The sequence below is a fragment of the Rosa chinensis genome, chromosome 5 (genome assembly GCF_002994745.2).
Source record: "Rosa chinensis cultivar Old Blush chromosome 5, RchiOBHm-V2, whole genome shotgun sequence".
Lineage (NCBI taxonomy): Eukaryota > Viridiplantae > Streptophyta > Magnoliopsida > Rosales > Rosaceae > Rosa > Rosa chinensis.
The window spans coordinates 27382162-27526340 of record NC_037092.1 but is presented as its reverse complement, the minus strand read 5'-3'; the positions used below and the strand labels follow the sequence as shown (position 1 = coordinate 27526340).

General features: G+C 38.0%; 8 protein-coding genes and 2 pseudogenes across 18 annotated transcripts; 6 read left to right on the top strand and 4 right to left on the bottom strand.

Moving 5' to 3' along the window:
* Positions 1–9481: 9481 nt before the first annotated feature.
* On the bottom strand, positions 9482–10975 carry LOC112165887. Its single transcript, XM_024302583.2, has one exon. The coding sequence runs from the start codon at positions 10210–10212 to the stop codon at positions 9778–9780; it is 435 nt and encodes a 144-aa protein (XP_024158351.1). The 5' UTR covers positions 10213–10975; the 3' UTR covers positions 9482–9777.
* Positions 10976–12255: 1280 nt separating this feature from the next.
* LOC112167830 (probable hexosyltransferase MUCI70) lies at positions 12256–18135 on the bottom strand. 3 transcript variants are annotated; one of them, XM_040507216.1, is made up of 10 exons: positions 17946–18135; positions 17216–17536; positions 16556–16771; positions 16217–16430; positions 15983–16092; positions 15699–15898; positions 14893–14996; positions 13497–13684; positions 13152–13351; positions 12256–12646 (listed from the first exon to the last, which is right to left on the bottom strand). In XM_040507216.1, exons 2-10 carry the CDS (start codon positions 17478–17480, stop codon positions 12458–12460), a joined length of 1686 nt encoding a protein of 561 aa, XP_040363150.1. In that variant the 5' UTR covers positions 17481–17536; positions 17946–18135; the 3' UTR covers positions 12256–12457. The 3 variants fall into 3 exon arrangements, with proteins under 3 accessions (XP_040363150.1, XP_024160683.1, XP_024160684.1); XM_024304915.2 differs by having other exon boundaries at positions 17216–17656; positions 17946–18134; XM_024304916.2 differs by lacking the exon at positions 17946–18135 and having other exon boundaries at positions 16556–16730; positions 17216–17352.
* A 15607-nt stretch (positions 18136–33742) lies between these two features.
* On the top strand, positions 33743–42202 carry LOC112203312 (probable serine/threonine-protein kinase At1g54610). Of its 3 annotated transcripts, none has more exons than XM_024344301.2 (9): positions 33743–34047; positions 34499–34937; positions 36775–37059; positions 37340–37657; positions 38435–38662; positions 39180–39280; positions 40048–40159; positions 40977–41435; positions 41587–42202. In XM_024344301.2, the coding sequence occupies exons 2-9, from the start codon at positions 34530–34532 to the stop codon at positions 41791–41793; spliced, it is 2118 nt and encodes a 705-aa protein (XP_024200069.1). In that variant the 5' UTR covers positions 33743–34047; positions 34499–34529; the 3' UTR covers positions 41794–42202. The 3 variants fall into 3 exon arrangements, with proteins under 3 accessions (XP_024200069.1, XP_024200067.1, XP_024200068.1); XM_024344299.2 differs by having other exon boundaries at positions 34290–34937; XM_024344300.2 differs by having other exon boundaries at positions 34198–34937.
* A 320-nt stretch (positions 42203–42522) lies between these two features.
* On the top strand, positions 42523–56531 carry LOC112203555 (lectin-like protein At3g16530). The gene is made up of 2 exons (XM_024344506.1): positions 42523–43284; positions 56202–56531. The coding sequence occupies exons 1-2, from the start codon at positions 42523–42525 to the stop codon at positions 56529–56531; spliced, it is 1092 nt and encodes a 363-aa protein (XP_024200274.1).
* Positions 56532–67445: 10914 nt separating this feature from the next.
* LOC112164557 (protein SPA1-RELATED 4) lies at positions 67446–73382 on the top strand. 3 transcript variants are annotated; one of them, XM_024300782.2, is made up of 8 exons: positions 67449–67800; positions 68095–69087; positions 69257–69414; positions 70124–71084; positions 71162–71308; positions 71439–71750; positions 72342–72401; positions 72921–73382. In XM_024300782.2, exons 2-8 carry the CDS (start codon positions 68200–68202, stop codon positions 73107–73109), a joined length of 2715 nt encoding a protein of 904 aa, XP_024156550.1. In that variant the 5' UTR covers positions 67449–67800; positions 68095–68199; the 3' UTR covers positions 73110–73382. The 3 variants fall into 3 exon arrangements, with proteins under 3 accessions (XP_024156553.1, XP_024156550.1, XP_024156551.1); XM_024300783.2 differs by having other exon boundaries at positions 68092–69087; XM_024300785.2 differs by lacking the exons at positions 72342–72401; positions 72921–73382 and having other exon boundaries at positions 67446–67800; positions 71162–71354; positions 71439–71643.
* Positions 73383–83563: 10181 nt separating this feature from the next.
* On the bottom strand, positions 83564–87387 carry LOC112165034 (beta-glucuronosyltransferase GlcAT14A). 3 transcript variants are annotated; one of them, XM_024301411.2, is made up of 5 exons: positions 87127–87387; positions 85499–86203; positions 85312–85387; positions 85084–85199; positions 83564–84368 (listed from the first exon to the last, which is right to left on the bottom strand). In XM_024301411.2, exons 2-5 carry the CDS (start codon positions 86064–86066, stop codon positions 83869–83871), a joined length of 1260 nt encoding a protein of 419 aa, XP_024157179.1. In that variant the 5' UTR covers positions 86067–86203; positions 87127–87387; the 3' UTR covers positions 83564–83868. The 3 variants fall into 3 exon arrangements, with proteins under 3 accessions (XP_024157179.1, XP_024157181.1, XP_024157180.1); XM_024301413.2 differs by lacking the exon at positions 87127–87387 and adding an exon at positions 86964–87093; XM_024301412.2 differs by lacking the exon at positions 87127–87387 and adding an exon at positions 86815–86957.
* Positions 87388–102536: 15149 nt separating this feature from the next.
* Positions 102537–103120, bottom strand: LOC112167644 (60S acidic ribosomal protein P2). Its single transcript, XM_024304690.2, has one exon. It carries the CDS (start codon positions 103064–103066, stop codon positions 102716–102718), a length of 351 nt encoding a protein of 116 aa, XP_024160458.1. The 5' UTR covers positions 103067–103120; the 3' UTR covers positions 102537–102715.
* A 12036-nt stretch (positions 103121–115156) lies between these two features.
* On the top strand, positions 115157–121479 carry LOC112165077 (proton pump-interactor 1). 3 transcript variants are annotated; one of them, XM_024301490.2, is made up of 8 exons: positions 115157–115311; positions 116235–116639; positions 117687–117875; positions 117965–118150; positions 118263–118457; positions 120093–120191; positions 120276–120779; positions 120882–121479. In XM_024301490.2, exons 2-8 carry the CDS (start codon positions 116271–116273, stop codon positions 121182–121184), a joined length of 1845 nt encoding a protein of 614 aa, XP_024157258.1. In that variant the 5' UTR covers positions 115157–115311; positions 116235–116270; the 3' UTR covers positions 121185–121479. The 3 variants fall into 3 exon arrangements, with proteins under 3 accessions (XP_024157258.1, XP_024157259.1, XP_024157260.1); XM_024301491.2 differs by lacking the exon at positions 115157–115311 and adding an exon at positions 115367–115562; XM_024301492.2 differs by lacking the exon at positions 115157–115311 and adding an exon at positions 115367–115665.
* Positions 121480–132093: 10614 nt separating this feature from the next.
* On the top strand, positions 132094–133661 carry LOC121048926 (annotated as a pseudogene).
* Positions 133662–134370: 709 nt separating this feature from the next.
* Positions 134371–138421, top strand: LOC112203554 (annotated as a pseudogene).
* Positions 138422–144179: the final 5758 nt, after the last annotated feature.

The following is a 144179-nucleotide window of genomic DNA, read 5'->3' as shown; positions in this document are numbered from 1 at the left end:
CAAATTGGACCAGTAGATGAGTCCCTATACAAACAGTAAGAAATGGAAATGACATTACTGGAGGAGATATACCATTCTATGCAACCCACATTTCAGAGTGAGCAAGACAGAACAGTCGATGCTAACTTTGGCTTTCCAATGGATGGGATTTGAAGCCACATAGCTTAGATAGTAAGACATTTTCTCTCTTATAGATATGCAACATTTTATAAATTGTGTCGAAATTGTTATAAGCATAAGGGCATTAGTTTTTGCTATCTAGAGGATGGGATCATGGGTTCAGTAAATTAATGAGTTTCCAGCGATGAGAGCTTTATCAATACGAAATTGGCAACACAACAGACTTCTTATGCAACAATATAACCAGTCAACCATAGAATTATTCAAGGAGGACTCTAAATTGTAATCAGTATATAGCAATCAATATATGTATATATATATAGCAATTCTAACTCAACGACATACAGCAATTCTAACATTCAAATCAATGAACAACAAAAAGAAAAAAGCCCAGTCATGAAATTGATCAAAATTCTTAACAGATCAAGCTACCCAAATACCAAATCTTTAATCAATCCGTATAATAATCACAACCCATAAACAAATGACAATAGATAATCAATCCATAGTCTTTGATAAAAACAAATCACAGTAGACAGAGAAAGAAGAAGGTAGAGGGGGTTGAAGGGATCACTGAACAATGATCTACGCAAGAGAGAGTGTGAGAAAGGATAGAAATTGAACCTGAACAAGAGCAATCGAAGGAGACTGAAGCGAGAAAAAAAATGAGGGAGAGACGAGGCTGAAGCGAAGAACGATTGAGGAGAGTTTGCGTTGTATAAGACTGGCTTCGAGAGTCCGGTGAATTTTGGCATCGTTGTGTAAGAAGGTGCGGAGGCAAATTCGGGGACTGCATAGTCTCATTTAAGTGAGTCCTTGTTTTAGCCAAACATGGGATAACTCTTATTCTAATAAATAAGACAGCCCAATCTCATCCAATCCCATGTAACAAACACCACCTTAAGTGTGTTAATCATAGTATGGCAATGATTGTAACCCCATAAGTGGTGATAATTACTGGAATAACTACGATATTAATCTTGACTTGCCGCCCAAGTTATCGGCGACTTACCATGAAAGTTTACTTGCAACCCAAGCCGTGATCCACCTATAAATAGGGGGTAAGACGACCAGGTATGACATCAAACTCTACCTTTCTCCACTAACGACTAAAAGGAGTCTCCGCTTCCTCATCAAAACTACGAAACAAAGAGACGTGACAGAGCAGAGGTTACGGAGCGGAGAGAGGTGACGAAGCAAAGAGAGATTACGAAGCGAAGATAGATTACGAAGCAGAGAGAGGTTACGGGGCACAGAGAGGTTACGAAGTGGAGAGAGGTGATGAAGCGAAAAGAGATTACGAAGCGGAGAGAGGTTACGGGGCACAAAGAGGTTACGAAGTGGAGAAAGGTTATGGAGCGTAGACAAATTATGAAGCGTAGAGAGGTCTCCGCTTCATCAACATCAAGTCAACAATGAATACAAGCTTCTCGATTATCCCTGGTTCAGCTCCCACTCTAGTCCACATTAATTGTTGGATCAAATTCCTAATAGGAATTTTTCCTCACCAACAACAGTTGACAATTTAGTAAATGAAATAATTAGCATTTACACCTAAATCTTACTATATTATGACAAATGATTAACAAAATTGCATATATTTCTATCATGATCGTGTTTTTAATAGAGTTCAACCTCATGACCTTAGTGTTTACAACTTTGAAACTCAAGAAATTTCATTGTCGTACAGTAAAACCTCTATAAATGTTAGTCCATGTGGTCTCAATTTAATCAGATGCACCCCTGAACTTTTCAATTTCAGTCAGTCGTGTCCAATTTCACTATGCTCAGTCTAAATTGGACATTAACTCTGATAATGGGTCCACTTTAAGGACTAAAATGGCCATTTCCTCTCTCTTCTCTGAAACCCTCTCTCTAAACCCTCATTTCTCTCTTGCTTAGTCTCTTTCGTCAACACTTTCACACTGTTGTGCTCTCCGAATCCACCCTTAAGCCCCCAAACAAAATTAAAAATCAAATTGAGAGAGATAGAGAGACAGGATCACAAACGACATAACCGTCATGGAGGTTTCAATTTCACCTTAATCCTTTCTCTGCTTTTGAACCAGAGCCAAAACCCTAGCCCTCCAGAAACTCCAACAAGAGCAGCAACAGCCACTGCAATCGCCGAGTTTGGAACCAAACTCCAATTCGTCATCGATGTACTATCTCCAGCTTAGAAGCCGTTGTTGCTAATGACGGTAAGAAGCATGTGGCGGAGGAGGCGTTGAAGCCGACGACATTGTCCAGCTCAGAAGCTGATGTTGCTAACAATGGTAAGAAGCAGGTAGTGGGGGAGGCGTTGAAGCCCACGGCATTGTCCTCATCAAAATCAAGATCGCAGTCGTCCACACAACACTCGCACACCGGAAAAGTATGGCCGAGTTTCTCACTAGAGGCCTTCCTCGCAGTCTTAAACTATGTTGAATTCGATTGCAAAGATGTGTGTGGATGAGTTGCCACCATCACTTTTTTCATTCTCTGGACCCCAGAATCGAATTGTTATGCTAAATTTTGATGGATATTGATTAGTTTTTTATATTTGGTGGGCTTGGTCAAATTCTAGTTTGTAGGTTTTAGGTATTGGTAGAATGCCCGCAAATTTATATGATGAATTTAGAGTTTTGAAGCTGTTGGGTTCTACCGAGTTGCCCATCGGAGCTGAGAGAGAGAGAGAGAGAGACAGAGAAAGAGAAGGGGGGAGAGAAAGTGGTGGATAGATATGGGTTTGTGGAGGATAGAGGAAGACTAGGATGTGACGGGGGCGGTGATTTTGGTAGCCAGAGATCAACATGGTTGTTGGGGAGAGGAGAATCTGAGGAAGAAGAAGAAGATGGGGTTGATTTCTAAGCATGGGGTTACAAGTGTAATTTAGCCCCTAAGCTTGGGTGCAGGTCAGCAATTAACGTCCAATTTAAACGGAACTTGAGAAATTAGACACGACTGACTGAAATTGATAAGCTCAAGAGTGTTGTTGATTAAATTGAGACCACATAGACTAACATAAAGTTAATCCCAAACCTCAGGGGAGTAAACTGAATTTAATCCTTTTTTGAATTATTACAGGTTCATCATCGATTCAAAATTCAAATTGAAATAAATAAATGCTTAAATGCAATTAATTTTTTCTATATATAACTCAAGGGGAAAAATCGGTATGAATATATAATGACAAAAGTTAATGGATCTAGAATGATAATAAAAACATCCATGGGCTCCAACCATTATGATGGAATGAAATTGGACCTATATTCAAAAACCTCTAAAAATTTATATTGCTCCTTAAATATCATTTATCCTATTTATCGGACCATTTCTTTAGGGATCTCAAAAACATGTAGCCAGATGGCCTAGAACAAGGATTAAGACTATACAATCAATTGATTAAAACTAAACTCGTTCAAATTAATCACAGTGATGTTATGCCTATGTATATTCTTGCACTAACACATGTACATTGCATTAGGGAAAAAAGGAATAATGCTAGGTGAATCATATTTTTGGATATCACATGCATTCTACCTTATGTGGCTAATGTGGTAAAAAGTCCAACCTATCACAAAATTTCATTAAATTACATGATTGTACCACATCAGTTGCCACATAAGATGGGATGCATGTGGTACCCAAAAATGTGGTTCACCTAACATTACTCGAGAAAAAATGTATATACAAGAAAATTGATAAGCTAGATGGCTGAAGAGCAATGAGGTGGAGATTTTAATCATTTTACTACGATGGCTTGTGCACCAAGGACTAATGCCTAGAAAGCATCAGATCTTCACCGTACTCTATCCTTCACGGTTCTCTATCGAAACAACAGGTTGAACCACCTAAAATATATCATGATAACGAAAGGCATGTATAGTACTGACAACTAACATGAAGTTTCCTCTTCATTTCCAAATGGCACGAATATACCCGTCTTGCAAGTAACACCAACAAGTTGATGACTAGAGATAGAGTTCCATCGCTTTCGATCTGGGACAGAAATTGTGGCAGATGTATAGTCTAGGTAATTGGCGATCTGACAACAATTGCGGCAACACCTACTTTCCACACCCTTTGCTCATGAAATAGTAGAACACAGAAGTTCAGAAGGGCTTCTATAGGTCAAGTTGAGCAAGTTTAACTTACTATTATGACTTGGTGAAGTTCTGATCATGCCATGATAAATGTTTAATTAAGAAACGCAAAGCCTGATTCGAGTTCAAAGTCAACAGTAATTTTCTAGTAGACCTTTCTTTTTCTTAATGAATTCAACTTTCCCTTTGTGAGTTAATCTTCACAAGGTCAAGTCCACACCTCATCGCTCTTCAGCCATCAAATCACTGTGATATAGATAAGGGTTAAGTATTGGTTACTACCCTGTTGTTTAGGTTCAAAATTAATTTAATCCCTGGACTTCTAATTTCATCAAAAACACCCATGTACTTTCAATTTTGATCTAATAGGTCCAATTTGTTAATATTCTGCTATGGGTTCAACTTATAGTTGGATTATTTGATAAAAAAAACTTTTTATTTGATAGATTTCTAATAGTGAGACCCACTCCTAAATTGACTATTCATGTCACCTCAACACCACATCATAAAACATAGGCCATCTATGAGTCACGTCAACAAGTTAAATGACTAAATTATCAAAAAACTAACAGATTGGACCTATTAGATCAAAATTGAAACTGCGGGGGTGTTTTTGATAAAATTAGAAGTCCAGAGACTGAATCGATTTTGGACCTAAACCACAAGATAGTAACCAGTATTTAGCCCTATAGATAATTGCTTGCTTACCTTAGCAGTTAGCAAAGACAATTAGCTATTTTATTTTATTTTCCTTGTCTTTTTTATTGTATCTTTAGCATACAAATCAATTCTCTAAGCATTCTTGAACTTTCCTCCTCCACTCTTACCCGGTGAGGTTCAGACTTGACAACAAAGCTCACCCGCATTTAGCTATCTATTAAGAGCATCAGCAGTGAGGATTCAATTTTTGGACTCAAATTTAGGCCCAAATTGATTGGAATAGTGATTCGAGTCAACCTGAATAGTGTATAAAATTAATTAAGTATTATTGGCTGCTGCAATGGTGTAGGACTTATTTTTATACTCATATTTTGTACTCATTTTTTGGACTCATATTTGGGTTCAAAACACAAATTCTTCCACTATGGTATGGTCTAATACATGCACAATCAGATTTTTTGCCACATGGTGGGGCCCGTGAAATTTGGGTTCTTCTTTTGATCAAATCTGATCCAACTTTTAAGTCTGAGGTATATATGTCCATTTTTTCCCAACCCACTACAACTCAGTTCTATTGATTTTGGACCCAAATTTGAGTCTCCACTGCTGATGCTCTTACTTCCTCAATCAAAAGAAAGGTTCAATTCCACATTGTTAGCACTGGCTCAAGATAATTAGCAACAGATTAAACTAACCTAAAGCCTCCAAGCCAATACAAAAAACCAACGCATAAGGCAAACTAAAGGCAGACGAAACCAAACAAAATTAGAGAATAATAACATTTAGCAAAAAGTTGGTCGCTACTCCAATTCCATAGTTCTGTATGTAAAAATCCTAGAAGGGGAGTGATAGGCTCACAACCAATTTTTCATTCAATATTTACTTTCTCAGAGATTGGAAATAAATGTTCAATCTTGAGAACTGATATTGATGAGAATGAAAGTAATATCAAACAACACAACTAAACCAGTAAAGAACACAAATTTTGTTCACGCAGTAAAAACCTTATCAAGGGAAAATATGTGTGGCATGGCCTTTAACTCTTGAATGCCAAAAGCAAATTACAAGATTACAAACACTGGGATTGCACTGACCGCAGCAATCTTTTCTAGACCAACTCACTAGATTGTTTATGCTTGCTCCTTGCAGAATATTTACACAAGTGAAACACTTAGAAATTTTAGTAAAGATACAAGCTATGAACGCAACAAATTCTTCTTGGAGATTTCACCTTTGAAGCTTGCAGTACCCAAATGACCTCATGATGCAAGAAATGAATATGATTGAAAGGTTTGTAATCTTCAAAATGTTTTTAACATGGAACAATACAGTACTGAAAAATAAGAAACTAGAGAGAGAAGCTCTTGATGAACAAAGGGATTGAAAACCAAATATTTTCAATGACAGCAAGACGGAATAGACTTTCTCAATATATAGAAGAGGGAGAGAAACAGTTTCCTTAATCGTTAACATGCGTGCCCCTTAATTCCACCTGACAAAGGTAAAGGAAAACCATTTTGAAAGCTAAAAACCTTTAAACCTAGCTGACTTTGATTACAATTGCATTTTGAACATTTTACACACTACCTGCACTGTAGATATATAATACAAATCGTACAAATCACAAGCAATTAAGAAGCCATCAGAAGAAGCACACCATACCTCAGTAAAAACTTTTCGAAAGATATGCAATGCATGAATTAGCGTTCATGAGGTCAAAAGGATTTTTTTAGCCATAAGGCCACCAACTATTTTTTTCCCTCATAAGGCCATTAGAATAAAAAAGGAATTAAATTTTGGATATAAAAATTAATATATTTACATAAATACCACTAGAGTAAAAAGTTAACAATCATCCTTTATACCCTAAACCCTAAACCCAACAAAAATAAAAACCCTAAACCCAACAAAAATAAAAACCCTAAACCCAACAAAAATAAAACCCTAAACCCTACCCTAAACCCAACAAAAATAAAACCCTAAACCCTAAAATAAAACCCTAAACCCTAAACCCAACAAAAATAAAACCCTAAACCCTGTGCTTGGAACGCTGAGACCTCTCGCCGTTCAGGTCGTACCTTAGGTTGATAAAGAAACCTAAGGTAACCCTAAAATAAAACCCTAAACCCAACAAAAATAAAACCCTAAACCCTAAACCTTGTGCTTGGAACGATGAGACCTCTCGCCGTTCAGGTCATACGTTAGGTTGATAAAGAAACCAGGCGGTTAGTTTTCTTAGGTAGAAGGGTAAAATGGACAGAGAAAAAATAATTTAAAGAGGCAAGTGGCCTTATGTGCACAAAACAATTTAGGTGGCCTTATGGCTAATATAAGTCTCAAAGTGACACTTGTTTGTAATTTTATATTCTTTAAATTTGGTCTATTGACAAGGCAGCAAGGCAACACTTTATATTTTGCAGCACTTTATGTTGGAAATTTTAATATTAAATTATTTATTTTCCGTAATTTGTGGATGAATAATATATATAGAGAAAGTGTGTGAAGTTGAATAAATGTAAATGACTATGCAATGAGAAGTCATGGCTAATCACAAAAGATAATTTTTGGTGAAAAGTCATCTCTCCTCTAAAAGTCACCTTACATCTATAAAACACTTGCTACACCATATTCTTAAAAAAATTACTTCTTGAATTCATCTTTCCTCCTCTCCTTCTACATATGAGTATTTCCTAATGTCTTGAAAACCAATTGAGTCTTTTCAAGAGAGAGTTCATACACAATCTAAGTTCGCTGTTCTTGAAATTTGGAGTGCTACTACCGCAAGAAGAATGTCGCTGTATCCTGGGAGACGTTTGCCATTAAAACCTTTAAGCACCGATGAGGAGGCAATTTCGTCTCAAGACATAGAACTAAGTTCTAGACTCGACCAAATTATTTAAAGGTTTTTCTAACTTTTATTGGTTTATTTTGATTTGCTTTCTACCTTTTATTTGATCTGCATAAATGAGTTCTTTATTTTATTATAAATATAGCATTTAGACCAATATTTACCAACACTTTAAATCTTTAATAATTTAGACCAATGGAGTAAGGTTTTGTTAATGAAGGAATGCCAACAATATTTGTACTAACAGTATGGTATAACCAACAAATGCAATACACATATATTGCAGGTCTATTGAGTCAGTCCAGTCCTGAATGGACAACTCTTAGATTCACTCCAGGGTGAATGAGCATATTCACCCTTTATTGTGATTAATGCATTTTAACTTTATAATTTTCTAATCCAACCATTCATGTTGCATAACATCATACAAAGATTAGCTATATAAATAAATAAATAAATAAATAAAAATCAAATTGAAGACCTTTTAGTTATTCATTTCTATGAAATGTATGGACGGTTAATCATAATAATAGTAAATGTTGTTAGAACTATCTATTTGTTTGAATCAATTAGATAATTAAACGATTACTGACGATTGATTCTTTACAGATATAATCTTTAAAGGCTAATTTAATATATGGATAGTTGGATGATAAATTCATTAAGTAAAAGTATGTTAATCGACAATAAAGGTGAACAACCCAGATGATGAACTTAAGAATTGTCCATCCGGAATTATTGTTCTTTAAGCATAAAATCAAACGATTAATCCCATATAAGCAATAGCCCCGGTATCAGACAAAACAGTTCACCAAATGCGGTTCGCTCTTGACTAACCCTTGGATGAAATGGATTTACAGTCATCTCCTTTACTAATCTCCTGTGTCTTCTTTTCTCGAACCTTTCCTTAGCCATCAGCCTGCCTAAGAAGTACAACTAAAATCTCGTGTGCCCATCTCTTTTGTACGCTCTCTGTTCTTCATCCATTTTACTGACACGTGTCCCACACTTCTTCTTACTTTCCTTTTTTTTTTTTTTTCCGTGGCAATTAACTACAAATTTCTGACCATCTAGTAATTGGTATAGTCACAATTAACCACAAGTGGTACTTGGTAAATTATAACTGCATTCTCCATAAATCTCTCATTCATATGTGAAAGATTTTGAGTCTGACTCAATTGGACAATCAGAAGGTGATCATTGTAATAGAAAGAGAAAAAAAAAAATTAAAAACCTTGTTTTATGTAAGATAGAAAGTTCTTAACAATTTTATAATAAACTCTTTGAATGTCACAGTTACCCCATAAAAATCTAACAATTTTCGAATAACCTTTCCGCAAAAAACAGTGAAATAACCATATCTACTTAACAGAGCAATCAAAGTTAAAAAGTCATAAATTGTCATTTTTTTACTGTGGCGAACCGACATCCTACGAAAGTGAGGAAAAAAGAAGAAGAAGAAGAAGAGCATTTTGACCTTAGTGGTGGTCGGCCTGGGGTTCCAAGACCTAGCTGAGTTATAGCTTAGCTTACAATCTCACATGATGTGATGACTTTCTTTTTGGTCTTAACATTATGTGATGATGACTCTTCCAGGAATGCTAGTCAGCACCAAATAAAGGAAGGATAAGAATCAAACAAAACCGCTCTACTGTCTCACTTTCTGTTGTCAAAATACAAAACCATGACCATCATGATGAAGAAAATTCCATCATCCATGTCCCATTGTCCTAAACTCAAATGAAATTAGCTACAAACTAAAACACAATTTGCACCACTTTTTATCATATATCAGGTAAAGAAATTTACAATCAAGATCATTATATGGAGGTATGAAGCCAACAAGGAATGAACACAAGAGTTAAAGTAACTATACTAACGAGGAATGAACTGTTCTCATGTCTCTGTTTTGCAAGAGCTAGCCTCTACTTTGAACCAGAATTTCATACACCAATTCATTCAGCAAAATATGATCAAGAAGCTGAGAAAAGCAATCCACAAATTTTTATCCAAAAATGTGTTGCTCCTATGCATTTTCCCTAGCAAATTTACAGCAATTCATTACTAATCATACTTCTCCCTCCATGAATACATAAGAAGAAAACCCCAGGAAAGCGCCAACGTGATGTCTCCGAGGACCTGCTTAGGCCAATCTCTGGCAAGGTCTTCGAGTTCCCTCCCAAAGTAAACTCTCCAAATAGCCATGGATATGTGAAGCAACACACACCCTTTAGCAAAGAAGCTCTGGAATTTAGAGTCCTTGACAAAAGCCACCATGAACAGAAGGAATCCAATGGCAAACAGAAGCCAACCCGAGAAGGAATTCGAGGTTTGAATCAAGAGTTGATCATGAGGCGTTGACCCTCGAAGCTTGCTTGCTGTCTCAAGGCCATGGTTGAACACAGAGAATTCATTGGAGTAGAACATCATGAAAGCTCCACTTACAAGACATATAGCAGAGTGGAGCATACTAATCAAGAAGAACCCAGATAAGCCCATTGATTAAAACCCCCAAGTATCACCCTAATCTTTCTTCAAATCTGCTCTATTCAGCTATACTTGGTCAACAGAAATCTCTTAGAACCATGATTTCCAATTGATCATCTCAAAACAACAAATGACCACAATACTACTAGCCAAGGCCTATCCTTGGACTGTAAAGCCTATTGCTATTGAAAGATGAAGATCATATAGTCCTAAAAAACCACCCAATTTCCTTTTCTTTCTCTCTTTTTTGTAAATTTGTAGAAATCATAGAAGAGAACCAGAAGAAGTGAATTGATTAGAATCTAACTTTACTTAGCTTTCACTCTACAATTCAAGAAATCCAACTAAACCCACTAATCAAGGATTCAAGATTGTCTCAAAAGAAGCCTTGAAATCAAGAATCAAAACCTCAAAGAAGAAAAACCCATAAAAAAGTTGAAAACCCCTAGAAATGAAACTGAAAAGAAAGATATTTATGGTCAGAGTGGAGAAACAGACAAAGCCTTTGCTTGCTTATTCTTGTGGAAGGGCTACTCTTGTTCTGATCCGAGTGGGGAGCTTCTTTTCTATTCTATATAGTGAACTTTGGGTCTGATTTGATGACCTGTTTGTGATTATTGGTATGCTATAAATGGCATAGAATATATAAAGATAATACAAATTGCTTCCTTCTCCCAAAGTCCAAAGTCCAAACACCATACCTCATGCAAAAAGTGCCATCCTTTTCCTGCTCCCTTGTTTTGCACAGCAATTAGAGCATTTTTGTGGGTCATGAAGCATTGAATTATTTTCATTTCAGTTCATTTTAATCAAATTTTTTGGCTTTGGAATCATTTTGGGCCACCATGCTTATTGGCTGTCCATTTATCAGATTCAAGTCTAGTCGGTCATGATAATTGAACTTCTTGATTTCTTTGATAGCTACAAGTAGGATGGCAATGGGGCGGGTTGGAGATGGGGATCAGAATATCATTCCCATCTCCGGGGTAATTCTTCACCCCCATCCCCACCCCAATCCCCAATAAAAATATATTGGGGATTTCTCGTCCCCATCCCCACTGGGGACGAAGTCTCCAAACCTGCCCCAAATCCCCAATAAGAATTTAAAAAATATTATAATTTTTTCCTCATATTGCCTTTTTTAAAATCAAAATTTACAACAAGTAAAATTAAAACATGATTAAATTCATAAATCATAATTTGGTGAGTGCAAAAGTCAAACACCATTAAAGTAAAGTAGTAAATGTATATATTTGTGATTTATATTATAAAAATAAATAAATAAATATATATATAAATTATATATATATATATATTTAATTTATATATATATATATATATATATATCATTGGGGCGGGTTTGGGGATGGAGATCATAATACCATCCCCGCCCCATCCCTGATCTTAGATAGCGGGGATTGGGGATCCCCATTCCCCATTTGTTCCCGAATTCTCCCCCCATTTGGGGCGGGTATCCAATGGAGCTCCGCCCCGCTGGGGATTTTTGCCATCCCTAGCTACAAGAATTTAATTTGAACAAAATCAATAGTGCTTTCACGTCTTGAACTAAAGTTAAAGACTTGGAAGCATTTGTCAAAAGCTACGAGCCTGCAATATATAAGAAATGGTTGCAAAGCAATAGCTGTATTATTGCTTTGTTTCATATATTAACACAATGACAACAACCTTTCCCTTCCTCCGTATCTCATATTCAATACAAAGACCTTTGGCATTTGCCTTGGGTTGATCAATCCCTCAGATTCATGAGGGGGCAGCCGCACGTTTACCAATGCAGACAACTAATGGCAGGTATAAAATCACATGGAGATCAGAGACTGCCTGTCCTGGTATGAATACTAGTCCATTTGAACCAATGTTGGAATGAAAGCATCAATTCTTACAAAAGCTAAGCTCCTATCCCACTTCAACTTCAACAATCAGTATCACCTCTGTGAATTGAAGTAAATGAAGGAATTGTTAACAAAACTCGCTTAGTTTTGGCCATAGAACTAGATTGAATATGTGTAGAAATTAAGGTGGAAGTACACTTTGGAATGAGTACTTGCAAGAGAAAAAGAAGATTGAATAGATATCAACAATTTCCAAACAAGAATTAGAGTTGTATCTGTCCTTTCCTATCCTACACAGATCTAATCAGATCTTCCTACCCCGTGATGTATAATTTTGTAACAAAGGGGGAGGGGAGATTACATTTTCTTATAGTCAAAAGGGTTATTAATGAAAGAAGAAAGAACAATTAGAATTGTATGTTGTCTCTACTAACAGCAACAACCTTCCGATGGCGCTTCTTATCCCCTCGTCCACGCTTCTTCCCAGGTGGAGTCTTTACAGATATGATAACATGAGGCAAAGCTGGTGTACGACGAATCACAACCCTCGGAGGACGGGGAGGAGGCATCTGCTCCAGCAACTCTCTGTGGTATGCCTGTACAATGCAATCACTATGAGCTGGTATTTTTTTCTTTTTTATATGGAAAAAAGGAAGACAACAAAAGAGAGACAGAACGTTAACACAACTTGGTTAGAAATACATGTAAGTTTGTCATTTTGACCTCCCAATAAACTTACAACTACAATTTGAGTTAGATACAACAGTTCAGACAGCAATATAATTACTACTTGGCAAATGAGTCATTTTGCAAATCAAAGATATTTGACACATAACTCCCAGTCTATCAACAGAAACCTTTAACATACAGGAACCATGCATCTATAAAACCTTCATGATTGAAATATAACAAATGCATGCCTTTGTGGAAACCATTTTTCTACCAAACAGACCTAGTCGTTCAGATGTTCATGTTTAACAAAGCCTCTGACTCATTAACAAGCCTTAGAGCTCTAAGAGAAAAATAAAAAAGAAGATATTCGAACAATATACTCTGAATAATCTTTTAAACCCGATAGACATTATTAAGAAATAGTCATACCTGAATTACAAAGTTGCGCCTTTCACAATCCAAAAACATATTAATGCTCCAATCAACTTTTCCCATGATTTTATCCCTCACTGTGGAAAAGCTTAACTGATCCCTGGAGGTAAAACGATCAACTTCATTGAACCAATTACAGGTGAATAAATTTGTAATGGGAATGTGTTCCTTTATGATCACACAACCTTCAGGAACATCTGCAAAAAGTGGTAGTGCACACACCCAATTGCAATTAAAATAAAGCTGAAACATGCAAACACATTGAGAAAAAAGCATACACAAGTAAACAACCATGTGTACACATAAGCTTACACATAAATGCCCATACATGAAATGACCTACCACTCGTTATTGGAAGCTTAGCCTCAGAATAAGGTTGTAAACCCTCCTTGATATAGAAGTCAACCTGCTCATTAATGGAGGAATTATCGTACTTCCCAGCAGCTCTGTTAGCTTCAGCCTCTTCAAACACATCATACCGTCTATAGTGCTTTGAGATTGCAAAATTTGCATTCTGACGCCACAAGAACCTGAACAAGGTTTAAGTCTAAAAATATCAAGGTTTATGTAAAGATACTCTAGTTCCTTGCTCCAAGCACATGATTCATGAATGCACATCAATGCTAGAATGATTTATATAAGATTAGGAAGATACTAACAGTGTTCCAAAATAATGCATTGCACAGCACAACAGCTGAAGATGCCTAAATAAACTGGATTGGGATAAGAGTTAAGCAAACACCAAGTTTTCATGTGAGGTGGGGTAGTTATAAACTTTTTCTTGGAAGAATATGAACAGCGATTATTTCATAACCACTAGGAACATTTCACATTAAAATGATGAAAGAAAATAAGATTTAATTAAAATTTATTCTCCGACCCCAATAATAATTGGTTTCTTGTTTCTAGTCTCAACTTCCCTCTCTCTCATCATCCGACTTAGAAGTATATCGAAAAGTATAGCTCAGCATACTTTGAACCAAAATATCAGAGAAAAGTGAATAAAGATAAACCCCCACCCACCAACCCAAAAGATATCTACAGTCATTTTCACAACAGAGATCAATTGTTTCCGTCACCAAGGCAACTACAACATACAAGAAACATAACCGCATAAAATCCAAAAGTTTCTGACACTCGTAAGTTTAAATATCCAGTAAATAACATTTTTAAAAAAATGTTGAAAGGGATTGATAACAGCTCAGTTTTCACTAGAAAGAACATGTGAATAATCATGACCGATACAATCATAATGCTGCCCCAAATCTAACCCAACTTTTTCTAAAGCTGCAATATGTTAACAGAAGTGGACCAAAGCAATTAACCATACAACTTCCCAGAGGAGCAAAACTATATTTTGCAAGTATTTCATTATCATATCCACAGCCAATTAGAGTTCTAATGAATAGCAATGAGATGTAGATAATGAGAAGCTAGCAGAACCTTCAGTCTCTAGTGAAATAACATAACAGCATATAAGTTATTGGCACCAGACTCTCAAGTCTCAATTAAACATTACTAACGACTAAGCATACACTGAGTTCTCTTGTGAGATCATGTCAAAACTTTTCTCCATAAAACAAAAACAAACAAACAAAAACTATCACTCATTGTGCCACTAACTTACTAAACATATTTAAAACAGCCTTTCAGACACTTCCTTCAAGCCCTAAATTACTACAGGCATACCCCCCAATACCACAGGACGTAAATAAACAGGATCAGAAAATAATTGTACCTCTCAAGGACCTGATAAGGATCCACAACAAGCTGAAGCTTTCCATCAATCCATATAGAATATCTGACATTGGGGAAAAGCCTGTGCAATAGAAGCTTTGGAATCTGCCAAAAAATCATGGTGTGTAAATAACATTTAGATCGTTGCCCAATATCCATCTTAATCCAGACTTTTTAAGCAATTTCTGGATAGCACACATATAAGTGAACTATACTAAAAAAGCACCACCTGCTATGACATTTGAGATTAAATTTCCCAAAACATCAATACCACTAGATAAATGAATCACGAAAACCATGTTTAGGAGTGTCAATTAACTATGGACCAAACTCCTGTTGCCCAACATCTTCGCTTAAACTACGACTTTCCGAGCCGCACTTGGACCAGAACCAAGACTGGAATTTGAACTGCATGCTGCAGCCAGAACAATCTCTGGCCAATGGCCACTCGACCTTGGCTTTTGTAAAGGGCTGGTACAGTTTGGGTTAAGTCTTATGCTCAAATTATACAAATCAACATATCACCTACTCACATATGCATTCAGTGATTTTCTTCAGAAATTTGGGGCATATGGAAATTGTGAAGATTGTTAGGTGTATGAAATACTTATATCAATTTGAGCGAATCTGAGAAACTAAGTTTATAATTAGCAATGTCCTATCTCCAAATGCTGTTGGAAGAAACTAAACAAACATCTGAGAAAGTCCAAAAATATATATATAATTTACATAAATATGTGTCCACAAAGTCAATTGATCTAACCTTTATAAAGAAAGGACGAACCAAGACACTCGAAATAAACTGACCTTTCCATTGCGTCTTGCATCAGTGTAAGGAACATTACGGACAACAATAACTCTCCATAATCCTACTTTCCTACTGTTTCCCAGGACACTGGAATTTTTCATATAAGCTTCAGTCTCTTCATCAATAAACATGTAGAATGGAACATTTTTCCTCGAAAACCCACTAATGTTTGTTGGCTGCTGTATTATGTCATAGTTTCCTAACAAAGATGCAACGATCAGAAAAGGCAAACCAAAGCATGCAATTAAAAAAATATCATACAATTTCTTAGACTTGGAAATACCAAAGACAGCTGATGCAACAATTATCTCATGGGACGTCTCCAACTCCATAAGGTCAGCTTCATCAACATCAAATCCAGACTGGTCACCAGGTTTATTGCCTTTCACAAATCTGACAAGAAGGCGCCAAGAGAATACAAGAAAGGATGACTGCATTAGCCAAGAAGGATAAAGGAATTGGCAATAGGTACAAGGCACCACAATTAATTAATAAAATTCTTTTGTGGTAAACATACCCACAGTGGACCGTCATGGATTCTTTTATATCATATGAATCATTTCTCTGTCTCAGAGTTGGAAATCCACCAAATTCAGAACCTCCATGTCGTTCAGTTCTAGTGGGATTTTCATCATAAACATATGTCAAATTATGTAGTACAGGTGATTCTGAAGAAGAACTTGGCATACTAGCTATAGCCTGCTCCACAGGGAGATAACATACTGGACACGCTGAAAAAAAAAAAAAAAAGAACAACATCAAAGGTGCAGCAACTAGACATGTATTAACTTGGAGTCAAGATGCCAAATATTAAAAATTGATCACTGAAAGAATGAAGCAAAATCAAAGAACTTACGGCGAGGTCCACTTCGTTTTCGACCAGATGAAGGAGGAGGAGGAGGAAATGCAAAATTTTCACATTGATGGGCCAATGGAGGGGAATTTCCATGAACAGCAGTAAATGACTCAGTATGACGATGGGGAGGAGGAGTAAGTAGGGCTCTATTTGCATCTTTTCCTTTCATGGTATTCTGTGTAGAAGTAATTTTAATGTCATGTTTATCTTCCATTCCTGCGAAAATTACGGAACTACTTGATATCTCCATGCAGTAAGATATGGCATTTCGACTATGTTGAGTAAAAGACATGATTGCTTTAAAGTTGATATTTTTACATTTATATTGTACAGGAAATAGTTCAGAGAAACACTCTACAAAATTAGAATTGGGTCAAACACTGACGAGCATGACTCAATTAGTGACAGTGACAAGATGTTCAAGGTAAACTCAATCAGTGATATCTCATATGAGGACTAAAGTATATAGAATGGCCAGGTTTATCTCAATCCTGTTAACCACATAGACCTTGTACGCCTCAATTGCTTTAAATTTAATCAATGCAAGTTTCTTCAAAGTTAACAAACACAAGGACTCTCCACGGAACTCTTGCAAAGACACTGTACTAAACTGTCAACACAACAATGGATGTATACAAAGCAAGGAAAAACAAAACTAACCTTTATTTACATTGAAGGAATTGGATACGAAAACCAAAAGAGCAAGGACAACCAAAAGAAGCATTATGACCTTTTTTCGGCCCAAAAATCTACAGACAAAGGGCAGAACCCTTTCCTTCTCCCTACTTGCAAGAAGCACCTTGGAAGGCTTTCGCGCAAGAGGAAGAGGGGTTGTCTGCAGAATAGGTGGAAAACCATTCTGTATCTGCTGTAGTTGTAGCGATCCATAGCTTCCAGTACGTAGACCTAATGACCCTCCAGTCATTGTATCTCCAAATCCACAAATTGTTGTTCAAGTTTCATCTCCTTCTTCTTCTACCACTAGAATATCTCATTCAGAAAAAAAGCCAACTTCTTTTTTCAATCCAAAAATAGTACTAGACAAAACAAACCAAACTTCACAGTCTTCCAAATCCAAGTTAATAAAAACCCAGAATCCCTCTGCACAAATTAACACAGAATCAAACTCTATTCCAACAAATCCCACTATCAAAAGCCAAAGCTACGATCTTTAATCCCAATGTGCTTAACCAAAACCAGAAAACCCACATGAATCGCAAAACCCACTTCCTGAAAACACTTTTTCCTTTCAAAAAATCAAATCTTTTATCACAACTCAACCAAAAAGCCCCCAAAATCAAATTGGGAATTCAAAGCCCACTAGAACTGACCCAGATCAATGCCAACACAGGAATCAATGCCAAGTGAGAGTTTTAAAATCAATACGTACCTCTCTGGAAATGGGCTCCAAATTCGAACTGAATTAAAAATGGTGGTAGAGCTCATTCACAATCTCACATCACATCTGTGTGTATCTAGGGTTTCAGTGGCCAATGTTTGGGGGATTGCCATTTGCGCGGTTGTCTTGTTTATCTTTATATTATTTACCTCAAGTAACTATTAGGGAATTTGGCATTGGTCGTCCATCTTATTATGGAGTTTGGACCCAAATCATCATCCATTAAATGCTGATTTATCTTATATATTATTTTCTTTTTTGGGTGTTTTTTTTTTGTGGGGGGGAGATAATCAAGTTTTTGGGTTTTAGAGTTTGCCAACTAGAGTGCCCAACAGTTAGGATTGAAGTTTTAACAATTTTAAAGCTGGGGTGTGTCACCCGCTATTATTCAGGATGTACTAGCGGAAAAGGTATATTTCAAGCTTTAACTTTGTTCACTTCCAACATATATATAGAGAAGCAAATGGTATGGCTCATCGTTTGGAACACCTTGTTAATGTTAGTTGTGTAGATGAAGTATGGTTAGATGAGTCACCCACAATTATTCAGGATGTGCTCTACGAGGATATTATTAATTCTATACGGGGCTTTGGTTTTATGTCATCCTCGGTATATTATAGTTCATCTATTAATAATGTGTACGGGCATAGAGCAAAGTCTCCCAATTAGACTAGGTTCCAAAGTCTCCCAATTAGACTAGGTTCCAAACTCCTATTAAAAAAAAAAACACCTCATCAATTGTCAAAAGACGCTGATGGAAAGTGAGTAGGTTAAGTGCAACATCTCTTTACATATGAGTTCGAGTTGAGTTTAGCCAAAAACACCATGTGCCACATAAGCTGTTAAATTCAAATTTGGCATATCAATCTAACATCTTCATTGGAGATTCTTTTCATATTTTCATGGAATGACAAGTTACATGTGGATTACTGGTTGAGAGGTTGAGCGTGGTGCTTATGTCATCAGTGGAGGTTTGTGTTCGGAGTGATCTACAAGTGTCTAATGTCGTATGGAAGCAATAACAATGGTTAGTTTGGGTTTGAAGCTTTCAGTATGGTGTGTCAGAATTAGTGACTTTGATTAGAGACATTTGGAATCCTACATTAGAAAATGTGAAGAGTTATCCTTGAGTTATAAGGAATGGTACCACGCACTAATGCTCATACATTTTTTATTAAAACCTCATATCAGTTGCACTTCAGGTAGGTGAAGTAGGGGTAATATCAGCGTTATTTGACCCCTGTGTGTGTGTGTGTGTGTGATCTATTTGTCGTTTCAGCACAATACGGTGGAGTTTTAAGCTAAAATTTTCAAAGTTATCCGTGCAACATAGCCAGACTCAATCAAGTGTGTTGAACGTTACCAAGGCTAATCTTTGCCCCAAAAAGTAGGCGTAAGCAAGTCATCGCATAAGGAAAATAATTTTGTACTAGGTCCGAATGTTAACTTTTGACTCGAGCAACTAAGGAATCCACTAGCTGCTGAATAAGAATATCATATATTAACATATTGTAGCATTGTCCTGTAAGCTCTTAACTCATAGTGACTATCTTAAGTGAACGTAGTTTAGTCTCACATTGACTTAGGTGAACTTACTATACATCTCGTCATTATGTGTCTTTGTATGTGATAGTGTCTACTCAATGTTATCTATCAATTCTATCGGGGAAACGTAGAAACAACGCCCATGCCATCAGCGCCTTAGCCATCACATTCATCACAAAACCCTACAACAACCACCCATGCCTGCATGAAACCAAACCTCAGCCGTCAAACTCCAATCACACCAAGCCAATTGCCATAGACACTTAGACAGAACAACTGAGATGTCACCGGGAATCATACAGCTCCAACTCCAAGGGTACATGAACATAACAATGGCAAGGACGAAGCCCTAACAACAACACTCCTAATTCGAGAGAAATCATTAGGCTTCTAATCTACATAACATGATTGTTGCTTGGGATTATAGCAATATAAGTAGGATTAATTTAAACTAATTAAATTTGATGATGACTCTTCATGGTTGGTGAACTATATATGTTGTAGTGATATGCCTGAAAAAAGCTCACTGTCTAATTCTCCTGTCTTCTTGTTTTCCTTGGCTAATCGCTAATTCTCAATAATTACTAATCAGACACACAAGTTAGTTAAAATGTTGCAATCATGTTGATCAAAGGACAGAGGTGTCTCATCTCTAACACAATGAGGTTGCTACATGTCAAATCGAGTTTATACAGTGAAACCAGGTAAAGGCATTATTATTTATTGGTATGGGTGTTCATTATTGGAATATCAAGCCAGAGAAAAAAATGACATTATTGAGATCATGGGACTAAACTGGGCAACACGTTCTTTGTTTAATATCGGTATCCACGTTACCATGCCCCATGACTCATGGCTTTCTCGAGTTACTCTAAACATTCTTAATTAGCATATATAACCAGGTAGACATAATCAATTAATCACCGACTAATTAACATAGATGGTCTTTATCTCACCTTTAAATTTGGTGTGCAGGAATCCATGAAGCTTGATGCAGTACAACTACAACTAATACTATCATCCATGTCGCTCGTCCACAAAGAAAGAACCATAAGAAGCTTATAGAAACATTATAAGCTTGTCATTTTTCGATACATTCCTTGTATTTGACATTCCTGACTGCTAATCAAAATTGGAACACCACCGTGGAAGAGCTCATTAGATGCGACTAAGTCAGTTAACGTAATACATACCACAAGTTCACAATCATGTGCTAGCTGTTGGTGGAAACTAAAGATTATATGCATGAGTCCGATCCAAGGGTCCACTAATGCCAAACTCATCCGGAGGCAAAACCAGAGTTGAAGTTCCCTCCGCATCTCTTTTCTCACGGGTGGCGCATTGACGTCAAACTTTCTCCCCCATTGCCCCCTCTTCTGCCCCTTGACCACCCCGGTGTTTGTACCATATAACTTCATATCATAGGTGTAGTGATGAAAATCAACCGGCAGGAGAAACTAACTATGGAAGAGCTCATTAGGGTATTACTTTCTGGCCACCCTGCTAAAATGATTTTTGATACTTTAGGTGAATTTGTGGGAGATATCACAGTTTCTTATAAGCCTCATCAAAAAGCCCGCGGATCAAGTGGGCCGATGGAGGCCCGCCAGCCCGGCCCGTCAAAAAGCCCGCCTCAGTGAGCCGATGGAGGCCCCCTCCAAAAAGCCTGCAAAAACCCGGCCAGCCAAAAGCCCACTATGCCCGACCCGTAAAAGCCAGTAAACAATTATATTATATATATATATATATATCTATATATGTATGTTGATGTGCTCATATTTTCTTATATTTCTATGCCTCTTTCTCTTGGAGTCTTAGTATATATGTTTAGTTCTCCTTATTTATGATTCATTTATGTTAGTTTAGTGTCTTTGTAGGTGTGTTTCAAAGGAAGAAGAAAAGAAGCTAAGCGGAGCTAATTGACACAGAAAACTGTTCTGCAGAATACCTAACTTTACTGAATTACTGCGAACTGCTCGGATGGAATTAGAAGTTGTACTTTATATGCACGGAAAGCCCTATGTGTCTAGTTTATGAGGAAATTTACGGTTTGTGATTCTGACTTTTCTAGAAGGAGTTATGGCTATTTAAGTGAAGGTAGTTCAGCTTGGACTGGAATCTGCAACATCTTTTACAAGTTCATGTCTAGAACCTAACTTCGCTGAATTACTGGGAACTTCTCAAATGGAAATAGAATCTATACCCTATATGCACGGAAAGCCCCATGTGTCTAGTTTCTGAGGAATTTTACGGTTTGCGATTCTGACTTTTCTAGAAGGAGTTATGGCAATTTAAGTGAATGCAGTTCAGCTTGGACGGGAATCTGCAACATTTTTTACAAGTTCATGTCTAGAAGGCCCAACACATATATTTGGAAATCTTCAATGTGCCGCATCATCATTATTGAAGATTCAGGACTTTTAGACATGTTTATATATGTGTGTGTTTATATATATATATGTGTGTGTGTGTGTGTGTGTGTGTGTGTGTGTGCATATATATTCTGCATGTCATGAATACGGTTGACCGATTTGATTGGATTCGAAAATATGGTGAAATTAGCTAAATTTTTTACCACACTCATAATTTATTATAATAATCTCATCCAACGGTCGGTTTTTTCATTTTATTTGAATTGATAAAGGTTGCCCTTTGGAGTGTATGATATATAAATATAGGTTTATAAGAGTAACTAAGTTTGACCTAGTTGATCGAATTCAAAACGAGACCCAAATTGGCTGGATTTTCTACAACCACCATAAAACATTACAATCTCTCCATCGAGCGGTTGGTTTCTCCGAATTCATTTTCCTGACAAGACCCGCCCCGAATTTCACCTTGAAATCTGAGGTGGCCCTGTGGGGCCCACCTTAGGGATAACTCTACCAAAAATTCGGCAGAATCACCTCTAAAATGGACTACCCAAAACCCTGTAAAACACACAAAAACACTTCAAGCAAACCAACCTTATACTCCTGGAGCCACCCTGCTCCCAATTACCAACAACTCTACTTTCACATAACACAAAACACAAAACTCAACAATACTAATCCCAAAGGTTATCAGAGCAATACTACTATACACAGGGATATAAAAAGAAGAGTAAAGGATCAAGGGATCCTACACTGCGGAAGTAGTGACAATTATGCCTCACATGTCATGTACGCCCGACCTCCACTAATTCGCCTGCAAACTGGGCATTAGAAACCGAAAGGCCCAGGGGAAAGTAGACAAAAAACGTTAGCGTGAGTGGACAAAAAGAAACAATTTAAAAGAAAAAGGATTTCATACTTTCCCACATTTATTTCATTAAAAACCGATGCATGCAACAATTAGAAAAACACATTTAGCTTTAAATCCAAGAATTTCAAAACGATAAATCGACTAGCCTCGCTAGTCACCACATTCGAAAACTATATCGTAAAACCGAAATCTCGTTTCTCAAGAAGATAAGACCAGCCCCGCTGGCTACAGTGAAAATCGGATTAGCCCCGCTAGTCAAGCAACGATAAAATATGGGGAAGAAGTTTCACCATACGAAAGAAGGGAGCCTCCCAGGCTCGAGTCGGAGTGTCCCACACTCTGGAGGATCCCATGCTCTGCTCTTACTCACCCACGAACACATAGTAAGCAGGGAGGAGTACTAATAGGCTAGCTAGCAATAAATATGACGACCCAGGTATGGTGGGTTAAAATCATACGAAAATCGAAAATCAGTAAGGCTTCTCCATAAGTCCCGCGAATAAAACAAAAACACAGGTACGATTCCCAACCGTACCCGAAAATTCTCGTAGAAAGTCACATAAATCGACAGCGTGTCCCACACGCTAAAAGAATAATTAGATCATCATCAAGGCATTCCCAATGCCAAAACCGAAAGTCGATAGATAAATAAGAAATAACTTCATCGAAATCCCATTTCGAAAACCTTTCCAGAAATCTCAAAACATCGAATAGAAATGTAATTAATTCCGGAAATCACCTTGGAAAAATAATTCGTCGAAATTCAACATCAATTATGAATTCGAATCCGAGCATAACAAATTAATATCCGAAATTCACAACCAGTATAAATCATAAATACTTCATGAAAATCAATATTGAAAGCAAATTCACGAGATAAATCGAAATCAAATTCCGAAATCAATTCATATGCTCGGAAAGTAATATGTTAATTAAATAAAGCATTAATTCAAGAAAATAAACGCATGCATCATTATTTAAAACAAAAGTCCACTCACAGTACTATTAGGCGACCACGCAAACGAGTTCCTTCATTTAACCGTAGCTCGCGGCATTGCCCTGTACACAATTATATTTCCGTAAACGGCAATCCGATAAAATAATTACGAACCTAAACGAAACCTGAAAATCCCTATCTCCATTACTTCTCAAATTCAACCCAAATCTCTCCCACAACACCAATTCCTCAATTAACATATTCCACAACGAAAACGAGGGATATCCGACGGCCGGATTTCCAACAATTCAATCACAAACTTCAAACTTCGAAAATTCACAAATAATTCCAAACTCCTCCAAAATTCACCAAACTTCACATACAAGCACTACAACATTTATACAATTTATTGGGCTAAAAACTGGAATTAAAACACTGCCCTACACACCTTCACGCGCCACCAACAGTGGCAGCGCTTGGGCCCCACGCACCAGCGGCCACCACCTCTGATGGCCACCAAATTTTGGTAGCACCACCTACACAACAGACCCAACATTTTTCACAACTACAACAAGTTTCAATTTTACCTTGAAGGGCTCCAATTTGGCCGGTGAAATTTTTCCAGAAAAACCAAGAACCCTAGAAATTGCAAATCGTTAATTCGACCTCCACACTACAAATTGAAATAAAAAACCTTAGGGGAAATGATCATTGACAAAAACCGAACCTTTGACGCCTGTTTGGTGGCCGGAGACGGCCAAAATCGCCGGAAATCGATGAAAACTCCAAACTGCTACAGTAACCTTCACAGCTCAAAATCGAGTTCTTCCGGCCAAATCGCTGTAAAACACCACCACAGACGTGACCAGGGTGAAGAGGTGAGCTAGCTGATGTCCGGATTCCATCGTGGGGTGGCCGGAGGAGGAAGAAATCGGAGGAAGAAGCAATCGGCCGAAGAGGAGAAAGCATCGGGGGAGAGGAGAGAGAAAGCCCGGTAGGTTTCTAAAAATGGAAACTTACCACAGTAACTTGGCTATTTATAGAAACTTACCACATGAATAGTAACTTTAGTATTACGCTTATAACTTTCGCATACGAACTCTGATTTTTATGTACCACATATCCACGCGCTCGGTTTAACGTCCTCTACAACTTCCATGAAGAACATTTTCTCAAATTTTGACCCGAACAAAAAGTCAACTTTTAGGGCCACTAAAAGTGCTAAAATGACAATAAAAGTGAAAGTAAACGTCGTTTATCGTCTTAATGATTAGTAAATCAGTAAATTCTGGTTCGGGACATTACATTTCCACTTCATGGTTGCTTTAGAATGAACCTCAACAATTTAAATGCAATGTATAAGTCATACAACTTTAGGAGGCAAATTGGTATAGGCCAACGTATTTGTAATTAAAATTGAAATTTTTATCTTATGTCCACACACATCCATTGATGGAACATTTACATACTTGATGTGAAAAAATAAGCACGTTTCGCGGTCGTCATGTCATCAGTCAACAAAGAAGACATATAAGTGACAACGGTTGACCAATTCGATCGGATTCGAAAATATGGTGAAATTGACTAAATTTTTTACCACACTCATAATTTATTGTAATAATCACATCCACAGGTCGGTTTTTTCATTTTATTTGAATTTATAGAGGTTGCTCTTTGGAGTGTATGATATATAAATATAGGTTTATAAGAGTAACTAAGTTTAACCTAGTTGATCGAATTCGAAACGAGAACTAAATTGGCTGGATTTTTTACAACCACCATAAAACATTACAATCTCTCCATCGAGCGGTTGGTTTCTCCAAATTCATCTTCCACTTCATGGTTGCTTTAGAATGGACCTCAACAATTAAAATGCAATGTATAAGTCATACAACTTTAGGAGGCAAATTAGTATAGGCTAACGTATTTGTAATTAAAAATTAAAATTTTTATCTTATGTCCACACACATCCATCGATGAAATATTTACAAACGTGATGTAAAAAAATAAGCAAGTTTTGCAGTCATCAGGCCATCGGTCAACCAATAAAATATGCAAGTGACTACGGTTGACTAATCCGATCGGGTTTGAAACTATGGTGAAATTGACTAACTTTTTAACCACACATATAATTTATTGTAATAATCACATCTAACGGTCGGTTTTCCTATTTTCTTTGAATTGCTAGAGGTTGCTCTTTGGAGTGTATGGTATATAAATATAGATTTATAAAAAATTAGTGTCTTTAAAAATTTATTTATAAATAAATTAGTGTCTATATATAAATATAGATTTTTTTTGGTACAATATAGATTTGTTCTGTTTGGTTGTATTTGATCATTGTCCAATGAATTTTCAAAGCTTGATTAAAAAAAAAAAATTAGTGTCTTTAAATATTTATTTATAAATAAAACCCGCAAGGCCCGCTATATATAGACGGGTTTGGATCCTTTGATTTACAATATAACCCGGCCCACCATTATTTAAAAATGTAACAAGACCCGGCCCGGCCCATTGACGAGGCCTAGTTTCTTAAGACAATAGTGGGGAACTGAAAACTATTTGGATTTTGTTATTATAAATAGGCCCAATGGCCGAACCAGTGAAGGGAAGACGAACAGGCCCAGCAACAATTCCAAACTAGATGTCATTTCAATTAGTTTCCTAGTTCATGAGTTTGATATACTGATCCGTCTGGGTGTATGGTCTGTGACTGTTATTGAAGAATAAAAAGGATGACATTTGCTTAGGTCCGGCCAACTGAGTTTCTTAAGCTTGTAACAATATCGATTCAACCATGCAAATCTCTTTATGGAGAATTTCAATGTTATGTTTGGCTAATTCGATGTTATGATTGGCTATTAGAATATGAAAGTTTGGACTCTTGGATTGTAGACTTGTTTTTCTACCTTTTGTAATGTTCATTACCAAAATTTTGTTCGATTTCGCCTAAATGAAAAACGGCACATAACTACCTTAACTTCTCTCATCTTCTATTGCTATTAATGAAATTGTCATTCTTCCTTTGAAAAGAAAAATATTATTGACAGAAGAAGTTGTTTTGGTAATTAAGTAAAACCACTTCTTGATAGTCATTCTTGTTACCAAAATCTTCCGTGTCTAAGAAACATGATTGACGAAAGTTACTACTGCGATTAACTAATTAGTTACCATACGTATTCAATGACAAAAATAAAACTATTACAAGTCCTTAATATCAAGGTTTTCCAACAGTTTATCAAATTTAGAACAATCGAGTTGCTGGTTCGTCTAGGGAAATTTCCATTGCTGAATTAGTCCTCTAATAATTGGAGCTACCAAAAACTGTAAATAAATATTTAGTTTCCATCGATCAAACCAAAGAAGAAACTGTATTCTAACAACCAATTTCCAATTTTCCATGCCATGTTAAATTTTCATTACTAAGGTCGGCCGCTGGTGCAGGCCGCCCGGCCCCTCCCCCACCCTCCTCTCTCTCTCTCGAATGTGCTTGGAATTAATGTCATGCGTCCATGGCTTTCTCTTATAACCACAAATTTCACATGCCAAGCTTTGCATTTGTTTAAGCTAAACCTAGAAGAGTTGGTAACTAAAATACAAACCACAAAATCCAAGGTATATATGGCCGCGAGAGAAGTTTCGCCTTGTGATGGAAAATGTATCAACCATCCTATCATATTATATTACGTGAAGACGTCTAATCCATCGACCATAACCTTTTATTCTTCAAAATGTATTCAAAGCTATTATAACATTGAATATACTTTCACCCACTTATATGATAATGATTGTAGGGCAAATCTGCCCTGTTTGGTGTAAGGTTTTGAATATCTGTATCGGCAACTGCATTGGTAATCGAACATTTTATTTAAAAAATCGAGTGACTTGTAGATTATCAGTGGGTAATGCTACTTATTAGGTAGTAGTTACACATATATTTGTACATCGATCAAAAATTGATAATGTGTGGACTCAAATTTGGATAAAAGTTTTGATCAGTTCAATTTCTGTCCTCAAAATCTGTATCCAAACTGTTAATGTTATTATAACATACAAGCAAGCTATATAATACTATATAGATTATCGGTGAATCAAACATGTCACGTAAAACTGTCACCTCTACTAAATACCGACTAATAGCTCAGCCCAGTTGAACCAGGACTGCATGGAAAATTTGAAAATAGAGATAAGAGAGACACAAAATAGCGAAAATTCATTAAAAGGGTAGGACCCTAGAGGTTGTATGCTTGTCCAGGGGAGAGAAGACAAAGCCGAGTCATAAGTTACATGCATGCATTGATTTACATGGAAAACTGTTGACACAATTTAATTAGATGTGGACATGACTTTGCCTCTTGTTGGGTCCATTATTCATGGCCATTTCATATTTCTAATCTTTTATATGACAACTTCTGTGGACCGCGCCCTATTGTGTTAATATCATGACTGGCATGCATTTTTAACCTTTTCTCCAAAAAAAAAATGAAGCATGCATTTTTAACCTACCGTTTGTTTGCACCCCACGAAATTTTGTATATGATATTATGATCATATGATTCTAATTATTACTGTCACCAAAATTTTGCGTGCTAAAAAGGTAAAAAGCTATAATTGTAGCTTTGGTGACTTTAACCTCAAAGATAATTTTAGTGACGGTAAGTAAAAAGATAATAATATGTTTTTGTTTGAGTGAGTTTTAAACTATGGCGAAATTAGAAATTGAAAAGCTAATAGTTCGACAAAATGGCAAAATTATAAATTGAAAAGCTAATAGTTCGACAAAATTGATCAAATTTTGTGAATATGAACACTCATGATGTAATTTTAGAGGTTAAGATTCACAAGTGAATAATTTGTATTTTACAGTATAACCTGCATCCCACCTTATGCGGTCGTGTTAGTGCAATGTTTAATTGATTGGCATTTCCTAAGCATAACAACTAAGAGTCATGTTTCTTGTAATAGCTTTCTACTCTTGGATCCTTGAAAGAATGGAATGCTTCAAGCTTCATGCACAACTCTCATCAATCAGGTATGTCTTGCATGCATATGCATGCTTGTCAAGTGGTTAGGACTGAACGTGTCTTTGGATGCTATTGTAAGATGTGAACATCTTTTCAATCCTAATATACTGATATGTGATTTTTCAGAAGGTTTTATCCAAAGCATTCAAACTTTCTTAAATTGGTTTATGGGCTTTTCCTTTCAAACGTCTGATTTTAATCCATGGATAAAAACCTGTTTTGAAAAGCCTTTTCCGTAGCAGAAACCCTAAGAGACACTAGTTCATTCATATCTTATATATACGTGTTTTTCACGTTGTTAGGTGGGGCGACACTAGAACAGAAAATATATCACTGCTATGTTTTATAAAGAGCTTTCTGATCTTTCATCCTCAGAAAGTATTGAGCCAAAATTGTTGTTGAGAATTCTTCATGAGCTGTTCCTTGTTTAGCTCTTGAAGGACTATCAAATCCCAAAACTTTTTCTGTCAAAAAGTTTTCTGATTTTATGCTTCATGTGTGTTGGTGGTTCATGCATGATTTGTGCCTTGAGGTAATTGAAACTGAGGTGAGAGTTGTGCCATCTCAAGATTGACAAAGGAGAACAAGTTCACTGATCTGGAAGTAGCAAAGACGAAGAGACACGTTGCCCACTAGATTGGTTATAGTAGATGAGTTGTGTAAGATCTTTATGTACTTTCCTATTCATATAGTGGATTGTTCACCGGCAAAGTGCCCGCAATTGTTTACCTCTTTGGAGGGTTTTACTGCGTCAACAGATCTTGTGTTATGTGTGATGAGTTTACTTTGAATGGTTTGGCTAATTGAGTAAAGTATAACATCGTCAGACTATTGAGATTGATCTGCAGTTTCAATTAGGATTCAAGTTGTGTTGTTATCCTGTATTAGATGCGAACTGGCCTGCACTCCTAAGACTGATTCCTAAGTTGTTGACATATTGATAAGTTCCTTTAGTTGGGAAACACATATCCATTCTGTAATTTCAGGTAGCTGATGTGGCACAACCATGTTACTTGATGAAATTCTTTAATAAGTTGGGCTTTGTGTAATATCTACTATCAAATAAGGTGAAATATATGTCGGTAATATTCAAAAATATTATTCATCTAATTTTATTCTTAAATAATAATAGAATAATTCGTATAGAGATTTTGAAAAATGACGTATTTACCTGCTAATATAAGAACTTGTAGGTTTTTTTTGAGAAAATAAATAATCTATTAATAACCAAACAGGTTACAAATCATCAGATCTAAAGTTCCGGACCGTCAGGGACTTACATGAGCTAAAAAAGCTCAACCCCAACTCAAGTTAACCTATAACCAGACCTATGTATAACAATACCAACCTGCCACCAACATTAAGATGAACTGTTTTCACTCGTTCGGACACCGCGTCCCAAAATAGCCAGACCACGTGTAAGAGTGATTCACCATCACGCTGATAACCAGAAAGCACCGACAAAACACCAGAAACACCAAGACACCAAACAATGACATCGACACTACCCAGAAACACCCAAACCCTCTCTCACAAGAGGAGGGACTTATTCTCAACAAAACAACCACCAAAACCAAACAACACCTAACTAAACAACAGTACACAAAAACCACACTAGAGGCCCAGCCCAAAGACCACCATCCCCAGCAAAGGCCAAGCTAGGCATGCAAACCCTCATGCTACCAGCGAGCCCCAACGACACCATGCCGTCACCACGCATCAAAACTGCACCCCGTCGAATCCCTCCACCGCTGCGCCATCCTGACATGCCATAAGCAGCACTTGTATCAAGCTGACGACCTCAACCAGGTCCAAATTATAGACCGCAACAGATCCTTCTAGAATCGGCATCGCCACGTTCAAATCTGATCAGCCACAGCCCAAAAAGCAGGGACGTTGACGTTAGAATCCACTGCCGGAACTCCGAGTTCGGTCGCTGCACCTCCGCTGTCATCGCCCTCGATCCGATAGAGACAGATCGAAGTCAATCCGCCCATACCGGAAACGACGACCCATCCTTTCTCCCAGAGCCACGCCGCTGCCTTGAGACCCCTCCACTACTCAGAAACACCATCCTCTCGCGGGCCAGAACGCAGCGGTTGAAAAGCCAGTGGCGTTTGGCCAGGAAAGAGCACGCTCGCCGTTTGTTTTTTGTTTTCCTCCTTAGAGTCTAGGGTTTCCGTGTAATATGTGGTTTCTATCCTTCATAAGAACTTGTAGGTTGAGGACACTCTTTGCACAATTTTACAATGTTCTTGACCAGCTATCCAAGTGGGAGCATAGTTTGACCAATGAAAAAGACCTGTCACTACGGAAGGATGTAATGGATATGTTGGAAGGGTGGTAACATGTTCCCTGGACAATTTTCACTATTTCTTGGAACATTCACCTCAAGTATCACTATACATATTTTATAGAGAAGTAAATATGTTAGTAAACAGGTTTGTCGGTTTAAGATACTATTAGAGAATGATATTTTGACACACTTCACAATCATGAGAATCGACAGAGATCTAAGAAGGGGGCTATGTCTCCTGTGCTCGTCAATTTTTTCAAGATAATAAATAAGTGCTCAAAAAGAAAAATTGTATCCCACATCTAAAACTATATACAATAGAGGAAGCTCCCCTACTTGTATAAAGACTCTTGCCCAGTGGAAAAATCAAGGTTCACTATCCGAATGCTGTCTCGCGTGGCCCATAATGGCATAGTGAGCTCACTCCCTCCCATGATAGGGATTGTGAGGGCTGTAAACATTTTATAAAGAGTTGTGGTTAATTACCTATAAATTAACATCAAATACATATATATGGTACTAACCGATTAAAAACTCTATGATGTTTAAGTCAGTAAATAACTTTTATTGTGGAATAGAGTTGGGAAATATAACGACTGAAATAAGTTACATACAGCGCTCTCGCTTCTTCTAACAAGAGTTTTTGTGTAGTCCAACTGTCGGGTTGGATTATTTGTTGCTCAAATAATGAGCGATTTTTAGCTGAGATTCTCATACCTTACCAAGTGTATTGGTTAGCACATGTGTTAGGTTCGCATATCAAATTAGATTCATGAAGTAACCTCAATGGTTGTTCTAAGTTTCTAGACGCATATTATATCGATAAGAATACATTGATGAGAAGAATCAGACTCAATTGTAGCACATGATAAAGTCAATAAACATGCTTGAACCGATACGCAAAGCAATAAGAGATTGTCCTTTAAACACATCAGTAGAGCAACCCATACCATAGCGACTAGCATATAAGTACGTGGTTTGTCGTGGAAGAAATCGTTTACCTAGGGTTTCCATAGGATTCCTCTACCTCTCTTGCATAGCTCATGGTACCAAAATTTGACAGGGACATTTAGAGCTTCCTTATTGATAAAAGAGACCATATATTAGCAAAAGAATCGTACTATTCCAATAATCATACAAATAATCAATCCATTAATTCACTGTTTTGTTTGCTCCTTTGTGTCTGCCTCTTGATTTTTATCCCACTCCAAAAAAGAAAGAAATAAAATAAATAAAAAACTATTTATTCTTTGTGGAGCGAAGTCAACCATATTGTTTTGGGTTGGTCCAATAGAAATGATATAAGATGCCCCCATAATAATAGGGGTGAAAACTGAAAGCAGGGTAGTTTTGTTGGGAGAGCAATTTTGTTAGGTAAACTAATTTTATGAAGAGAAAGAAAGTAAAGAGCAGTGGAAAAGCCAACGACTTGAAATGATTGAAGGAGCAAACGAAACGAAACAGCAGCCTACTTTTCTATACGGATTACGGAGGGATATTTGTACGTGAGAATATCTGCACGCGCTCTTGGAAGCATGTGAGAAGCACCCCCTCTCCGTTCCAATGAAATTAGGTTTGTAAGTTATTACCATTTTCTTTTAATTTAGTTGTCTTTTTTGGGAAATCCTTGAAATATTCTTTTTGTATTATGGTTTCATGTCAAAGAAATAAGATGATGAAATAATTTAAGTCAATGAAGTGCGGTAGTGACACAATGATGACATGTTTATTTACTTGTAACCAGTATGTGAGGAGGAAGAGATCTCATTATAGCTTATGAGTTTCCAGTGTTATTAGTTAAGAAAAAAAATATCTTAGACCAAGTAAATATTACATTTTATCATAATAGGCATTATGTCTCTCTTATTGCATTCAACACTTTTATTGATCAAGGCAAGATGATGACAGGTTACATAATGGAGGTTCGTAATTTTATCCTCATTCATTCAAAATATTTATCCATTATTCTTTCGTTCTACATTTTAAGGAAAAAAAATAAAATAATGAAATTATGAATATACTTTCTAAAATAAGGTTTATACTCTTCCATGCTAATAAGAGCATCTCAAACAGCTTCCCATAATTTCTTTATTATAGGGAAGCAAAAATTAAAAACTCAAAAAAAAAAAAAAAAATTATGGTCCAACTCTAACAGATTCCATAATTATTCCCTAAATCTTACTCTAAAATTTTACAGATTGTTGTAAATATATTTTCTCTCTCATCACTTTCTCTATTTTATCTTTATTAATTAAGCCAATTCTGTAGAGAATGGTTAAATTTTTGAAGTACCTGTAATGCTCATAGTTTATTAATATGAAGAATAACAACATTTTCATCATGAGAGGGTGAAATTGATATTAGCCATAAAACTGAAAATAACTATCCACTATCCATTTATTTTCTTTTTTGTTTTTCAATCTTTATCTATTTTCATAAATTTTCAAAAATAAACGGTCAAATGGCACGCAATGTGTGTCAAGAGGCTAGTGGATAATTATAGAGAATCTGTTTGAGCAAAACAGTCAAATTTTTTCCTAAAATGGAGAAAAATGCTGTTAGAGTGAGTCTAAAGCAATACCAAAAGGACATTGAATAATTTCGTCACCCAATTCTGTTTGGCCACATTTCTAATCCTAATCCATTTTTATTACCAATTCAATAAATTCTAGGGTCATTAAAGAGCCGGCGCGTGGGAAGGTGAAGAAGGTGTAATGTGTTATAGTAAACAGAGAGTCTTTTCTCCTCACTGAAAGCTGCCACTGGTTCTGGTGCTTGGAGACACTGCCCCTTCCCCCACACTCTCTATCAATGTTATGTTATTTTACTCCTACTCCCTTTCTTTTCTCTTTTTATTAAAACAACAAAACCTACATGTTACTTTTTTTTTATTCCTTGAATCTCTTGATCCATGTCCTTGTTCCCCAGAGCCCTAAATGCCTCTCTAGGGCTCCAATCTCTTCCTCTCTCTAGCTTGGTGCTTGGATTTGACAGCTTTTTTCCACAGCAGAGACATAAGGGCCATTTTGGAGGTGCTCTTTGCTGAAGGTAGGCTACCTTTTTTGCAGATTTTGTCTTTGGTTTTCAGAATTTGGGATTTTGTTTCTTGTGGATTAGTGGGGTTTGTTGATACATTGAGACTAGGCATTTTCACTGTGCAAGAAGGGGTCTTTTTGAGGTTTAATGTGTTGGGTTCAGGTTGGTCTGGTGAAAGATTGGTACTTTGCTGCTGGGTCTTTGCAATTTTGGGTTTTGGTTCTTACAAAGACTGTAACTTTGTGTTTGTGAAGGGTGGATTTGCTGTTTGCATTTGGTGAATGGTGGTTTTGTATGTTGGTTGAGTTGAATTCTGGGTTTTAGTTGGATAACTTTTCGTTTCTAGTTTTGAGCTTCTGTGTGTGGGATTTTGAGTATGGCAAATTGGTCACTATTGGCATAAAGGATGAGAATTGTGTTGTAAGAATGCAAGGTTTTTGAGGGTGTGAATTTGGTTGTGAAGGAGGGTCTTGTTGTGGGTGGTTTGGGGCACAATGGGTTGCATGTATTGCAAGCCCTCTGCAATTGAGGATAGCAAGGAGAGCCCCAGAGAGCGATTGTCCAACAAGGCAGCATCAGACTCGCGGGCGGCGAGGGTGGCTTCCTCAAGGAGAGAGGAAGCTTATCGTGCAAAAGATCGAAATGATAGCAATGACGGGAGAGCAATGTTGATTGATAAGCACTCCAATGGGGCCACTCGATCACATGGTGACAATTATCAGCGGAAGAGGGAGAAAATGGAGTATGTTGCTCCTCTACATCCCGGGATGGGCAGCATTCCGAAAGCTGCAGAAGGAGAACAGGTCGCAGCAGGTTGGCCATCCTGGCTAGCTGGAGTGGCTGGAGAGGCCATTAAGGGGTGGATACCACGTCGTGCAGATTCATTTGAGAAGCTAGACAAAGTAAGTTTCGTTCTTTATTAGTTTGGAAGTTAGCTTCATGTTCACCAAGGCAGATATTGTTTTCTTTATTCATTGATCCATGGAATTTAGGTTGTCTTATTTTGCTTATTGAGATTGAAATTTGGTATATGCTAACCCTTGAAATCTCTGTTCTTGTGCTTCAAAGCTCATTGAACATTTTTTTCCTCATCTTTGTAAAAATTTAGTCTATATATTAGTCTTAGTTCAGTATTAATGTTATTACTGATTGCTCTGATTGGAGAGTAATTTCAGGGAGCGAGTAAAGTACTTGAGTTTCAGCCATCTTCATTGATCGTGTTGCTTTATGTATATTTGTGAGTGGGCCCACAAAATTTATATTAGTGTGCAACATCAATGTGGTGCTTTTCTTATAATCTAAATCAAAAATACTAATAAGTATAAGCGAGTGCAAAAAATCTGCACTTAGGGCTATCAAACTCTGGGGCTGAGAGAATCTTATATAACAAGAGTAGAGAATTAAACAACAATATCGACCATCATTTGTCTTTTCTTTCACCAGGATTGGTATTATATGCTTGAAGTTCTTCTCAAGTGAGTGGCTTAGAAGCATCTTCTCCACTCCCATTTATCTAATGCAGATTGCAGAAAATTTGTTCTATTTTAATTTCATTGCCAGTTTGAAAATTTTTCCTGAAGAATCGGAACCATGATTACCATTTGACTTGGTAATCTTTTTCTTACCTACATTGTCGTCAAGATATAAGCTGTGTCTCAAAGCATGTATCAGTTAATATGTTTATTAACTAAAATAAATGAAGAGAATATGTTGGATCTCCTTTTGATTTGTTACTGGTTTAATAACATACTGGATTTGCCGTTGGCTGGTGATTAACTAATTGCTGATCAAATGTGTGCCTGGTTTAGTTCCTTAAAAAACCTTTTGTCTGTAGCACATGATGAATAAAAAAAAAGTCTAGGGTTGATCATGCATTTGTTTTCTTCACTCATACATATAATTTTATGTGAAATTACTATTGACTCTAAGAAATCTACTGGACTTGAGCAAAGATGATGAGTTAAGGCTCTGTTTGGGATTGCTTCGCTTTTTTAAAAATCAGCTTTTGTCTAAAATCTTAGATTTTATTGTGTTTGGTAAATAAATAAAAAGCAGCTTTAATCCAAAATTACAGGTCATTGGCAGCCGATTTTAGAAGCAACCCAAAGGTTGCTTTTAGAAGCTGCTTTCAATTAAAACACGATTTGAAGTTGTTTTATGTTCTGACAACATTTTTAAAAGTATTCTTTACCAAACACGAACCTGTTTTAATTCACAGCTGATTATTCTCACAACACAACATCATCTATTTTTTTCAAAAGTCAAGCAATCCCAAACTAGCCCTAAGTTTGCAACCTATACTTACTAGTATGGATGAAGTCAGTTAACATGGAGATTTTTTTTTTTTTTTTTTCGGTTGATACATTGAGATGGTTTTAAGCATAACATTTTATGTTGCCAGTCCTAAGACTTTTGTGATTATACAAGTTGAGTGCAGAAGTTATATAAGGGGTTGCATAAATTCTAGTAGTGTAGTTGATTTGTAAGTAAGAAGATTGGTCTTTCTTATCCCTACTCTGCTAAGTTATGCTTTGGGTGTTCTATTGGATGTAACTTAGAACCATCTTCTGTTTATTTTCCTTTGTCTAGCTTTTAGATTTGTACAATTTGTGGCTTAACCAATAGATTTGTCATATTTACCATTTAATACATATTATGGTGTTGGCTATTCCTTTTCCCCAAATAGTACTGTCCTCTAGAGATTGCCACTTTTGGTTATTTAACATTTATTTTGTGCAGATTGGTCAGGGAACATATAGCAACGTCTATAGGGCTCGTGATCTTGATCAAAAGAAAATTGTAGCGTTGAAGAAAGTGAGGTTTGATAACTCAGAGCCTGAGAGTGTTCGCTTTATGGCAAGGGAAATTCTCATCTTACGGAGGCTTGATCATCAAAATGTGATAAAACTAGAAGGTCTAGTTACGTCAAGGATGTCTTGCAGCTTGTACCTTGTTTTTGAGTACATGGAGCATGATTTGGCAGGGCTTGCTTTACACCCTGGCCTGAAATTTACAGAAGCACAGGTATGTATTAGTAATTTTTGCATCTCAGTCAAAATATATAAAGCTCTGTTTTTCCTCTTCGACTTTGCTTTCTAGAAATAACACTATGACCTTGCCCTCATCATCACCAACAGTTGATGCTCTGGTGTATTTTGTTTACCATAGCACTTTTATACTTGTGTGCATAGTATCTTGTATTTCAAATTCCTCTTTACATTTTAACATAGAAACTTCAGTATGGTATTATTTAAACTGTTTATTTGGGATGGAAGCATTGAGATCTCAATTCATTTATTGGCAGGTTAAATGTTACATGCAGCAACTATTATGTGGACTTGATCACTGTCACAGTCGTGGGGTTCTGCATCGTGACATTAAAGGTTCCAACCTTTTAATTGACAACAGTGGCATGTTGAAAATTGCTGACTTTGGTCTGGCGAGTATTTTTGATCCCCATCAAAATCAGCCTCTAACTAGCCGTGTTGTAACTCTTTGGTACCGACCGCCTGAGCTTTTACTCGGTGCTACTTACTATGGGACTGCCGTTGATCTGTGGAGTACAGGTTGCATACTTGCTGAACTCTATGCTGGCAAACCGATTATGCCGGGAAGAACTGAGGTATGTATAGTTGTTTCCCTCTTGAGTCTGTCAAGATGATGTGCTTAACCACTTTATATAGTTCGGAATCATTGTGGCACAAATGCATACAATTGTCAAGATGATGGTCTTAACTACTTGATATTGTTCGGAATTGTGGTACAAATGCATAGAAACATGGCAATAGAGGTTAAAATTCCCAGTAGTTCTTGCTCTTGACAGTCCAAACAATATTTGGATTTGCAAATTATAAACTAATATTTGATTTTCCTTGCCACTGGATTTGTGTGTGTTTGTGTGTGTTGGGGGTGGGGTTTAACAAAGTTTCTATGGAATTTTATTTCATTCTTTGGTGGACCATGTCTTGATATCTCATTCAATATGAATGCCATAACTTTTCTTTCATTCTTTTGATCTGTTTTTGTGGGATTTACAACATACCGCAAGGGGTGGCACTGGCATCTCCCATGTCTGTCTTCTGGCTTCTTGAATCAGCTTTTTCTTTGGAAGTACGATATAGAGTCAGAAGTAGTCTGACTGTAGTATGTAAATATTTTTTTTCTCTGTCCGATATGGCATATTACAGAATATGAGATGGAAAAAGACGGTTCCTTAGGATCTGGTTTTGTAACTTCTTCTGGTTGTGAAGATGGTAGGATACATCCCCTATAGTTGTGTGGGTTCTCTTATTGTTGTGATGTCCCTTTCGGGTTTTTGTGTCTTTTGCCTCTCTTAAATGTAAGTGTAACTGAGTAATGTCTGCTGATGATCTTACTTTGTGGTTTTTTCCCCTTGTAGGTGGAGCAGTTGCATAAGATTTTCAAGCTTTGTGGCTCACCTTCTGAGGATTATTGGAGAAAATCAAAGTTGCCTCATGCAACCATATTTAAGCCTCAACAGCCTTATAGACGCTGTGTGGCAGAAACTTTTAAGGATTTCCCTGTACCAGCTCTAGCTCTTATGGACACCCTTCTTTCCATAGACCCTGCGGATCGTGGATCTGCATCTTCTGCTCTCAAGAGTGAGGTTTGGATTCTAAATTTAGTCCTATACCTTTGGACAGTCTTTGTGTTATCTTGAAAGTTACTTTGACACAATTTTAGAGCTCTATGTGTGCCTCTGCATGCTCATATGTGCAGTAGATCCTATTTTTGAGGTTTAAGTCTGTTGACTCTGGTGCTTTGAGAAGTAGAACTTCACTATGTTTTATTGTTTTCTCATGTGTATGGGAGATATCAACCCCTATCAGATATATACTTGCGGCAAGAAAATAATGCACGAAAGTTATTATTTTCCATCACTAATGGTTATCAGCTGTGTATATCATGTTAAGTTGCAACATCTAGATTGCAGCAAGTTCTTTTGTTAGCCTATTCTTGACTAATAAGTTGGAGAAGTACTTGACAAGACAGTTGATACTCTTCTCTTTGCAACTATTTAAATTTTAGATGTCACTATACTTTGGCTAGAAGTAGTTTATTTTGACAAAGCTTCTGACTGTAAGGTTATTTATTTATTTATTTATTTTCATTTTTTCTAACAGTTCTTTACTACAAAACCTCTGCCTTGTGATCCGTCAAGTTTGCCAAAATATCCTCCCAGCAAAGAGTTTGATGTTAAAGTACGGGATGAGGAAGCTAGAAGGTGAATATTGTTACATAAATCAGTAGCTTACTCTTTGGCACAAGTTTACTTGTTTTTATTCTCAATCTTTTCTTGAAAGCATTGCACCCTATATTCTGTTTATACATAGACACATGTTTACTTATATTTGTGGAATTATTGGGACCTATTGGCTCATGCATTGTCAACCTAATGGTCTTGACCTCCTGGGCTCCTTTGATGCATGCTTCCTGTCCTGCGGCCGGATTCATGCTTCTGGGGTAACAAAATAGCCTCTCCATATATGGGAAAATATTGGAACTTGATGATTCTCTGTGCTTAATGTATATCATGGCGTTGGATAAGCTTAGTGATTAACAAGCGGCACCATATGATCCTGGACTCTCCTTTGAAAAGTTAAAGGGTGGACTCTGAAGTTTGCCTAAAGTAACGGTGTTTTGAACACAGGCCTCGTTAAATTTATAGCTATTAAAAGATAATAGGCCGCTATAATGCAACGGTCTCATTTATAAGTGCCATAAGAGTAAAAGTGACACATTATTCCATGGTCTTAAGCTTTATGATAGCATGTTCTTGGGATTAGGCTTGTGTCATTTTAAAGATCTGTGCTTGCTTAACTGAAGATCATCAGTCAAATTCTGTCAACTTCTTTAAACGTTTATTTTGCGATGGGTTTTTCAAACGTAATATTCATAGTTTTCCTATACTTTATTGTGGTGCATCTCTTCTACTCCTAGGAACTTTTACTGATGGTCATCCTTATAATCTGTTTTCATGTGCATTGGTAGACAAGGAGCAGCAGGCAAGGGCCAAAGGCCTGACCCTGAAAGGAGAGGAACAAGAGATTCTCGCGCCATGCCAGCACCTGATGCCAATGCTGAATTAGTCATGTCAATGCAGGTAAACTGATGTTATTCTAGTAAGAGTAATTACCTACTGTCATTGCTGATTCATGTTGTAATTGATATGTGTCATGTGTGTCGATACTTGTCTGAGTGCTTCTTTTCTTTTACACGAGTTTGCATTTCTATGTGATTTTAACTGGGATTTTTTATTTCATGTTATTGTTGGGAAGCTGATGGGAACTTGGAATATATTCTGTATTTTTTAAATCAGTTGTCTCAATGCATGGACCACCATAACAATAATCCAGTGAACAACTATATCCTACCCAGGAGATTCTCTCTCTTAATTTTCTCTTGCTTTTCCCTGCACATAGGCTCACTGATGCTTATGAAGAGAGTAAGCATTTTCAAATCATGACTGAATATGGAAGGCCGGGAAAAGCTTTTTATTTTTATTTTTATTTTTTTATGAGCAAGAAATTCCAATTTTCAACTCAATTAAATGCATGAACCCAACATAATGATTTACGCAAGTTTCAGTTGCCTTTAAGTCTAATCCTTGTTACAGATCCCATTTTGTATTTCATACCGATCCCCAACAATAATATACTTCACATAACATTGACTGTTGTTAACTTGTCTGTTTGTCAACACCATTCTTGCATTTTTTAGTCATTGAGATAATTTGTTTCTTAACAAATTTTGGATGAGCCTTATTGCATGTGACCATTCAGAACATTGCACAGTTGGACTCAAGGTTCTTTTAACTGCCCTCTTTCAGTTTATGAGATGCTATAATTCATATTGTAGTTTATTTGGTATTGTTTGAATCTTACTTCATATGGGATGATACAGTGGCTTTCTTGTTACAGAAAAGACAAGATCAATCTAATTCTAAAAGCCGAAGTGAGAAGTTTAACCCTCATCCAGAAGAAGTTGCTTCTGGCTTTCCAATTGATCCTCCTAGGCCATCACATGCTGTAGAAGCGGGTATAGAATCTCATGGCCATAATCATAAGAGAGCTTCCCATTCAGGGCCACTGTCGCATCGTGCGGCATGGGCAAAGTCTACGAAGAACCCAGATGATGCCCCAAAGATTTCAAATGGGGCTGACTTGTCGGGAATGTCAGGTTTAGTGGCAGCGAGGAGAAGTATGTTGACTGAGGAACGCAGAAAAAGGTCTAATTCTTCCCAAATGGATGTTCCAAAAGCAATAGGCCGGTTTCCAGGTTCATTCAAGGAGGCCTCAGATCCTTTACCACATGACCAAAAACCTGTTGTAGGTTCTAATAGAAAAGATGATGTCAGAAGCAACAAAGATCCAATTATTGTGAGTACTTCCCCTCATGCTGTTTCCGCTATGATTATTGCCTCTTTACTCATGTTCAGCATTTGATTGCTTAGTCTATAGCGACTTTTATTCAATATTCTTATTGGCCAATCAATGATTTATCTATTATTATTTTTCCTGCTTATTTCAGGTTGGTTATGGATCAAAGGGTCACAAAATTCACTACTCAGGTCCGTTGCTAGTCCCCTCTGGCAACATGGATCAGATGCTGAAAGACCATGATCTCCAGGTCCAAGAAGCTGTTAGACGAGCACGAATTGACAAGGCAAAGGTCCGAAAATATCAGGCTGAAGGCAACCAAATATCCACCAATTCGTTATTTGTTTCTGGTCGATGAGCCAGATTTTAGTAGACCCCAAAATCTGAGCATCAGGAAATTCATGGCAGAATAATTGCTGGTTCTCTTGTGACATAGTTATTTATTGGGGGGGGGAGGGGGAGGTTGTTTTTTCTTTTGTATAGGGGGGGGCACTCAGTGGAAGAATAGCCAATATCCATCTAAAATTGAGTTTATAGCTTAGAACTCTCCTGTATCTTTTTTCCACTTTGCTACTCAAGTCAAATATGGCCCATTCTTGTACAGCTTTTTACAAGCCATAAGCTGTGGAATATGTGGGAAATATGAAATGTCTTTCGGGATTAAACTTAAGTTGCCCAGATATGTCCTACTTAGTGATAATTTAATCTTTATTTATTCATTCCGGGAATACAGAGGTGATTGGGTAGGAATCTACTTGCTGTTTTCATTTCACATTTCTTTTCTCACCTTCACATCTAGTTATGATTACCGTGTTTTTTACAGCTTGACTAATGGTATATGCACCAATGAAAGATGCTGCCGATTTCTTTAACCTTGAATTTTCAATATAACTGGGACCTGTGTAAATTGGGTTGGGGTGATTGGCACTATAAGGTTGAAAATCTATGCTAGTCGTGTTGGACCTGTCATATTGAAAAAGTGGTGCAGACAACTATCGAGAAACTTGAATTCATGCTTTATATATTGACAGCTAATGCTGCAGTTGAAACTCACAGATTGCTCCTACTGCCTTTAGAGTTCTAAACAATGCTGTCTCTTCAATTACTTGTGCTATTCCTATCCAAACTTTTTCTGCTTCAATCTACTTTTGCAATTGATTTTGCCTTCAATGGTTTCAATTCTTCTGATATCTTGCTCTATGGCAATGCAACAATAGATTCTGGTGTTCTTTCTCTTACTGAAAATAGCACCTATTCTATTGGTAGAGCTCTCTACACTGCCAAGGTACCCACAAGGTATCCAAACTCCTTAAACCTTCTGCCTTTCACAACCTCTTTCACCTTTTCTATATCTCCAAACAAGGATCTTCTCGGGGGCCATGGATTCGTCCTCATTTTTGTCCCTGCTCCTGGTATCCAAGGTGCCTCTGCAGCGCAGTATCTTGGCTTCTTGAACAATACAAACGATGGTAATCCTAGCAACCATGCTTTTGGTATCGAATTTGATGTGTTCCAAGACAAAAAATACGGCGATATTGACAATAATCATGTTGGTGTTGATGTCAATTCTCTAACTTCTCTGGCTTCTTACAAAGCCGGATACTGGTTTGCCGATGACACGAAGGAGGACAGTAACAACACTAATTGGTCTTTCAAGGAAGTAGAGCTGAACGATGGAGCCAATTACCAGGCATGGATTGAGTTCTGGAACAACCAGCTCAGCATCACATTGGCTCCAGAAAACATAAAAAAGCCAGGGAGACCTTTGATTATGGTTCCTCTTGATCTCTCTGATGTTTTCCTTGATGAAATGTACGTGGGGCTCACTGCATCAACCGGAGCAAACATGGTAAATCATAAAATTTTTAGTTGGAGCTTCAGTAATTGAAATTAATAGTGCTCATTCTGTGGTTCTTAACAATTACTTGTCATGAATTTGGGTCGGAATATTTGTAATAAGCAAGCTGCCATCGTGGAGCTACATGTATGTTGGTTATTTTGCATAGTTACATCATAGAACTCTAATACTTTTTGGTTCAGATTTTCAACTGGGTTATTTATGTTTTATGGTACTGTAATTTGTAAACTATTGTCTTTTCCTAGTTTTCATCTCGGATAATGTTTGAGATCATAAATAGTGTTATCAAATTTAATGTCATGTCATCATTTCTAAATTCTAACAAAATAATTCAACGTAATGATGTATCATTCACCACAGCCGGTATCATGTCATTTGGTATTAAAACTTCGTAAAAAATTTGAGTTTTGTAGCATTCCTCTTCCGTTCATGAAATTCTGGGTGGGTTTATGTTTGCTTTTTGGAGGGCCGCATTTGTTGCTTGGTCCAGAGGGCACAATACAGACGTGAATGTGCCTGGTAGGACATGAGTGTCTACCACACACAAAAAAAACTCAATACTCCTTATGTTCTAATTAAGATCAGAAAATCCTCAATTAATTCGGTTGAGTAGGCCAATGCCTACAGAAACACAGAAGCAGTTTAAGTAATTAAGGTTCTTGTCCTGAGAACTTCTAAAGTTGAAAGACAGAAGAGAAAGTGCCAAGAAATGTTTCTACTAAAAAGAGCAGAAAAATTTAAGGGCCTAAGAAGCAAAGGAATGTTTATACTACCAGACTACATATGATACTATTACAAAGAGAGTGATTGGATTTGCTTCTAAAATTTGGTTTAATGTTCATATACTTGAATTGTTAACTCGATGGCAAAGTAAATTGGAGCATATTATTTTTTGCGAGAAACTAGTTTTATCCTTATCGATCATTGAATTGGTTCTACGTCATATTGTTTTGGTGGAGGTGATGGATGCTCTAGCGGCAAGGGGATCCCCTTCTTTGGTGTCATCTATTACTCCTATTAGGGATGTCGTTCCCCATAAATTTGCATAGACGACAAGTGTATGACGACATTACCTTTTAATTTATTTTTTTAATAGAAAAAACTTCCTAGCCAGTTTCCTCTATCGTAGCACGAAGCCAATTTTCAGAGATCTTTCTCGTTTTATGGCCAAGTCAAATTGTTCTTTTGCTTGATTTTTTTTTTAGGGCTGTGACTCGGTTGGTTCGAATCGGTTATAGGTATTACCAACTTCAAAGTCAAAACTTTCGGTTTCAAAATTGAGCTACCAATTACCAACCAAAATTTTCGGTTTTTAATTATATCTACCAAATTCGGTATTTCAGTTTTCGATATTATTAATATTAAAACAACTAATTCTTTGTAATATAAATTAGAACAAACAATACTAGGTTTTTCAATTTTATAGTCGTAAACTTTGTATTCATCTACTTATCATAGCTCTCTTTTGTACATATGACATCAAGTTTTAGTCATTTTCAATAAAACTAGGTTATTCAACCATCTTTGATCAGGTTACTTAAAATACATGTACTACTAACGTAGTATATGCAATAATGTTCATACTATTATGAAATTTTTTATGTTTATTTCTAAATATGCATGTATATATTTTGAAAACTATAGTATATAAAACTAACATTTAGATAGCAACATAGTTATCAATCCCCGATACCCAGAAAACGTTCATCTTAGCATTTTCATGCAGAGAGAGCCACTGCTGAAGGTTAAACCTAGGCGGTGGTGGTCGAGAAAGAAGTAGCTTCCATCACATTAAACAAATGAGTTATAGTAGTTTTTAGCATATAAGTTAGGGAAATGATGGAAAATATCACATTAGAGAGTGAAGTGATAAAAAGGTCACCTAATTTCCCACTTGATAAAAATGTCCATAATGTTCAAGTAAATCTCTATTTTGTGTTTGGCCCAAACTCTAGGTTACTTGACCTAGTGGTAATAGGGTTTAGAAGGATCTAGATATTCCTATTCAATGAATGATTATCTTTCCTTGTATGGTGATACGTCTAAAATAGGCGCTCAACTTAACCCTGCAAAATGTAGTTGTTAGTATAGAATAAGTAGGGATCATTCAAGCCGGGGATTGAGGGTAACTATATTAATCACACAAAAGAAAACAAAACTAACGCTAAAGAAATCGTCACACACTAGAAAAGAAGAAAGAAAGATGGAGGGTCAGAGAGGGGATAGAAGAGGGCACTGCAATCCTAAAAACGAAACTGATTTGGGGTTTTTGGGTTTAACGAAAATAAACAGAAAATAAAGAAAAGAACACAATTTTGAATTTAGGGTTTTGAAAGATAATGATGAAGATGTTAGGAACTCGGAAATCCACCACCAAAATAAGCTTGAGACAAATTTATCATCCTAGTTTCAATTACTAAGTCGTGAAAGAGGTTTCAATCAAGAACAAACCATGAATGCATGCATAAGTTCTTATTACTTCCCTAGATTACTTAAGCAAGATGAACGCACCATTACTAAGCCTTTAGAATAAACAATCAAGGTATAGAACGCTATCCTATCAACAATTTATTCTAAGCATTAATCACATGTGGAAGTTTGATTGAACAAGTATGCAAAACTAGTGTGGAACGCCTACCTAGCATGCAATCCTTTTTATTTGGTTTCACCTATTGTCCTATAGGTTTTACTACCATTGAAACAAGCATTATTAACCGTTTAGGAGATTAAAATACCTATTTCTAGCCCCACTTACAAGTTCATAATGTTCTATGCACGCGTTCATGAACATAAACAAGTAAGAGTTATCCATAAACCAAAACCAAATAAACAATTTCACAACAAAGCAATCACAGAACTAGGAATCAAAATATTGTCAAAAACATATCTTAGGGGCTTCAAACCTCGCCCCTAACAAAAGTAGATTAGCCACACATTGTTTCAAAATTCACAACTAGAAACTTATAAGTTTGAATTACAAGAAAATAAAAACCGTAAAGGGCAGAAGATGAGAGCCACGAATTCACTTTTAGGCAGCCTTGAACGCAAGAACTCCCTTCAAGATAGTACACGGCAAGGCTTGATGAAGATGGATGATGGGGTGCACGGTTTTTGCTCTTGGAGGACTTGGGAATTTCAAGATTTTGTGTGCTAGGGTTTATGGCAGAAGATGGCGCTGTAGGGTGGTGATTTTAACGTGTTCTGCTTCTCTAAATATATGTGGAGCACCCCCAAGTTTCCTTTTCCAATTCTGCTTTGAAAGCCTCCCCTAGTTGCTTGAGGATTACTCAAATTGGTGCACAATTAAATGATTTTCAAGCCTTAATAATCTTCCCAAAATCTTGAGGAATCATTCTAGGACTCTCCTTCATATTTTCAGCAGCAATTACCTTCCAAAAATGCACCCAAAATTCGTCCACAAAAGATTTCTGCCAAACAGTCCTGTTTCGACTAGGATTCGATTTCTGACTCTGAAGCTTCCTTCTTGGACAAGAGACGACTTCGTCTTGACAAGTTTCTGGATGGTTATTGATTCCCACGTGTTCTATGACATCATATCTTCTAGATTGATCAACAACTTCCTGGAAAAAATCCAATTAAATCGCCGGAAAAGATCTCCCAAAAAGCTTCGTGAAAAGCTGACAGTTTCTGCCTTATCAGGAAGCCTAGTTTGTGCTTGATTTCCTGCTGCCTGGTTGACACTTCTGACCAGTTATTTGGCTCTTGTTGAAGTATAACATCATGTCTTCAAGGATCGCTGTCCCTTTCTGCAAAGGTGCATCTTGAAGGGTGCAAGAATTGCTCCTCAAAACCGTTCTCAGAAAGCTGATTCTGAAACTGCAGTTTTCTGCTTTGCAGCAACTGTTTTGCACAATGAATTTCGTGGACTTCCCCAGTAATTTCTGGCCAAAAGGTTGATCAAACTTGGTCCTTTGCATCAGTACTTCATTATCCATGGTTTCTTTGCTCCCTTTCAGTTCTTATTTCTCTTGAGCTACTTCACGAACTACCTAAAAGAAAAACAAAGTTAAAACAGACTTTTTAAAGGAAATAGCTAAGAAAAGTGTAGAGGATTGCACATTATATTCGTCGCATTTATGCTCCTATCATATGGTTCAGATTCTATACCCTTGTAATCCTCTATATAAAGAGGCCTCTATTATCAATGAGAAAACACAACAATTTTCTCTCAATTTCTGATTCCCTAAAACACGTTATCAGCACGAAGCCCTAACCCTGAAAACCCTAATTTCGTAACCTTCAAAATCCTGCAACCACCGCCCCACATATCGAAGCCCTAGTCCCAAGGAGCCCAGAACTGGCGGCGGAACTACATGAATAGGCCGGAAAACCCCTGAACTGGCCTTCATAAAAATCGGACCGGCCCCTGCCCTCCGCGCATCTACTGAGTTGCTGCAGAGAACTACCAAGCCCTGCGCACTCTTGTGCCTGCATCTGCCGAGACCTGTCGACAGCCCTACACTCATCTGCCGAAACCTGCGCACCCCTGTTCCTGCCCCCGTCGACATCTGCCGAAAGCCCTGCATAGCCCCTGTTGAGCACCTGCCCAGACCCTTGCATAGCCCTGTCGAGACCTGTCGACAGCTGCCTAGCCCCTGCCGACCCCTGCGTAGCACCTGCTGAGCACCTGCCTGCCAAGCTCCGCACTTCCCTGCAGCAGCCCATCCTAGCTCTGGCCACCACCGCCGGCCACTTTTCAAGGCGACCTCCTGCAACCTTCTTCCGGCCACCTCCGTCAACTTTTCTAGTTAGGATTTCCGGCAACTTTTCAAGGTAAATTTTTCAAAAAGTTACCGTTTTTGAAGTTTTTCATTCTTTTCTTCTTTTTTCGGGGACATGCAACCTCCCTTCTTCTACCCCCTTTCTTCTTCATAGGGGAGACCAAATAGCCGAAATGTGGGGGTTCGTGCTCACGCCAAGCTTGGAGCTTGTAAAATCCTCCAAACTTAGAGTTTGTTGAGATAAAACGATCGACCACATACATCATTGTTTCGATCTAATCCAACCCCTCTTGGAATAGAATTTCTTGGAAGCGACTAAACTAAAAAATTTCCAATTTCTTGGAAACGACTACGCTCAGAAATTTTTATTGTTTTCATGGTAGCTAATTTCGCTCCGAAACTAACCCTACTTTCTTGTTGTTTTTCAGGATGAGTAACCAAAACAAGTTGAGCTTCACTCCACTAGAGACAACAGGCGCAGGATACCACAAGAGGGTCCATGATGTGCGCCAGCATCTTAAGGATGATGGGATCCTGAGTACGATCCAAGAGCCTAGTTAGGACGTGCTTACTCCTTAACAAGCTGCTGCTTTTGAAGCAAATAGAGCTACGAGAGAGGTGAATCAAGCTAAAGCCATCATTCTCATGACAAGGGAAATGAACGGCAGGCTCTAGAATGAGCTCCAGAATGATTACCTCAATGAAGAAGACCCAAGAAAACTGTGGGTAGAACTGGAGCAGCGTTTTGGCAACGTCCGTGATTCCCTGCTTCCAGACTTAGAAGTAAGATGACATAGCCTTCGCTTATGTGATTTCAAGTCTGTACTTGACTACAATTCGGAAGCACTTTGTATCAAGTCTTTGATGGAATTATGTGAACAGAAAATCATTGATACGATGTTGATCGAGAAGACTCTCTCTACCTTGCCCATCTCTGCATTGATGATAGCAAAGAACTATCGGATTGATGTCAATGCTAGACGCATCACAAGATTTCATGTGCTCATTGGTGCAATGAACATAGCTGAAAAGCACGATAATATACTTGTGAAGAACTATAACTCTAGACCCGTGGGAGCTAAGTCAATTCCGGAGTCTAATTATAGTCGCGCCTCTAAGAGAGGTCGCAAAGGGCGAAACCCTAAGGATAGGGATAATTCTCGCCCTAAAGAGGATGGAAACCGCCAACATAGGCGTGCACGGAACCGTGGTGGTAAACGTGTGAAGAGAGAGAGAGGCCAAGCCTCCGGTTATGGTGCTGACGCCACCAAGGAAAGAAACAATCCTCATAACGCTTCTAAAGCACCTCGATCATGGGAACCTGACCATAAAGATGCTTGTCTTAGATGTGGACTACCTGGACATTGGACAAGGATGTGTAAAGCATCCCAGAATGTTGCAAACATATACAAGATGTATCGTGAAGCAAGGGAGGCAAATTACATGGAACAAGAAGATCAAGATGGCGATCTCGATCTAAGGGCGAAAGACTTCAAGGATCAAGACTCAGAAACTGACGATTTTGATTAAGTCTTTTTATTTTCCAAGATATGTAGGCAATTGCCATATTATTTTTGTAGTAGATGCCAATGGTTTAATCTTTCTTCAAAGTAGGCGTACTCAGTAAAAATGTGATGTCTAGGAAGGTTTTGAGATTAGTAGTACTTAAGAGAGCCTTGATCCACCAACATCTCTCTACTCACCTGGTCACATTTGCGTTGGAATAACCGAAAGAAGTTAGACGACTACCATTGTTTTGCATTAGCTAGTTTTTGGATTAGATTTCCTCTAATAAAAGAGACAATGATGTAATCCCGTTGGCTTATTAATAAAAGTTGAGCTCTTTTCTTTATGACTCCTTTTTAATTATGAGTTTTTTGGGAATGGATTCTAGAGAACTACAGTGTCTTGCGGATAGTGCGACTACGCACACCATTCTACGTCATAGGTAATTATTTTTAGAGATGTTGCCTACACATTCCTCTGGGACTACGATGGCTGAGCCATCAGGTTTAGATCAAGGACATGGAATAGTCCAATTCTTATTGCCAAATGGCACCTTGATTAAAGTCACAGAAGCTCTCTACGCTCGTATGGAAAACCGTACCTTATTGAGCTTCAAAGATATTAGAGCCAACAGATTCCATGTGGAAACACATACTGAGAACGGAAAAGAGTTCCTTTGCATTACCTCTAATGATTGCGGACGAAAGCACATCTTAGAGAAGTTTATGTGTCAATCTAGTGGACTTTATGTCATTGAAATTCAACCAATTGAATCCAATAATGTAATAAGAGAATCACACGGACATCCATTCTTCAGAGTGAGAAGAAGCAAGAATAGAAAATTGATTCTTGGACTTAGCAAGACTACAACAATTGAAGCATCTAGCGCTGCAGCTGTCTTAGGGTGCCAAAGGGCCGCCCAAGTCCCTTGTGACAACGCCATAAATGGCACTACCCATGGCCAAGGCGCCATGGATGCCACTTTCCATAGTTCCAACACCATGATGGTTCATGTAGTCACACATTTGCTTCTACAAGCGCAACAAACGCTCAGGCCCAACAAAATCCTCATTGGTTGCTTCTAAGGCCCCTCTCTCATTCTGCAAAGCCTGTTCATTAGGGAAATTAGGACCGAGACCGTCCTTACGCAAAGGATCTCAAAATACTCATTCCGTTCTTACAGAGAATCCAAGGAGATATCTGTGAACCAATTCAACCATCATGCTGACCTTTTAAATATTTTATGGTGTTGGTTGATACATCGACACGCTGGTCACATGTCGCGCTGTTGTCCACTAGAAATGCTGCTTATGCTAAACTCTTCGCCCAGATTATCCGTCTACGGGCTCACTACCCTGACCATCCTATTAAGTCAATTCGACTTGATAATGCTGGGGAGTTTACATTGAACATATTCGATGACTATTGCATGTCACTGGGGATTGATGTAGAGCATCCAATTCCCCATGTTCATACCCAAAATGGTCTCGCAGAAGCGGCTATCAAATGACTAAAAATGATATCACGGACATTGATTATGCGCACCAATCTCCCTGTTTCTGCTTAGGGATATGCAATATTTCATGTAGCGACGCTAATTCATCTACGCCCACTGCAACCCAATCTTACTCTGCGTTACAGCTAGTGACTGGATATATACGAGCCTGATGTCTCGCACTTACGCATTTTTGGGTGTGCCATTTATGTGCCTATTACGCCGCAACATCGTACAAAGATGGGTCCACAACGACGAAAGGGTATCTATGCTGGTAATGAATCTCCAACTATCGTCCCCTATCTTGAATCCTTGACAGGCGATTTCTTTACTGCTAGATTTGCGGATTGCCACTTTGATGAGACAGTCTTCTCATCGTTAGGGGGAGATAAGAACACAGATGTTCAACAGGAACGACATGAATTGTCGTGGTCTGTCCCCACTATGTCTCATCTCGATCCCTGTACCGCACAGTCCAAACTTGAAGTGCGAAGAATAATCGAGCTTCAGAACGTAGCAGACACTCTGCCTGATGTATTTTCTAATGTTGCCAAAGTGACGAGATCACACATACCTGCTGCAAACGTGTCTGCAATGATTGATGTCCCGAATACTGGACATAGCGCCACTCCTGTGACACCAGAAGATGGCGCCATTGCCCAGAATGACAATGATGTGGCGTTTATGACCGTAGGTCCCACAAGGAAGCGCGTTAGACCGATTAGTTTGAAGGATACTCAACCTAGAAAGAGAGCGAATGAGGCACAAACAAATCCTTTGATCATCGATACTCAAAATCTGTCCCAAGAGATTGTTCCGGATTATGGTTATGTCCAAGAGACATCATTGGGGGACGCCTCAATGTCAGAACATATCCCTGAGAATGTAGAGATCTCTGTAAATTACACTAGTGTACATGAGACATGGGAAAGAAGCTCCATCTTCATTGATGATGTATTCGCGTATTCAGTGGCGCGTGAGATTATTGAGACCGATGACATCGAACCGCGCTCCATTGATGAATGCCAACGTAGAGCCGATTGCCCAAAATGGAAAGATGCGATCCAGGCAGAACTTGATTCTCTAGCGAAAAGAAAGGTATTTGGACCAGTCGTGTCAATACCGCCCAACACCAAACCAGTTGGTCACAAATGGGTATTTGTTAGAAAGCGTAATGAGAGAAACGAGATTGTAAGATACAAAGCTTGCCTTGTGGCACAAGGCTTCTCACAACGCCCTGAAATGACTACCAGGAGACCTATTCTCCAGTAATGGACGTTATAATGTTCCGCTACTTTGTTAGTTTGGTAGTTTCTGAAAAACTGAACATGCAACTGATAGATGTGGTTACTGCGTATCTATATAGGGATCTAGATAAAGAAATATACATGAAGGTCCCAGATGGACTTAAGTTACCCAAATCAAGTGGCTCTAAACCACGGAGCGCGTTTGCGATTAGATTGAAAGGCTCACTATATGGATTGAAACAATCCGGATGGATGTGGTATAACTGTCTAAGTGACTACTTGATTGGTAAGGGATATGTCAACAATGAACTATGCCCATGTGTGTTCATAAAAAAAGACAAGTTTCGGATTTGCAATAGTAGAGGTTTATGTCGATGACATGAACATAATTGGCACCCTTGAAGAGTTGAGGGAAACCGCTGAACACTTGAAATCCGAGTTTGAGATGAAAGATCTTGGGAAGACACGGTTTTGCATCGGTTTGGAACTTGAGTACTGTAAAGATGGTATCCTGATTCATCAATCAGCTTATACCCAAAAGATGCTAAGGCATTTCAACATTGACAAGATTAAGCCTTCAAGCACCCTAATGGTCGTTCGTAGTCTTGATCTAAAGAAGGATCCATTCCGTCCAAAAGATGACGACGAAGATGTGTTAGAGGTAGAAGTGCCCTACCTAAGTGCAATAGGCACATTATTGTACTTAGCACAATGCATAAGACCGAATATCTCATTCGCTGTGAACTTGTTAGCTAGATATATCTCTGCGCCAACACGACGCCATTGGACTGGTGTTAAGGATATCTTTCGGTACCTAAGTGATACTATTGATATGGGCTTGTTCTATCTCTACAGAGAGAATATGGATTCCAACCCATCAAGTGCTTGGGACGCCATACATGGTGGACTGCGTCCCTTCTCCCTATCCCAAAACGATATAAGTGTTTTGAAAGGTTTTGCTGATGCTGGGTACCTCTCTGACCCACACAAAGGTCGCTCCTAAACTGGCTATGTGTTCACCATGGGAAAGACCACAATATGTTAGAGGTCTACAAAGCAAACCTAAGTCGCTACCTCTTCAAATCATGCAGAGATTATTGCTCTTCACCAATCGGTTCGTGAATGCATGTATATGGCTTCGATCCATAGTTACGCATGTTCGAAACAATTGTGGTTTGAAGTCTACCACAGATGAGCCTACTAGCATTTATGAGGATAATGGTGCTTGCATTGAACAAATGAAGCAAGGCTACATCAAAGGCGACAACATCAAGCATATATCGCCTAAATTCTTCTACAATCAGCAACAACAGAAGCTCCTCAAGATCAAGGTCAACCAAGTTCGATCTGAGGACAATGTGGCAGACTTGTTTACTAAGTCATTGCCCAAATCTACGTTCGAGAAACATGTGGCAAGAATTGGCTTGCTGAAATTATCGGAACTCCTATGATCGTAGTCATCAGGGGGAGGCGCAGACATGAGGGGGAGATGTCTATATGTTCGTCTCGAAGCGTGAAGGGTGTGTTGTGTTCTTTTTCTCCTTCGACCGAGGTTATTTTTTTCTCACTGGGTTTTTGTTACTCGGCAAGGTTTTTAGCTAGGCAACGAGAGAAGCACTGCGTTTGGGCAACACAAGGAGGAGTGTTCAAGTAAATCTCTATTTTGTGTTTGGCCCAAACTCTAGGTTACTTGACCTAGTGGTAATAGGGTTTAGAAGGATCTATATTCCTATTCAATGTATGATTTCCTTTCCTTATATGGTTCGGATTCTATACCTTGTAATCCTCTATATAAAGAGACATTTATTATCAATGAGAAAACACAGCAATTTTCTCTCAATTTCTGATTCCCTAAAACACATAATGAATTATCAGTAATATTAATTTAGAACTTGTGAATAAAAGATGATGTTAAAAAAAGGCCAGTTTTTTTTTTTTTTTTTTTGATTCCCAATCTGCCCTTAAAGCCATCTCTCTCTCTCTCTCTCTCTTTTCTCCTCCTCCTCCAAAGAGACAGAGACTGCACTGGAGCTTACTCCGATCTCTTCGTTTTCATCACTGACGGCGAAGCCGATATCTGCTTCTACGGTAGCAGCTCTGATTTTTTATCTACAATCAGAAGCCGAAGACCGCGAAATGAGCCAGGACGCCAAGAGAAGCATTCCCGAGAGTGTGATGACGAAACCAAATTTCGACAAGCGGAAACCCTCGCTGGCTGTAACCACCTCCACCTGCAAGCGCGTTTATTGTGTTAATCATTGGATTTGATTTGGAAATAGGTTTTTCGCTTACGGAATTAGGGTTTTGTTCAGGCATTTGAGACTCGTAGCGTAGAGAAGAACGTGGTGGAAGGAGTTCGATTCAAGGCGCGGACCTACTTGGCATTGCACCGTCGTTCACAGTTTTTGTAACTCCTTCAATTTTCAGTTTCATTTTCTAGCCTGTTTTTTTCTTTCTTTTTCTTATTGAGGTGTTTTGGTCAAAATTTAGTATGTGATAGAATTGAGTGATAGATTTAGTTTGCATATTTTAATATAATCAGAATTCAAGTGGCATGAATTTGTTGCGGCCCAAATTATGAGTATGTACCGGTGATAGATTTGTGTTATTGGCTCCATCAAGAGCACACATCCCTGTCATTTGGTGCACAAAAAATACGAAAATCCAAGCTCATAAAACTAGGTGCATGTATGGGATCTCTACAACCTATATTGATTTGATTAGTTCTCGATCACAATAAAAAAAAACCTAGATTAATCGATGTATTGATCTTTGATCATATCAAATACTGTATGCTGAGGATTAGTAGTGTTTGTGTTAGGGCTAGAAGTTGGAGCCTGATAGTAAAACAACATAACCCTTAATTTAAGGGGATACCAAGCAACCAATCAAATTCTATTTATAAAATAAAACTTTCTCCAGTGTTCTTATACTATATTATTATTATTTTTTTTTGAAAGGACTATATTATCTTTTATTTTGGGGGGAATTTGAGAACAAGAACATGCGCCAAATATTCATGACATATGGGGTGACTTTTCGAAATATTTATGTATTGTTCTCTCACTTTGCGGATTGTTCGCTTTTTCTTTTAAAAATATATATATATATATATATATATTTTTTTTTTAATTAAGAACCAATAATAATTCGATATAGATTCTTCTGAAAATTGATGATCAAATAAAGTTTTAATTTAGATTATCTTTATTTGTTAGATAATATTGTTTGGAGATGTACAAGTATGAGATTTAATTTGAGTCATTTCTACAATATTTAAGTACTTATGTTGCCTCCACTCATAAGAGATAGAAAACCCTAGGCATGCCGATTCTGTCTCATCGATGGCAGATTCATGGCTTCCTTCGAGTTGAGATCGACATTGTACGTATATTCTCATGTGGCGCCATAAAACAGGCTCATATTGATATATATTGATATGACTATTGTCATCAAAATGAGTTGGATCATGTTAAAATATCTAACTAAACCATAATTTTAAACATAAATTTTTGTAAACATATATATGTAATGTTTGATTGACCACATGTTGATGCGGAAGGCCACTATCAACTCAACCATGGAATTTAAATATTACGAGAAACAAACATTTCTCGTTCAGGTGCTTTTTCTAATTTGTCATGATGTAATGACTCGGTTCAAAAGCATATTTAAATATCTCGCAATTTAGGGGTTTCAAACATATTTGACGTTTTGTCCATAAAATAAAAAATAAAAAAATAAAAACAATATTTTACGTCAAACCACGAGCCTAGAAAACAAAAAATATTAATGAGAAGTGGCGACCTCCAGCCACCTCAGTCAACTTTTCTAGTCAAGATTTCCGACAACTTTTCAAGGTAAATTTTTCAAAAAGTTCCCTTTTTGAAGTTTTTCATTCTTTTCTTCTTTTGTCAGGGACTTGTAACCTCCCTTCTTCTACCCCCCTTTCTTCTTCATATGGGAGACCAAATGGCCGAACTGTGGGGGTTCGTGTTCACTCCAAACTTGATGGTAGCCAAGAACTATCAAATAAATGTCAATGCTAGACGCATCACAAGATTTCATGAGCTCATTGGTGCAATGAACGTAGCTAAAAAGCACGATAATATACTTCTGAAGAACTATAACTCTAGACCCGTGGGAGCTAAGTCAATTCCGGAGTTTAATTATGGTCGTGTCTCTAAGAGAGGTCGCAAGGGGCGAAACCCTAAGGATAGGGATAATTCTCGCCCTAAAGAGGAATGAAACCACCAAGATAGGTGTGCATGGAACCGTGGTGGTAAACGTGTGAAGAGAGAGAGAGAGGCCAATCCTCTGGTTATGGTGGTGACGCCACCAAGGAAAGAAACCGTCCTCATAACGCTTCTAAAGTACCTCAATCATGGGAACCTAACCATAAAGTTGCTTGTCTTAGATGTGGACTACCTGGACATTGGGCAAGGACGTGTAAAGCATCCCAGAATGTTGCAAACGCATACAAGATGTATCGTGAATCAAGGGAGGCAAATGACCTGGAACAAGAAGATCAAGATGGCGATCTCAATCTAAGGTCAGAAGACTTCAAGGATCAAGACCTAGAAACTGGCGATTTTGATTAAGTTTTTTTATTTTCCAAGAGATGTAGGCAATTGCCATATTATTTTCGTAGTAGATGCCAATGGTTTAATCTTTCTTCAAAGTAAGCGTACTCAGTAAAAATGTGATGTCTAGGAAGGTTTTGAGATTAGTAGTACTTAAAAGAGCCTTGCTCCACCGACATCTCTCTACTCACCTAGTCACATTTGCATTGGAATTACCGAAAGAAGTTAGACGACTACCATTGTTTTGCATTAGCTAGTTTTTGGATTAGATTTCCTCTAATAAAAGAGACAATGATGTAATCTCGTTGGCCTATTAATAAAAGTTGAGTTCTTTTCTTTTTGACTCCTTTTTAGTTACGAGTTTTTTTAGGAATGGATTCTAGAGAACTACAGTGTCTTGCGGATAGTGCGACTACGCACACCATTCTACGCCATAGGCAATTATTCTTAGAGATGTTGCCAAATGGGCATTGGTCCAATTACTATTGCCAAATGGCACCTTGATTAAAGTCACATAAACTCTTTACGCTCCTAAGGCAAACCGTACCTTATTGAGCTTAAAAGATATTAGAGCCAACAGATTCCATGCGGAAACGCATACTGAGAACGGAAAAGAGTTCCTTTGCATTACCTCTAATGATTGCGGACGAAAGCGCATCTTAGAGAAGCTTATGTGTCAATCTAGTGGACTTTATATCACTACAATTCGACCAATTGAATCCAATATTGTAATAAGAGAATCACACAGACATCCATTCTTCAGAGTGAGAAGAAGCAAGAATCGAAAATTGATTCCTGGATTTAGCAAGACCGCAACAATTGCAGCATCTGGAGTTGCCACTGTCTTAGGGTGCCAAAGGGCAGCCCAAGTTCCTTGTGACAACGCCATAAATGGCGCTACCCATGGCCATGACGCCATGGATATCCCTCCCCATGGTCATGACGCCATGGATGATTCTCCCCATGGCCAAGGCGCCATGGATGCCACTTTCCACGGTTCCAACACCATGATGGGTGATGCAGTCACACATTTTGCTTCTACAAGCGCTGCAAACGCTCAAGCCCAACAAAATCCTCATTGGTTGCTTCTAAGGCCCCTTGCTCATTCTGCAAAGCCTGTTCATTAGGAAAATTAGGACCGAGACAGTCCTACGCAAATGATCCCAACATACTCATTATGTTCTTACAGAGAATCCAAGGGGATATCTGTGAACCAATTCAACCATCATGCGGACCTTTTAAATATTTTATGGTGTTGGTTGATATATCGACACGCTGGTCACATGTTGTGCTGTTGTCCACTAGAAATGCTGCTTATGCTAAACTCCTCGCCCAGATTATCCGTCTACGGGCTCACTACCTTGACCATCCTATTAAGTCAATTTGACTTGATAATGCTGGGGAGTTTACATCAAAAACATTCGATGACTATTGCATGTCACTGGGGATTGATGTAGAACATCCAGTTCTTCATGTTCATACCCAAAATGGTCTCGCAGAAGCGGCTATCAAATGACTAAAAATGATAGCATAGACATTGGTTATGTGCACCAATCTTCCTGTTTTTGCTTGGGATATGCAATATTTTATGTAGCGACTCTAATTCGTCTACGACCCACTGCAAACCAATCTTACTCTGCATTACAGCTAGTGACTGGGTACGAGCCTGATGTCTCGCACTTTCGCATTTTTGGGTGTGCCATTTATATGCCTATTACGCCGCCACATCGTACGAAGATGGGTCCACCACGACGAATGGGCATCTATGTTGGTTATGAATCTCCAACTATCGTTTGCTATCTTGAACCCTTGACAGGCGATCTCTTTACCGCTAGATTTGCGGATTGTCATTTTGATGAGACAGTCTTCTCATCGTTAGGGGGAGATAAGAACATAGATGTTCAACAGGAACGACATGAATTATCGTGGTCTGTCCCCACTATGTCTCATCTCAATCCCAGTACCGCACTGTCCGAACGTGAAGTGCGAAGAATAATCGAGCTTTAGAACGTAGCAGACACTCTGCCTGATGCGTGTTCTGATGTTGCCAAAGTGACGAGATCACACATACTTGCTGCAAACGTGTTTGCAAGATGTCCCGAATACTGGACATAACGCCACTCCTGTGACACTAGGAGATGGCGCCATTGCCCAGAATGGCAATGATATGGCGTCTATGGCCGTAGGTCCCTCAAGGAAGCGCGTTAGACCGATTAGTTTGAAGGATATTCACCCTAGAAAGAGAGCGAATGAGGCACAAACGAATCCTTTGATCATTGATACTCAAAATCCATCCCAAGAGATTGTTCCAGATTATGGTTATGTCCAAGAGACATCATTGAAGGACGCCTCAATGTCAGAACCTATCCCTGAGAATGTAGAGATCTCTGTAAATTACACTAGTGTACATGAGACGTGGGAAAGAAGCTCCATCGTCATTGATGATGTATTCGCTTATTCAGTGACGCGTGAGATTATTGAAACCGATGACATCGAACCACGCTCCGTTGATGAATGCCAACGTAAAGCCGATTGGCCAAAATGGAAAGATGCGATCCAGGCAGAACTTGATTCTCTAGCGAAAAGAAAGGTATTTGGACCAGTCGTGCCAATATCGCCCAACACCAAACCAGTTGGTCAGAAATGGGTATTCGTTAGAAAGCGTAATGAGAGAAACGAGATTGTAAGATACAAAGCTCTCCTTATGGAGCAAGGCTTCTCACAACGCCCTGGAATGACTATGAGGATACCTATTCTCCTGTAATAGACGTCATAACGTTCCGCTGCCTTGTCAGTTTGGTAGTTTTTGAAAAACTGAGCATGCAGCTTATGGATGTGGTTACTGCGTATCTATATGGGGATCTAGATACAGAAATATACATGAAGGTCCCAGATGGACTTAAGTTACCCAAATCAAGTGGCTCTAAACCTAGGAGAGCGTTTGCGATTAGATTGAAATGCTCACTATATGGATTGAAACAATCCAGACGGATGTGGTATAACTGTCTAAGTGACTACTTGATTGGTAAGGGATATATCAACAATGAACTATGCTCATGTGTGTTCATAAAAAAAGACAAGTTTCGGATATGCAATAGTAGCGGTTTACGTCGATGACATGAACATAATTGGCAACCTTGAAGAGTTTAAGGAAACCACTGAACACTTGAAATCCGAGTTTGAGATGAAAGATCTTGGGAAGACACGGTTTTTCCTCGGTTTGGAACTTGAGTACCGTAAAGATGGTATCCTGATTCATCAATCAGCTTATACCCAAAAGATGCTTAGGCATTTCAACACTGACAAGATTAAGCCTTCAAGCACCCTAATGGTCTTTCGTAGTCTTGATTCAATGAATGATCTATTTCGTCCAAAAGATGACGACGAAGATGTGTTAGAGGTAGAAGTGCACTACCTAAGTGCAATAGGCGCATTATTGTACTTAGCACAATGCACAAGACCGGATATCTCATTCGCTGTGAACTTGTTAGTTAGATATAGCTCTGCGCCAACACGACGCCATTAGACTGGTGTTAAGGATATCTTTCGATATCTAAGTGGTACGATTGATATGGGCTTGTTTTATCCCTACAGAGAGAACATGGATTCGGACCCATCAAGTGCCAGGGAAGCCATACATGGTGGACTGCGTCCCTTATCCCCATCCCAAAACGATATAAGTGTTTTGGAAAGTTTTGCTGATGCTGGGTGCCTCTCTGACCCACACAAATGTCGCTCCCAAACTGGCTATGTGTTCACCATGGGAAAGACCGCAATATGTTAGAGGTCTACAAAGCAGACCAAAGTCGCTACCTCTTCGAATCATGCAGAGATTATTGCTCTTCACCAATCGGTTCATGAATGCATGTATATGGCTTCGATCCATAGTTACGCATGTTCGAAGCAATTTTGGTTTGAAGTCTACCACAGATGAGTCTACTAGCATTTATGAGGATAATGGTGCTTGCATTGAACAAATGAAGCAAAGCTACATCAAAGGCGACAACACCAAGCATATATCGCCTAAATTCTTCTACAATCAGCAACAATAGAAGCTCCTCAAGATCAAGGTTAACCAAATTCTATCTGAGGACAATGTGGCAGAATTGTTTACTAAGTCATTGCCCAAATCCACGTTCAAGAAACATGTGGCAAGAATTGGCTTGCTGAAATTATCCGGACTCGTATGATCGTGGTCATCAGGGGGAGACGCAGACATTAGGGGGAGATGTCTACATGTTCGTCTTGAAGTGTGAAGGGTGTGTTGTGCTCTTTTTCCCCTTTGATAGAGGTTATTTTTGTCTCACTGGGTTTTTGTTACTCAGCAAGGTTTTTAGCGATGCAACGAGAGAAGCACCGCATTTGGGCAACACTTTTTGTTGTGTTTGGCCCAAAGTCTAGGTTACTTGACCTAGTGGTAATAGGGTTTAGAAGGATCTAGATATTCCTATTCAATGTATGATTTCCTTTCCTTGTATGGTTCGGATTCTATACCTTGTAATCCTCTATATAAAGAGAACCTTATTATCAATGAGAAAACACAGCAATTTTCTCTCAATTTCTGATTCCCTAAAACACATAATGAATTATCAGTAATATTAATTTAGAACTTGTGAATAATGAGGTGATGTTAAAAAAAGGCCAGTTTTTAATTTTTTTTTATTCCCAGTCTGCCCTTAAAGCCATCTCTCTCTCTCTCTCTCTCTCTTCTCCTCCTCCTCCTCCACAGAGACAGAGACTGCACTGGAGCTTACTCCGATCTCTTCATTTCATCACTGACGGCGAAGTCGATATCTGCTTCTACCGTAGCACCTCTGATTTTTTATCTACAATCAGAAGCAGGAGACCGCGAAATGAGCCAAGACGCCAAGAGAAGCATTCCCGAGACTGTGCCAAGGAAACCAAATTTCGATGAGCGGAAACCCTCACTGGCTGTAACCACCTCCACCTGCAAGCGCGTTTATTGTGTTAATCACTGGATTTGATTTGGAAATAGGTTTTTCGCTTACAGAATTAGGATTTTGTTCAGGCATTTGAGACTCGTAGTGTAGAGAAGAACGTGGTGGAAGGAGTTCGATTCGAGGCGCGGACCTACTTGGCATTGCACCGTCGTTCACAATTTTTGTAACTCCTTCAATTTTCAGTTCCATTTTCTGGCTTTTTTTTTTTTTCCTATTGAGGTGTTTTGGTCAAAATTTAGTATGTGATAGAATTGAGTGATAGATTTAGTTTGCATATTCTAATATAATCAGAATTCAAGTGGCATGAATTTGTGGCGGCCCAAATTATGAGTATGTACCGGATAGATTTGTGTTATTGGCTCCATCAAGAGCACACATCCCTGTCATTTGGTGCACAAAAAATACGAAAATCCAAGCTCATAAAACTAGGTGCATGTATGGGATCTCTACAACCTATATTGATTTGATTAGTTCTCGATCACAATAAAAAAAAAAACCTAGATTAATCGATGTATTGATTTTTGATCATATCAAATACTGTGTGCTGAGGATTAGTAGTGTACTAGTGTTTGTGTTAGGGCTAGAAGTTGGAGCCTGATGGTAAAACAACATAACCCTTAATTTAAGGGGATACCAAGCAACCAATCAAATTCTATTTATAAACTAAAACTTTCTCCAGCGTTCTTATACTATATTATCTTTTATTTTGGGGGGAATTTGAGAACAAGAACATGTGCCAAATATACATGACATATGGGGTGACTTTTCGAAATATTTATGTATTGATCTCTCATTTTGCGGATCATTCGCCTTTTCTTTTAATAATATATACTTTTTTTCTAATTAAGGACCAATGATAATTCGATATAGATTCTTCTAAAAATTGATAATCAAATAAAGTTCTAATTTAGATTATCTTTATTTGTTATATAATGTTGTTTGGAGATGTACAAATATGAGATTTAATTTGAGTCATTTCTAGTTTTCTACAATATTTAAGTACTTATGTTGCCTCCACTCATAAGAGATAGAAAACCCTAGGCATGCCGATTCTGTCTCATCGATGGCAGATTCATGGCTTCCTTCAAGTTGAGATCGACATTGTACGTATATTCTCATGTGGCGCCATAAAACAGGCTCATATTGATATGACTATTGTCATCAAAATGAGTTGGATCATGTTAAAATATCTAACAAAACCATAATTTTAAACATAAATTTTTGTAAACATATATATGTAATGTTTGATTGACCACATGTTGATGCGGAAGGCCACTATCAACTCAACCATGGAATTTAAATATTACAAGAAACAAACATTTCTCGTTCAGGTGCTTTTTCTAATTTGTCATGATGTAATTCAAAAGCATATTTAAATATCTCGCAATTTAGGGGTTTCAAACATATTTGACGTTTTGTCCATAAAAAAAAAAAAAAACAATATTTTACGTCAAACCACGAGCCTAGAAAACAAAAAATATTAATGAGAAGTGGTAGCTTGGTTGCTACCACCACACAATCTATATCTCATCTTCTACTTCTAACTAGTCGACAATGATCATTTCATCGTCTAGAATGAGGCCACCTGGTCTACAAATCTGCAATGCAACAGAAACACTTAGCAGTAGCATTGAAAATATCTATCTGTTCTTTTAGGTGAAGTGGAGGGCTAAATGCCCTAAACACAGATGCGAATCCTAGACCTAATTTAGAACATCTTGTGGTCTGCGTCGAGCCATGGAGAAGGTCTTCTGTCAAGTCGTTGGATCATCAATTTGTCTAATCATCTAATAGAAAGAATAAGAACATTTAAAATTTTCAGATCAAATACTCGAGTTTCTGTATGTATGTATGTGTATGCTTTTTCTTATTGAGTGGTTGGACCAATTAAATAGTTCGATAGCGTGAAAGAAGGAACCTCATCAATTTGGACTCGTGATTTATGCAAATATAAACTCTAGTCAACTAAGTCAAGCATAAAGACATTGTTCAGTGAACATGGAACATCAATTAGTCTGATCATCCAATATAAAAAAGATCTCTATACAAGGGGCGTGTCGAGTTTGTAATTTTGCTGGTTTTTTTTCAGATATACTTTTTTTATTGGGTGGTCAAGTGAAATATATGGTTCAATAGCGTGGAAAATCTCTTGATCCTTTCTTCTTTTGTTCCACAAAAAAAATATATATATATATATATATAGAAGATTTTTTTCTGAATAATGATGTTATTTAGATAAAAACTTTAGTCAACTAAGTCATGCATAAAGACATTGTTTAGTGAACATGGAATTATTATTTATTGAATGCATTTTAAATAAATATTTACTTGTTGGTAATTGGTGGTTAAGGGCTAGTTTGGGGTTGTTGTGATTTAAAAAAAAAAACTGTTGTTGCTGTGTTGTGAAAATAATCAGCTATAAATTCAAACAGATTCGTGTTTGGTAAATAATATTTTTAAAAGTGTTGTCAGTACATAAAACAACTTCAGAACGTGTTTTGATCCACAATAGCTTCTAAAAGCAATCTCTGGGCTGCTTCTAAAATTTGCTGTTAGTGATCTATAACTTTCAATTAAAGCTGCTTTTTATTTATTTACCAAACATAATAAAATCTAAAATTCTAAACAAAAGCTGATTTTTTTTAAAAAGCGAAGCAATCACAAACGGGACCTAACTAGGCTTAAGTGGTAGTTTGATGTGAGAGTTAGGTGTGCCTTTTAATTCTTTTTCTTTTCTGAGGGAAAAAGAGTTAGGTGTATATTGGTAATTTGGCATGACATTTGGGATACTTCTCTTGAATTTAGTTGAGGAGTTGAGGACCTTCCATTTTGGTGTCTAAATTGGCAAAGCTGAAAAGCAAGGGATAGTTTAAGATTGCTCCGATTTGGCTCTGATTTTTTTTATTACAGATGAGTTTGCATACCTTATAATTAACTATATTAAAGTAATTGATCAAACACTTTATCTTTATAAATTTGATTACATAAATAAACAATGACCTTCATTGGCCCCCAAATTCATCAAGTGTACTCTATCATGAAGTAACTAAATATGTAGCTTAAAAGTATGAGCTAAGGTGTCATTATAGAGAATAAAAGATCATATAGATGATAGGTATCATGCATGTTCCTTTGCTGATTTACCTCTCATTTTAGGGCATCCATCCCTAAACAAAGTTGTCACACTTGATCTGCTCGGAGCTTGGTCCCTAATTAGCTCATGTTAAATGCATTATTGATGGTGTAACCTTATACTTTTAAATTATGCTGCATGCAAGTTGGAAACTATGATTGTTTTGTTTTTATATGATTATTGAGATATCAGACATGCTCACTGAATGAATAGTTTTTAAAGATTGCGAGTGACAAGTGGATCTCAAGTTATGAATAAATACTATAGAGTCTTAAGTTGTTACAATTTTAATTTTTGATTTTAATACATGTGACTAAGTCCTGAGATCCACTTGTCTCTTATAGTTCCTTAAAAACTATCTGAGTAGCTCTAATTGAAATATAGGTAAATGGAAGGTTAATTTTATTTGCTATTCCCTCTAAATAAGTTGTGTAATGAGTTTCTTGTAGAACTAGAATGTACTCCAAGTAGAGCCGAAATCGATAACGTAAGTTGTTCAATGGTTTAAACTTCTTTAAAACTACTAAAATTTGTGTGAAATATTAATTTTCATAATTTGAATTGAAATTTTCATAGTTTTACTTTATCAATATATGAATGATATCTAAAATATCTTTGAAAATAGTTTTTTCGTATCAATATATACCGATATTTATCAAAATTTCTACAAATTGAAAATACTAGAACTTTCGTTGAAACGAAAAATTTCAAACCTTCAATTTACTACAATACCAATATATCGAGAGGCCAATTTCGTTGCAGATCGTTTAGCTTTGGCAGCCCATACGTCTAATAATCATTATGTCTGGTTCTTTTGTTTGCCCTCTTTGGTGTCCCTAGCATTCCAGTTGGATCAGATATAAAGAGGTGTTTGTAGAAATTTTGTTTTTTAGTTGATGTTCGTATTTCTAAACCAGATCAGAAGCGGACATTCGCACAGACGCAAAAGTGCGGATGTCCCTCCTCCAGCCTGATCAGGCAGCGATTTCAGGCGCTGCGATTGCTGGACGAATCATCTAGACATCCCGGACGGCGTCACCATCAAGGAGAAGGCTCAGCTGATCGGAATCGAAGGTGTCTGCGGCGAAACCATGGAAGCCCATCGATGTCGACTTCGAACTCTTCATCGACAACTTCAGGGGCAAGTAGAGGCTCGACATCGAGGCCTAGTTCGGCAACAACAACCACAACGCCGCCATCACCGCCTGATTGAGGCCGGAGGAGGGACGTCAGCACTTTTGCGTCTATGTGGACGTCCTCTTTTGAACGGTTGCGTGTGTGTGTATCGGTATTGTTGTCTTTGGACACCGTCGCACTCCCTAAAAAAAGTGTGTACTACTAAGTTACTAACCTAGTGATCTTCCACAAAAACAAATTCGGAAGCCAACCATTTTTTTATTTTTTGATGAAAAGCCATCCAATTTGTCACATGAACGAAAACGAATATAAAAAGGTCGGTCCATTATCTCCCAATAATCAACTTGGAGTTGTCCCTTGCTTTTTGCTATGGAACTACACAAGTAGGTTGAAGATTGTGTTTGATACCCATTGGATTACACCTAATAGTTTTGGTACTTTATTACTTTGCTTTTGTACGGTAACTAATCAGACTCACGACTTTCTTCTTTGGGAATATCATCTTTCTCCACTTCCATATGATAATAAATAAACATTTATCCCAAAAAGAGGTTTATTACCCTGATTTGGAACCCAATTAAGACTTTCTTCTTCGGGAATGGAAAAGACACTCCCAAATTGTTTATTTGTTATCTCATGATTCACATGCTAAATTATTGCATCTAGGGCTTGCCTCTTTCTACTAATGTAAGTAAAATGACCCATTTTACCCTACCGAAAAATAAAAACTTTTCACCGTCTTCTTCTCCTCTGCATATTTTTATAGAGCCAGAAATTCTCCACCAAAATTCAAAAGTTGTCGGGGGAGACATGGTCTCAGCTCTGCCATTTTTGACCATGGAAGTTGCCTCAGACGTACGATGCTTCGACCACCATTCTCAATAATTTTTACATCGAATATTCTAGAGGAATGAAAAGTACTCAAAAAAGAACAAGTCCAATAAACTACAATATATAAGTGAGCGGTTTCACTATTTACAACATTCTTTCTAAATTTGATATAAAGGTAGACCGACTCCATAAATAAGCAGACTAGCTTGAATTGATCTACTTTTATATCGAAATAGTTTATCTCTATATTGAACTAATCAACCTGATATATAAGTGTATCGTAGACAATCCCGTATAATAAACATACACACCATACCATAGTAGAAAAGACCCAGTTGTTTGTTTTGACTTCTAGTGAAGTTTTTTCATGGTTGGGCCACGTGGGTTTTTATAATGATGATGATACTGTTTTGCCTCTGATCTCATATTAGTTAGAGGCCTTTGTTGATCCACGTTAGTAGTTTGGAATAAAGCGGGAAGATAAAGAAGAGAGTTGAAAGAAGTGGCCTTGCTCGACTCTCTGGCTGCCAAGCAGGCAGTAAAGTAATCACATTGTGATAGACGGTAGACCCAATCAGGATACGAGATTTTGAGCTCCAAATTTATAAGTAAAAAAACAAAGTCTCATACTTTGGGAGAATTCTATTAGTCAATTTATACAAAAATTGTTTTTATTTTTATTTTTTATAAACAGTTGTGTGCTTTAAGTGGGGAGATTTTGTTTGTTTTATTGTTGGAGAAAATATTGGGGAATTTATGAGGCTGGAGAGAGCTTCTAAGAAACTGTAGAGCTTTCTTTTTTAGGAGAGTTCTACTGTTAATTCTGATAGGCCTTTAGCAGGAAACAGTGTACCCTTTTCATGGTGGAATTGGTAACTCTCTCTCTCTCTCTCTCTATCTCTCTCTTACATGCAAGTGATGGTCTTTTCTTCATGTCAGTGCCAAAGACAAGTTTTTTCTTCATGGGTTTTTTGTTTGCTTGGTTTAGATTGATTGTTTGCATTTCTTGTGACTGTGATATGAATTGGTGAATTGGTTCTACTTGTTTTGATCTTTTTGGATCATTCTTTTAAGTGTCATGATGGTGGTCTCTGCTTGTATCTGTTTTTCTTTTGTGCTGAGATTTTGTCAGTGAATGTTCATCAAGTTACTTTTATGCCCAGCAGGAAATCTGTCTGTCGTTGACAAGTTGTTGATGTGCTCTGCTTGGGGGTTTTATCTGAGATGAGGTTTTGATTCAACATGGTGGTGGAAGTGAGAGACTTTCTTGGATGTGTGTGTTATTGCCTTCATGCTGCTATAGGAGGATAATAATGGAAGGCTCATCTGAGTCTGCTTGGCAGAGGTCTAATAGTTCTAGAGATTTGAATACTTCCAGAGTCTCAAACCGGAATCCAAGGCGTAGTCATTCTAGAAGATTCGGCTTCTTGCGTGGTTCATCGCAGGATTCGGATTTAAGGAATGAGAGAGATGGGGTTGTGGTGGCACACACTGATGACCTAGGAAACCAGGGTGGATTGTCTGGGGTGTGTGAGGATGAGGTACCAGTTGAACCTTTTGTTCGGGCCATTGAATGGGGAGATGTTAGCTTGAGGCAATGGTTGGATAGACCGGATCGATCTGTTGATGCATTTGAATGCTTGCATATATTTAGGCAAATAGTGGAAATTGTTAATGTAGCACATTCAGAAGGAATTGTTGTTCATAATGTGCGGCCTTCCTGCTTTGTTATGTCCTCTTTTAATCATGTCTCTTTCATCGAGTCTGCATCTTGCTCAGATTCTGGCACTGATTCTCCCGAGGATGGGTTAAATAGCCCAACCCTGGAAGCAAAGAACTTAACCTCTGCCTTGCATCAGAAACGAAGCAACATGGCAAGAGGAAATTTTCAATTTATGAAAGCTCCAGCAAATGCTTTGTCAGATACAGGTTGCATGCAGTCAAGCTCAATATATGCGGCGCGTGAATCATTAATGCAAGAGAGTGAAGAACATAGAACCAGAGAGAGGAGTGCTCAACTAGAAGATAAGAGACAGCCATTTCCAATGAAACAAATATTGCTCATGGAGAGCAATTGGTATACTAGTCCTGAAGAGGTTGCTGGTGGTCCAAGTCCCTGTGCTTCAGACATTTATCGATTAGGAGTTCTTCTTTTTGAGGTGTGTAAATAATAGCTTCCTATTTCTCTGTTTGCATTATAAGTTTTCTGTGTCTACATTATAAGTAAAATAAGATCTTAAGGTGCATCAATTGTTGATGAAAGTCAATTCTTTTTAGACTTTAGAGCTCTTTTGTTTCTGTTGACTGACATGATGCACATGTGACCAGTTATTCTGCCCATTCAGCTCAAGAGAAGAAAAGAGTAGGACCATGTCTAGTCTGAGACATCGAGTTCTACCTCCGCAATTACTGCTGAGATGGCCAAAAGAAGCTTCATTTTGCTTATGGCTACTGCACCCTGAGCCAAATAGTCGGCCTAAAATGGGGTAAATTACTTCTTACAGATTAACTTCCAATTTGACTCTGATTTTTTTTCTTTCCTAAGCCATATAGTTAGATTGGCAGGACCAATATATCTCAAAGTCTAAGGTGTATTAGTAATAATACATCTAAAATTCTGGCTGCACCTGGAAATTTTTTATTTGAAAAACCAGAGCTTACCTTTCGTGGTGTGCTATCTTAGGCATGATGAGACTCCTGTGGACCATCCAAAAGATAAGTCTCTGAATGAAAAATTTAGATTAGGTCAGTTTCAAGGTTGTTATGGATTCATAACCATCGAAATTGATATAATCCAGTGTATTGGAAAAAAGAGGGTAAGAAGAAAATACGAGAAGGAGCCACTAGCCTAGTGTTGCTTAAAATGGTACTACAGTTTTAAGTTGTATTCTGATGTTCTAGGATTGATTTGGTGTTAAAAGATATTTTTCTTGGCAAATAGAATATTTAGTAATTGCATTTGGTGGATATGTAAACTGCTTGCATTTTTGAAATTGATCAAGTCTAATCTTTTGTTTTCGACTTTGAAAGTGTTTGCAAATACAGGATAATCATTGCTTCAATAATTTGGTGTTACATTTTAGGGATCTCCATGCATCTTCTAGCATTCTGCATCTTGTATTGACTTGTAACAAAATTTCTACTAGTGTTACAAATTTCTACTGATTTGTAAATCCACTTTCCTATCTGTTGCAGTGAATTGCTACAGAGTGAATTTCTTAATGAACCAAGAGATGATTTAGAAGAACGTGAAGCAGCAATAGAGCTTAGAGAGAAAATAGAGGAGCAGGAGTTATTGCTGGAATTTCTCTTGCTTGTAAAACAAAGGAAACAGGAAGCAGCTGATAAGTTGCGGAATACTGTTTCATTTCTGTGTTCTGATATTGAAGAAGTTGTGAAGCACAAAACAAGTTCCAAGGGAAAAGGTGGTTCATGCCCAGAGCTGGTAAAGGAAGATCATTCAACATCAAGTTTCCCATCTATGAATATTACTGATGATGATGATTCGGCTAGTGGATCCAGAAAACGGTTCAGACCAGGCGTCTATATTCACAATGGAGAGGAGTGTGATGATAATTTGGATGGTCAGAAGTCAGAAACTGATAATCAAGAAAGTATTCTTTTGAGAAGTTCCAGATTGATGAACAACTTTAAAAAGCTAGAGTCAGCATATTTTTTGACAAGATGGAGGCCAATCAAGCACTCAGCCAAACCCTTGACTAGACATTCATCAATAAGTAGTGATGGTAGAGGTTCTATTGTTGCAACTGAAAGAAGTTCTGTGAGTAATTTGACATTAAAAGAACAACATAGTGAAGGTAGACGAAGTGGTTGGATAGAACCATTTCTTGAGGGATTATGCAAGTATCTATCTTTCTCAAAATTAAAAGTGAAGGCGGATTTGAAGCAGGCAGATCTTCTGAATTCCTCAAATCTAGTATGCTCACTTAGTTTTGATCGGGATGGAGAATTTTTTGCTACAGCTGGTGTTAATAAGAAAATCAAAATATTTGAATGTGACTCGATCATAAACGAGGATCGTGATATCCATTATCCTGTGGTTGAAATAGCTACCAGATCAAAGCTAAGCAATATATGTTGGAACAGTTATATCAAAAGCCAGATTGCTTCAAGTAACTTTGAAGGTGTAGTGCAGGTAGGTCACGCCTTATTTGTGATTCACTTGTTAGCTCTCTATCACATTGTATTAACTAAATTGCTTAACCTGTTAAGGTGTGGGATGTTACAAGAAGTCAAGTACTAATGGAGATGAAAGAACATGAGAAGCGTGTATGGTCCATTGACTTTTCATCAGCAGACCCAACAATGCTAGCTAGCGGGAGTGATGATGGTTCTGTTAAGCTATGGAGTATCAATCAGGCAATTATATTCTTGCACTTGGTGGATGTCAGCTTTGAAACTAAACGTACTGTAGTCATCTATTTGCATGATGCAAATACTTAATTCTGGATGTATGATAAGCTGATTTCTTCTGTGGTTGCTTCTACAGGGAGAAAGTATTGGTTCAATAAAAACAAAGGCCAATGTTTGCTGTGTACAGTTTCCTTTGGATTCTTGTCGTTCCCTTGCATTCGGTTCAGCGGATCATAAAATTTATTACTATGATCTTCGTAACTCGAAGGTTCCTCTTTGTACATTGATTGGACACAACAAAACTGTGAGTTATGTCAAGTTCATAGATAGGATGAATCTTGTTTCTGCATCCACCGACAACACACTGAAGCTTTGGGATCTGTCAACATGCACATCTCGAGTCATAGACACTCCGGTTATGACATTCACAGGTCACACGAATGTGAAGGTAATTTCACTCATTTATTGTACGAGCAATTCTAGGCAGCAGCCATATTAAAGGTTTTCTTCCTTTTATTTCTATTTGCATCTGCTGTAAGCCTGTAATTAAGAATTTCAAAATTTATTGAAGGTCACTAAATGAGATGAGTAGAAATTAGTATATAATAGTTTGTGTGTTCTACTAGATGTAAATGATTTTCTCTAAATAGTTAGAAGCTGAAATGAATGCTGAATATTTTCTTTTGTGAATCATATACCAATTTTTTCTGCGACGATGTTAGAGGTGGTCTTTTTGACCAATCTGTTAAGTTCAATCTGGTAGTTCAAGTTTTTTGTTTTGTTTTTCTTTTTTTTTCCTACAATGGGTAACTGCAAAAGCCTCTTATTTGATTATATCTTCATGGCTATGGATATTTGCAAACTGAAACCACAAATAAGATTGCATTTAACAAAATGCTGTTGTACAGTTTTCCTGAGTCATTGGAGTCTGTTACACTAATTTTGAGCCCGGATGTATTAATTCCATTCACTCAATGCAAGTCATATATGACCCCATAAGCTTAAAATCTGAAGGTTTTGTATGTTTCCCTTGTTGCAGAACTTTGTGGGTTTGTCAGTTTCTGATGGTTACATTGCTACCGGCTCAGAGACTAATGAGGTATTTTAGTTATTATTTAAAACAAGTATCTTCATGCTTGTCTGGTTGTTCCTCTTGCCTCTATAATGCTGTCACCAGGGAGGGAATGCAAGCTTTCTTTTTTGTATTCTCTTAAAAAAAAATTGCTAATAAGTACAATTTTGGGGGAAAAATTCCCAGTAAGTTTAGACAATTTATGGATTTCCCAATAAGGACAGTTTTCCTTTTTTGCTTTGAAGGAGGCCCAAGGCCTGGGAATAGAGTAAACTCTCACTAGGATTCTGTGGAAAAGACCTAGTGGGTGGCCATTTTCTCTTTTTCTTTTTATGGGAGACTATAGAAGAACGGGATTTACTTTGATATTTTGTTGATCTGAAGAACAATATTTCTCTCTCTTTCCCCCAGCCACAGAAATCATACAATGCATTGTTAATGTTCATATCAATTGGTGTTTATGTTTTCGGTTGAACAGCCTCAGAAATCATACCAATGCATTGTTAATGTTCCTATTAATTGGTGTTTATGTTTTTGGTTGAACAGGTTTTCGTCTACCACAAGGCATTCCCAATGCCGGCGTTGTCGTACAAGTTTCAGGCCACAGACCCGCTTTCTGGCCAGGATACGGATGATGCTGCACAATTTATCTCATCTGTTTGTTGGCGTGGCCAATCCTCCACCTTAATTGCTGCAAATTCCACAGGGAATATCAAAATCCTGGAGATGGTTTGATTTGATTTGAACCTTTTGTTCATGCGAATTCTTGATTCTGGCTGGATGGATATTGAGAATGGGGTAAAGGAATCTTATGCCAGAGAAGCTTGTGTAGCTCATAGACTTTAGAAGGTTGTAGGAATTCAATGATTGCAAGCAACATAACAAATTTTGGTATTAGATTATAGCGGGATGTGGTTAATGTGAAAAGTGAGACTTGATGTTCCAATGCTATATGTAGATAGAAATTTAAAGGGAAAAAGATAGGTAAAAAAAATTGGTGTTTCTGTATAATTATATAATTCAAAATCAATCTATATTATAAGTTTCAAATTCTGAAACACAAATACGTATTCTGTTTGAGGCGGCAAAGACCATACGTTGTTTTGAATGGGACCAAACTCTCCATAGTTAAGACTTATATCATACAACAATTGACTTGATCGCTTATTTGAGATAAATACGAAAATAAAAGAAAAAAAGATCAATATACAGATGTGCAGTCAATAACATACATATGAAAAGAAAGAGCAACTTGATGAGAAAATTTATAAATAGTAACTCAAATAAAGTTGGTTCATTTTTTAGCATCTCCATTTTTAAAACTATAACAATGTATCTCAACATTGAAACCCGACACAATATCAATGCCCTCCGTCAATAACATTGTGAACCTAGATTGTTTCCATGCGCAAAATCGTCTCTTCATATGTTCTACCTGTTGTGCGGAAGCGTAACAAACACAATATTGATTTGGAACTAGATGAGTGGTCAAACAACGAAAAAGAAAACAAACACAATAATTTATAGTGGTTCACTCAATCAATGTGATTGAGCTACGTCCACTTTCGGAGCCGGCGAGAAATTCCACTATAATCAATTGGAGAGAATACAATTAGAATTTTAGAATAAACTCTCTGCCCAAAACTCTAAATACAATTAGGTTAATTGTCTAATCTCTCACACCCAAAAAACCAATCCCTGCGGCAGCAATACCTTGCTATATATATATATATATATTCCCTAATTAACTTAGGGATGCATATATAACCTAATTAACCTAGGCAGCCCATGGGCCCTTCACATTTGATTTTGTCCACCAATCAAATTAAAGTCAATATTCAATAATCTCCACCTTGGCTTTACTAGATATAAATTCTCCAAAGTAGAACTTCAAAACCAATCACTGCTCCGACATCCCCGTAGGGAATTTCAAATTCTACAAATACCAATCAAGTTCAAGCAATGCTTGAACTTGCTCAATGGAACTGACTTTGTCAACATATCAGCAGGATTATCTGCAGTTCCAATTTTGAGGAGTTGAACATCACCATCCTCCACCATCTGACGAATCTTGTGAAATTTGACATTGATATGTTTAGTACGAGCATGAGTAACTTGGTTCTCTGCTAAATGAATAGCACTTTGACTGTCACAAAAAATATCCACATATTCTTGAATAATTCCCAAGTCCTCAAGCAAACCACGAAGCCAAACTGCTTCTTTTGCACCCCTGTTACCGCCATATATTCAGCTTCTGTAGTCGACAAAGCAATTGTAGATTGCAAATTTGACTTCCAACTCACCGGTCCACTAGCAAGAGTAAACACATAAGCTCTAGTAGATCAGCACTTATCCAAATCACCTGCGAAATCAGAGTCCACATATCCAACAACACATTGACTCGTCTTATCCTGCTGAAAAACTAATCCAACATCCACAGTACCAAGAATATACCGTAGAATCCACTTCACTGCTTGCCAATGACCTTTACCTGGGTTATGCATATATCTGCTCACCACACTTAAGGCCTGTGAAATATTCGGTCTAGTACACACCATACAATACATCAAGCTACCAACAACACTAGCATAAGGAACTTTGGCCATATATTTCATATCATCATCTGTGCTAGGAGACATAGTAGATTTAAGCTTAAAGTGAGAGGCAAGAGGTGTACTTACAGGTTTAGATTTATCATTCATGCCAAACTGATGCAGTACCTTTTTCAAATATTGCTTATGTGACAAACAAACTTTGCCTCTTGATTTATCTCTTTCAATTTCCATGCCCAAAACCTTTTTAGCTTCTCCCAAGTCCTTCATCTCAAATTCACCACTCAATTGTGATTTCAATTTATTTATCTCCACCTTGCTCTTAGATGCAATTAACATATCATCAACATATAAGAGCAAATAAATGAAGGTCCCATCTTGTAGCTTGCAAAAATAAACACATGGATCATAAAGACTCTGAGTGTACTTCTGACTGAACATAAATTTATCAAACCGCTTGTACCACTGCCTTGGAGATTGTTTCAAACCATACAATGATTTATGCAGTTTGCAGACCCAATTTTCTTTACTAGCAATTTTAAATCCTTCTGACTGAGTCATATATATCTCTTCTTTTAATTCACCATGTAAGAAAGCAGTTTTTACATCAAGCTGTGCCAACTCTAGATCAAACTGTGCAACCAAGGCCAATAAAATACGAATAGAAGAATGCTTAATAACAGGAGAAAATACATCATTGTAGTCAATTCCTTCTTTTTGTGCGTAGCCTTTAGCTACCAATCTAGCCTTATACCGTGATCATTCCTTTTTAGCAAACACCCACTTGCAACCAATTGCTCTCTTCTCCTGCGGTAACTGAACCAACTCCCATGTTTTATTCTTGTGAAGAGACTTCATCTCCTCACCCATAGCTTTTTCCCATTCTACACAATCTGCATGTATGACAGCTTCTTCATAAGTAGTATGAATTTCTTCTTCAGTAACAGGAAGTGCATAAGTCACCATATCATTAAGCCAAGCTGGCTTTTGAGCATTCATTTTTCCCTTTGTAGTTGCAATTGGTCCATCTTGCTGTGTAGGCTCTTGGGTTGGAGCGTCTACTTCAATACTCATGTCCTCAATATTTAAATCATCTGAATCAACATTAGGACTCACTGGATCAATTTGAGTTTCAACAATTTTTTTCTTTAACTCCACCTGCTGCAAACTCTCTACGGTCATTCTCTGCTCTTCAGAATTTTTCTGCTTGTTCTGATCAACCATAATAGCCTCATCAAAAGTCACATCTCTGCTTACAACAACTTTCTTCACATCTGAACACCAAAGCTTAAACCCCTTAACACCCTCTTTAAATCCCAAGAATATAGCTTTCTTGGCCCTTGGATTAAGCTTGCTTTCCCTGACATGAAAATAAGCAGGACAACCAAAAATATGTAAATAATGATAATCAGTAGCAGGTTTACCAGACCATACCTCCATGGGAGTTTTTCCCTCAAGTGCAGCAGTAGGTAACCTATTAATGAGATGGCTTGCATACACAACTGCCTCAGCCCAAAATTCTTTGCCTAATCCAGAATTAGACAACATACACCAAATTTTCTCCAATAAAGTCCGATTCATGCGCTCTGCTATCCCATTCTGTTGTGGTGTCTCTCTAACTGTGAAGTGTCTCACAATGCCCTCATCTTGACATAGTTTCAAGAACGGATCAGATTTGTATTCACCACCATTATCTGACCTGAGCCTCTTAATTTTTCGACCGGTCTGAGTCTCAATCATCTTCTTCCACTTCACAAATATATCTAAGAGTTCATCTTTATGCTTCATGGTGTACACCCATACTCTTCTAGAGAAGTCATCAACAAAAGAGACATGATAATGCTTACCTCCCAAAGGTACAGTTTTGGTAGGTCCCCATACATCAGTGTGAACATAATCAAGAGTACCTTTAGTCTGATGAACTGCGGTGTCAAATTTAACTCTAGTATGTTTTCCCAAGACACAATGTTCACAAAATTCTAATTTTCCTGTCTTTGCATCTTTCAATAGACCTTGCTTCACTAATCCTTGTATTGGTTTGTCACCAGCATGTCCAAGACGCATATGCCATAATTTTGTATTGTCTGCATCATCATCATCTGTAGTCTCAGATATTGCTGTTTCACCTGTCACTGTGCTCCCTTGTACAAATTTCTAAACCTTTCACCTCTCATCATCACAAGTGAACCAAAGACAACTTTAGCAACTCCACTTTTCAATGTAATTGTGTGCCCTTTTGATTCTAAAGTTCCTAAAGAGATAAGATTTTTCTTCAAATTTGGAACATACCGAACATTTGTTAATTCTCTGACTACTCCATCATGCATCTTGAGACGAATTGTACAAATCCCTCTTGTTCTGCAAGGACTGTTGTCTCCCATCAAAACTATTCCACCACTCAACTCCTTGAAAGTAGAGAACCACTCCCTATTAGGGCACATATGATGTGAACAACCTGAATCCATAATCCACTTGTCAGAATAACCAACTGCAGATGAACTAGCCAAAGCAAACTCAATCTCTTCTTCTTCAAAATCTTCAAAAACTGATGAACAACTCAAAGCAAAATCAAAGTCGTCATCTTCATCATCTCTTACAACATTCACTTCAGAATCCTTCTTGTCTCTATTCTTCAACTTAGGACAATCTTTCTTCTAATGACCTTTGTTGCGACAAAAAGCACACTCATCTTTTGCAGGAAATTTACTTCTTGACTTGAAACGAGATTTACCTCTTTTTCCAGTAGGTTTTCTCTCATCAGATCTGCCCCTTACTACAAGTGCTTCACCTGAAACATTCTGAAGTTGCTTCTCTTTCTTTCTGCACTCATTATTTATCAATGAATTACACACATCATCAAATTTCACGTCATTCTTTCCATGCAACAAAGTTGTAATCAAATGCTCATACTCGTCAGGAAGAGAATTTAGCAAACACAATGCTTTATCCTCATCACTAATTTTCACATCCAAATTAGCCAAATCTGAAGTATCTTATTGAAATCACTGATGTGTTCAGACACAGAAACACCCTGTCGATAATTAAATCGAAAAAGCCGCCTCTTCAGGTGAAACCGATTTTCAGCACTCTTGATCATATATTGGTCTTCTAATTTCTTCCACAACGCTTTTGCAGAAGTTTCTTTCATGACAAAGAATTTCTGATCTTTAGCAAGACACATTCTGATAGAACCACAAGCCCACTTGTTAATTCTCGCCCACTCTACATCATCTATGTCTGCAGGTTTATCTTCCAGAGCTATATCCAATTCTTGTTGACACAAGACATCCATCATCTCACACTGCCACATGCCAAAATTGTTGGTGCCATTAAACTTTTCAACTTCAAATTTGGCATTACTAATTGATGGCCTGGAAGACGACCAACGCGAAGAACCTGAAGACTCAATCCCTTTCTTTTTCTCGTCAACCATGATTTCCAATCAATGAATCAACTCCCAATTCAGAACCAGAGCTCTGATGCCAGTGTGTTGTGCGAAAGCGTAACAAACACAATATTGATTTGGAACTAGATGAGTGGCCAAACAACGAAAAAGAAAACAAACACAATAATTTATAGTGATTCACTCAATCAATGTGATTGAGATACGTCCACTTTCGGAGCCGGCGAGAAATTCCACTATAATCAATTGGAGTGAATACAATTACGGTGCGTTTGGATGAGAAAATTATAAAATCCGTAGGAATTTATAAATGATGAAATCTTTAATTCCATCAATCTAAAATTCCATTAATTGCAATTTCTATTGTTTGGTTGCATCTATTTAGGATTTGAAATGTGTAATAAATTAAGAAAATTTAAAACAAATAAAAAGATAAAATAGAAAAAAGTCTTGTTTTAGAAATAAAAATTGAATACTGCAAAGGAATTCGTAAATGACACCTATTTTGGTGGAAATTGAAGTGAGGAATTTAAATAGCGAATTCCTTTGTTTTTTTCCACAGAGAAATTTAAAATTTCCAATCTGATAATGCCAAACGAGGGAATTGATTTTTAGGAATTATGAAATCCTCACTTTCAATTAAATTCCATCATTTTTTCCCTCATCCAAACACACTCTTAGAGTTTTAGAATAAACTCTCTGCCCAAAACCCTAAATACAATTAGGTTAATTGTCTAATCTCTCACACCCAAAAAACCAATCCCTGCGGCAGCAATACCTTGCTATATATATATATATATATATATATATATATATATATATATATATATTCCCTAATTAACTTAGGGATGCATATATAACCTAATTAACCTAGCCAGCCCATGGGCCCTTCACATTTGATTTTGTCCACCAATCAAATTAAAGCCAATGTTCAATACTACCCCTATCCATTAGCGCATAAAGCCAAAACGAGCCAAAAGGACTCCTCTCAGTCTCTCACCTTCAAAATCTCTCTCTCTCTCTCTCTCTCTCTCTCTCTCTCTCTCTCTCTCTCTCTCTCTCTCTCTGTGTGTTCAAGTGAATCGGAAAAAAACAGGCACATCATAAGAGATGCAAGGCATCTGCAAGAAGGATCAAGCTAGTTAAGCAACCTCAATCATCAAGCTCTACCACAACACTCAGAATGCAGCTCGAACAAAAAATGAAGTAAAGAAAAAGCCACTGTGGAAGTGTTGAAGGCTTTCACATCTAATCTTACTATGACTATTTAAGTAACCTATTGGCATGTATAACCAACTGATTATGGTAGCATTTTTGCGTGCTTCTGTGATATTGCTATCATTATATCAATGCTCTTTTGTGAATTTTTACAAGCAGCTGTAGACTTCAAGTCCTTGGCTTGTAAACTTTTGTGTAACAGCGGTTGTATTTTGAGACTCTATTACTGACCAACAGTGTCTTCTAATTTCCAGATGCCTCTAATTTTTGTATGCAGACAAAAGATGGCTCACTATAGATATTGATATAAATGGTGAAAGGGAGATTTTTGTTTTTAAGGGAACTGGCTAAGGTGGATAACTAAGTACAATGGTGATTAGCGGGAAAATAATGTCGATTGAGACTAGTATTGTCAGGTTTTGCATTTTCTTAAGGGAATGGAAGATAGTTTTGGAGGGAAAAGGCTGATGTGGCCAGCTGATGGAGTTGTTATTTGCGGGAAAATATGAAGAGACGATTTTGCCCATGGAAAAAATCTAGCTTCACGGCATTATTGACGGAGAGCATTGATATTGTGTCGGGTTTCAATGTTATAGTTTTAAAGATTGAGGTACCGAAATGATGAATGGACTTTATTTGGAGTACTATTTGTAAAATTTTCTCTAATTTTACTTAAGAAAAGACTAGCGGTGGTGGCATCCTTGGCTCACCTCCGATCTCATTTGGCAAGCAAGGTGACGGCTTCTCTCCGTTGACGAGGAGCACAGTGCTTTTGAGGTTGTTGCTCAGTATTTGTTTGTCTAGGCGGCAACGGGTTTGGTTTTGGTCGGCTCTCAAAGTTTGTCGGTGGTTGGGTGGGGGTTGGTCAGGGCGCAAAGTGGCTGATTTTTTTTTTTTTTTTTGACTTTGTCAAGGGGAACCCAAAGGCTTCCTAGGCCCAAGATAAACCCCTTCGGCGCATGTGAAATGCTCCAACTGTGCATTGCAACACAGTGTCTGGCCACTTTGACAGCTTCGGGGTGCGAAGTGGCTGATTTTGGGTTGTCTTCAGCGGCCGGAGTTGGAGGAAGAGGGTTGACGGTCTTCAATCTCCCTTTTTCCGACAGTGGTGGACGCATGATTATATTTATGTGGTGGCAAAATCTTTTTGAAAGAAATAGAATGAACCTTAACAAAAGAGTTGGGTTAATATTTGCTTTTAATACTTTCACAACTTCACACTAAAAAATAAAAAATCCAATCCATAAATATTTTGAAAAAAGAAGAAGAAGCATTTTTGAGTAAAACATAACAACTATCAATCAATATAACTCTAATTGTATGCAAGAAAAACAAAATTCTGAACAAAGAAAAAGAAGAGAATCGGCAATCAACAATCTGCAAAGCATATGCATGTAATTAACAATACATGTAAAATAGACTAGAAAGAGGGCTTTTTTATTCATTTCTTTTATGTTTGTGGGCCAACAAACACAATTTTTTACTAATACTACATGTAAAAGTCTTGCACCACTCTAGAGTAGGGACTTTTATTGCTTTTCAACGGGGGCAATATTGCTGAAACAATTTCATTATGGTAAGGACAAAATACTGTTTACTCCATATACTTATAGGGAGTCGACGTTTCAGTCCCTGACATTTCAATTTCACCTGAAAAGTCCCTAAACTCTCCAATTTCACACGATTAGTCCTTACCGTCACTTCTCCGTCAAATTCTCCGTTAAATTGCTGACGTGGCACCATTTTCACGCTAAAATGTCTATTTTACCCTCACTAACTCTTTTTTCTTTTTATTTTTTTTCCTCTCTTTTCTTTTCTTTTTATTTTTTTTTCTTTTTACCCATTCTTCTTCCAGCTCTCTCTCCTCCTCTGTTTATCTCCCTCTTCTTCTTCCAAAAGCAAACCCAGATCTCTCTCCAAAAACAAACCCAGTAAGTGAACTAACAATCATCTCAAATCTGCAATCGAAAATCCAACACTACACAAGAACAATAAAGCCAAACTCAACAAAATCACACGACCCAACCAAATTCTATTAAGTAAATTTAAAACAATCATAGAGTTTCAGCAAACATTCATAGATCAAACATTCATAGCAAACATTTAGTGCTTATAGCTAGATAACAGCCGGCACAGTTCGAAGATTGAAGTTATAAGCATAAATCACATTTTAAACTCAGTTTAGCAATTCTAGTAAGTATAACAGATGCCTCAGATCACAAATTGCCAAAGCAAAACTAGTCCGGTACTATAAAGAACAAAGCTTCAATGAATTCAGATTCAAGAAACTGACTGAAGAACCGGTTTCACATAGCTCTCGAAACTCCAATAGAAGAGTATCATCAACATCGAAATCCACACATCTTTGCCATCACCACTCAATTCAACACTCTCAGCATAAACCCCAGCATCATTGGAAACCCTCTCGAGATCAACACCATAATCCCGACCGGTGATGTAGTTCTTCACATACCCTACACATTCCTATGGGATTGTCTTCCATGGATTCACATTGTTAGCCTCCACCGAAAACCTCCAGCTGGTACAGTCGAAGAAGATTGGGGCTCGGCATGATTATGATCAACGACCACGGTAGGAGGTGGGAGTCGAAGAAGACGGGGAAGAAAGCTAGGGTTTGTAGCAGAAATAGAAGGAGAAATTTCCAGAAAATCATGGCTGATTATTGTGAAATTAGGGGAAATTGAATTTCTGGGTTTTGGATATGAAGTGAATATGAGTAAAACCCCCCAAAAAAGGTCTGGAGATGGAGAACAAACCCGTTCAAGTCCAAATCGTCTCAATCGAAGAAGCTGAACCAAATTCTCACTGACGCCTCACTCGCAACCCGGATTTCGGCTCCTTTATGTTGAAGTTGGCCTGGGACACCATCGCCTCCGGCGAAGGCCTAAACAACGCGTTGGACTACTCCGTCTGGGCAGACAAGTCGTTCGAGCGTGCCGTCGACAATGAGATGGTGTCAAGAGATTTGTGCATCTGGATTTGTGGGATTTGGTTAAGAAAGTGGGTCGGGTATTGCGATGTGGATGTTGTTGGTTTTGGTGTTGAGGTTGAAGAGGTCGAATTAGAGAGAGAAGAGATCAAAGAGGAGGAAGAGAAAGAAGAGCAGGGGCAAGCTGGAAGAAGAATGGGTAAAAAGAAAAAGAAAAGAAAAGAGAGGAAAAAAAATAAAAAAGAGTTAGTGAGGGTAAAATAGACATTTTAGCCTGAAAATGGTGCCACGTCAGCAATTTAATGGAGAATTTGACGGAGAAGTGACGGTAAGGACTAATCGTGTGAAATTGGAGAGTTTAGGGATTTTTCAGGTGAAATTGAAATGTCAGGGACTGAAACGTCGACTCCCTATAAGTATAGGAAGTAAACAGTATTTTGTCCTTATGGTAAATACTATAAAGCAAATCAAACAAAACCAAGAAAATGAGTGGGTGCAGCTGCCCTCACTGGGCCTTAGCTGCGTCCGCCACTGTTTTCCGATTGGTTGTCTGCTTGAAGAGTCCCTGCTTCTCCGGTTAAGATCACTGACCAGAGTAGTTTGCAGAGGTTATGTTGGTTGAGGTTTGGCGGATTGGGCTTTAGCAGGCTATTTCGATTGGGCTTTGGTGGTTTTGATCGATCAACGATACTATGGTGGAAAGGCCGGCTGTCGGAGGGCCTAACGACGGTGGAGGTAGCCTGGCAGCAGAGAGCTAGGGCTTCTGCTCCCTTGTTAGGGCTTGGGCCTTTGGGCCTAAGCTCAAACTTGGGTTGTTTGGCTATAATTTATGGACCTGTAGGGAATGTCTTGCCAAAGTTGTGATGATGCTTATCTCGCAGTTCTAGAAATTTGTGATGATGCTGTCAAAGTTGTAGTCTAGAGAGACTTTAATAAAAATAAATTAATAAATAAAAAAAGACTAGAGAGACTTTGATAAAAAAAAAATATAAAAAAACTTGTCAAAAGCAGTAATAATAAAAAAACTGAAAATTGCATAAGAATCTGAAGAAACAGAAGCAAGGTGGGGAAAAAAAGGTATACTACCGATAAGATATAGGATCGTAGGATATATGATTGTAAAAGTTCTAGATTTAGAATCTACCAAATCAGTGATGATCAAACACCTTTCTGGTTCCAAGAATGTGACAATTTTGGTTTTGCTTGAAAGGACGTTAACCTGCCTCAAATCTAACAAGCTGGACATCAAAATGTATCCCATAAATAACAACAGAACTCTTGTCCAGCTTGTAGGTACTACTATCTTCTTTTACAGTTTCAATTCCTTTCACTAAATCTCTTAACACCTGCTCCAAAGAATTTCCAGAGAATCTATTTACACTGGTTTTGACCAAACTTAGCTGTCAATGTCAGCCTATCCACAAGGGCGCGAAGCCTTTCAGCCCCTTGACCTGGTTTGATCTTGTTCGGGTTCCCAACCCTGGTGCATTTCCGTTTTCCAGCACACCAACCACCAGGAGTGAAGCCATCTTTTCTTCTGTGAAGTAACTCTTTATCAATCTTATCTAGGGCAGGGTCATTGTGTTTGAATTTCCGGGCAAAGGCAGCACCACTTCCAATCATCTTGCTTGTGTCATTTATGTTAAGGGTGTGAGGATGCTGTTTGGGAGGAATATCCCAAGAAATATAGTGCAAATCATGGTTGACTGCAGTTTTAGCAAACTCTGGCACATTGCATATAACAGTATGAAAGTAGCCTTCAGGCGAGGAGACAAAGTTTGTGTAATACATGAGAAGGGTCCTTGGTAGATTGTCCCAACCCCAAACGCAGTACTCAACAAACCATCGTGACAGGACCATCCATGCCGAACCTGCAACAAAATTTGGCATTCAAATAACTGTCTAAGACGAAGAAATCAAATAAACAGAAAAAAGTGAAAAGAAAAGATTAATAATGCGGTACAGGCCTATGTTACAGCCAACCCTATGGTTTTGCTAAGGAGAGCAAAGAAACAGAAATTCATCAATTTATGAGCTGGTGATCCAACTCATGCAACTGATTTCTATCCAATTGTTCAAAGCAACAGTTATTTTTCATACTGCACACAGCTATTAGAAATTTCTATCTTCAAAAGTGACTCCTAAATCTTTTGCAAAACCTTTCACCTGGGAATAACTAGAAAACACCCAGCAGACATGAACAAAAAATTAATTTCACAAGAAGATTTTGACACCGAGTTGTGGTGAATAACTCCCTCCATAAGCTCAGTAAACAGAATTCTGGCAACCTAGCAATCTATTCCCTCCATAAGTAACAGATATAATCATAACACATTCATTTGACTGAATTTTCAATGTTCAGATTGTGATCAGTTAGTGATAAAGTAATCTGGGTTTCACATCCAAAACCAATTGGCAATGGATGGAGTACCAAATCCTTATAAACCCATAGCAAGGTCCCCATTTTTCCATGTGGGATTCATATTGTCTCCTCAGGATAAAAAAGTTTCCGCTTTTTTTTGCATAGTTCAATGTCTTGTGAGTAACCAGAAATCAAAACCATAGGAGAACAAAGTCATTACTCACCAGTAAACAATTTAAAGGAAGTTGGCAATGTTCGCCGGGGTGTAACGAAAAAGACATCTTGTTTATTTGCTGAGTAGAGACCAGGGTCTAGAATTAAAGGCATTGCTCTTTTTTCCCTGAAAAAAGCCATTTAATGTGAAGATCAGTTATGGGCCGTTATGGCCATAGTATCTGACAGTATTACATATGTTTAAGCTATGTTTAGTGCAGGAAAGAGAGAGCACTTACTCCTTCCAACCAAGCTGGCTAGTATGCTCAATGAAATTCAGTTCTCGATTTAGACCTGAAAAGGTGTGAAGAAGATCTGCATAGGAAACACATTAAACATAATCTTTTAGCACATAACCATACATCCTTTGACCACAGTAAATTTATAATTCAGAAAACTATACAACATTATCTGATATAGACTAACCATCTTGAGTAACAAGCGGATAATCTGAGGCACTGAGGTTGATAAACCAATCCCAATCCTTACTCCTCCTGAGCAGAATGGCACAGGCATGAAGAGTATTAGCAACCATTGTTGGTCCTCTATAAGTGACCATATTAGCCTTTTTTATCATAAATACATTCCCAACATTACGAAACATCGTTTCGTTTTGCACTCGTGAAGCAAGCTCCAATCTTTCTGCTACTGGTGCCTCAAGGTCTAAATGAAGAACATAGTGATTCAAAGGATGGTATAGAGCCTTAAGGGTTCTCCAAAGCTTTTCCATATCCCCTTTTGACCCTGAAATTAGATAAGCAAAACGAGGAATAGCTGGTACTGCGGGAGGGGGTGGAGCTTGTGAAACTTTTGCCTCAGCGAAAGCTGCACCGGTTTGGTTTGTTGCTACTCGAGATTGTAACATCGAGGAGAAGAGTTTGTGTGGTGAAGAGACAAGACCCAAGTTCAAGGAAGTGGCTAGAAGGAATAAGCATACACAAGAGCTTATGACAAGAGGGAATAGCCATTTCTTCTCCATGTTTGCAGACCCCATTACCAAACCTTAAGATGGGCTACAATCAACTACAGTCACACACTCATCTTCCTCAAACAATCGGAATCTATGTACTGCCCTTAAAATACAGACTGCGACTCCTCACAAATATTCCACAATTCAGACTTTTGAAACAGCTGTTGAATCAAACACCAAATATTAAAATGAATACATAGATTGCTGAATTGTTGGATTGAATAAGCAGCAAACAAAGAATATCGGAGATTGCCGTAAACATTTAGCTCAAGAATTGGTCCTAGAACCTCCAAAACGATATATTTTTATAATCAAGAAAAGCAGGTAAACAATAGTGACGGAGAAAGAGCAGCCTAGAAAGATATCAGATGAGACAGAAGTGTGGCATCAAGAAAATCGACAATGGACACCAACAAAGGATTCAACAAAAATTTAAAATTACATAATTCACGCTACCCTGTGGCCTTGTGACCCAATGAGTTGATATAAATAAACTATCAGATGTTTACATTGATAATGACACAATCAGTAACCAAAGAAACAAAAATCAATCTTTCATTCTTCAAACAATCCCAAATAAAATTCCTGATCAAATTTATGTAGAGCCTAACAGAGCAATCAAGTTAATACAACCATAATGATTCAGTCATCCAGAGAGTACAAAACCCAGACCACAAAGTTGCAAACTTTATACTAATCCATCAACAAAATCCAAATAAGAATCACAATAATTCAGATAACTGAAATTGTGTGAAAAACATGTATCACATACCAAGGCAGCTGAGTCTTAAGCTCAGACACACAGACTGAACAATACCCAGAAGAGTTATAATACAATCCAACACAGTCAGCCCAAAAAGATCAAAACTTTGATGAACAACACAGCTAGCTAGAGCCTAGAGATGTGAGAAAGACTAGAACCTTAATTTCTTAAGAGCACAGAGCGTTTTTGCACGTTGAGCAATAAAACAAATTAAAAAAAAAAACAAGATTTGGAGAGAGAGAGAGAGAGAGAGACAATCACAGAAATCATCAAGGACATATAAAATTGAAACAAAAGTAGGAAGGGAAGAGGGTTTTGTACCAAAGTGACGACGTGGGTTTGTGTGAGAGGAGAGAATGTGGGGAATCTCTCTCACTTGGACTTTTTGGGCATTCTCGTTGTGTTGGGTCTCCCTCCCTCTCTCTCTCTCTCTCTCTCTCTCTCTCTCCTTATATTGGAGAACTTCTGGGATTCACCAACACGCCAGCAACAACTGCAAACTGTTAATTGTTTCTAATTATCAATCTCTCAGCTTTGCGTTTCAATCTATCCCTCCTGCCCTTTTCTGTTTTCATTGCTGATTTTTGGTCAGCCGAAACTGCCTTTATTTTTCTACTTCTTTTGCGTTTCAGGTACAGAACTTGTTTTAATTTTTTTCTGTTTTTACTTTGTTGTTAATTTTTATTGTTATTCTCCCTGTTAGGTGCATTTTGGACCTTTGACGTCGGTAATTGTGATTCCAAAGGGAAAAAGGAGGCATTCAAGGGTGTCATGAATGAAATGGGATTTTCATTTATGGCGAAAGAGGGTAATTTGATGGTCATAGTTTGGATATGATCGGATTCTTTGACTTCAAATTGGATGTTTTGATTTTGACTTTAAGATTACCCAAAATGAACATAGGTACGCATATTGTGTGCTTGGTGTGGACATGTGAAGGTATAAAGTCAAACTTGTATCATATCTAAATATAATCCAATTTAGAAAAAAATTAGATTTTCCAATGAATTTTCACTTAAATCAAAAAGAAAACGTCAGAATAATGATTATAGTAAATAATACATTGTACCTTACCTATTAAAGATGACAGAATGAATCATAATCTAAATAATTTCACATATTATTTAATTAGCGTACAACAAGCCGAATGCATCTAAGTCCTTAAACAGTTCTAAATTTAGCTTAGTGCTACTATCTTTTATTAAAATATATAAGTACATGTTATCCATATTGGTGTCAATCCACATTAAAACTCCATTGCGCACCGGCAAGAAGCCTTCATAACCTCTAATGCGCACTAAAACTCCCCATGCCACCTCTTTTGATCTGCGCCGTGTCCCGGCATCATTGCAGAGATATTGCACGTCTGCACAATACCAACTTGAGCTTTGCAAGATGAGACAAGTCTATCGAAAAGGTGATCGAGTATCATCCCACTGTCCGATCCACACTAATTTTATCAAAATTAGACCAATTAGGCAATTATCATCCCAATGAAATCAGCTTTAACTCGAGGTTGATTAGTGTTAATCTTCAAGTTGTTATGAAAAATTAGTGCCACATTTTTTGTATTGTTGACTGATTTTGCTTCCATAAGGATCAATTTCCTATTTCGTGGAGTGATTTATGTAATTTGCCATCTTTGGCCATGGTTTAATGTAAAGGTTTCTGAATAATTAAACCTTGTGCTAATTAAAACTTATTATAGTCTCTAAAAATGTCATTGTACGTTAGTCTCTAAAAATGCCATTGCCTTACTATTCTTAGTTTCCTATTATGTCATTCTAGAAAGAAAAAAAAAATAGAAAATCTGTCATCTTATTTTTGGGAGAAAAAAAAAATCTCTCATTTAAAGGCGGCTTGTCATCCAAAAACTTTGAGTCTTATCCACACAGCATACCAAATCATACTGTTTTTGCAAAAATCATTATTTTGGAAGAAAAATAAAATTTACATTTTGGGAACATCGTTTTCGTTTACATTTTGGGATCTCAACCATCAATGCATTGTCTCCCATGAATGCGGTGTTGATTGTAACCGAAACCAAACATTGTTAGTGAGCTTTAATGATTTAGTGGGATTAACGTATTTTGTATTAGGTTGCGTTTTGCATTGGGAACATCGATTAGAATTAAGGCCATTCTCCTAGTACACTACTTTAGAAATTTATGAGGTAAAAAACTTTGGTGATCATGGAAGTTTAAGATATGCAAGTTATGATGATGTCTGGACGCTTTAGATAGGTGATTGTATGAGCTAAGTTAGTCAGATGATGAGGTCGTAAGTTAAATTCAAGATGTCCTGTAATATGAGTCATGCAATTCTATTAAGGTCACGTTTGGTTCGCAGAAAGTAGGCATCAGGAAATGACATCAGGACAGGAACTTGTTCCTTTCCTATGTTTGGAATGCAAAAGGAAATGAAATCATTTCCTGAAGAATGGGAAAATAAGGGAGAAAATGGTTCATTCCAAACCCCAAATGAATCACTTTCCCCCCTTCTTTTCTTGCATTTATTACTCATAAAATATTTTTTTATTACATTATTTATGTTCAAGGAAAACCTAATTTGTGTTTAGCCCAAACTCTAGGTTACTTGACCTAGTGGTAATAGGATTTAATTAGAAGGATCTAGAATCCTATTCAATGTACGATTACTTTCCTTGTACGATTGAGATTCTATGTATTGTAATCCTCTATATAAAGAGGCCCCTATTATCAATGAGATATACACAACAAATTCCTCTCAAATTCAGTTTCTCTAAAACACGTTATCAGCACGAGCCCTAACCCTGAAACCCTAAATTCGTAGCCTTCAAATCCCAGAAACCTCAGCCGCCCAACTCGAAGATCTCAACCCCAGGAGTTCGAAACCGGCTGCCGCATCCCCAGAGCCGGCCGGAAAACCACCGAACTGGCCACCGGAAGAAGCAAAAGTTTCCCTGCCCGGTTCAAAGCCTTCCTCACCACCTCCTGCAGCCATACTTGTCTTCCTGCAGCACCTCCACCCCAGAAACCCGGAACCGGAAAATCCTCTACCGGAACCGGCCTAAAATCATCCGAACCGGCCATTAGAAAAGGTTGATACCGAACCGGCAGAAAGAAAGAAAAAAAAAAAAAAAAAAAAAAAAGGAGGAGAAGCAGCCCAAGCCCAGCCCACGTGCAGCGAAGCCCAAGTGAAGCCGCCAAGCCGCAGAAAACTCCGCCACGTCAGCATACACGCAGGCGCCTTGTCATCTGCCACATCATCAACCGGACCTGCCATGTCAGCTACAACTGCCACGTCATCACCCCGGTCAACGCCGGTCAACAATTTTCCGGCGACTTTTCCAGCCATTTCTGGCGACTTTTCCGGTCAGCTACAGTAACTTTCCGGCGATGACTTTTCCGACCATCTTTTAAGGTAAACTTTTCTAAAAGTTCCCGTTTTTGAAGTTTTATTTCAATTTCTTCTTCTTTTCTCGGGGACTTCCAACATCCCTTCTTCTACCCCCCTTTGCTTCTTCATAGGGGAGACCAATAGCCGAACTGTGGGGGTTCGTGCTCACTCCAAGCTTGGAGCTTGTAGAGTCCTCCAAACTTAGAGTTTGTTGAGAAGAAAACGATCGACCACATACATTGTTGTTTCGATCTGATCCAAAACCCCTCTTGGAATCGGATTTTCTTGGAAGCGACTACGCTCAGAAAAATCCCTAATTTCTTGGAAGCGACTACGCTCAGAAATTTAATAGTTTTTCGTGGTAGCCTTTTCACTCCGAAACTAACCCTAATCTTGTGTTGTTTTTCAGGATGAGTAACCTGAACAAGTTGAACTTCGTTCCACTAGAAACAACTGGCGCAGGATACCATAGGTGGGTCCGAGATGTGCGCCAACATCTTAAGGCTGATGGACTTCTGGGAGCCATCCAAGAGCCTGATCAGAACGTGCTCTCCATTGAGCAAGCTACTGCTTTCGAAGCAAAACAAGCTAAAGCCATAATTCTCATGACAAGGCACATGAATGACGCGCTCCAAAATGAATACCTCAATGAGGAAGACCCAAGAAAGCTATGGGTAGAACTTGAGCAGCGATTTGGCAACGTTCGTAACTCCCTGCTTCCTGATTTAGAAGTGCGATGGCATAGCCTCCGCTTTTGTGATTTCAAGTCTGTGCTTGATTATAACTCGGAAGCTCTTCGTATCAAGTCTCTGATGGAGTTTTGTGGCCAAGCCATAACTGATACGATGTTGATCGAGAAGACTCTCTCTACCTTCCCCGTCTCTGCACTGATGATTTCAAAGAATTATCAGATTGATGTAAATGCAGGACGTATCACAAGGTTTCATGAGCTCATTGGCGCCATGAACGTAGCTGAAAAGCACGATAATATTCTTGTGAAGAACTATAATGCTAGACCCGTGGGAACTAAGCCTATTCCGGAGTCTAACTATAGTCGTGCCCCCAATGGAGGACGCAAGGAGCGAAACCCTAAGGATAGGGACAATTCTGGGCACTCTGGTCCATATGTTCGCCCTAAAGAGGAAGGAAATCGCCAAGAGAGGCATGCACGGAACCGTAGAGGTCAACATGTGAAGAGAGAGAGAGGCGAAGCCTCCGACTATGGTGGTAACGCCACCAAGAGGATAGGTCATCCAAATTGTGCCCCAATGGCGCCTCGATCAAGGGAGCCTGACCATAATGATGTTTGTTTTCGATGTGGATCAACTGAACATTGGGCCAAAACATGTACCGCACCCCAGAATGTTGCAAACCCATACAAGACCTATCGTGAAGCAAGGGAAGCGAATTACATGGCACAAGAAGATCAAGATAGCGATCTAGATCTAAGGGTGGAAGACTACAAGGATCAAGACCCAGAAACTGGCGATTTTGATTAAGTCTTTTTATTTTCCAAGAGTTGTAGGCGATTGCCATATTACTTTTTATTGGATTAGATTTTCTTTGATCATAGAAACAATAATGTACTCCGTTGGCTTATGAATAAAATTTCGAGTTCTTTTCATTATGACTCAATTTTGATTCTAAGCATATTACTTTGCGAGTACGATGGCTAGGCCATCAATATTAATTCAAGGACATGGAATAGCCCAAGTTCCCCTTGCCAAAAGGCACCTTGATTATTGTCGCAAAAGCTCTCTACGCTCATAGGGAAAATCACACCTATGAATAGCCAACGGATTCCATGCGAAAATGCATGTAGAGAATGGAAATGAGTTCCTTTGCATTACCTCTAATGATTGCGAACAAAGGCGCATCTTAGAGAAGTTTATGTGTCGCTCTAGTGGACTTTATGTCACTATTCGAGCTATTAAATCCAATAAAGTTATGAGAGAAGATCTCTTGGATTTATACACATATTAGCTTTGTCACGACAGGATAGATCATCCTAGTCATGATATGATGATCCGTCTACAAAAGACTTCACATGGCCATCATTTCTTTCGAGCGAAATGAAGCATGAATCAAAAGTTGATTCTTAGACTAAGTGTGACCGACACTGCTGCCTAGGGCACCGCCTCAGTCCACCACCAGCCTAGGGCTGGCGTAGTCCCTATCCATGACTCCATGGATGGCGTCCATCATGGTGATGGCGCCCTAGGTGATGCTGCAATCACCAACTTGCTTCACATAGCGTTTCGAACGCTCAGGCCCAATACTCAATGGTTGCTTCTAAGGCCTCTCGCTCGTTTTACTAAGCCTCTTCCTTAGGGAAATTAGGACTGAGACCGTCCTATGCAAAGGATATGCCATTACTCATTCTGTTCTTACAAAGAATCCGTAGGGATTTTGTGGATTGATTCAACCAACTTGCGGACGTTTAAATATCTCATGATGTTGGTTGACACGCAAACACACTGGTCACGTGTTGTGCCATTGTCCACTTGTAATGCTACACTCCTAGCACATATCATGTGACAACAGGCTCACTCCCCGGATCATCCTATTTAGTCAAATGGATTTGACTATGCTAGAGAGTTTACATCGAAAGACTTTCGATGGATATTGCAATGGGCTTGATGTTGGACATCACATTCCCATGTACACACCCAATTGGTCTCACGGAAACGACTACGATGGTAGCCTAAACATTGGTAATGCACACCAATCTTCTTACATTCGCTTGGGGTGATGCAATATCGCATGCAGCTCTGCTAATTCGTCTACGACCCACCGCCACTCAATATACCTCTGCGTTACAGCTAGTGACTGGGTACAAGTATCGTACTTACGCATATTTGAGTGTGCCATTTATGTGCCAATTGCGCCGCCACTGCGCTCAATGATGGGTCCTTACAGATGAATGGGCAATTACGTTGGATTTGAGACTCCAACAATCGTCTGCCACTTAATGCCCTTGCAAGGCGATCTCTTTACCACTAGATTAGCAGGTTGTCACTTTGATGAGACAGTCTTCCCGTCGTTAGGGGGAGATAAGAACACAGATGTTCAATAGGAATGACAGGAATTGTCGTGGCCTGTCCCCACTATGTCTCATCTCGATCCCTGTTAAAGTGACGAGATCACACAAACATGCTGCAAACAAACCTGCAAGGAAGGATGTCCCTACGAGAGGACGTAGCGCCACCGCACACGGAGGTGGGTATGGCGCCAACGCCAAAGAGAGTGGCACTCTGGCTTTACAGGCCATGGCCCCAGCTAGGATGCGTGGGAGGCCCGTGGGTTCGAAGGATACTTTGGCACATTCCAATCCTTTGATCATCAAGACTCAAAATCCGTCTCATGAGAATCTTTCGGGTTATGGTTATCGTTGGGGGACGCCTCAACGTCAGAACTTATTCCTGAGAATAAAGAGCTCTATGAAACTTACACTAGTGTACATGAGACGTGGGATAGAAACTCCATCATAATTGGTGATGTAGTTGCGTATTTTGTTGCGCATGAGTTTGTTGAGTCAGATGATATCGAACCACGCTCCGTTGATGAATGAATACCAACGTAGAGAGTTTTTGGCCTAAATGGAAAGATGCGATCCAGGTTAAGATGGATTCTCTAACGAAGAGGAAGGTTTTCGAGCTAGAGATGCCAACACCTCCTAACATAAAACCTGTTGACTAATGAGTATTCGTTAGAAAGCGTAGTGAGAAAAAGAGATGGTAATCTCGCCTTATGGCGCAAGGCTTCTCACAAAACGCCCTGGAATTGACTACGATGAGACATATTCTCTCGTAATGGATGTCACTGCACTCCACTACCTTGTCAGTTTGGTAGTTTCCGAATAACTGAACATGCAGCTTACAAATGTGATCGCTACGTATCTCTATGGGGATCTAGATACGGAATATACATGAAAGTTCATGGTGAACTTCATTTACCCAAGTCAAGAGGCTCTAGACCACGGAGCGCGTTTACAATAAGGTTGAAACGCTCACTAAAGTGACTACTTGATTGGGAAGGGATATGCCCACGCGTTTCTATGACAAGTTTTGGATTCTATCGCGGTTCATGTTGGACATGATCTTCATTAGAAGCCCTTAAAGAGTTAAGGAAACCGCTGAACACTTGAAATCCGTAGTTTGAGATGAAGGATTTTGGGAGAACACGATTATGGCTCGGTTTGGAACTTGAGCATCGTGTCGATAGATGCTTAGGCATTTTGACAAGGTCAAGCCTTCGAGCACCCCCATGATCGTCCGTAGTCTTGATCCTGAAAAGGATCCTCTTCGTCGAAAGGATGATGACGAAGATGTGCTAGAGGCAGAAGTGCCTTACTTAGTACAATAGGCGCATTATTGTACTTATCCCAATGCACAAGACCAGATATCTCATATGTTGTGAACTTGTTAGCTAGATATAACTCTGCGCCAACGCGACGCCATTGGATTGGTGTAAAAGATATCTTTCGATACTTGAGATGTATGAATGATATGGGCTTGTTCTATCCCTACAATGAGATGATGGATTCGGACCCATCACACACCAGAAACGCCGCCAACGCTGGCCTGCATTCTCTATCCCCATCCCAAAACGACATGTGTTTTGGAAGGTTTTGCTGATGTTGGGTATCTCTCTGACCCACACAATGGTCATTCCCAATTCGGTTAAGTGTTCACCATGGGAAAAGACCGTGACATCTTGGAGGTCTACATAATAGACTCTAGTCGCTATATCTTCGAACAATGCAGAGATCATTGCTCTTCACGAAGTGGTTCGTGAATGTATATGGATTGGATCCATAATTTCACATGTTCGAACAATTGTGGTTTGAAGTCTACCACAGATGAGCCTACGAGCATTTAGGATAATGCTACTTGTTTTGAACAAATGAGGCAAGGCTACATCAAAAGCGATAACACCAAGCATAATCAGCAACAACAGACACTCCTCGAGATCAAAGTGAACTAGATTCAATCTGAGGACAGTGAGGCAGACTTGTTTACTAAGTCATTGCCCAAATCCACATTCGAGAAACATGTGGCAAGAATTGGCTTGCAGAAATTATCTGAACTCCCATGTTCGTAGTCATCAGGGGGAGGCGCAGACATCAGGGGGAGATGTCTACATGTTCACCTCGAAACGTGAAGGGTGTGTTGTGCTCTTTTTCCCCTTCGACCGAGGTTATTTTTGTCCCACTGGGTTTTTATTACTCTGCAAGGTTTTTAATGAGGCAACAAGAGAAGCACCGCGTTTGGGCAACACAAGGGGGAGTGTTCAAGGAAAACCTAATTTGTGTTTAGCCCAAACTCTAGGTTACTTGACCTAGTGGTAATAGGATTTAATTAGAAGGATCTAGAATCCTATTCAATGTACGATTACTTTCCTTGTACGATTGAGATTCTATGTATTGTAATCCTCTATATAAAGAGGCCCCTATTATCAATGAGATATACACAACAAATTCCTCTCAAATTCAGTTTCTCTAAAACAATTTACTAATTTTTTAACAATTTTCCTGATAACTTTCCTTACGTTACCAAATATCAGAATGGAAAGTTATTGAGAAATTTCATTTCTCTTCCCATGAGAAAAACAAAGGAATTACTTTACTTTCTTTGAACCAAACGAGGCCTAAGTTGAGTTCATTTGGTTTAGAGAGAGTCCTAAGTTACGTTAAGGCTATAGTGGATTCCATCATAGGATCACACCGTTAACCTAAAATTACGAATCATTGTTAGAGAACTGAAATAGAGATCGATGTGAACGCGGGGACACATTTCAATATCTTAGATGAATTCCAAAACATTGTCTTCTGCAAATAAAGAATGTTTATACCAGTGATTTAATCTAAAAGTATGGATCATATTGCTTGCAGGAACAAACCATTAAGCGCGCAAAAAAGAAGCCAATTGGAGAAGTAAATATGCCTAAGGGAATCAAAGAGATTGTTATTACCAAGTTTTCTGTTTTCTATAAAAAAAAAAAATTAAAATGTACTTGTGACTCTCATTCGTAAACGATTTTTCTCTAAAACACGAGGTGTTTTGTTAGTCTATAACCTTGCTTTTGCGAGCTTCAGTATCTCTTTAGAAAGAGAATATTTGTAAATGGTCAGTTCTATCTAGAACATAAAGAAATTAACGAGGCTCATATATAGTGTATGCATGACTTTAACTTTATTCATTAATAATGCAATCACTCTTCAAATTATACAATATATCTCTGAATTACCTTCTTCAAATTTGTGAACGACATTGAACCCGTGACTTCCCTTTGATTCCGATTAGTCTTCAAATAGATCAACTTGGACGAAATTGCCATTATTGACCTGAAAATCATTTTCATGTAATAAATTAATACTGGGAAGAGATCAAATCTCTCCGCCAATCCTGCACCAGGTTTGAAGCAACGAACATTCTTCGTTTGGCGCAGACTAATGAGATTCGACCGGTTAAAGACTTTCTGACGGCCGGTCGCAATGTGAAAGGAATTCATGTATTAATACTGTTGCTTCTTCTGGAAGATAATTTTGTTTTTCAAGTAGAATGATTAAATGGAATACTAATCTAATGGTCACCCTACCAAATATTAATGTCAACAAGAAGAGTATCTCATCTAATTTTCCAGCTAGTGCGAGGCTTCCAACTCCAAAATCCCTTGCTTTGTCTTGCAAACCATAATTGCTTATCAGAATACACAAACAAGCCCAAATCAGTGTGCTAGTTGTTTAGGAGTCTGTAAGTACTTGAATATCTTAAGTTAGAGTTTATGAGAAGTTATATATAAACTTCATGGGTTGCTTAATAACTCCTTCCTAATTTTGGAAAGTTTTAATATCCAATTTCACCTTAGCTAACAAAAATACGGGCAAGGTTGCACGACCCAAAAAGCAAATCCTCCTCGTTATGGTTGTTGTTCGCTCAATTGATGCCTTAATTAGATAGTCGGGCAAACAAGGATGTATACTTGTATAGATGTGTTCTGATCGTCAAGGTGGGATTGACGTGATCATACTGATGAGCTATGCACGAGAGAGATATGGCGAGACAACAAAACTTAAAACGTACTATATATTTGAGTGGATACTCAAAGCTCAATATTTAGCGAGAGTCACTTAAACAATGTTGTTTGGAGGCGATTTTCTTTGGCTAGCTTAATGTACCCTAGCTGTCTACCTCTACCTATCTGTGCCCTAGCCGTTTCGCCATTTCCAATCGAGACTCGTCCGGTGGTGGCCGGCAGCAATGTCAACCTTGATCGTACTACTGTCATTTTCTGATGCTAGACGGGTGATGGTTCTCAAGTTGGCTCGGCTCGGAGACTAGACAGTGGTGCTCCGATTTAGTTCTGTTAGACTGCTCTGAGAAGTGAAGATGGGTGCAGTGGTTTTGATTCAGCGTCAGGCGCGCGTGGGAGTGGATGTTCCAGGCAGTAGCAACGGTGCGTTGCTCTGTTAGAGACATCGAGGTGGGGGTGGAGGAGCTCCTCGTTCTTTGATGGCGGTGGTGGCGGACTTGGGTGCTCTTCAAGGATCTGCACAGAGGGCTGAGGCAGGGCTAGGTTGGGTCTGCTTGGACTAGGCCTTGCTTGGGCTGTTGCCTTGCCCTTTTCAATAGATTAGGTTTTCTTTTCAATAATTCCCTTTATTTTTAGGGAATGATAGTAGGCTTCGACTCGGCCTATGCATTTTGTATGTTTTCTTTTTTCTAGTTTAGGTGACAAACTATTCGAGTTTGTCTGGTCTATCATCATTGAAGTTCTTCTCTGAGTCTTCTTAGAAGTGTTACATGTGTTTCGTACCACAACTGCGTGCTTGGTAGGCACAAGTAGCAGTCTATATGTTTCCTTCAGAGGCGAAGTGAATTTGTTTAGCTTAGACTTGGAGCTTTATTGTCTAAGGAGTAGTTTATGTACCAATGTAAAAGTATGTGCTTGTGTTTCATGTATTGGTGTATGTACTATTCCGACCTTTGATTGGTTTCATTAATACTATGAACCTGCTCCACCAATAAAAAAAAATTAAAAAAATAAATAAATAAAATAATGTTGTTTGGATGCATTCAATTGAAAATTGTTGAATACTTTGTCACCTTATTATTGTCATGTTTTTGGAGGTGTATTAAGTAAATGGCAAGATAAGAAGTTTTATTTATTTATTTATTTATTATTTTTTTTTTTTGAAGGAAAGCTCTAGAGTACTATCAATCGTAGAAATAATATGGATGATTTTATTATCAATGTTTGAACCAAATTACATATGTAGTTTAGGTTCAATTAAAAATGACTCGCCTTTAACTCGCGTGTTTACACAGATAATTGAAGAGAGTAACGTGTGATACCGTAATTATTCATTTAATTTTGTTTGTTTTCATTTTATATTTATCTAACAATTAAAAATAAAAATATTTTTTTACATTTTTAACCTTTAAAAATAAAAAAAATACTGATATGATAATTTATTAAATAAAGGGTATTTTAGGTGTTTCAAAATTTTGGTTAAGCCTATGACACTAAAGTTAGGCTTGACATCACATTACCATAAACTAGGTTTTCTTCTTTAATACCCTAATTTTTTTTTTATATATATTTTTGTTTTAATTCAAAATAATTCAGAGTGAAGAAAAAAAGCCCTATGCAACAATTGATAAAGTACTAGTGCTTGTCATCGCTCTATTGAGGATATTGATAAAGTAATCTGAGGTTCACATCCAAAACCAATTGGCAATGGATGGAGTGGCTCAAACCCTTATAAACTTATAGGCAAGGTCCCATTTTTCCCATGTGGGATGTATATATATTCTCAACACGCCCCCGCACGTGTGGCGAATTTTCAAGCCATACACATGGACAACTTGGGTGACGTGGAACCCGTGTGGCCGTTAGGCATGCACACATGGGTAACTCGCTCTGATACCATGATAAACAGCAACAAGCGTGGCTTGTGGCCCACCATTGTACTGATACTGTCCCAACTTAACCACCCGTTAGGTGTTGGGTTTTAATCACAAAAGGTCTCGGTACAATTGGGTGAGATCCACCCACTTATAAGTTATATTAAGTCTGCACGTGAAATTAATTAACAATCAAATTCCCACATTGGAAATTGAGACACAAGTCTCATATTAGATACTTGGTCAATATAACAATCCAAGGTTGGGGATGGCAATGGGAAGGGTAGGGTAAGGGGATTAAATTACCATCCCCATACCCGACTTCATTCTCCATCCATTGGGGATTAGGTCCCCGTACCCTCCTCAATCCCCATTAACAATATTACTAATTTATTATATAAAAATTTATATAAATAATTATGGATTGTAAAATATGAAGTTAAAATAGCAAATTACCACTACCTACAATTTTTTTTCCATAAATTACCATTAGCAGGCCTGTTTTTTTAAATTCCCATGAGCTAGTATGTAGGGCCCATGCGCAAGGTATTATACCTTGCTGTCAGATTTCTTTCCTTTTTAAATTATTTCTATTGGCAAGTAAATTACGAATCTGCCCTTGTGGGTTTGATAATGTGAATTAACACTGCTAAATGTCAGTAGCATTATGAAAAAAAAAAAATTTCTATATTCCGTCTTTATTTTTCTTAGAAACAACACATTTATTTAATAATTCCAAAAACTATTTCTACATATTACAATATGAAACTTGAACACTATATCATTTATCTCTGGCTTTACTGCTTTCACATACAAGTTGCTTTGAATTTCACCTCTTCTCATGGTGAAAAAGTTTCTCCAGCGGGATTTCTTGGAGTACTGACCCTTAGTAGTATATTGACCCCCAGTAGTATACTAACCCCAGTAGTATACTGACCCTCAGTAGTGTACTGATCCCCAGTAGTATACTGACCCCCATTAGTATACTAGCCTGGCCTTCTTGCATTTGCTCACTTCAGCATTGCTTTCATTAGCTCCATCCTACAAGTCAACCAACAACACAGAGGATAAGGGACAACAAGAAACCTTAAACAACACAAATAAATTCAACAATACCAAATGTTAAGATGAATTCCTTGTAGAACTATTAAAACAAACCCAAAAATACAACCCTGGCCTTTTCTTTAGGAAAAAAAATATTATTGAGAAAAATAATGCAGCAAGAAAGCTGGGCCTAAAAAAAGGAGCAAAAAACAAGAGACAAAAACAACAATTACACTAAGAGACTAGACAGCTGCATTTCTCGAATTAATAGCAATAAAAAAGATAGCAAAAGTCCATAACAAGCTTTTCTTCTCCTCTGCTTAGTTCTAGCTTCCGAAAACGGAACATGCAGAAAAAATTAGTCAAAGAACCCCCAAGTCTTGACATTGTTCTATCTCCCTCGCTATCACACATGCAAACCTAATCAATCCCTAAGCCATGACTCCCCAACGCAACAAAATCCACAAATTACAAAAGAAAACAATTCTAGGGCACACAAATGCCAACACCTAAAGCTCATATCCAACCAAAACAAACCAGATTCTCTCCTAATCAAAAATATACCTCTTCTTCAAAGTCATTGTTGTTCTCGGTCAGTACGGCCTCATCATCAGATCGGCGGGAGTTGTCCTCAATGGTGTCTTCGTCGGCGAAGCGATCGACGGCCTCAAGCTCTTCCTCATCCTTTTCGTTGTTGATCGGCTCCGCCGGATCCTAGATCTATTGCTTTGCCGCCATATCCTCAATTCATTGCTTCGCCGCTGGAGCCTCAATTCGTTGCTTCATCGTCGGAACCTTCCTTTGTTGCTTCGCTGCTGAAATGGAGGTTTTGATTTTGGGGAGAAATGGATTTGAGAGAGAGAGAGAGAGAGAGAGAGAGAGAGAGAGAGCTGATGTATCGAGATATGGTGAGTGACAATATTTGTAATTCCATGAAATTTAACTATCCTTTATGTCTTTAGTGCAAATGGACAATTACTGTAGCTAGCTGTAAATGACCGCAAGGAAACCGTGTCTTTGGCCCCTGCGCATGGGAAGGAAATGTAGCAAATTGTAGTTAGTGGTAATTACCTCAAGTTAAAATCAAACATCAAAATAAAATAAATTTCTTATTTCAATAAAAGAAAATTAACATGTTGATAAAGATATTTTATTAAAAGAATCTTTCTTTTTTTGAACATATTTATTAACAGAATTTTAATATTGACAAAAAGATGAAGTTTACATAAATATTTATTTATAAATAATATCAAAAAAATATATAATAAATAATATATATATATATATATATATTTCATATAATTCTTATTGGGTGGGTATGGGGATAGAGATCAAAATACCATCCCCGCCCCGTACCCGATTTCAAAATTCGAATACTGGGAATCCTCGTGGCCTGTGACCCACCATTGTACCGATATTGTCCCAACTTAACCACCCGATAGGTGTTGAGTTTTAATCACAAAAGGTCTCGGTACAATTGGGTAAGAGTCACTCACTTATAAGTTATATTTTATTTGTCACTTTTTAAATGTGGGATATTTTCTCTCCAACAGATATCATACCTCGTTTAAGATCTTGTTGGTGCCGTTGTGAGGAAGGCATAGCCTACTTTGGATCCAGGCGAACTGGCGAAGGTTTGGGGCTGGGGTCTAATAATAACAAGGCTTCGGGCTTGGATCCATGATGGTTTCCCGCTTGTTGGATCCAGCTGAAACAACGCAGCCTCCCGATGCCTGAAAATCTTGTTTGAACCTTCAGCGAGGCTTCGCTGGGTGTTGTGAGGCAGGTTTGGAGTGTTGGACACGCAACAACCGCCGCACTTGAGGTTTGGGTTTGGGCCCCAGGTATATATAGGGGTCATGAATCTCAGTAGATTTTGGTTTAAGCCGATGTCTCTACCATCTAGAGCATGGTCTCTGATCAACCTCTCTGATGGCAGAGAGGTTTATCAAGATCTTCTCCTGCTGTGATGGAGATCAGAGAGGTTGATCAAGATCTTCTCCTGCTGTGATGGAGAAGAAGACCTTTTCTGAAAGAAAATTGCAATGGTAATTGCTTCGGTCGTTAGTGCTATGTCAGGAGAGACTACTCGATCTCCAAACACATTTATTATGAAGCTGCATGTTCATAGGTTAATAGTGCCAGTTTGAACTATTGGTGTATATTACAAACAAACAAAACAATTACAATCAGTACGCTGACAAGGATGAGATATCCTTGAATTGTGATTGTTGAGTCCAATATAAGGTAATTATGCCTCTCTTTTTGATTAATTCTGAACCGTTTGTGACTTTGGATTTTGGGCATTGATGAGGTTTGCTTTATACAAGCATCAGGGTTATCTTTTGCAGTAGGTTTATAAAGAATGAATTGCAACCTATTCATAAGGAGAGTAAGACGTAGATCAATTTGAAATATAAACTCTAATAACAAAAACCCGAAAGTAATAAAGAAAACCATGTCTCACAACACTTCAACATCTAAACAAACAATTTTAGAAATAAATAAATCAAACGCAGTACTTGCACCGCGAAACCTCAAACACATCCATTGACAAGTTCTAGCTTATGAGTGATCTTTTAGTCGTCGTCGCCAAAGAGACCACCAATATCTGCATCATCTTCTTCCTCTTCATCTTCAACCTTCTCTTCCTTCTTCTGCTCGCCAGCAGCAGTAGCTGCAGCACCAGCGGTGCCGGCTGCGGGTGCGCCACCAGCAACTGCGCCACCAGAAGGCACAGATGCCAACTTCTCTCTTCCGGAGGCAACTACCTCGGCGACATCTTTTCCTTTTAATTGAGACAACAGCAACTCGATCCTATCGCTATCGGCATCGGCTCCAACCGATCCGAGAATCTTCTTCACATCATCAGCAGAGGGACTGGTGTTCCCTCCCAGAACAGCAAGCAAATAGGCAGCAAGCACCTTCATCTCGTCTTACAATGGAAGAGGGCTTCTTCAATTAGGGCTGCTTCAATATTTACAGCGTGGTGGCTTATATAGAGTTTGAGAGAGGTTTAGTCGGTTATCCGACCTTGGCGGTTGATGAGGACGTGGAGAGCAAGTAACGAAAAAGCAATCCTCGGGCTTCAAGGAGATTCAATATTAATCATCAGGTGGTCATCATGGTAAGTATCAACTTCTTATGATAGGTACACACGTATGGCGATTATAGTGTTATGGCATGGTAAGTATCTTATGCTATTACTTGGGCTTCAAGGTAACCGGGTGCTACAAGGAAATACCATGCAACTTTTTGTTATTTTATTTTGTTTTCTATTCTGGTAAGGAGTAGATTTGTATCATTCTCAAAAAAAAAAAAGGAGTAGATTTGTATGTAATTAAAGACGAATAGAAGAGTTAGGGTTTGCATTTTCAGATACAAATACGGATACTCAAACGAATATAGATAATGATTGTGAGTTAAATCACATATTGATGAATAAAGTTTTAAACGAATACATATACGATTACAGATATAGATACAAAACAAGTGGACCATGAGAAAAGTTGAAGTGTATCACTTTTGAAAAGGGAGAGAAAAAAAAAGAGTTTATGAATCCAAATCAATATCTACATCTACCAGATTACAGTAGATATATGGACCACTAATAAATGGATTTATTATACCAAGTATAACTAGATCTTTTTTTCTTTTTTTTTTGAAACGGGGTTTAGAATCCAGTCTAACTGGGAGGCTCAGCCCCGCCCGTAGTTATTATTAATTAACTGAAGAAACATAGTACAATGGAGAGGACATAAAACTTGTGCCCCTAGCAGAATTACAAATATCCTTGTAAAGCACGTCCTGAATAATAGCGGGTGGCTCCTCTAACCAAAGTTCATCAATACAATTAAAGCTAGTAAGGTGCACCAACCTATTGACAACACCATTTGCTTCACAGTAAACATGCCGAAAGTTTACATAAGAAAAACTAGTTAGGTACCTTTTGCAATCATCAACTATCTGACCAATAATAGAGTAGTCATCGTCAACAAGATCCATTTATTATACTAAGTATTACTAGATTTTAATTGGGCTTCATTTTTCGCCCACTTCTCAGCCTTAACCTACATATCTACAATGATAAGATTTGCACCATCGGTGCATAGAATAATTTTTAGTTCTATTGTAGCCCATCTTGTTATTTGGTCTGGAAACTTTAGCAATTAGCACGCACACAGATCAATACAAGCATACAACTTTGCTCCGAGTTTTGGTGTCAAGTAGGCCTACTTGTTGGTTGGGGACATAAAAACAAGTTGACAGAACCTGTCGATGTTTTTTGCCAAGAAAAGATGAAGAAAGAATTTTTTTTTTTTTTTTTTAACGATTATTCAGTGATAGTAATGTTAACTAGTTCAGTAATTGAGCAAAAAAATTATGTTCAACTACCCTTAAATTTAGATTTAGTTGTTTTATTTTTCAACATTAGATGTATATCCAACAGTAGTTGAACATAATTTTCTTGCTCGGTTATTGAACATGTGAACACAACTGTATTTAGTTAAAAAGGAAAAAAAAAATCAAATTACAAACTTTGATATACGTGTGTGTCTGTATAATCCCCAAAAAAGCATTCATTAATAAATGAGCAAAATTATAGCTTTAAGCATAAATAGATATAATGAAACAAAGTTTGATGGCTGCAAGGGCAGGGATCAGTGTTTGGGGCTTTGCGGGTTGTGGCAATAATAGAAAATTCTGGCAAAATTGGGGTGGTCATCGATTCACTACTTCGGTGGTCGAGGATGATGAGATCAAAGGTAATTAAGTCCTTCTTCGGTGGCGGCAGTCACTGAAGTTGGACTGAGATTGGGTTTGAGCAATGGTGGTGGAGTATGATTTCCCCTACCGGAAGTCCGGAACTAAAATCAACTTTGTCGTGCTCTGAAGTGGGCTATGGTGGCGGTGGCATTTGCGGAGCCGGTAATGGCTTTTGCGGTGGCTGCAGTGCTGACGGTGTTCTCAATGAGTGGGGTAGCTGCTTTGATGCTAGGGTTTCATGGGAGAAGAGTTGTTGGGCTCCAAACAAGTTGTTGGGCCTGGGGTTTTAGATCCTGGTTTTTTAGTTTTTATTTTTAGTCTTATTTTCATAATGGGCTTTCTTCCTTTTATACGAAAGGATGATGAGCCTGTTTTTTTTTCTTTTTTTGAGAAGATCAACAAGAGACAAGTTGCCCTTCTTCCTTTTGTACGAAAGGATGATGAGCCTGTTTGTTTGTTTGTTTTTTTTTTTTTTTGAGAAGATCGACAAGAGACAAGTTGCTTCTTGGTTAGTTTTATTTGTTCTTGGGGTAGCTCTGTTTCTTATTTTTGCGCTTAATAAAAGAAGGTGGGTGTGCTAGTGTAAGGGGTGTGCTATTGCATAATGGATGACATTTTCAACTCAAAAAAAAAAAAGTGAAACAATGTAAAACATAAGGGTCCGGATCATGGGCCATCATATTTTACATAACTTTCTACAAATCTTGTGAGCTGTTAGATTTAAAAATGTTTAAGGACCTAGATTTGTTGTCTGAATGATATCAACACAATACAAAGTGATGTGAAAAATGACATGACTGATAATATCAAAAATTATAATAGGTTAAATTTTTCTTTATTAAATAGTAAAAACAAAATCAAAATCTGGAGAATAGTTCTTATCAAAAACTATACATGACCAAAAGAAAAGAAGAAGAATAGCAAAAGAAGAAGAATAGCAGAAGAAAAAGGACGAGCAACAGAACAAACGCCAAAACAAAGAAAGAAAAAAGAAAAAAGGAAGAGTAGAATACATTCAAATTCAAATCATATCGATGTATGAACTAGGCACTCATACATTTTTCCCATGGCAATTTAATTTGTTTGAGTTCGATGAATAGCCCAGAAACTAATGAGTTCCTTCACTTGAATGTATTGCCTTTGTATCAATTTATCAATTCAAACTTGGCTATTCATTCAATATATTCAAGTTCGAATTGATATTCATGTTGTTGTGTTCTCCACTATATCTTCTGTTTTTCCATGTGTAGAATCTGAATATGTTAATTGATTGTTTTATACCACTTGATTGAATTGCATTTGGCCGTAATCATGTTTGGTGATTATAGAGCTATGAACCCTATTTCATAGTTGATCCATCATCACCCCTACTTTCTGCTCTTTCTTTTTTCTTTCTTTCTTTTGGCGTTTGTTCTTCTCATCCTTGTTCTTCAGCTATTCTTCTTTTTTTATATTTTTTGATCGTGTACAAGTTTGATCTAAACAGTATTAACAAATTACATATAAGTGTCAATTTAGGACTTTAATTAGTTATAAGGCCACTTAAACTTTTTTGTACACATAAGGCCACTTTAGAGCCCAAAACCATCAGCTTCTTTTTATGTTATTCCTATTTTGCCCTCAACCCCCTTTCTCTCTCTTCTTTGATGGAGCGAAACAGATCACATTCTCATCTGTCTCTCTCTCCCCTCCCTCCCTCCCCTTCACAAACTGACACGATGACATTGCAGACCTAACGATCTCGCCGGCGAAGTACTGATTGTCGAACGACGAGCAGATTTCAAGCTTGGCCAGAAGCATCTGGTTCTCCACAAGCAGGTTAACCTTCGGATCTTGGATAGCAGTGCCTCAATTTGAGCTCGGGAGATCTGTCGGAACATCGATCGGTGACGCTTCTCCTTCAGATTTCTCTCTCTCTCTCTCTCTCTCTCTCTCTCTCATAAACTGTCTTGGTCGTTCCTTTGTCATCTTAATCGGTGCTGGAGTCTCCGTTGAGAGCCGAAACCTCTCTTCGATCACGTCAATCGGCGCAGTTAAGTAGTTTGATCGAGTTCAATTTCATCATTCTTTAATTTCTCACTGATTAATTTTGTTTTTGTTTAATTAAGGCCTATCGGCGGTGAAGATTTTGATCTAGAACGACATAGAGAACGTAGTGATTCTCGAAGCTTCGGACCGCATTGGCAGTAGGATCCGAAAACAAGAATTCGGAGGTGTGTCGGTGGAGCTCGGCGCGGGTTGGATCGTCGGAGTTGGTGGAGAACAGCTTAATCAGGTTTGGGGAGCTCGCTGAGAAAACAAACCTCTGGACTTGCTTCTCCGATTACAGTAATGCTCGCTTCAACATCTACGATCACAGGTCCGGCCATATCTCGGAGCATTTTAGTGATTTTGTTTCTAGTTTTGCTTAACATACGCCGTGTGCAAATCATCAGATTAGTTCCTGTGATTGAAATTGTTTCAATTTGATCTCTATTCGATCAATTGATTATTGCTTGTTGCCTATATAATGTTGTAGGTCCATTGTGGTTTTCTAATTGGATTAGATCATAATTGTAGGATATAATGAGAATTGCTGAAGTTTCTGTTAAGAAGGAAATGAAAATGGATCTTAATTTTATGTCTCATTGTTCAATTTTGATGTTATGCTATCTATGTTTCTGATGGTGTTTTATTCTGGTTTGTGTGGTTGAATTCTGGCAATATTTGTCTTGCACTTGCATCATTTCAGAAAGAGAGCAAGTGAAGCGGTTTTCAATGTTTGTGAGAGTAGCTTTCGGAGTCGGTGAGTGTAGCTATCGGTTTTGGTGAAAGTAGCGTTTTGTTGTTGGTGAGAAGAGTTTTTGATGTTGATGAGAGTATATTTTGTTGTTGTGAGGGTAACTTTTGGTGGTGATGATTATAGCTTTTTGTGGTGGTGATAGTAGTTTTTGACGTTAGTGAGAGTAGCTTTTATCAGTGGTGAAAGTAGTTTTTTGCGTTGGTAAGAGTAGCTTTTGTTGATGGTGAAAGTAGTTTTTGATACAAGAGTAGCTCTCTAATGTTAGTGACAGTAGCTCGTTGGTGTTAGTGACAGTAACTTTTGTTGTAGTTGAGAGTAGCTTTTGATGTTGGTGAAAGTAGCTTTTGCTGTTGGTGAGAGTAGTTTTCTGGTGTTGGTGACAATAGCATTTGTTGCTGGTGAGAGTAGTTTTTGGTATTGGTGACAGTAGCTTTTGTTGGTGCGGATAATATCTTTTCGTTTTGGGGAGCATAGGTTTTTTGGTAAGGAATAACTTTTGTTGTTAGTGATAGTAGCTTTTGTTATCTTGCCGGAGGTTACCGGAAATCTCACCATAATATCTTTTGTTGCTAGTAACAATAGCTTTTATTGCTAGTGACAGTAGTTTTTGTGACCTCACCAGAGGTTGTTGGAAATCTCATCAGATTAGCTTTTGTTGCTAGCCACAGTTGTCACGCCCCTGATTTTTACAACAATAAAAATCGATATATATAATCCCATAATTATACATGCGTGAATATTCAGTCATCAATACAAATACCTGGAACATCTTTCCCTTAAAACAAGTACTTACTGATACACTGAATCATCCAAGATAACATACACTCGCTCCACAGAGTTATATATTATACAAATTTACGAATTTAATTGTCATCACAATAAAACGTAAATGCTCCTCAGAGCTTACTGCATAGCGGAAGTCATATATTGGCAAAGCCAACAAAAAATGCTTCCTACCCGTTCTGCTGCCAACAAGCTCCTTCAGCTTCAGCCACGATTTTCCTGACCTGCAGGATTAGCCCCTACACCATATACAATGGTGCACCGGGGTTGCCAAACAACAAACCCGGTAAGCTTCTTCAAGCTCGTATGAGTAACTCATGAACATCAATCAACAACTCACATCAATCTACTTAAGGAAACATGCAGCCATGATTCCTTCTAACATTCCATATCCTTTCCAAAGAAAGGACAACATGAGTCACCGCTATGACCATGCTCTATTTGCTAACTTAACCATCAAGTAGCAATTCAAGTCTCATCTAGACAATTAAAGGAGAATGCCGTCGAAACTCTCCTTTAAGCTGCATACCTATGAGTCTCAAGCAACCTCGACCGTTACTCCCATAAGCTATCATGGCAGATAAACTAGAATTCTATTGAAATTGTAACCACTCGTCCTAACCAGAACGTGATTACCTATTTCCTGCCTTGATCACCATCTGTGATCTATCACCATCTGTGATCTGTCACCATCTGAGACATATGATTTCAGACTCCGTCTAGTCAGGAAATCAACATCAAGGTCGCCATCTGCAACCTGTCACCATCTGTGACCTATAATCATTAGACCCCATCTGGTCTCATCTCAACCATTTATCACCATCTGTGACTCGTGATCTTCAGACCCCATCTGGTCATGAAGTCAAACATCAAGGTTACCATCTGCAACCTGTTGCTATCTATGATCTATCACCATCTGTGACATAAGATCATTAGACCCATCTGGTCTCAAGGTCAGCCATTGATCACCAATTGTCACCATCTGTGACTAATGATCTTCAGACCCCATCTGGTCATGAAATCAACATCAAGGTCACCATCTGCAACCTGTCACTATCTATGATCTATCACCATCTGTGACATAAGATCTTCTTAGACCCTATCTGGTCTTAAGGTCAACGTTAAGTAAGTCGCCTCCGACTTAAAAACGTTACAACATCTAGTTTCGGTTTTCCTAATCCCTGCTCACCATCTGTGACCCTTGATTCTAAAACCAATACATCTAAAATGAGTCACGCTTGACTCAAAATGTAACATCAAGCTCAATACTTTCCAAACAATAGAAAACATCTTTTTCTATAATATCGTTTCTTGAAAAGTCGCATTTAACAATAATATGAACACCATCATGCATATTATTATTCATCATAATCATTCACAAGGATATATATATATTTCATCTAAACATATATATGTAGTCATTCACTCAGGAATGCCTACTAATACCAACTATAGTTTGCAGTTAAATAATTAACGCCAAAACAATAATGGTACTCCTGTTCATAAAGGTCCTTGTGAGATTTACTCACCTTGAACTCCTGCTGCGTCTTCAATACAGAACCGAACCAAAACTATCACCAACCACTCGTCCAAATACTTCGTCAAGTACCTAATCACATATGGTTCCAACTTAGTAATGATTTAAGTCCGAAACCCCTGTTTTGAACCAAAATCCCCAAAGTGGCGCCAATCGAGGCAAAACCACATCCGAGACCTCCCTAAGTCTTCGGAATACGTCCACGATCGATGTGACCAAACCACAAATCGATCGGACGCTCGAATCCTCACGGATCAAATAAATTGATCGGTATGAAACTGCAAAAATCATAACAAATCCAATCGAACTCCAAAATTTGCATATTATATATCGAAACGCTCGTATCGACGAGTAGAAGACATATAATAGCAGAAACAGTTCCATACATGGCCAGAACACCGCCGGAACGCCGCCACAGACGGTGGCGCACCGCCGCCGGCCAACACTCAATATTTCACAAAACTCCCAACATCAAAAAGCTTCATCTAAGCATGCTTGTGAACTTTCATAACTGGATCGAAGTCAGAAAACAAGCTTAAGGGATCGAAAACTACCTCACAAGCCGTGAATAGTAATCCAATCCGAGTTGATCGAATTTTCACGTGAATCGATCCAAACAACCACCAAGGATCGATTGGCGAGGCAGCTCTGAGCTCAACCAAGAAAACTCGAAGCCGTGCCGACGTCGGAGCTGTGTTTTCCGGCCGGGTCCGAAAACACAAGGCTGCACCGCCTTGCAGCGCCGCCGTGGAGAAGAATCGGCGATAGAGACCACCAGAGGGACGACCAGACGGAAGAGGCGACCCTGCTGGCCAAGTTTCAAGGCCGGAGACCGCCGCAGTTGGCCGGAAAAGTCGGGTCGGATCGGCCGGGTTCGGGTCGGGTCAGTCGAAAATCTTCGATACTGAGGGAGCGGACGAGAGAGAAGAGAGAGAGAGGGTATGGTTTCCAGAAATGGAAAGGGAAATAATGAAATAAAATTCTAATTTTCCCTTTATATACTAAAATGGAAACTTCTTTCCATAGCCATAACTTCCTCATACGAACTCCGATTTACGCGTTCCACATGTCCACGAACTCGTATCGACGCGCTCTACAACTTTCGTGAAGGAAATTTTCCGAGAATCCCAACATATAAAAAGTCAAACTTCACACGACCCCCTAAACTGTGAAATTCAAATATTTATACGTACGAAAATCATTCTACTCCATATAAAATCTACGAATAAAGCATTATAACAATTATTCGTACAACTGGTCCATTATTAAAAACCAAATTTAAATAACAGAAAACCAGGTCATCACAACAGTAGCTTTTGGTGTTAGTGACAATAGCTTTTGTGGTCGCCGGAGTTCTCTAGAAGTTGGCCGAAGACCTGCCGCAGTTCGCCGGAAACCCGCCGAAGTTGACTGGAGACCTCGCCAGAGAGGAGAGAGAGAATGATTGTTGATTTTGTACTCTAGTGATATTTATGTAAATATATTAGTTTTTATTATCCAAAATATAACACCCTTTTTTAATCTAATGGCCTTATGAGAGAAAAAAAACTAGTTGGTGGCCTTATATGTAATTAACTCAAACAGTCCTCCCCAAATTTTGAATTTTTTTTTCTTTTAATAAAGAAAATATTAACGCATTCTAATTTTTGATTAAAAATATGTAATGTCATGTCATTTTTAACATTATTTAGTGTTGTGTTGACATCATTCAAACAATAAATCTAGACCATTAAATGTTTTTAAATTTAATGACTCACAAGATGTGTAAAAATTTGTGTAAAATGTTGTGTCTCATTCCGGAACCAAAACATAAAGCTTGTCTATGATTGTTTTTGAGTGGGTCAGAAAGCGTTTTTGAACTAAAAAATAAAAGAAAAATTAGTTATAAATATAAAATAATTGTAAAAAATATAAATTATGTCTTGAGTAGTTTTAAAAGTATTTGAAAGTGATTTGAAGAAGCACTTGTCAAGTGTCTTAATTTCTCGCTTGAGAAAATTTTTGCTAAATTTGAAATGTGTTATTTGTGAGCAAACAATTCCTATAGAAATAAAAAATTAAGAAGTAAAGCGATACATCGCATGATTGAGTTAGTCATAAGTAACCAAACGACAAACGAGTAAAGCTTGGAAACATAAACTCAACGATCTTTGAACATCAATAATCAAAGATAGCAATATTAACACTAGAAATTTAGTGAGTAAAACTTGGCAACATGAACTCACAATCTTTAAACATCTATCTTTGATGATAGCAATATTAACACTAGAAATTTAGTGAACCTTCAATGACAGGCCGCACGAGTTAGGAGTTTCGGTTTGCATGACCAAAGTTTACTTTATTGTGTTATTTCTTTTTCTTCTTTTTTTTGGTTGTAACCTTATTTCTTCTTTGGGTTACACCAATTTCGGGTAGTTAAAAAAAAAATGTACTAGTTATGAAGTCATTGCCTTTGTCTGTCCTACACCCAACCATCCATTCAGGAATAGTAATTTCAGAATTTGCTCCAACAAATCCAAAACCGAATCCATTGCTGATCTAACCCAGCCCTCTGTCTCTCAAAAGAGCAATAAAATCCACAACCAGCCAGACCCCCTCATCATCACCACCACCCCCCAACTGAAAAAGTCAGAGACTTGGCCACGACACGTGTGAATCTGGCAAGATCCCTTGGTGGGCATTCAAGACAGGGGGGCAGTTCCGTACTTTCAACTCCTTGCCCCATTTCCCATCCCCTGATCTTAGATTTATGAATTTATCTATATTCGCTTTCTCGTCTTGTGAACATCGACCAAACGTGGCGGCACTGAAGCGCGTTCCCGAAACACGTGTTTTTTTTAAGTCGGGAGGGTCCTGAAGAAACTGACTTCGCCAAACGTAAGACCGTTAACCGCCTGGACTTTTCGCTCGCGCCACAACCACGCTCACGAGCCTCTGATGATGCTACGTCGTTTTGGGGCGGAGAGGTTCTTTTCGTTGTACGTATCGAAATTCACCGCCGAGGATAAATTGACGCCGTGTTTGGCTCCTTAATTTGGGTTTATTGAGAAAATAATTTTATGCGGTAGGTGAAATACTTTGTGAGGAGGGAAATCTTCTTTGTTAAGTGGATTATATTCCACTTATGCATTCTTTTAAATTTTCAAAAAAACAAAGAGAGAGGATAAGTAATAAAAATAAAATGAAGAAAAATAAAGATAGATGGCTGATGTAGGTTGGACATCTTATGTTCGATTCAACAACAACGACAGCAACAACAATTAGACTCTAGCTTGTTATCGATTCTTTCTTAATTTCTTATAAAAAATAAATAAAAAAAACAACAACAATAATTATCGATATTATTATTAAGAGAATATAGGCTTGTCAATCAGAACGGTAAGAAATTATTTACTATTAAAATAAGTTAAAATAAGTTGTTAGAAATCAATTTAGCTATAAAGACAATTATGGCAATTATAAAATACAATTTAATAATATAAATAAGAGATAAAAATTCCAAAACCAAAATTCTCTTTCTATTTTGTTCTCTCTGCAATAACTGTTTCACCACATGCATAACATGTGGAGGTTGCTAGTGTAATTTAAAGAAAAAGGGAGAAAAAAAAAGAACAAGAGAATTGAGATCTCAGTTTTAATTTTCAAAAATTTCAATTTATCTTGAAGGGTTTCCAACATTTAGCACAAATGAACAATTTATAGGTTTTTTTAAAAAAAATAAAAAAAATAGATAATAGTCAAAGGCTAGAGGTATTAGTGCCACCATATTTGTGTATTAATGACAGCGGAAAGAATGAAAGATATATAATGGTTATTCTGGTTTGTGATTAATACATGGTCCATGACCTCATTTTTAAACAAAAAAAAGTCAAATGCTAGAGTCTACATACACAATTTCTAGGTTATCTCCAATTGTGGACAAAAATTTCCAAGAATTTGATAACTAATAATTATTTTTCATTCCCAAAACAATTGATAGTGCATAACAATTAGTTTGGAAGCTGACTCAGAACATCCCATTTGCAAATGAGAGACTTGTGTCTCTACCAAGTGATCGTGAAAATTTTTCTATTATTTTTTGTTGTCTTTTTGTACAAAAAAAAAAGCCATTACACTAGAGAGCAAGATTAAACTGTAATACTACGACGTTTTAGATGAGTAGTTACATTCCATTAACGATTGTATTTAATTGAACTAAGGGGAAAAACACTAAAAAAAGGATTTTTGTTTATTACAACTAGATGGATAAAGAATGAGCTTGAAATTCTTTCATCTACAAAAATCTATTATCCTGTTTCTTTCAATTGCAAGTAGAGGATGAAATATAACCATAGTGTATGTCTCTTCTTATCTGATATAGTAGTGTTTTATCGGTTCTAAAAAAATAAAATGCTATAACTTTTTTAAAATATGTGAAAGTTCTTAGATTAGAAGCTATCTCACTCATTTGTTACTCTCACATTTTATGTCTTAATCTCACAAATAAAATATGTAAGGATTAAGCCATTGAGTTAGCTAAATGGTGATTAAGATGTAGGGTGGATCAAAGACTAATCTTTTCAATATAACAAAAGAACAATATTGAAAAATTTTCAAACTTCAATACAAATCTCAAGTTCAATTTTTATGCTACCTCAATAACTCTAAAATCTTCACCAACATTATGATTCCTAAAGATAAGATCATGTTAACTTTAGGCTTGACATCCTACATTAATATATTACAAAAATGTCATTATTCCATGCATCCACACAAATTTGGAGAAACATCTTTCAAATTATGGGCACGTAAAGATTCGAATTCTCTCTATATGGAAAGTTCACTTGCCAAATTATAGGCTCCTATGAAACATGGTATCTTATACCTCCAAAAATGGTGATATCCAAAATCTTATGTTTTACTTGAATCTATAAAAAGGAAGGATCTGTATCATTATATTCTAAAATCCAAGACCCTTAATGAGATTACAGAAAAGGCAAAATATCCATTAATATTCATTATTGAAAAGAGAGAAGAAAGAAAAAGAGAAACCCATTTTTATTGTGATTACTATTTCTTATAATAAAACTTTTGTAACGGTGTGGGGACAATAGAAACGTCCTCAAACAGTCCAAGAATATTTACTGAAAGTAGAAATTGAACGTAACCCCAAAATCTTCTTCTGCTTCGCCTGAAATGTCTCCATCTCACTTCCTCTAAATAAACCCACATAGTTAATTTAGCCGGTCACTCTCTTCTCTCTCTTGGAAATAGGAACAAGAAGAAGAAGAAGAAAGCAAGAGACTTTGAAGGGAGAAGGAAACAGGGTAGGAAGGGTCTCTCTGTTTTTGAGAGAAAGGAAATTTTTTTTTTAATTTTTAATTTTTAATTTTTAATTTTTAAGAAATTTTTCATTTTATATATATATAAGTAAAAGGAAACGAGATCTTGACCATAATTCTGGGTTTTGCTAAACTCGGATTTGGGGCCTTTTTTCTTTTGATAAAAAGGGATATACTCTGTCTTTCGCGGTTTCTCTCTCTCTGTTTTACTGTTCCCCCGTTTGTTTCTGTTCCTGGTAATGATCCGCTGTCTGTTTGTTTCACCATTGTTGCTTCAATTTTCGGTTTTGGATGCTGTTTTGGTTGGTGGGTTGATCCGGTTGATCTCGTTTGTCTTTGGTAAAATAATCGTGTTCAGATCAAATCTTTGGCTTTTTGTTTGGTTTTGTTTGATTGGATTTGTTGAATGGCTTGATTCTGGAATCCGATGCCATGTTGTGTAATGTGATCCTTGGTCAGATTTACATGTCTGTGTGGATATTGGGTTGGTAAAATGATGAGAATGGTTGTAGTTGTACTGAGCTTCTGATTTTGATTGTTGGGTGTCTATGTATCTGTTTAATTTTAGAATCTGGGTTTATCTTGTTTTGGTGTTTGGAATGATCTATGAAGCTTTTTGTGTTCTGCACTGCAGATAGTTTTTGGTTTTGATTCAAAGTTTTAGTCTTTTGTTTTCATGATCTTAAGTGAAGGATGCGCAAATTTATGAGTTTTAGATTTATGCGTTTCTTCTTTTCTTTGATTATTTTGGTAGACGTGTAATCAATTAAAAGATTAATCCTGTGATTCCTGGTTAGAGTCCCTGTTGAAATAATCTTGATTTGAATTGCTGTGGCTTTTTGTTTTTTTCCTACAGTATCCTTTTCCTTGTTTTTCCTTCAGATGACATGATTTTGCCTTTATATCAGGACTTTGGTCTGTAAGGCTGTTCTTTGGTGGAAGATATGGGGGTCGAAGATTTGGGATTTGAGAAGGTCCAAGGACCAGTTGGTGGGACTGTTAGTGAAGGAGAGAATTCCGCCAAGGAAAATGGGAAACTGGAAGAAGGGTCAGGGCATAATGAGCCAATAAAATTTGGATCACATGGTGATGAAATGGCTAAAAAGGAAGGGAATGGGGTTGCGGTACAAAACTTCCCTCAAGATGCAGTTGATGAGTGGCCTGCCCCTAAGCAGATCCATTCTTTTTATTTCGTCAGGTACCGGACATTTGATGATCCAAAGTTAAAAGCCAAAATTGAGCAGGCTAATGTAGAAGTTCAGAAGAAGAATCAGGCTCGATCTCGAGTCCTTGAAGCATTAAATGCAAAGAGGGTGAGTTGAAGTCCACTGCCCTTAATAGTGAGAGCTTTGTTTTGAACATAACCTACTCTTATCTGTTTGTTTTGACATCATTGATTCCTTACAGTATTACATGTGGACACATGGCATTGAAACAGAGGCTCTCATCCGCTGCTACTGAAATATGATAATTTTGCAGGAATTCATCGCTATGCTAAACCTATATTTACTACTCTATGCTATTAATCTACTATATAATCTGAAAGCAGAGAAAAGATGGATTGAAAGCAGTATGATTGCATGCATAATCACTAGTTGAACTAATTCTTTAATGGAAGACTATTTGAGAGCCTCAAGAGAGACGAACTAGAGGTGATGTTAACAAGTTACTAGTAATGAATTAACTATCAAAGCTGTGGAAGCTAATCAGATATAGCTACTTAGATAATCAGAAACATATAGAAGAGACTGTTTTATACAATGGGTCCTCATAAGTTATAAGAAGCTTTTTAGTAAGTTATTTACACTGTAGTTGTAAGTTTTTCTTTCAGCACAGGTGGTAAATGTGTTGGCAAAGTAATAGATACATTGTATAGCTATGTATGAATTTCAGGAATAGGAACTTGATCATTAGCTGTTGTGAAAATATCATACTTGGTGATGTACACGTGTTATATATAAAAACTGTTTTTTAAGTACCAATACGTACATATTTCTTTGATATCCATACAGTGAGGTCATTCCTCTGGTTTCCATGTTTCTGTGAAGTGTTCCACTTATACATTAATAATTTTGTGCCATTGAGTTTGATTTTTGACATTTATAGCTAATAGCTTACACATTTTCAAGGCAGGGATAGCTTACACTTTTACAGCAATGTTATTGCTGATAATAATGTTTATTATTGTCCTGGAAAATGATTGCCTCCATTGTTTATTGTTGCTGATAATAACAATTACTGCAATGAGATAAAAGAAGATGATTTTTGATGTTTATTGGTATGTTTAGAAGAGCAGACCTCTAATTCACTGCTCTCTCTCTCTCTCTCTCTCTCTCTCTCTCTGTATCTCTTTCCTTCAGTCCGAGAGATCTGAGTTAATAGAGCAGATTAAGGCTCTGAGATCTGACAACCAGCAAATTAGAAAAATTGCGGATGAGAAATTTAAGGAGATTGAGCCTCTGCAGAAGGATCTCAAAAAGCTCCGCACTGCAGATTATGCTGGTCGCAATGGTGGTTTGTGCTCATCTGAGGAAGAGCTTGATGCTCGGGTATGTCTTCTTACCAAGCTTTGTATCTCCAAATTCGTCTGTTAATCGTTGCCTTATATATTAGTCTCTAATTTTGGACTTTTGAACAGATCAAAGGCTTGCAGTATATCATACAACATGAGAGCATTCCGTTGTCTGAGGAGAAGAAAATCCTTAAAGAGATCAAACAACTTGAAAACACACGTGGAGAAGTCATCGCTAATGCTGCTGTACGAGCCAAGATTCAGGAATCAGTGGTTCATATAGACAAAGATGCCCTTCAAGACCAGGTTAAAGTAAGTGGACTTTTAACATTTGCATCTTTTTGAACGATCTCTTGATTTTTCTTTGCAGACTTTCTTTATTATGTATTGTATGCTAATCATTTTCACAATCATCTTATTGTAGCTTATTGGTGGTGATTTGGATGGAGTAAGGAAAGAGCAACAAGCAGTTAGGTCCAAAATTCAGCAACTTGATGATGCAATTAAGGCAGTAGATAAGCAAATTTCTTCAATACGGGATGAGCTGAAGATTGTAACTGATAAGAGGGATCAATCACAACAGAGCATTTTTACATTTAGGCAGCAGCTTGATCAGCAAGTAAGTGAACATAAATTTTGCTGCAACATCTCTCTCTCTCTCTCTCTCGCATTTTCATTCTCTCTTTATTGTACTCTTGGGTTGGTATTTTTTAATTATATATATATTTTTATTTTTCTTTTAAGGACATCTGTTGTTGTGATTATGAAAAATTGTATATTATTCTTGGCTCAGAAAATCATAATTGCTTCACCATAGTTTACTCAAAATCTCAAATTGTTTTCCCTGCATTCCATTGAGAAACCACGAGTCCTTTTGTTTTCATTGTAATTGTGTTGGTATAGGTCAACCCTAGTACTTGGATATTCTGATCTTATGTTTGTTGAACTGTTCTGTCGATTTTTTTTTTTGTTTTTGCTGAATTTTGAAAATAGCATTTGTAACAGAATAGGTAATGTATTGATTTTATTCTCTAGATGCATATTAAATGAAGAAACATTTCAATCCTTTAAGCTCAAAGATTTATTTTTTGGGCAGAGGAAAGATACAGCGAAGGGTTGAAACTGTTTATGATAAATATATAAAATTTTTTAGTGATGCCAAATGTACTGGATATGGAATTATGGATGATAAAGTGAACCTTTTTTTTTCGTCATGTTTTAGTTTAGCTTCAAAGTCTAATATGTTGCTGGAGCTTTAAATTAGTCTATGCAAATAGGGTTTCAAAGTTATTTTTGCGAATAGGGTTTCACTGTTAACTTGGTACTATTCCAGCAGGAATAGTTATATCAGTTGGACACTTAGACAGGGTATTGCTAGAAATGGTTTTTGACTTTTTTCAAATTTTTTTTTTTTGACTTTGTTTTATTCTTTATAAAATTTTACATGGCCCGTCTCCTATATACAAGCTCCTCTCCGTTCACTGGTTGCTTATTTCGGCTAAGCTTCTTAATCCAATTGCTCAGAATTCAAATAATGCTTCAAATACATCTTCACAGGAGATGGCCTTCAGCAAAATTAATATCGTGATTGGGTTGACTGTAGTTTCTATAATCTTTAGACTTGCTTAGTTGCTTACTTTCTATAATCATATTATTGACTTGGAAGTGTCTTTGGGTCTGTTTGAATTTTTTATTCACTCCGGTCACCCGTAGAATATCTTGGTAAAGGTAAAAATTGGAGGCATTATTATATTGGAAAGGTGTGTTAGAATCTAGTTGAGTAGACTGTATTGGTGCCCAGGAGCCTTTTACGCAAGTAGCCTGGACTGGGATGGGTAGCGGGTAGATATCCAAGCTTTAAACTCCTTAAAATTAGTGAAAAATTTGTGGTCTGGTGGTATATAACCTCTCATTTGGACCCATCTTGCAATGTGAAATTTTACAATCATAAAATGTATGAATTGGGATCCTCTGATTTTGTTTGGCCATCTTTTTTGTTCTCTCTCTTCAGGTCTGAAGTTCCCTATTTTTGATATGCCATGTCTAAATATATTATCAAAATTATTTTGTTTGGACTTTGGACACATGGTAGTTATTCGTTTGTAAACTGTAGTGGAGGTCGTAAGCCTATTTTTCTATGAAATGTTCTCAAATTTTAAGAGGGTAACCTTCTGACATGGAGTGGAAAGAAATGGCTATATTTTATTTAGAATGTAATTTGTCTCTCTTACAATTAATTTATACTGATTTGCAGAATGCCTCCTTTTACCTAAGCCGTAATATCTTGAACAAAGCGAGAGGTTTGGCTATGAAGAATGATGTTAAAGCACTTGAAGAGCTTACTCATGCAGAGGTTTGTTAAACAACAACTCCTTATATATCGTCACTCATTGATAAATGTAGTAGGGGTATTTAAAAGATTTGATATATTTGACAGGTGGAGAAATTTATGTCCCAGTGGAATAGTAAAAAGGATTTTAGGGATGATTATGAGAAAAGAATTTTGTCGTCTCTGGATAGTCGGCAATTGAGTAGGGATGGACGAATAAGAAACCCAGATGAGAAGCCATTGGTGGTTCATGAAGTGTCCACACCCATAGTATTAGAGTCGGCAACAAAAGCTAATACAAAACAAGTCAAGGAAGATGGCAGATCTGCACCATTAGATAGTTTGCCTGTACAGAAGGTTCAGAAAGAAGCCAAAAGTAAAGCAGTGCTTCCAAAATCTACTGTAGATGAAGACGAGGAGATATATGGGCTTGAGAAGCCGAAAAAGGACAGTAAAGAGAGTAAAGTTGATGAAGCAAAGTTGAAGGAGATGAAAAGAGAAGAGGAAATTGCTAAAGCTAAGCAGGCCATGGAAAGGAAGAAGAAAAAGGCAGAGAAAGCTGCAGCTAAAGCAGAAATTAGAGCTCAAAAAGAAGCTGAAAAGAAGCTCAAGGTAGTTTCTTATTTGTTTGTGTGTTTTTTTTTCCTTTTTTTTCGTGTTGATCTTTGCTGATTTGTTTTGGAGTTAAACTGACATTTACCATTTTGAACTTAGGAGCGTGAAAAGAAGGCAAAGAAGAAGGCTACATCAGCAACCGAGAACAATCCTGATGAGGCAACGGAACCAATTGCTGAAGTTGCAGAACCAGAAATACCTAATGTTGAAGTTCCGGTCCCTGCTAAGGAGAAGGTGCAAAAGGATAAAACTATCAGGAATAGGGGTCGTCCAAGAGGTCCAGACTCACTTCCGAAAGCCATACTGAAGCGGAAGAAGAGTAATAATTATTGGGTATGGGCTGCTCCTGCAGCTTTGTTGGTTGTGGTGTTTCTAGCACTCGGTTACTACTATCTTCTCTGAGGAAGTTAAAACAGGAACCAAGGTAGAGAGAGTTGAGAACTAATGCTTTCTACTTGGTAAGTTTGCAAGTGAAGGGTCTATCTTTTAGTTAAATTAAGTTTTCCTGTTCTTTACATCCTGTGTGTAAGGATGTTCTCGGAACTCATAATGTTGAAGGTAGGCTGGTAGCTCAGTCCAAAGTATCTTTCAGTGGAGGAGACATACTTTTTGTATGGTTTATGTAATTTCAAATTTTGACTGTCCTTTTTCGTCGAAGTTAATCTCAAACTCAACTGTGATTTTACAGAATTTCATATTTTTTCCTTCGTCTATATTTATTCCATTCAGTAAGCTACATCAATATAAATACTGGGAATAAATTGCACTGAATTAGCTTCTTGCACTAAAGCACACATCTGTCGGTGCATGAGGTTTGCTTAAAATAAAGGGGTTTTGCCCGTTTGCCCAAAATCATGAGGTATTTTGCTCAATTAATCAATTAAGTTGGTATTTTGCCCAAGTACACAAACTTTAGGGGAAAAGACTCTTAAGGGTAGTCATTTTTAGGATAGTGCCAAATATATCCTATGCTGACTTTTGGGTCATTACTTTTCCTTAGAAAAACCTGTTCAAACTTTTGAAAAAAAAAAAAACTAGCCTTCAACATGCCCAAGTTTTTCACCTAACGGCTCCCCGCCTAATGGTTACTTTAACAGGCGGAATCACTGTTGCTTATTTCGGTCCTAAGCTAAGGCAAATTTTTCTAAAAACCAGAAAATCTGAACTTAAAGGTAGTACAGAATAAAGGCCGAACACAACAATCAACATAAAAGCTTAAAAAATTTAAATACTTGATGAAGTGGATGAGCACACTGAAATTATTTATTTAAACATAATTACAAGCTAAGAATTCAGAGCTTCATTCTCAGGTAAACAGCTAAAAAGCTGTTTAGCTATTTATGAGAATGATTACAGATACTTACTTGTAATGAAAACACACTACTTCACACTAGACAGGAAGGAAGGAGCACACTGCTACTATCACATTCTTACTTCTTGAGAGAAGACTCTTCTGCTCAAGTTTCTGATCTAGAACGAATATGAAAATTTTTGATGGTGGAATTTTTCGATGTTCCGATTTTTTGATGTCTTACAAATGAACCTAAGGCTCCTTATATAGGGAGCGGACTTCAAACCGAAATTCAAAACATAAAAATGTACAGCACAACCCTATTATTTTCTACTCTCGTGAGTGCTCTTGATGATGGAGGTCGGTTGGCGAAAAACAGATTCCCTTAGGTGAAATGTTTTTCATCTACTTCTTTTTGAAAAGTAAAAGCAGCCTTTGGGAAAAGTCCAAAGTTGCTTTCGGTGCTTTCTACACCTGCTGCTTCACAAGTTCTCATCTGTTTCTGAATTATGGCCAAGGACAAATGAGTTGTTATCCATCTGGGCCATTCGGGCAGTAGCTTCATTTTCTTCGACATCTGTATCTTCATACATTTTGTAGTGGTTGTCATTTTCAAGCTTTTCCACCCACTGTAAGCATGCTAGTGTCGAGTCGATTTCCTTTCTCGTGAGAGATAGGAAGAGGTCACTGCTGATTGCTTCAGGATGACCGTAAGCAGTGATTATTGTTTTCTCTCCTGTTGCCAGGAATGTATTTCTTGTATCCTTTGCGATGATCTTTTTGATATATTCGAGAGACATGGCCTTCATCCAGGGAATGCTTGAATTTGGCTGGCCATTGTATCCAACACAGGCGGGCTGAACTTATCTCTTTTGAATAATTCTCACATAATGATAAGGAGAAATGTATTCAACTTCACCATTTGTTTTCTGATTCCATTCTAGTGGAGTAGATCTGAACTTTAGTCGTAGAGAGCAGTCATTTTTTCTAACATTTTTGACTGTGTTGATGATGATAGGGGGCATGCTTTTGAGATCATCATTTGTTTTGGTCCAAAGATTATGGACAAAACCATTTTCAACAAGCCAGAGCTTATGTTCTTGAGGATGTTCACCCTGAACATTGACTAAATATATTCCAACATGAGGTCCTGCAATAATGAAGAGGGTTGGAGGAATACATGCCTCAGAATTGTGACTTCCTATCAGATCATGGAATTCAAACCAATCTGATTCTTTTAATGCTATGATAGGAATTCTAGCACTTTCTGGATCTTCAAGATAATGAATTTTTTCATTCCGAACAACACTCTGCTGTGTATGAACTTCTTCAAACTGTGGTCTAGCATTTTCATGGAGTTCTTCAGCCAATGCGAATAGAGCTGGGAACATAATACCACTGTTTCGTTCTTGAAAGGCAAATAAGAGGTTGTTTAGGATTGCCTTCTGGTGATAAGCTAGCCTCCTGCCAGTTCTGAACACAGGATCATTGAAAGTTCGTAGTTCATAATTAAAAACATTTATTACTCCAGTTGGAGTTGGTTTGCTTTTTGGCAAAACAACAGCCGTAAACGGTTTTGATGAGTCTTTACCGTCTGCCGTTTGAGATGGGCTAGCCAATCCTTTACCCTGGGATTGATTAGTTGTGGCTAGTCCTTTTGGACTTAGCAGAAACCTTTTGAAGATTTTTTCTTTAGGGTCCTCCGCAGCTTCTTGTTCTTTCCCAGTTCTTCTGTTTCTGGGATTGCGACCTTCGTCGTCATTTTTGCTGCTGAACATTGCCATTTCTCTGGTTAGGGCGTCTAGAAGATAGTTCTTGTTTCCTGCAATTAATTCAACATTATAATCATATTGGTTAAGAAATAATTGCCAGTTTGCTAATCTTCCTCTATCAGAAGCTTTATCAAGTTTAAATTTTTTAAAATTCTTTACTCTAGCACAATCGGTGCGTACAGTAAAGGTGTTTTCCAAGAAAAGCTGGAGAATTTTAAATCATTTTCTTGACAGCCAAAATTTCTTTTTCTCCTGTAGGATAATTTTGTTCGGGAAAATTTTATGAATTGTACCCGAACTAAGGCCCACTCTAAATTTTAGTACATTAATTTTCAAAACATAAACTTTGGTACATCAAATATGAAGTTTGACCCAATATACGTACATGACGTTAATGACTCCGTCAGTCTGCATGCCATTACACACATAATAAAGGGCATAATTGGTTTTTCATTTGTCAATTCCTGTCTCTCACTCCCTCTGACTCTCGCTCTCTCCCTGTCTCTCTCTCTCAACCGCTGCTGACGACGAGAACTACGAGTTCACGAGGCCGGAGACCACGCGGCACCATCACCGTCATCGTCCTCCTCCCACAATAGCATCGTCCTCATCCCAGGTCAATTCTGAAATCCAACTCCAGAAATTCATTTCTGAAATCCAATTCTAGAAATCCAAAGAAACCCAATTGAAATCCGAACCCAATTCTGGAGAATTTGGACAGCGAGGGCTCGATGACGGGGTACTGCTGCGGCGTGACTTGGATCCTGTCCGAGGACGCGGAGGCCATGGCCATGGCGGGTCGAGTCGGGAGGATCCGAAAGCGAGACAAGCAGAGGAGAGAGGAATTGGGGATTGAATCTATCAGAGCACAACTCGCGTTCCTTCTTGCAGAGATTTTGAGGGTCCAAAAGTAGATACCCGGCCACTTGCAGAAATTTAGGTTCTAAAACAATTATTATACCGGCACAACTCGGGTGCCTACTTGCAGAGACTTTTAGGGTTTAAAAATGTTATCTACTTCCCACTTGCAGAAATTTGTAGTGAGTTGATAATGCCCAGGCTGTCACGGAAGACTAACTTGTTTGATTATTCACTCATCTTGAGAGTTCTTGCGATCTGATCTCTATTGCATCCTTCTCACAAATTATGGAGGAGAAGCAACTAAAGAACGAGGCTGTGAAGGTGTGGCTGGATGATCTCAGAGACTTGATTTATGATGTGGATGATGTCTTGGACAAGGAAGGAAGGAGCGTCGGTTAGAGTTTGGTGGTGAGTGAGGGAAGCTTTTGGAGCCAAGAACCCTCCTTTGTAGCCGAGTAGTGGTCTGCAGCCAATGGCAGCATTGGATCCCGGAACCTGCTTCCGATTTCCAATTGAGGGAGGGGGGAGAGAGAGAGAGAGAGAGAGAGAGAGAGAGAGAGAGAGAGAGAGAGAGAGAGAGAGAGAGAGAGAGAGAGAGAGAGAGAGAGAGAGAGAGAGAGAGAGAGAGAGCTGGGTGCCCAGAACAAAAGAAGAGAGATAGCTGGGTGCTCAAAGTAAAAAATGTGAAGAGACTGTTTTACCCTTTGAAATACAACAAACTAACGGCGTCATTGACGTCGTGTATATATACTAGGTCGGTTTTGAAACCTCATGTACCAAAGTTTATATTTTGGAACTTGATGTACTGAAATGCATAGTGGGCCTTACTTTGGGTACCATTCATGAAATTTTCCCATTTTGTTCTGCATGACTAAACTTGCCACTACAGAATTTACAGATCTTTTCAATGTTAGTTCCAGGCGTTTTTGCCAGAACAACACCGGACCAGTAATTATCACTAGCATCTGTTTGGAGAATGATTTCATCATTTTCCTCTGGTTGTTGTAGAGGAGGAAGATTTTTGCAGAGATTTTTTTATCTGCTTCACAATTTTTTCATCATCTTCTGTGAAGTTCCATTTTCTTTTGGATCTTGTTTTAGGAGATAATATTGCTGTTAGTCATGAGATTTTGGGGATGAAATCTCTTCCATAATTAATGACTCCTAAGAATCTCTCTAGACTCTTAGCATCATGAATTCTGTATGGGAATTTCCAGATTTTCTCAAGGATGTGAGGTTGGAGTTTTATCACTCCATTCTTGATGTTTATTCCTAGGAAATCAACTTCATCGAGGATAAAGAAGATTTTCTTTTCTCCTAGGATGATCCCATGCTGAACTATCAGCTTTACAACCTCATAGAGGTGTTTCATGTGTTCTTCTCTGTTTTTGGAGAAGACAAGGATGTCATCAATATAGACGACGCAGAATTCAGCAATATGTTTGAAGATGTCATCCATCTTTCTTTGGAAAATCAAGGGGGCTTTTTTTAGGCCAAAGGGCATTACTAACCATTCGTAATGTCCTTGTGGTGTTCCAAATGCAGTGAGAGGAACACTTTCTGGATGCATATTGACTTACCAAAAACCCGACTTTGCATCGAATTTTGAAAAGACTTTAGCTCCTCTGAGCTGGTTGATTAGTACAATTACTTGAGCAATTTGATAACCGTCTTTAACGGTCTTCTTATTGACATCTCTGTAGTCAATTACCATTCTAGCTTTTTCTCTAATGTTTTCTGCATGATTTCTCACATAGAATGCTGGAGCATGATGAGGGCTAGTGGATGGTTGAATTAATCTCTTGTTCAAGAGATCTTCATTATCTTTTCTGAATCCCTTCTGGTCTTCCTTTTTGTACTGAGGAATGACTTTGACATGACAGATAACATTCATATCATGTAATTCACAGACCACTGGGTCTTTTTCCTAAAATTTCTGAGGGTCGATATCTATATTTTGTTCGAGCAGTTTCTTGATTTTATCAAGAGTAGAAATTTTCTGAGACTCAACCTTATTCTGGAAGTGCTTGAGGTTATGCTATGGATAAAACTAGCTTCTTCATCTTCGCTAGTTGTTTCTTTTTTTTCTTCTTCTTCAGAAGATTCTTCAACAAGTAATTCTTGTTGTTGTTTGATTTGGAGTATGGTTTTGAATTTAGGCTTGTAGGGAGTAAGATCACCACTATTCTGTTGCGATCTCTGATATTGTGTAGTAAAGTTTGGACCTACCACACTTTTGGCTTGTGTAAGCCTATCTGCCCAGAACACCTGTTCTCCTTTTCTGAAGCCTGTCACTTCTTCATCTTGAATAAATCTTTGTTGGAGAATAAAATCATTTCCCAACAAGAAATCTGATCCTTGGCCTTTAGATTGCTAAAGAGTTTGAATGATAAATGTTCCTCCACCAATGGTGATATGAACATTTTTTGCTACTTTATTCATTGTAAGAAGGCTTCCATCAAACTGGACACCATTAGCAATTCTTTTCTTATCTTCTTTCCAGAGTTCTTCTGGAATTGCAAATCTCTGTAAATCCCGATCCATTATCTGCAAATGCATGTAGATGATATTTCTTGTGATCAGGGAATTTTAATCCAATCTCTATGTAGTTGCTGTATCTACTAGTAGAGATGATTTTTGATTGTTGAAGCTCATTTTTTTGAGCTTGTTCCTGTGGTATGAATGGTTTGCATTCTTCTGGAACATTTTCTGGTGGTTCAACCAGTTCTATAGTTTTGTCGATTTTTTCTTCATCGATTTTTTCTTCGTTTATTTTTGAGGAAGATGGTTCCATAATTTCTTGGAACAGAGTTTCTACTTCTTTCTCCTTTTGCTCAGAGAAATATTCTTCATATTCTTATTCTACCAATTGGCTGATAAGGCCATTCTTGGTTTTTCTTCTTGCTTCAGCTATGAAGCATTCTTTGTGATAAGTCTTTTTTGACTCTTCACAAAACATAGAAAGTCCATTCTTTTCCTGACATAGGCAGTAGTCACAAATGAATGTACCAGGGTTCACCTGATAAGAAGACATTATTGCTTCTATCTTACTTTCTTCCCAGTTTTTGACTTTAAGAACATTCATCTGTCTAGATTCTAAGTATTCAACTTCAGAATCTACTTTAGAGTCAAATGATTCTTCTTCTTCAGACCAGGCAAAGTAAACTGACCTGTCATCTTCTTCATCATCAGAGTAGGCTATTTCGTAGCCCTTCATATTTGCTGTTTCTACTATAGGCTTATATTCTTCAAAGAGAGCTTTAGTAGACCTTTTACCCTTTTCTCGGCATTCATTGGCATAGTGCCCTTCAGCTTTGCATAACCAGCATTTGCAAGCTTTCTTGCCAGGTTGTTTATTATGATGGTTTGTATTATTTTTCTTTTTCTTGAAGAATTTTTTTTTTGGATCTTCATCCTGTTGTTTCTTGAAATTGGAACTACTTTTCTTGAATTTCCAATCTTTTCTCTTATTACTCTTTCTGAATCCTTTTGAGTAATATTTTTCTTTTCTTTTTCTGTGGAACTTGGATTCATGACATCCCCAGTTGGTTGGCATATCCAGTATTCCATAACAGAAGTTTTCAACTCCTTTGAATTGTTTCTTGGCCATCTTGGCTCTAAGATTTGCTTTGCATTGCTCTTTTAATAATTGCCTAATTCTGTCGGCAATTCCTCCAACTGAAAATCTTTCAATTGGTTTTTCAGCTATGCTTTCTCTCACAGCTGTTCTCCATGGTTCAAGGAGTTTTCTGTGCAACAAGTTAACTAGATCAGTATTCTCTAGTTCACCTATAGTACAATAGTATTCTTGAAACTCGTTCAAGTATTCTTCAAAATATCTCATGTCACAAATTTTGAGAGCATAGATATTTGATTTGGCCGCTTTAGCTTTTTCACTCAGATTTGAGAGATCTCCACAGAACTGATCGTATAGGGGTATTGCAAAATCATACGGAGATTTTGAATTTTTTATCTCTTCTAGCCCGTCTTTTCCTCTGGCAGTCTCCTTGAAAAACAGATAGTACTTTTTTGCTACTCCGGTGAGAGTAGTTTCATAGTACACTTGAAGATCTGGTGCTTCAAATTTTCCAAGGGTGAGAGCAAAAGCCATCATGAGGCTATCAATCCATTGGTCAAGAGTTTTTCTCTTGTCTAGAGCTTTGTCTAGATTTAGCCAGATACCATAATTGGAAATTCGTACTCTGGGTATATTGTCCTCTGGGACAAATCTTTGAGAATTTCTTTCTCCATTTCTTCCCGTAGGGGCTTTTTGTATAGGGAGTTTCAGTTTTCCTTTTTCTCAAATGATGAAAGTTTTGGAATTGGAGTTTTCTCCTTCTTCCATTTCAATATCTTGATAGGGAAGGAGTTTTCTTTCCTTTCCTGGTTTGAAAATTTTCATTTCTTCGATTAGTTTTTCTAATCATTCAGGATTTTCGCAAGATTCTGCTTCATCATAGAGGTCATAGAGCTTTTGTGCTCTAAGCATATTTACTGGTCTATTCAGGTCAGCTTCTAATTCTTCTTCAGTGATAGGCTCTATTGGTTCTTCAACAGAGAATTTGGTACCACTAACACTAGATTCTCTAGTGCTATAGCTTCTTCTAAGAAGGTTTTTGTTTATCCTGACATTTTCAAGACATACGTCACTTTTTTAGTAATATTCGAATTTTAGACAGATGTCTCCAGTCTTTCTGCTTTCATAAATTGCCACTTTGGCATTTTCTGCTGGTTTTTTCGGACTAGATAATTTCCATTCAATAGGAAAAGTTACTTCATTCCAAGTAACCTTATGAATCTATTGTGAATGGTTCTTCTGACTGGTGAGGAATCCCGTAGTAAGACCTGGGATATTTGATATCCTTGTCTTAGGTTCTACTGTGGTACTCATCAGTTTATAGTATATTCTGTATACTATAGCCAGTTCTTGCATATCTTTTTTCATTGATATGCCATATGTTTTGACTCTCAGCTTTAGACAGTGAGATGCATCTTTCAAGCTGGTTGAGAAATTTGGAAAGCAGTTGAAATATGCCACTTGATTGCATAAAGATGCTTCAAGTGTTCCCAACAGACTAGCTTGAAAATCTGTTAGTCTATTGTCTTGTAAGACACATAGAACTGAACAGTTTATGCCTTCTCGGGCAATAAGTTTTATGTCTACTTTGACTGCTCCAATATGCATAAATTGATAATTTTTTGTTCTTGCTCTGACAACTTCATCAGGAGTGATCATCAAGAGATCTGTTTCTCTTGTTGTAGAGGGGGTTGTGAATTCTAGTAATTTGAAATGATGGCTATCCAGCATATCAAATTTTCCCCTTTTGTACATTTGTTTAAAATCTAATTTTGGGATTGAGGAGTTTTTTACCTCCTGTTCAATTTCATTGAATTCGAATTCTTCAGCATTTAGGAGTTGTACTCCTTTCTTTTTCCCGAAGATGCTCATCATTTTGACATCTCTTGCTTCTTTCAGGTTTTCATACCGAATACTAGTATAACTAGTAGATGGTTCTAGAAAAATCATGTTTGGAATAGGATTCTTTTCTGGTCTTTCTTATGGTTTGAATCCATTAGCTTTCTTTGTTTTTACTGTAGACACTTTCTTGTCCTTGAGTATATTTTTCATAGAATTCAACATTTTTTGCTGTTCATTGATTTTTCTACTAACATCTGTTAGCTTTTCTTCTTCCGTTTTTGGAAGTTCTTTGATATAATCTATTTTGTTTTCCAATTTTTCTAATTGGTAGATTATAGCTGGTAGTTTTTCTAGATGATTTTGACATCTAGACAATTCTTTCTGCAGGTTTTGATGTTTCTCATCAGAAGATATAAGTAAAGAATTCAACTTCTCTAATATTAATTCAGACATTGTCCCCATTGGGAATTCTCCTTTTGAGCTCTTTACAAGCTCTGATACCAGTGATTTGCGGATCTAACCAATGCTCAAATAATCAAGAAGTTTTTGTTCCTCTTTAAGAGTATATAAGAGATTTTCAATATTCTGCTAAGCTTTATAGATTCTTTTCTGCACTATAAAGATGATATCCCAGTAGTCGAGAGTTTCTCTCTTAAGCCTCGCTCTATAGTCTTTTAATTTTCTCAACTTTGCTCTTTCTTTCTTTAATTCTTTGCTAGTAATATTACAGATAACAATTAACTCAAGTCTGTCAACGATCGGAATTATGAATAGTAAAATTTAACTGTTTACCTTTGAATATAGAGGATGAAGTTTAGTTGCAATTATAGTCTAGACAAATAAATTCAAGATGGGCCCACCACGTTTCATTAAAAGGAAAAAGAGAGGAAATAAATTAACAATAAAAGCAAAGATTGGAGAGAGAGGGGTACTAATGGTATAACCATTAAGTGAAAGGAATAGTTGGGAGAAAAGGAAAAACTTTTGTGTGAATGAGGATAATAATAAGTTGGTGGAGATGTGGAGTGTATGAGGTGTATTTTGGTATTTTGTGGATAAATGGTCATTATCCCTAAAATAAATATATATCATACAGGCAATATGCTAAGTAGATACGGGCACTGCAATATGGTGTGTTGACCCAATTCACTAACCATGTCAACACCACCACAAACTTCTGTTTATTCTCACAAGTAATTTTAGCGGTGATTCTTCTTAATACTCCCGCAGAGACATGTTGCCATTGTGATGTTACTAGTTAGCCTGGTTCTGTGTTTCTTCGGAGCTTTGAATTGGAAAGCACTGTGCGTAGTCAATTTATTTGGTTTTAGTAGGATCGGTCAAAATTGAACCATAGACCACCTAAACCACATATGATAGGACTAGACTATAAACAGTTCAGGAGATAGCGACATGGGACTAAAGGTAAGGTTGAGAATTGAGATAGAGATAAGCTAGAATTAATTTTCGTTTCTATAGAATGGACATCGAGTGGGTTGATCATGCTTTGCTAACTAGTCTTTAAAGCTCAAGAACATTTAAAGAATATTTGTGAACTGGTTTCGAGTTTAAAAAAGAAATGGGATCCTCAATATGGCCGCTTCTGTTCTTCTTCGTTCCCACAACCTTGCACCACCTTGTTGCTAAAATCATAACCCTAGGTCACGCCTCATGCACTTCGGCAGCTGAATTGTGTTGGAGCCAGCAATTACACTAATGGCAGCATCTACCAACAAAACCTCATCAGCCTCCTCTCCTCCTTTTCCAACACTTCCCAAAACCAAACCAACTATGGCTTTCACAACTCTTCTCTCGGACAAGGCTTCAACAAAATGAATGCCATTGCATTGTGCAAAGGAGACCTCAGACTCGAAGGCTGTAGTAGCTGTCTCAGTGAGTCCACTCAGAGTCTCCTGCGAAACTGCATGTTCATATAAAACGGACGCAATCTTATGGGCAGAGCTTTGCATGGTACGGTACTCTCAAGACCACATATATGGTATTGAGGAAGAGGACCCTAGTATATTTCTGCCCAGTCCGAACAACGCCTTAAACGAGCAAGCTTTTGGGTTCGTGCTTAACCTCTTGTTGGAAACTTTAAGAGACAGAGCTACTTCAGGCGATTCTCGAAAAAAATATGCAGCTGGACATGCAGTTGCTCCGGGATCCTTATATTGTAACAGGTTAAATTGTTACGATTTCAGTTAACTTTGAAGATATAAGATCTGCAACAGGTTAAATACTTTAGGCGATTCTCGAAAAAAATATGCAGCTGGATCTGCAACAGGTTAAATTGTTTTCTTTAATTGTATTTTATTTATTTATTTAATAAACATACTTTCAGGGTAGGCTATATAACGGACGATATATAGCTGTGAAAAGGCTATCTAAGAGTTTTCTCAGCAAGATGATCGTGAATTTAAAAATGAAGTCACGGTAGTTGCTCAACTTCAACACCGGAACTTAGTGAGGCTCTTAGGCTTTTGCTTGAAAGGAGAGGAAAGGCTCCTCATTTACTAATATATACCTAATAAAAGTCTTAATCACTTCATTTTTGGTATGGTATCCTCTACATCCTCAGTATATGTATTTTATAATTATAATTCTAGATTTTATATATGGTAGATAAAACTAAGGTACACAACACATAACACACTGACACACATTACATATGTTCTAACAAAATTGTTTACAGATCCAACCAATCATGGACCTTTGGATTGGGAAACACGTTACAAAATCATAGAAGGAATTGTTCGTGGTCTTCTTTACCTCCATGAAGATTCTCGACTTTGAATTATTCACCGCGATATCAAAGCTAGCAACATTCTGTTGGATGAAGAAATGAACCCCAAAATTGCAGATTTAATTTGGTATGGCAAGGTTGTTTGTTATGGATCAAACTCAAGGAGATACAGGGACTATCGTTGGGACCTAGTAAGTAACCATTGCACTCTAACTTACATGGCGCCTCTAAGAATCAACATACTTGCATTTCTAATTTGGATGTCATATTGCAGTGGATATATGGCACCCGAATATGCATTTCACGGGCACCTTTATGTCAAATTGATGTTTTTAGTTTTGGCGTGTTAGTTCTTGAGATAGTCAGCGGTAAGAAGATTGGTAGTTTCCGGAATGGTGATGATGAAGAGAACCTTCTAAGCTACGTAAGTAAGATTATATAATCAAAGTTGTTACATTAGTTTTGCCTTGAGCCTGCAACATAATCGGAATTTGGAGTTATATATTTTTTCTAATTTTTGAAGGCCTGGAGAAATTGGAGGGACGGTACAATTCCAAATATCATAGATCCTGGGTTGACAACATGGTCAACATCTGAAACATTCAGATGCATCCACATTGGTTTATTGTGTGTGCAAGAAAATATGAACAACAGACCAACCATGTCTTCAGTTGCTTCCATGCTTAACAATCATTCTTTCACACTCTCAACACCCTCAAGACCTGCATATCATTCTTCCCTGTCTTCAGTTCCTTCCATGCTTAACAATCATTCTTTCAGACATGTCTGATCAAATCCAAAAGCTTTGTGCATGTGTCGAGAAATGAGATTTCAAATATTACCGAACCATATCCGCAGTAGGGGCCAAGTATATATATATAATTTACTAGCATTAATTAATGAAGACCCTTCTATTTGTTAAGTGATCGTTTAAGCTAGCTAGCTAGTTGCTTTCATCAAACTCAAAACAGTTGCATAAAGTCTATATAAAGAATGTGGATTGTAGAAAATTGTTTATCACCAGTTCACCACATGCGTCATTTGCATGTTGTCAATTTGGTTGCACGTTATTATCTGTAAGTTGTCAATTAAGTTATCAACATGCACGTACGTTGTTGAAAATACGAACGCCATCAAAACTCTGAGAATTAAAGAAAGAAAGAAAAACAGCGGACAATTTTCTTATATGGGCACAACAGAAAACCTCCAGCCCTAGACTTTAGAAACTTTAAAAAAAAAAAGAAGCCTCGACATTCTGAAGCTACTGCCTCTTCAGCCTTCTGCACTCCTCGAAGTACGTTCAGCCCCTTAAGCTCCTCGTCAGACTCCTCCATCTCCGGCCACAATCCATTCCGGTCCCTGTCGTTCCCGCCCGAATCTCCCGGGTAAAGACTCCCGCCGGCCAAGAGCACGTACTCGGCTGGGGGTTTGAGTTCGCCGAGAGCGAGGTGGAGTCGGCCAGGAGCCCCGTGAAGACAGCGTTTTACGCGATTGTTGAAATGATTGAGAAATTGGATGTGAATAGTGATGGTTCTATAACTGCATTGGAGGAGTGATTGGGTCAGTCCACTATTTCGGTCTTCGAATTCATTTTAGTCTGAACTTTTCTTATATGGAGAGCTTTGCATTAGGATATCTGAATTGTTGAGCTTATATTACATACTCGTGCAGATATTAGATAACAGTAATGGAGCTTCTAGCTCAATCAAGAGTTGAAATGCAGACTACAAATTGGTTTGACAACATACAAGTGCAAATTTCCAACTTTTCGAACAGGTATAATATATGTGGGAATATATTTTCTGTAATGCTTATGTATTATGGAATCATTTATCTGGTTTTGGCAATAAATATATTCTTGTGAATTTCCAGCCCCTTGTTCCAGCTGTTAGTGCAGAGGATGGGCAATGGATAATCAAGAAACCTTTTGCAAGCCTGGTGGTCATGGTGTGATATGGAAACTTGCTTATGCTAATAAAGGCATTTTCCAATGGTTTTATATCATGGACGAAAAGGTGCAACTGTATGACAGGTTAGGTAAGCTGTGTTTCTTCAGTTGGAAAATGTTGATAAATTGGATTCCACACTCTTGAATTACTTAATAACAATGAATTTCCAGCAATGTTGTGGCCGCTACAGATTTGACTCTCTATGGCACTGGCAGGGATTGATTTACACCATGGGAAGGTACAAATTTGCTATGGTGTTCATTTGATGTTGTGGAAATTGGTAGCTCCTTGTGCACTTAGAATATCTTCTTTTTTTTAATTGTTTTTCACTTCAACCTTTGCATGTAACAGAAACTGGGGTTTGCTTCCTGTAAGAGGAACTCAGGGGCTACAGAAGGAATTAATGTTCTAATTGAGAAGGAAAATCCGGATGGAAGGTGGGAATATGGTTTCTTGCATTGAATACACAGAGTTTGATAAATTTGGGATAGCAGATGGACCTCATTCTCGTAATAGGTATGTAGTTATCTAACCACCACAGGTGGTCGAGTTGGTAAGAGCCTCCAGGTGTGGAACCCCACACCCGGGTTCGAATCCCGCCGACGCTTATTGGAGTTAAATCCCAATATATTCTTGGTGGCTAGGGGGGATGAAGCGTTCTGACAAGATCCCCCGAGCACGGTTTAGTCTCTGGGCCTAGAAAGCCTTTGAGGACACCGTGTGATTGACAAATAAAAAAAAAGGTACGTAGTTATCTCTTATTAAAAATTTGTAATATAACTTGTAGTTATGGTGTGATTTGATAACCTTTATCCTTGAAATTTGTAATCTAGACCTTTACTGCAAACCTCTTGACAAAATTGTGATTTTGTGTAATTCATGTAACCATAAATGCAAGACATTTTCCAACTTAAAGCACCAAAGGTGTTTGTCAACGTGTTTTATTCTTTTCTCTTATTCTTTGGCCATCCGTTTCTTTCACCAAGACTTTTACTAGGTAATTTAAATTTTCAGTTCTATAGTCCAACATTAACCATGCTTTCTATGTTCAAGTCTGCAGGCAGAGTTCCCTGCCAATACAAACATTTTGTATGTAGACATACCTTCCGCGAAGTTGGTGGGTTCAAGTAAGAACACAGAGAGCTTACCTGGCATGGTGTTAAATGTTAAAAAGGCAATATCATTTGTAGACAATTTTGGAAATCCACAAAGGTACTTCTTAAAACCTTCAACTGCTGTTTTCACAATTGATTTTTATGTCTGTGTCAATAATACTTGACGGCAGATCCTCCAAAGATAAAACCTCAGTAGACTCCATCTACCTACAATTCTTTTTAATTTTTAAATTCTTTGTAACGGGTGCATAAGTACATGGTATGCTAATCATTACAGACTGTACTATGAAAGAAACAGAACTTGCACACATGAATAATGTTAGCCCGGCTCGTAATGACTTTCCTTGTATTGTAGTGTTCCTGGTGGCAGGCTTGAATGCACAATGCAAAATATTGCAGACAACTTTCTTAATACATGTCCATCTAGATAGAGATTATAAAGGCGTTGTAGGTGTTATTACTGTCTAAATTGCATATTACTCTGACTACCTATCCCTGTTATGTTTGATGCTTAATTGCTTATGAGTAACTATATTGCTAATAACTGTTGGCATTATGCTTCATACCTTTATTGTTTTTAATAAAAGAAGACGGGTTACATCATCTACTAAGAGCAAAAGAAGGCATGCAGACAAATCTTTACCCAACTATGTAATGGTGCTCTATGTCTCCTTTTCCTGAGAGTATAAATTGAAGTGTACCCTTTTTGTTGCGACACAGTGCAGAGGGTAATGTTTCTCCTTAAGTTAATATCGTTATGTTAAACTCATATGCAGACTCCGGATGGTTCGCTGTTGGATATCTTAAGAAATGCTCATGATCTTCTGTCTCAGTCTGATATTAAACTTCCCGAGGTACATCCTGTTTATTAGTTTGCAGTAATGTAACCAAAACTACTTCCACTTGATGCCAGCTAATGTTATCACTTAGTATTTGCTCAATGGCAATCCATAGTTCTTGAGTTGATATTCAATTGTGGTACTTTACTTCATTTTACGGTGTAGATTGGAAGCAATGACAAGTACCTAAATTCTGGACCACCATTTCTTACTCTTCTGCACCCTGCGAGTGTTTGCTAAGTTGAAGGATTTCTGCTGCTTTAGTATTTTTGTTGTCTTTCAGAGGATCTGTCTTAGCCTGCCTCTTCATGATGTGCTTTTGCTATACTAGAAAACTGGAAGTGCTCTGCTGTACTAGATGCACAAAGAAGAATTCAGAACTTTGTCATGCATGTTTTGTAAAGAATTATGTATCAGAACTGTAATGAAATGTAATTTTCTTTTACATGGTTAAAGTGTATTAATATTGGCATGTGAATGTGCTTAAGTAATGGCGAATGTTTATAGAGGTACAAGAAAGAAGAACCTAGCAAATTGGGTGCAAACTGATATGTTATAACAACGTATTCAGTAATATGACAACATATCATGTATGCTGTCAAAAACTAAAGACAACATGCTGAGAGTTTAGTTAAAAATTATAACACGTGCTTGAAACGTTGTCAATAATTTATGACAACATGCAAAACGCATTGTTGAATAATTATAACAACTTGCTTCGCCTCTTTTCGACAACGTGCAAAGGGCGATGATAAGGTCTCTTGAACTTTTAACAACTCTGGCATCTACAACATGCGCTGAATGTTGTCGAAAGTGATTGACAACATAAATTGCATGTTGTTAAACATGTTTTTTTCCTGTAGTGCAGTGCTGGCCTCTGGCCTCGCCAGTGTTCTTTTGGTTTATCAGTTGCTCCATTAATGGGAGTGATGGTACCAACGGCGGATCTTTGCATGTTGGGTGGGATTGATTTGGTACGTGGGTGATCAGGGTCTGGTCCGAGTGCGATGGCCGCTGGGAGAAAAAGAGTTGAGAACTATAGCTTTCTGCTTGGTGAGTTTGCAAGTGAAAGAACCCTATCTATTAGTTAAATTAAATTTTCCTGTTCTCTACAATCTGTGGGCAAGGATGGCCTTGAAACTCATAATGTTGGTGGAGGGATGGTAGCTCAGTCCAAAGCCTAGTTAGTAAAATTCGGGACGGGAATTAAATGTCAAAAATACGTTCGTGAATAATTCAGTAAGTCTTAGTGAAAAATACTTTGAAAAATTCGGCCATAAAATATGTAAACAGCAAATTATAAAATTCGATACGCACATGTTTAAAACAAAATGTAATGAAAAATACGGACGTAAAAATACGGATTGATATTTGTCATTTCTAGTACTCATTTGTAGTTATATGACTTCTTAAACACAAATTTTGAAGAAAAATCAAGGTGAATCATAGCTTTTCTCAAATATTACCATTTGGATATACAAAACTTCAACAAATTTAAGTAATTTAATAAATAAGAAGTGTAAATAATACTATTAATTGTATAATTTTTTAATTATAAAAGTTTAAAATTCAAACCACTAGGTTATGGTAGAGCTTCCAGGTGTGGAACTCTCACACTCGGGTTCGGGCCCCCTCTCCTACATCTAGTGGCCAGTGGTGGCAATTGGGCCTGTTGCTAAGTCCCACGTTGGAGGGATTAGTCCGGCTCTGCTGGGATACCTTTCAAGGGAGAGTGTGTTGCTAACCTCCCCCAATAAAAAAAAAAAAAGTTTAAAATTCATAATTAATCTTAAACTTGTTGAAGGATGTCGACATAGTGTGCCTCTACAAACTAGGGTTTAGGATTGTAATAGGAAAGTATTATAGGTATTCAATTGTATTCGAATTCTCTTACCTTTTGTATATCTTGCAACTCCCTATATAAGGGCTCCTATTATCAATAATAAACATACAATTCCATTCTCCTACAACACGTTATCAGCACGAGTTCTAACCCTAGCAGAAAAAAAAACCCTAAGCAGCCTCACCAAGAAAACTGCCGCAACCAGCCTCACTGCCGCAAAGCCTGCAGCCTCCTCTGCAAGCCTACTGAAGCCTCTGCCGCCCTAGCCTCCTGCCACGCCTCCTGCAGTCCACTACTGTAGCCCCCGCGCACCCTCCAGCCACCGCACCCCGCTCCAGCCTCCTGCCAACCTGCGCCCCCGCGCTGCACACCAGCCTGCAGCAGCCCACGCACCCAACAGCCCGCAGCAGCCCACGCACCTGCACACACGCCTGCGTCCCCTGCACACCTCGCACTGCACCAGCCCAATCACCACCGATTCGGCGCCACTGCATCTCACCGGCCAGCAGACCCCCACGCCTGCGCCGCCCACCTAGCGTCTGCGCAGCCCACCCAACCTCACTGCAGCACTCACCCATCCACCCACCCACCTGCAGATTAGGAGCAGGAAGAACAGAGGAAAGAAAGAAGAAGACTGAAGGAAAAGAAAGAAAAAGAAAAAAAAAGGAAGGGACCCGGCCCGAAAAAAAAAAGAAAAGGGAAGGGACCGGCCCAGAAAAAAAGAAAAAAAAAGGAGGAAAGCCCAAAGAACAGATAGCCCAGAGAACAAAAAAAAACACGCCTGCTCCAACACGCGCGTGTCCTCAAGCCAAGAACAATCACGTAAGTTTTTATAATTAAGGTTGCTGCTTTCTTGTATTTAGATTCCTTTTATTTTCTGCAAATATTGGAATATATGTTGCCAAATGATTTTGATATTTAACAAAGCGGAATTGTGGGGATTCACGCTTAACGAACTAAAGTGTTCGTATGAACTAAGAGTGTTCATAATTAAACGAACTAAGAGTGTTCGTGTGAACTAAGAGCGTTCACAATGCTTGGACTAAGAGCGTTCACAATGCTTGGACTAAGAGCGTCCGTAAGCATCAAATTGTGACCATATTAAAACATTATTATTTGGTCTAATCCAAAAGAGATTCTTGGAAATTGATTTCTTGGTAGCATAGCTCGGAAATCTCATTATTTTAGTTTTCGTGGAAGTTTAACTCCGAAACTAATATATTTTCTCTTCTTATTTTCAGGATGTCGAATGAACCTAGACTCGACTTTCCCATGCTTGACTCAACAGGCTCGGATTACCACAGTTGGGTAACCGATGTTGAGAACCATCTCACTTCCAAGGGAATATTACCCATAATCCAGGCACCTAACCTGGATCTTGTGTTCATCCGAACATCTACAAAGCATGCTCAAGCAGTTATCTTGATGCGATGCCATATGGACAAGGCACTCAGATTGGAGTATATGTCGATCAAGGATGCAAGAGAGCTATGGGTAGCGCTAGAAGAGCGCTTTGGCAATGTCCAAGATTCCCTCCTCCCTGACTTGAAGGTTCAATGGAACAATCTGCGCTTTACTGACTTCAAGTTTGTTGCTGAATATAATTCAGAGACTCTTCGCTTACAATCCATGTTGAGATTCTGTGGACAACCTGTCACAGAGTAAGAGCTAATTTAGAAGACTCTCTCCATCTTCCCCGTTTCAGCCATTGTGGTATCAAAGCAATACCGTACTGAAGTCAATGCTGGACGGATCCAGCTTATCAATATCATATTTGTAGCTGAGAAACATGATAACATACTCGTGAGGAATTATAATTCAAGGCCCATTAGAACTAAGAGCGTTCATGAGGCGAATTATAATGCACCCAAAAGAGGGTGCAAGTAGCGGAACCCTAGGAATAAGGGACATGAGGGACGTATGGGTCCATATAACCGCCCTAATCAGGAAGGAAACAGCAAGTTTGGAGCGGATACACGTGGTGGCAATGCCACACTTGGGAGAGGGGGTCGTGGCAACCCTATCTGTGGTAATGGAGCCATAGCTCGTGGTGGTGGCGCCATGGGTCGTGGTGGAGGCGTCAATCCTCCTAGGGAACGCCCACAACGAGCACCTCAATTGAAGGGAGGCAACTACAATGATCTGTGTCATCGATGTGGATCTAGTGAGCATTGGTTCAAGCAATGCAAGGCAAGCGAGCAACTAGCTTCAAGATACAGGGCATACAGGGACCTGAGGGAGCAAGAAGTTTACCTTGCAGAAGAAGAAGAAGAAAATGGTGGAGACGTTAATCTCACCATGGAGGACTTCAAAGATGAAGATGAAGTGCACAAGGATGTTGCAGACTTTGATTAGAAATAGTCCTCTTTATTTTTCAAGAATCATGTAATAGTCAATAAATGACAATTGTATTAACTCTTTCTTATGTGGTGTACCCAATAAAATATGATGTCTAGGAAAGTCATTGAGATAATTGGTACTTAAGCGAGCCTCACTCCACCAACCTCTCTCTCCACTTTCCTGGTCATATTTGATTGGAGTTGCCAAACGAATAGAGTGACTACAATGTGTCTCAATTTGATTTTCTTTATTTTGGATTAGACCCTTTTGGACCATTTGATGTAATCATTAGCTACATTTATTAATAAAGTATCGTATTATTCAATGTCATGGACATGTTTTTAATTTCGAACTTTATTATTTTTCAGTATGTTTCCTGGAGAGTTGGAATGCCTTGTTGATAGTGGCACCACACATACTATATTGCGACATAGGCAACTATTTCTATGCATGACGCCTAGTCGATCTTCTGTGACTACGATGGCTGGACCATCACAATTGATTCATGGTCGAGGACCAGCTCAATTTATGTTGCCAAATGGCACAAGTATTAATGTCACCGAAGCTCTATATGCTCCTAGGGCTGGAAGGACCCTATTGAGTTTTAAAGATATAAGAGCTAATGGTTTTCATGTGGAAACTCATTGTGAGAATAGACAAGAGTTCGTTTGCATCAACTCTAATGACTACGGACATAAACGAGTATTGGAGAAACTTATGTGTCGCTCTAGTGGGTTGTATGCAACCACTATTCGAGTTATTGAATCCAACCATATCATGAGAGATGACTTATGGGATTCTAACACATATAGGCTTTGGCACGATCGTCTGGGACACCCAGGTCGTGATATGATGATCCGTATACTAAAGAGTTCACACGGACATCCATTTTTCAAACCGAAAAGAAGTCAGAACAAAAATTCGGTCCAAGGTAGGGCCAGAGCCGCCTACCCCCTGCGGCCCAACAGTGGTATTGACACCACTAATGCCTCCTTGGTTCCTTTCTCTACTTCTAAAGTCAATTGTGACTTCGTGGTTCAACCGAATTCTTCCATGGTTGCTTCTAAAGCCCATCTTTCGTTTTGCAAAGCCTGCTCTTTAGCAAAATTAGGATCGAGACCATCCTATGCAAAGGACACTAAACAAAATATTCCATTCTTGCAACGAATCCAAGGTGATATTTGTGGACCTATCCAACCAACTTGCGGACTATTTAGATATTTTATGGTGTTGGTTGATACATCGACACGTTGGTCACATATCATGCTTTTGTCCACCAGAAATGCTGCATTTGCTAAACTCCTCGCACAAATCATTAAGTTAAGGGCTCACCACCCTGATCATCCCATTAAGTCAATTCGTCTTGACAATGCTGGAGAGTTTACATCAAAAACTTTTGATGACTATTGCATGTCCATTGGGATTGAGGTTGAACACCATGTTCCTCACATTCACACCCAAAATGGTCTCGCAGAAGCCACCATTAAAAGACTTCAAATGGTTGCTAGAGCATTGGTTATGCGTACCAATCTCCCTGTTTCTGCTTGAGGCTATGCAATATTGCATGCAGCTGTGCTTATTCGTCTGAGGCCTACTGCCACTCAACCCTTTTCTGCATCCCAGATGGTTACTGGGTATGAGCCTAATGTCTCACTGTTACGTCCTGTACCTCAATTTACCAATTTACTAGTCATTTGGACGGTAAACGACAATTACTTTTACTTTTTACCTTGTTTCGATACTTTTAGTGGCCCAAAAAGTTGACTTTTTGTTCGGGTCAAAATTTGAGAAAATGTTCTTCATGAAAGTCGTAGAGGACGTTAAACCGAACGCGTGCATATGTGGTACGTAAAAATCGGAGTTCATATGCCATAGTTATGAGTGAAAAACAAAAGTTACTGTAGATGGTAGAAAGTATAAATTCGACTTTCTACTGTGGCCGGGTAACTTTCTTTCTCTCTCTCTCTCTCTTCTCTCCCCTGCGTTTCCTCTCTGTCTCTCTTTTCTTCGGTTACTATTCATCATCATCAAGCTCGCGTCCGGCCACCTGGGAGCGAGCTGTAACCACCATTCGATTCATCTCTCCATCCTCGACTCGTCTGTGGTGGTGGAAAGCAACGTTGTGGCCGGAAAATGACGAATCGAACTGTTGAAGTTTACTGTAGCAGTGTGCAATTTTCCAGATTTCGGCCATTTCCGGCAGCTTTCCTGGACTTAATCGACTCGCCTGGCAACGGGGGTGGCATTCCTCCAAGCCTTGTTCCATGAATCGAAGGAAAAATCGACGAATCAAAGGTTTGAATTTCTTGACACTGTTCACGTTTCGGGTATAATCTTCACCTTAATTGTTGAGGTAGTTCTAGGCATTTTCTGGCTTTGTTGTAGTTGAAAGAATTAATGGGTGTGTTGAGAAGGTGCTATTGCCAAATTTTGGTGGCCATTGGAGTTGGTGGCAGCGGCGGTGGCGCCGCCACTGTGGGGGGCGGTAGCGGCGGCTAGGGTAGCTTTTTAATTTCAATTTCTGGCTAGTTGAATTCTATAATTATCATAGAGCTTATATATGAAGTTTGGTGAGGATGGGTGGAGTTTTGAATCGGTTATAAATTTCTAAAGATTTGGATTTCGGTTAATGTTAATCGTGAATCCGATTGTCGGATTTCCTCCATAATTGTTATATAGTCTGAAATCGATGAGTGGGCAGTGTTGGTGAAGTTTGGTTGGATGTGGATGAGAATTGGAGAAGTTGAGGTTTTGGGTTTGGAGACTTAATTATTGATTATCGTAAAATTATTTTCCGTCCGGTAATTATTTATGTACGAATAATTGTGTATAGGACGAGGTACCGAGTTTTTGCTCGATGAAGGAACTTGTATACGTGATCGTCGGAATAGAACTGTGAGTGGACCTTTTCTTTTAAATAAGGATGCATGCAATTGTTTTTCCCGTATTAATTATTTAGTTATTTAATTCCAAGTGATTATATTTTGTTTTCAGAAAATTATTTAATTTGTCTTGTTTTGTTGGGAACTAGAGTAGTTACTTAAATTATTGTTTTAATTTATCGAGCATATTAAACGGATTTAAATATTTTATTACTATGTCAATGGGATTTTTGAATCAAAGTTTATTATGCTCGATTTGGAGAATATAATTATTATATGGTTTCCAGCGATTCATTTTCCGAGGAATTTTCGGGATTAAATATATTTTTTTTTAATCGCC

What these genes read in the sequence shown, in the direction of transcription:
- LOC112165887 (XM_024302583.2), bottom strand. Translation starts at nt 10,212, where the DNA reads ATGGGCTTATCTGGGTTCTTCTTGATTAGTATGCTCCACTCTGCTATA.
- LOC112167830 (XM_040507216.1), bottom strand. Translation starts at nt 17,480, where the DNA reads ATGACTGGAGGGTCATTAGGTCTACGTACTGGAAGCTATGGATCGCTA. An exon ending in TGTTGCATCAGCTGTCTTTG is followed by an intron (nt 15,899 to 15,982) that starts GTATTTCCAAGT and finishes CATCTTTGTTAG; the next exon opens with GAAACTATGACATAATACAG. An exon ending in GGCGCAACTTTGTAATTCAG is followed by an intron (nt 12,647 to 13,151) that starts GTATGACTATTT and finishes TGCATTGTACAG; the next exon opens with GCATACCACAGAGAGTTGCT.
- LOC112203312 (XM_024344301.2), top strand. Translation starts at nt 34,530, where the DNA reads ATGGGTTGCATGTATTGCAAGCCCTCTGCAATTGAGGATAGCAAGGAG. An exon ending in CATTTGAGAAGCTAGACAAA is followed by an intron (nt 34,938 to 36,774) that starts GTAAGTTTCGTT and finishes TATTTTGTGCAG; the next exon opens with ATTGGTCAGGGAACATATAG. An exon ending in AATTAGTCATGTCAATGCAG is followed by an intron (nt 40,160 to 40,976) that starts GTAAACTGATGT and finishes TTCTTGTTACAG; the next exon opens with AAAAGACAAGATCAATCTAA.
- LOC112203555 (XM_024344506.1), top strand. Translation starts at nt 42,523, where the DNA reads ATGCTGTCTCTTCAATTACTTGTGCTATTCCTATCCAAACTTTTTCTG. An exon ending in CATCAACCGGAGCAAACATG is followed by an intron (nt 43,285 to 56,201) that starts GTAAATCATAAA and finishes TTCTTTTGTCAG; the next exon opens with GGACTTGTAACCTCCCTTCT.
- LOC112164557 (XM_024300782.2), top strand. Translation starts at nt 68,200, where the DNA reads ATGTGTGTGTTATTGCCTTCATGCTGCTATAGGAGGATAATAATGGAA. An exon ending in ACTTTGAAGGTGTAGTGCAG is followed by an intron (nt 71,085 to 71,161) that starts GTAGGTCACGCC and finishes TAACCTGTTAAG; the next exon opens with GTGTGGGATGTTACAAGAAG. An exon ending in AGCTATGGAGTATCAATCAG is followed by an intron (nt 71,309 to 71,438) that starts GCAATTATATTC and finishes TTGCTTCTACAG; the next exon opens with GGAGAAAGTATTGGTTCAAT.
- LOC112165034 (XM_024301411.2), bottom strand. Translation starts at nt 86,066, where the DNA reads ATGGGGTCTGCAAACATGGAGAAGAAATGGCTATTCCCTCTTGTCATA. An exon ending in AGCCAGCTTGGTTGGAAGGA is followed by an intron (nt 85,200 to 85,311) that starts GTAAGTGCTCTC and finishes GGCTTTTTTCAG; the next exon opens with GGAAAAAAGAGCAATGCCTT. An exon ending in TTCCTTTAAATTGTTTACTG is followed by an intron (nt 84,369 to 85,083) that starts GTGAGTAATGAC and finishes ATTTTGTTGCAG; the next exon opens with GTTCGGCATGGATGGTCCTG.
- LOC112167644 (XM_024304690.2), bottom strand. Translation starts at nt 103,066, where the DNA reads ATGAAGGTGCTTGCTGCCTATTTGCTTGCTGTTCTGGGAGGGAACACC.
- LOC112165077 (XM_024301490.2), top strand. Translation starts at nt 116,271, where the DNA reads ATGGGGGTCGAAGATTTGGGATTTGAGAAGGTCCAAGGACCAGTTGGT. An exon ending in GGCAGCAGCTTGATCAGCAA is followed by an intron (nt 118,458 to 120,092) that starts GTAAGTGAACAT and finishes ACTGATTTGCAG; the next exon opens with AATGCCTCCTTTTACCTAAG. An exon ending in AAGCTGAAAAGAAGCTCAAG is followed by an intron (nt 120,780 to 120,881) that starts GTAGTTTCTTAT and finishes TTTTGAACTTAG; the next exon opens with GAGCGTGAAAAGAAGGCAAA.